At 43.8% G+C, this 133487-nt stretch overlaps 4 protein-coding genes across 10 annotated transcripts in view; 1 reads left to right on the forward strand and 3 right to left on the reverse strand.

Moving 5' to 3' along the window:
• PAK1 (p21 (RAC1) activated kinase 1) overlaps positions 1-19385 on the reverse strand; it is a 74108-nt gene extending 54723 nt beyond the window's left edge. The window contains exon 1 of one of the 2 annotated variants that reach the window (XM_039369683.1): positions 19230-19385. The gene's annotated coding sequence lies outside the window, so the exon portion shown is untranslated. Of the gene's footprint in view, positions 1-870; positions 1091-19229 lie in introns of those variants that run through there. The other variant, XM_039369684.1, reaches the window with a different exon arrangement.
• A 22338-nt stretch (positions 19386-41723) lies between these two features.
• On the forward strand, positions 41724-52056 carry AQP11 (aquaporin 11). Its single transcript, XM_039369679.1, has 4 exons — positions 41724-42146; positions 43140-43736; positions 47298-47414; positions 49091-52056. Exons 2-4 carry the CDS (start codon positions 43142-43144, stop codon positions 49150-49152), a joined length of 774 nt encoding a protein of 257 aa, XP_039225613.1. The 5' UTR covers positions 41724-42146; positions 43140-43141; the 3' UTR covers positions 49153-52056.
• On the reverse strand, positions 51349-65548 carry CLNS1A (chloride nucleotide-sensitive channel 1A). 3 transcript variants are annotated; one of them, XM_039369681.1, is made up of 7 exons: positions 65361-65548; positions 62813-62949; positions 61484-61588; positions 59428-59538; positions 57027-57200; positions 53681-53753; positions 51349-52055 (listed from the first exon to the last, which is right to left on the reverse strand). In XM_039369681.1, the coding sequence occupies exons 1-6, from the start codon at positions 65477-65479 to the stop codon at positions 53686-53688; spliced, it is 714 nt and encodes a 237-aa protein (XP_039225615.1). In that variant the 5' UTR covers positions 65480-65548; the 3' UTR covers positions 51349-52055; positions 53681-53685. The 3 variants fall into 3 exon arrangements, with proteins under 3 accessions (XP_039225615.1, XP_039225614.1, XP_039225616.1); XM_039369680.1 differs by having other exon boundaries at positions 61484-61591; positions 65361-65545; XM_039369682.1 differs by lacking the exon at positions 57027-57200.
• Positions 65549-80427: 14879 nt separating this feature from the next.
• Positions 80428-121507, reverse strand: RSF1 (remodeling and spacing factor 1). 4 transcript variants are annotated; one of them, XM_039369674.1, is made up of 15 exons: positions 121395-121507; positions 119256-119348; positions 117498-117703; positions 114143-114288; positions 111415-113096; positions 98716-98925; positions 96385-96489; positions 92730-92809; positions 92439-92493; positions 91339-91448; positions 90064-90131; positions 88978-89185; positions 88242-88465; positions 83454-83642; positions 80428-81971 (listed from the first exon to the last, which is right to left on the reverse strand). In XM_039369674.1, exons 1-15 carry the CDS (start codon positions 121449-121451, stop codon positions 81412-81414), a joined length of 3993 nt encoding a protein of 1330 aa, XP_039225608.1. In that variant the 5' UTR covers positions 121452-121507; the 3' UTR covers positions 80428-81411. The 4 variants fall into 4 exon arrangements, with proteins under 4 accessions (XP_039225608.1, XP_039225609.1, XP_039225610.1 ...); XM_039369675.1 differs by having other exon boundaries at positions 81853-81988; XM_039369676.1 differs by lacking the exons at positions 80428-81971; positions 83454-83642 and adding an exon at positions 86360-86794.
• Between the last annotated feature and the right edge of the window lie 11980 nt (positions 121508-133487).

Consider the following 133487-nt stretch of genomic DNA (forward strand, 5'->3'; position numbering starts at 1 on the left):
CTGTATGGCCATAAAACGAGGACCACCTGTTTGGCCAGCTCTCGAGAACATTTGGCAGCCCTGGAGAAAAGCCAAAAGCGACTTTGTGCAGCAACAGAAACTCTTGCGGCCAATTTTGGCTGTAAGCCGAGGACTAACCCATGCATGCTTTCTCCATCGGTTTTAAGCTGACTAGGCAGTTCCTAAAGTGCCAACACTGAGCCCCATGGATTTTTTTTATTATTATTTTGGCAATTAAGGGATGTTTCCAATAATACCTGGGCTATAAATCTTTGCTTCGGGATGACCATCAAAATAACTTTAGACTGACTTTCAATTCCAAGGAGGTCCCCGGGGAGAAATATTGACCCAACCTTCCAATTTAATGTCAGCAACTGACCTCAAAGAAATCTCCTGCAATAAATATTGCAGCAGCTTCTCCAAGCGATATTTTGGAGCAAAAAAAATATTATATTATATTATATTATATTATATTATATTATATTATATTATATTATATATTGTATTAATTATAGTATAGTATAGTATATTATTATATTATTATATTATATTATTTTGTAGTATATTGTATTATATTATATTATATTATATTATAATATTATTATATTATATTATATTATATTATATTATATTATATTATATTATATTATATTATATTATATATAGTCTCTAATTATGCTAAAAATACGAATCCTGGGTAAATCCATGCTATAAAATAATCCAAACACCAGGATAATACTAAAAACAAAACTTGTTTAATTAAATTAATTAAAGTCTTTCGTCGGTCAACACTACCGACATCATCAGAGCATGATGCAAGATTGCTGGGAGTCTATATATATATAGATCCCCTTTAAATCATCTACAGACCTTTTTATTGTTTGAGAACTTCCATTTCTTGCCCTTGAGTAGAAATCCCTGTCTGCGTGAATGGGAGGCTTGAAATCAGGAAATTGGCCGTCCCAATAAGACCACCGCATTTTATTCAGGGCTATTTTTAAGAGCTATCAAGTCACCGTATAAATAAATGTCCAATCCTCAGCCAAGCCTTCTAATATTACAACCGCACTGAAGGTTGAGTGAAACCCCAGGCCTGTTTAAAAATTAAATCTGTCCCGTATAAAAACTACATCAGAAAAATATCCTTAACATTTTAACTCACTTCAAAGTCTGTCCCTCGAGGTCCACAAAAGCAAGATTTTAATCAAGTCAAAAGGTCTTCAAATAAATGCGAAGAACGCCTTTAAAAAAAAAAAAAGCTTCTTTTTTTTCCCCCTCTTCCGCAAAGATATCACTTGAATTCCCTTTCTTTGTGAAACGGGAGCGTTTTGCTCCCACAATCAGCTTCAATGAATCTGTTAAGAATGAGGGATCGTGCTTGCGCAAGCTAAACCAAGTTTTAATAAACCTGGTTAGCACGACCCGGTTCTGGTGCTTTCGCCGGCGATGCAAACGTGTGCGGGTGGCCATAGAAATATTTTCAATCAATAAAGGTGGGGAATAAATAAACCTTTCTGTTTGGTTTAGGATTCCATACATGGTGTGAATGCAGAAATAGCTCCTTTCGATTAACTAGGTTAATCAGATTGTGTGAATGCAGCCAGGCTGTCCCTTGGGGAACGTTGGACCATTTCAGTCAGGACCGTTGCAGCATCCACACGATCACATGCTCAAAATTCAGACGCTTGGCAACTGGCAAGTGTTTATGACTGTTTCAGTCTCCTGGGGTCACGTGATCCCCTTTTGCAACTTCCTGACAAGCAAAGTCAATGGGGAGGAAACCAGATTCGCTTAACTTATCAACTGCAGTTAGTCACTTAACAACCGAGGCGAGAAAGAGGGGCAAAATTCACTTAACGACTATCTTGCTTAGCAGTGGAAATTTTGGACCCCAAACGGTGTTTCTCCTTTTGGGGAATAATTAAAATAACTTTTGCGTCCTCTCCTAAGCCAAGTATCCACAAGAACAAGACAGAAGGTGTTTCGAACCCGATGCGCTCAAACGTCAGCTATGAAAATCAATTCTGTAATCCTCAAAGACCCTTTTCACGCACAGACATCCGGTAGAAACCATGATGACACCACTCTACAAAACCTTAGGAATCCATTATCAATGCTCCTTGGTGGGACGTCACATGAGAACTTCCAATTTGACCATGGAAGGCATCCTGCGTGAAAAAATTGGCTCGAGGCAACACGGTGCATTTGTTGCACGGAATCACAACTGAGGTCGTAAAACCGCTTTTTATGTTGTTTTACGGCTTCTAAGGAGCCCCAAGGAAGAGTTTGTGCCAAAAACATGGTTGGATTAGCACAGTGGTTCTCAACCTGTGGTTGGGACCCCATTTGGGGTCGAACGACCATTTCACAGGGGTCGCCAAACAACGCAGTCCGCCATTTTTTTCCCCCTTTTCCTTAGCTGTGCTACTCCCTTTTATTCTATTGGCTTTTGAAAGCCAATAGGATAGACTCTCTTGAATAGAGTCTAATTCTACTGGCTTTCAAAAGCCAATAGGAATTGTCCAGGCTGTCTCTGCCCTGCTGAGCCCGCCAAAAGTCCCAGTCTGCAAACGGTGCTGCAAGTTGTCTTCAGCGAAGGTGAGCTGTCTGGAAGTTTCCACCCCTCCCTGCTGAGCAACTACTAAAAATGTAAGGAAAAGAGGGCCAGGGGTGGGAGGTGGGAGGCCGGCAGGCGCAGGGAGGGTTGCTGGCGCGCGTGGGGCCTGGCGGGTGCCTTACCTCCCTTGGGCTGGGCCAGCTGGTAGCCCAGCTGGTGGTCGGCCTGCGCCATTTCTGCCGCTTGCCAGTTACGCCTCGGCCGGCGCAGGGGACGGCACCACACATGCGCGGCGCTCCCAGGCATGGAAAGTCCTTGACTTACGATCGGTTGGATAGTCCTCGACTTATGATTGGTTGTTTAGTCCTCGACTTACGACCAGTTGGGGGTCGCGGCATTAAAAAGGTTGAGAACCGCTGGATTAGCAAGTAGAAAAGGCAGAAACACTCGACAATGCTAGGAAAGGTTGCCTGTATCTGATATAGGAAATCCTCCACTTATGACCATCGCTTAGCGACCGTTTGAAATTACGACAACCCTCCCTCAAAAGATACAGATTGTGGTCCACTTATGATCACAAATCAGCCCCAAATTTCTGTTGCTAAGGGAGATGTTTGCTAAGTGAATTTTGCCCCATTTTACGACCTTCCTTGACACAGTCATTAAACAAATCGTTGCAGTTGTTAAGTTAGTGACACGATTGTTAAGTGAAGCTGGCTTCCCTCATTGACTTTGCTTGTCAGAAGGTCGCAAAAGGGGATCATGTGACCCTAGGACACTGCAACCGTCATAAATGTGAGTCAGTTGCCAAGCGTCTCAATTTTGATCACGTGACCCTGGGGAGGCTGTAACGGTCGTTAAGTGTGAAAAATGGTCATAAGTCACTTTTTTCAGTGCCGTTGTAACTTTCAACAGTCACTAAATAAATGGTTATAAGTCAAGGACCGCATGTAGCCCTCAATCATGGTTCTGCATTCAGTATTTGCTACTGTGTTCTCCTATCTCAGCGGTTCTCAACCTTTGGGTCGCGACCCCATTTGGGGTCGAACGACCATTTTACGGGGGTCGCCAAACAATGCGACCCACCATTTTTTCCCTCAGGGGCGCTGCCGCGCATGCGCGCTGCGCATGGGGAGGCGCCGTGCATGCGCGCCGCGCTTGGGGGCGGCGCCACGCATGCACGGCGCGTCCTTATGACCGGGGTCGCCGTATAAAAAGGTTGAGAACCACTGTCCTATCTCGATAACATCCAGAAAAATAAAACAGAACAATGGCACAGATGCATTCCTGAATACCTAAGATAGGTGACAAGATAAACTAGAATTGGCGAAGATGATTCAGGTATTATAAATAAAAAGAAATCACAATTCAAGTCATCTCCAGATCGCATAGCCCTGAGTCAGAACTTTAAAAATAGCATCAGAGCTGAGGCTTTAGGACAAGCTTTAACAGCTCATTATGTTCGTTCAGATAGATGATGATGATGAAGATAGATAGATAGATAGATAGATAGATAGATAGATGATAGACAGATGACAGATAGATAGATGATTGATATGATAGATGATAGAGAGAGAGAGACAGAGACAGAGACAGATGATAGATAGATAGATAGATAGATGACAGATAGATAGATGATCGATAGGCAGACATGATAGATAGATAGATGATAGATAGATAGATAGATAGATAGATAGACAGAGAGACAGATGATAGATAGATAGAAAGATAGATAGATAAATAGAAAGATAGAAGGATGGATGGATGGATGGATGGATGGATGGATGGATGGATGATATGTATATGACAGATATATGATATGGATGGATGGATGGATGGATAGACAGACAGACAGACAGATAGATGGACACAGACAGATATAGATATATAGATATAGATATACTGTATATAGATATAGATATATAGATATAGATATAAGTATAGGTATAGATATAGATATAAATTTACAGCAACAAATCTACTAAGATGCAGCCTTTTCCGAAAACTTTCCCAGAATCAGATTTTTTTAAAAAATGACAGCAACTCAAGTTTAATGCCAAGAACCTCACCCTGACAAAATTTCTAACAACAAATACAGGGAATCCTTGACTTGCAACCATTTGTTTAACGACTGTTCAAAGAGGCACTGAAAAAAGCACCCCTGGTCCTCACATTTACGGCCGCTGCAGCATCCCCCATGGTCACATGATCAAAATTCGGATGCCTGGCAACTGACAAGTATTTAATGACGATTGCAGCGTCCTGGGGTCCAGTGATTGCCATTTAGGATTGTTCAAGCTGGCTTCTGGTAAGGAACATCAATGAGAACAGAAAGGTTCGCTTAATGACTGCAGTGATTCACTTAACAGCCATGGCACAAAAAAAAAGCTCATAAAACCAGGTGTAACTTACTTAAAATCCCCCTTGCTTGGCGAAAGAAATTCTGGTTCCAGTTTAGTCGTACATTGAGAACTATCTTTATTGGTAGAGGGAGTCTTCTATTTATGACCATAATTGGTGGTCCAAAATTTCTGTTGTTAAGTGAAGATAGTTGTTAAGGGAGCTTTGCCCCATTTTACAACCTTTATTGCCACAGTTGGCAAGTGAATCCCTGCAGTTGTTGAATTAGTAACACAGATGTGTAACACATCTGGTTTTCATGCCTGAAGGCAGGACTAGAACTCATCGTCTTCTGATGATTGGGCCAAAGTCACCCATCTGGCTTTCATGCTTAAGGCGGGACTAGAACTCACTATCTCCTGATGATTGGGCCAAAGTCACCCAGCTGGCTTTCATGCCTAAGGCGGGACTAGAACTTACTGTCCCCTGGTGATTGGCTCAAAGTCATCCATCTAGTTTTCATGCCTAAGGCGGGACTAGAACTCACCGTCTCCTGGTGATTGGACCAAAGTCTCCCAGCTGGCTTTCATATCGAAGGCGGGACTAGAACTCACCGTCTCCTGGTGATTGGACCAAACTCACCCAGCTGGCTTTCATATCTAAGGCAGCACTAGAACTCACAGTCATCTGCTTTTCTAATCAGTTGCCTAACCCTAGACCAGGGGTAGGTAACCTAGGCTCAGCATAGGAATTCCTGAGTCAGCATAGGAATTCATGGACTTCAACTCCCAGAATTCCTATGCTGACTCAGGAATTCTGGGAGTTGAAGTCCACGAGTCATAAAAGAGCCAAGGTTGCCTACCCCTGCCTTAGACCAAAGTGGTCCTTACTAACTTATTTTTCTAAATCTGACGAAGGGATCTTGAAATGCCAAAGCATTTCATACACACACACACACACACACACACACACACACACACACACAAAATCAGCTGGCGTAATAAAAGTATTGCCTCTCTAGGTTTTCACAAAATTCCCATAAAAATCATTTTCTCAGTGCCATAACAGAAGTGAGCAAAAATAAAACTACAGCTCCCCATCCGAGCCACCAGCCCAGGTCCAAAAACCTTTTCAAGACCTTTGCCGGCTGCTGGGATCCTTGCCAAAGAGTCGATCTTCGTAGCGTCAAGGTCCCTAGAGGCCATCCAGTCCACCCCCACCCCCTTCTCAATAGTACAGGGATGCAAATGAAAGCATCCCAGGCAGAAGATTTCTCTCCCTTCTTGCTTGAACCCCTCCAGTGCCAGCCACCTCAGGACCAAGTTGTCAGATTCAATTTAGTGTCGTGGCTGCCTTCTAAAATAGGGTAAGCAGAAAATTAATTAACTTGCAGGAGACAGGAGGAAACACAGCACAGCTTTCCATCAATGGTCTCCTTATCATCCAAACTGCTTGCTGCAGCAATTTGGATGCCATTATTTTAACTCCTCCTTAGTGCAAAAAAAGTAGGAGCACTGCCATAATTTCCTTCCTTCCTTTCCCTCCCTCCCTTCTTCTTTTTCTTTTTCTCTTTCTCCTTCCTTCTTTTCCTTCCTTCCTTCCTTCTTTCCTTCCTTCCTCATTCCTTGCTTGCCTCTTTCCTTCCTTTCCTTCCCTCCCTTCCTCCCTCCCTTCCCTTCTTTCCTGCCTGCCTTCCTTTCCCTCCCTCCCTCCCTTTTTCTTTTTCTCTTTTTCTTTCTCTTTCTCCTTCCTTCCTTTCCTTGGCTTTCCTTCCTTCCTTCCTTCCTCCCTTCTTTCCTTCCTTATTCCTTGCTTGCTTCTTTCCTTCCTTTCCTTCCCTCCCTTCCCTTCCTTTCCCTCCCTCCCTCCCTTTTTCTTTTTCTCTTTTTCTTTCTCTTTCTCTTTCCTTCCTTTCCTTGGCTTTCCTTCCTTCCTCCCTTCTTTTCCTCCTTCCTCATTCCTTGCTTGCTTGCTTCCTTCCTTCCTTTCCTTCCCTCTCTCCCTTCTTTCCTTCCTTCCTTCCTTCCTTCCTTCCTCCCTCCCTTCTTTCCTTCCTTCCTCCCTTCTTTCCTTCCTTCCTCCCTTCTTTCCTTCCTTCCTTCCTCCCTCCCTTCTTTCCTTGCTTTCCTGCCTGCCTCCTTTCCCTCCCTCCCTTCCTCCTTTCCTCCCTCCCTCCTTTTCTTTTTCTTTCTCCTTCCTTCCTTTCCTTGGCTTTCCTTCCTTCCTCCCTTCTTTCCTTCCTTCCTCATTCCTTGCTGCTTCGTTCCTTTCCTTCCCTCCCTTCTTTCCTCCATTTTTTTTCTTTTTCTCTCTTTCTCTTTCTCCCTTGGCTCTTTCCTTCCTTCTTCCCTTCTTTCCTCATTCCTTGTTTGCTTCCTTCCCTCCTTTCTTCCCTTCCTTCCTTCCTCCCTTCTTTCCTTCCTTTCTCATTCCTGCCTGCCTGCCTCCCTCCCTCCCTCCCTCCCTTCCTTCCTTTCTTCCTTCCTTCCGACTCCTAACTTGTCTTCACCCATGATGTTAAATTAGGAAATTAGAAAAATGAACTCAGCTCAGCAAGCTGTGGAGTTTGTAAGATCTGCCAAGCCAAACCCGCCTGGCGTCAGCGGTTCACTATGGGGGACACCACAAGTAACAGGAAATTCAAATAAGCACCAAGAGTAAAAAATGTGTCCTGGGTATTTCCACCCACAAAGGCAGCCTTGTTGTATTGTTTTCCAGTTCATGGTATATAAACTGTAGAAAGGGAAGGGAAGGGAAGGGAAGGGAAGGGAAGGGAGGAAAGAAGGAAGGAAGGAAGGAAGGAAGGAAGGAAGGAAGGAAGGAAGGAAGGAAGGAAGGAAGGAAGGAAGGAAGGAAGGAGGGAGGGAGGGAAGGAGGAAGGAAGGAAGGAAGGAAGGAAGGAGGAAGGAAGGAAGGAAGGAAGGGGGAAGGGAGGAGAGAAGGAAGGAAGGAAGGAAGGAAGGGGGAAGGGAAGGAAGGAAGGAAGGAAGGAAGGAAGGAAGGAAGGAAGGGGAAGGGAAGGGAGAAAAGGAAGGAAGGAAGGAAGGAAGGAAGGAAGGAAGGAAGGAAGGGGAAGGGAAGGGAAGAAGGAAGGAAGGGAGGAAGGAAGGAAGGAAGGAAGGGAAGGAAGGAACGGGAAGGAAGGAAGGAAGGAAAGGGAAGGGAAGAAAGGAAGGAAGGGGAAGGGAAAGGAAGGAAGGAAGGGGAAGGGAAGGGAAGAAAGGAAGGGAAAGGAAGGAAGGAAGGAAGAAAGGAAGGAAGGAAGGAAGGAAGGAAGGAAGGAAGGAAGGAAGGAAGGAAGGAAGGAAGGAAGGAAGGAAGGAAGGAAATCTCCCAATCAGAAGAGATGACCAGGATTGGTCTGCTAAAAAACAGAATATCACATGTGCCTCGTGATGAATCCACTTTAGTAAAGATTTTAAAACATTTATGATTCCTTTGAATAAAATTGCACCCACCCTCATTTCTCAACGCTCGTTCAGGGAGACATATTTTTACCAAGCTAAAACTAGAGTGCTGTTCTTATATTTATTTCTAGGATGAAAAGAAGAACTGGGCATTTCATTAGAAGTCTATAAATGCCCAAACTTGATTTATTGATTACATCGTCTTTTTTCCAAGGGCTCAAGCAGGTTCTCTTAATTTTATCCCCAACAATAACCCTGCGAGGGAGGCTGGGCTATTCATCCATTCATTTATTCAATTTATATATCTAAATGACTCTTGGCAGCTCACAACAGTTAAAAACAACAGCTTAAAAAAAACAGTATAGAAACATAGATAGATAGATAGATAGACAGATAGACAGACAGACAGACAGACAGATAGATGATAGACAGACAGACAGACAGAAATAGAGACAGAAGAGAGAGAAGAGAGAAGAAATGAATGATAGAACTATAGGAGGGATAAGAGAGAATGGAGAAATAGATAGATAGATAGATAGATAGATAGATAGATAGATAGATAGAGGTAGGTAGGTAGGTATAGATAGATGGAAGATAGATAGATAGATAGATAAATAGAGGTAGGTAGGTAGGTAGATAGATATAGATAGATAGATGGATGGATGGATGGATGGATGGATGGAGGGAGGGAGGGAGGGAGGGAGGGAGGGAGATATAGATCAGTGGTTCTCAATCTTTTTAATGCCACGACCCCCAACCGGTCGTAAGTCGAGGACTACTCAACCGGTCGTAAGTCGAGGACTACTCAACTGGTGCAGCACCGTTTGCAGAATGGGACTTTTGGCGGGCTCAGCAGGGCAGAGACAGCCTGGACAATTCCTATTGGCTTTTGAAAGCAATAGAATTAGACTCTATTCAAGAGAGTCTATTCTATTGGCTTTCAAAAGCCAATAGAATAAAAGGGAGTATCACAGCTAAGGAAAAGGGGGAAAAATGGCAGACTGTGTTGTTTGGCGACCCCCGTGAAATGGTCGTTCGACCCCAAATGGGGTCCCGACCCACAGGTTGAGAACCACTGATATAGATAGATGGAAGATAGATAGATAGATAGATAGATAGATAGATGGATGGATGGATGGATGGATGGATGGATGGATGGATGGATGGATGGATGGATCTGATCCAGTGTTTCTCAATCTTCACAGCTGGAAAATGTGTGGACTTCAACTCCCAGAATTCTCCAGCCAGCCTGCTTTAAGATGTCAGGATTTCTGGGAGATTCTGAGAGATTCTGGGAGTTGAAGTCCACCCAACATAAAAGTTGCCAATGTTAAGAAACTCTGCGCTAGAAAGATGTACAAGTTACAAACAGCAACAAAATGTGTGATGCGCTGAGCATGCCTCACAATCAGGACGCCTGCAGAAATTCGCGCAACTTGAGCAATTGTCTTTCACAACAGGATAAGCGCTCATTGTGGAGAGGAAGCTAATAAGAATATGGTCTCCCTTCGTTTGCCAGTTTCGTTTTGTTTTTTTCACACAACTAATTCCAGTTAGTTATGTGTGGGGGGGAAAAAAACCCCTAACTGGGACTCTGCTTCAGCTTTAAAGGCAGAGGGTTTGAAAGTATTTTGCAATTATTTTTATTACTTAGAGGGAAAAAAAATAAGACTGCATTACAGGTAGCCCTCAACGTACGACCACAACTCAGACCTTCTGTTGCTATGTGAGAAATTTGATAAGTGAGTTTTGCTAAGTAAGAAGGCTGTAAAGCACTATGAAGTGGTATATGTGTTATTACTCTTTTTTTTTCTCTCTCTCTCTTTCTTTGTCTCCTTCCGTCCTTCCCTCCTTCCGAGATTGGTAAAATGAGGACCCAAATATGCTGACTCTGTAAATCCGCCTAGAGAGGGCTGTAAAGCACTATGGAGTGGTATATAACTGTTATTGATCTTTCTTTCTTTCTTTCTTTCTTTCTTTGTCTCCTTCTTTCCTTCCCTCCTTCCGAGGTTGATAAAATGAGGACCCAGATTGGTGGGGGGCAAATATGCTGACTCTGTAAACCGCTTAGGGAGGGCTGTAAAAGCATTGTGAAGCAGTATATAAGTATTGCTCTTTCTTTCTTTCTTTCTTTTTTCTCTCTTTCCTTCCTTTCCTGTGGCACAGTAGTTAAAATGCAGTATTGCAGGCTAATTCTGCCCACTGCCAGCAGTTCGATCCTGACCAGCTCAAGATTGACTCAGCCTTCCTTCCTTCCAAGGTCGGTAAAACGAGGACCCAGATTGTTAGGGGCAAATATGTTGACTGTGTAAACCACACAGGGAGGGCTGTAAAGCACTGTGAAGCAGTATATAAGTCTAAATGTTGGAAGGAAGGAAGGAAGGAAGGAAGGAAGGAAGGAAGGAAGGAAGGAGGGAGGGAGGGAGGGAGGGAGGGAGGGAGGGGAGGGAAGGAAGGAAGGAAGGAAGGAAGGAAGGAAGGAAGGAAGGAAGGAAGGAAGGAAGGAAGGAAGCGGTATATAAGTCTAAATGTTGGAAGGAAGGAAGGAAGGAAGGAAGGAAGAAAGGAAGGAGGGAGGGAGGGAGGGAGGGAGGGAGAAAGGAAGGAAGGAAGGAAGGAAGGAAGGAAGGAAGGAAGGAAGGAAGGAAGGAAGGAAGGAAGGAAGGGGTGTGGTAGCACATTGCTTAGAATGCAGTACTGCAGGCTAACTCTGCCCACTGCCAGGAGTTCGATCCTGACTGGCTCAAGGTGGACTCAGCCTTCCATCCTTCGGAGATCAGTAAAATGAGGACCCAGATTGTTGGGGGCAAATAGGCTGACTCTGTAAACCGCTTAGAGAGAGGGCTGTAAAACACTGTGAAGCGGCCTATAAGTCTAAGTGCTATTGTTATTGCTATTACAATGGGCTGAGAGAGGTTTTATTAATAAAAAAAATCACACAACCGGTGAGTTGCTTCTTCACTCACGAGTACAAAACCCAACATTTTAGCATGCTGGCTCCTCCTTCAATGGAAAAACCAGTTTGTGGAAATGCAAGGGGAGGCCGGAAGCAGGAAGCGAGCAGGGAAAAAGAGGGGAAGAGAAATAAATGAGTGCAGCCTGCTTAATTGGGACAATCACATGTGGTTCACGTTAGGAGGCATGAATGAAAACCCAGCACATCAGGATTCCTCGATCCTAACCAGAGCCACCCGCCACCCACCAAGACTGAGGGACCTTCCAAACCGCAGGAACACCATCATTCATTCAGAAAATTGTTGCAACATTTCAAGCCAGGAAAACCTCCAGAAGAAATGTGAGATCTCAACAGCAGGAGGTGCATTGACAGCCACAAGGCTGGAAGACTTCAAAGAGGTAGACCAGGGGTAGACAACCCTGGCTCTTTTATGACTCGTGGACTTCAACTCCCAGAATTCCTGAACCACCCATGCTGAGGGGAAAGGGAGAGTTTCCAAGCTGAGCCATGCTGGCTCAGGAATTCTGGGAGTTGAAGTCCACGAGTCATGAAGGAGCCATAGATCCCCCATGCTGGCTCAGGAATTCTGGGAATTGAAGTCCGCAAGTCATGAAGGGGTCATAGTTCCCCCATGCTGGCTCAGGAATTCTGGGAGTTGAAGTCCACGAGTCATGAAGGGGCCATAGTTCCCCCATGCTGGCTCAGGAATTCTGGGAGTTGAAGTCCACGAGTCATGAAGGGGTCATAGTTCCCCCATGCTGGCTCAGGAATTCTAGGAGTTGAAGTCCGCAAGTCATGAAGGGGCCATAGTTCCCCCATCCTGGCTCAGGAATTCTGGGAGTTGAAGTCCACAAGTCATGAAGGGGCCACAGTTTCCCCATACTGGCTCAGGAATTCTGGGAGTTGAAGTCCGCAAGTCATGAAGGAGCCATAGTTCCCCCATGCTGGCTCAGGAATTCTGGGAGTTGAAGTCCACGAGTCATAAAAGAGCCAAGGTTGCCTACCCCTGAGGTAGATCCTGATCATGATGCTCGGAGCAAAACATCTCCAAGATATGAAAGCAAGAACTTCTCTGATAAGGTGGCCTAACTCAGCCAGCTGACCTCGGCTCGGATGGGTTATGTAGTTGGCAGTTTGGCAAGCAACGAGAAGCAAGCCCTCAACATGGTTGAGCATGTTGAGCATGGCAGAATATGCAACGATCTCTGGTCGACCCGGGTTTGTCGGGCTGTGTGAACCCGCCTCTGTATTTTCCAGGTCCATTTTCTGTAACTCCAAACCATCTTCCACACTGTTCAGGTATACAAAACTTTTACTAGTTAGAAGACTCAGAGCAGGGGTGTTCAACCTTGGCAACTTTAAGGCTTGTGGACTTACAACTCCCAGAATGGGGAAGGAAGGAAGGGAGGAAGGAAGGAAGGAGGGAAGGAAGGAAGGAAGGAAGGAAGGAAGGAAGGAAGGAAGGAAGGAAGGAAGGAGATATTGATAGAGGGAAAGGAAAGAAAGGAAAGGAAGGAAGGAAGGAAATGGATGGTAGAGGGAAATGAAAGAAAGAAAAGGAAGGAAGGAAGGAAGGAAGGAAGGAAGGAAGGAAGGAAGGAAGGAAGGAGGTGGATGGTAGAGGGAAATGAAAGAAAGAAAAGAAGGAAGGAAGGAAGGAAGGAAGGAAGGAAGGAAGGAAGGAAGGAAGGAGATGGTTGGGCAGCAGGAAAGGAAGGAAGAAAGGAAGGAGATAGATGGGTAGGAGAGGAAAGAAAGAAAATAGGAAGGAAAGAAAGGAAATACAAAGAGGAAGGAAGGAGATGGATGGATAGAAGGAAAGGAAAGAGAAAAGGGAGGAAGGAAGGAAGGAAGGAAGGAAGGAAGGAAGGAAGGAAGGAAGGAGATATTGATAGAGGGAAAGGAAAGAAAGGAAAGGAAGGAAGGAAGGAAATGGATGGTAGAGGGAAATGAAAGAAAGAAAAGGAAGGAAGGAAGGAAGGAAGGAAGGAAGGAAGGAAGGAAGGAAGGAAGGAAGGAAGGAGGTGGATGGTAGAGGGAAATGAAAGGAAGGAAGGGAGGGAGGAAGAAGATGGTTGGGCAAAAGGGAAGGAAGGAGGTGGATGGTAGAGGGAAATGAAAGAAAGAAAAGAAGAAGGAAGGAAGGAAGGAAGGAAGGAAGGAAGGAAGGAAGGAAGGAAGGAAGGAAGGAAGGAGATGGTTGGGCAGCAGGAAAGGAAGGAAGAAAGGAAGGAGATGGATGGGTAGGAGAGGAAAGAAAGAAAATAGGAAGGAAAGAAAGGAAATACAAAGAGGAAGGAAGGAGATGGATGGATAGAAGGAAAGGAAAGAGAAAAGGAAGGAAGGAAGGAAGGAAGGAAGGAAGGAAGGAAGGAAGGAAGGAAGGAAGGAAGGAAGGAGAAGTCCATTCCAGTCATAAAAGTCACCAAAGTTGGACCCCCTGTTTGCTTCACATCAATCTAACACATCATTGAATCCTAAAACATGTTTTAAACAAGGAAACTTCTCAGGGGGCAAAATTGGCCAGATTTTCCTTGGATTTGCAGAGAAATTTGAAGGAAGGGATGTTGACACTCCCCAGCTGAATTTCTCCAATCGGACGAAAGCCAAAGCCCGTCTTTGTTGGTATTTGAATAGGAAACTACCAAGAACCCAGACTGAAGGGAATAAAAAAACTAAAAATAGGCGGCAGCAAACCACACTTTTCAACAATTCACACAAGCCCCTTCCCACAGGAACAACAGTGAGGGATGCCAAGAATTCTGGGAGTTGAAGTCCACACATCTGGAAGAGGGTCGACTTTAGACTGTAAAGCCACCCAAGTTGTTTCTATGACTTAAACAGGGAGAAATATAAAGACTCCATGAAGCTTTCCTTCCACTAAGCATTTAAAAAAAACCTGAGTACTGCATATAAGACCCCTGTCCTGGATGGGAGGGAGGGAACTGTCAATGATCTGTTCTTACTGTCCTCACCACTCTCTGCACTGCCTTCCTGTCTGAAGCAGGGATGCTTCCAAACTGGACCGTAATGCCGTATGACAGGATGCTCTCGATCATCGCTCTGTGGAAAGTGGTGAGGACAAGGGAAGGAAGATGTGCTTTTCTTCACGTGGCGCAGAAAATGCAGGTGCTGCTGTGCCCGCTTCATTAGTGTCTCGCCGTTGAGCAACCAAGCTAGTTGATTACTAGTAGATGGAGATGGGGAGAAATATCAACAACCTAAGATATGCAGATGATACCACTCTAATGGCAGAAAGTGAAGAGGAACTAAAGAGCCTCTTGATGCGGGTGAAGAAGGAGAGTGCAAAAGTTGGCTTGAAACTCAACATTAAGAAAACCAAAATCATGGCATCCGGCCCTCTCAATTCCTGGCAAATAGATGGGGAAGAAATGGAGGTAGTGACAGATTTTATTTTCCTGGGCTCCAAGATCACCTCAGATGAGGACTGCAGCCAAGAAATTAAAAGACGCTTGCTCTTGGGGAGGAAAGCTATGGCAAATCTAGACAGCATACTAAAAAACAGAGACGTCACCCTGCCAACAAAAGTGCGTGTGGTCCAGACCATGGTTTTCCCAGTTGCAATGTATGGCTGTGAAAGTTGGACCATAAGAAAGGCTGAGCGCCAAAGAATGGAGGCCTTTGAACTATGGTGCTGGAGAAGACTCCTGTGAGTCCCTTGGACAGCAAGGCGTTCAAACTGGTCAGTCCTAGAGGAGATCAACCCCGACTGCTCTTTAAAAGGCCAGATCCTGAAGTTGAAACTCAAATACTTTGGCCACCTAATGAGAAGGAAGGACTCCCTGGAGAAGGGCCTAATGCTGGGAAAGATTGAGGGCAATAGAAGAAGGGGACGACAGAGAATGAGATGGCTGGATGGAGTCACTGAAGCAGTAGGTGTGAACTTAAATGGACTCCAGAAGATGATAGAGGACAGGAAGACCTGGAGGAACATTGTCCATGGGGTCGCGATGGGTCGGACAAGACTTCGCAATTAACAACAACAACAAGATGGAGATGTAAATGGAGATGGAGAATGAGATAACATGGTGCAGGTGGAGATGGTGGAGAGGAAGATAAGATGAAGGTGGAGATGGAAAAAGTAATGGAAAGAGAGATAGAAAAGGGAAAGGAGGGAGAGAGAAATTACCTGCCTCCCAGAAGGTAGCAAACAGGTCGGGAAGAGGATGTGTCGTGTCCCAGACAATCTTACGGACCCTGCTCAAGCATTGCTTACGTGCTACGTCCTGGATGGAAGGGGAGGGAATTGCCAAATGATCTTTTCTGCCGTCCTCACCACTCTCTGCACCACCTATGGCAGTGTTTCCCAAACTTGACAATTTTAAGGCATGAGGACTTCAACTCCCAGAATTCCACAGCCAGCAACGCTGGCTGTGGAATTCTGGGAGTTGAAGTCCACATGCCTTAAAATTGTCAAGTTTGGGAAACACTGACCTATGGTGCATCTCTATGGTCACATGATCAAAATTCAGATAGTTGGCAACTGACTCGTATTTATGATGATTGCAGTTTCCCGGGATCATGTGATCCCCTTTTGCAACTTTCTGAGAAGCAAAGCCAATGGGGAAGCCAGATTCACTTAACGTGTTACAGGCAGTCCTCAACTTACGACCACAACGGAGGCCAACATTTCCAACAGGCATGACTGAACAAGCATAATTCTGGACTCAATCATCGTCATAAATTGAGGCCTACTGGGAGAGGTAGTCCTCTACTTACGACCACAACGGAACCCAAAATTTATGTTGCTAAGCGAGACGGGGGTTAAGTGAGTTTTGCCCCCATTTTATGACCTGTCCTGGCCGCAGTTGTTAAGTTAGTAACATGGTTGTTAAATGAATCTGGCTCCCCCCGTTGGCTTTGTTTGTCAGAAGGCTGTAAATGTGTGATTGCTGACTCCCCAGGACACTGCAACCATCATAAATATGAGCCAGTTGCCAAGCCGTGCAAACTTTGATCACGTAACCCTGGGGATGCTGTGCATAAGTGTGAAAAACGGTCGTAAGTCACTTTTTTCAATGCTGAGGCAACTTCGAACCGTCACTAAGCAAATGGTTATAAGTCAAGGACTAACTGCATTGCAATGCTTTCCCTTGATGGGATCAGAATATTGAGGCAAGATGCTGTAAAAGTTCCAGTGTTTCTCAACCTTGACCATTTTAAGGCATGTGGACTTCAACTCCCAGAATTCCACAGCCAGCAATGCTGGCTGTGGAATTCTGGGAGTTGAAGTCCACATGCCTTAAAATGGTCAAGGTTGAGAAACACTGCGTAAACTTTGGCATAATTAGGCTTAGATGAAAAGTAAGATGAGTTTGCAACAACAACAACAAAAAAGAGGTTTAAAGTCCAAGTGGGATATAGCTTCTATTGACCTTTCACCTCTGCCACCCCCCCAACCTGATGAAGTAGACCAGTATTTCTCAACCTCAGCAAGTTTAAGACGTGTGGACTTCAACTCCCAGAATTCCTCAGGGAATTCGGAGAGCTGACGTCCACAGTCTCGGAAAAACTTGCTGAGGTTGAGAAACTTTGTAATTTCCATTGATCTCTGTCTTCTGAGGACGGGGGTCCAGGGGGATTCTTTACAGGAGATTTCTATTTCTTTCTTTCTTTCTTTCTTTCTTTCTTTCTTTCTTTCTTTCTTTCTCCCTATCTATCTCTTTCCTTCTCTTTCTTTTTCCTTCTTTCTTTCCCTTTCCTTTCCTTTTCTTTCTTTCTCTTTTCTTTCCCTTTCTATCTTTCTTTCCTTTCTTTTTCTTTCTCTTTCTTTCCCCTTCTATCTCTTTCTTTCCTTCCTTCCTTCTTTTTCTTTCTTTCCCTTTCTTTTTCTTTCTCTCTCTTTCTTTTTCTTTCTGTTTATATCTCTTTCTTTCTTTCCTTTCTCTTTCTTTCTTTCTTTCCTTTTTCTTTCTCTATATTTCTTTCCCCTTCTATCTCTTTCCTTCTCTTTCTTTCTCTTTTTCTTTTCTTTCCCCATCTTTCTTTCTTTCTTTCTCTTTTTCTTGCCTTTCTTTTTCTTTCTCTTTCTTTCCCCTATCTCTTTCTTTCCTTCTTTCTTTTTCTTTCTCTCTTTCTTTTTCTTTCTTTCTCTTTCTTTTTTCCCTTTCTTTCTTTTTTCCCTTTCTTTCTTTTTTCCCTTTCTTTCTTTCTCTTTCTTTTTCTTTCTATTTTCTATTTATTTATTTATTTATTGCATCTATCATTCCGCAAGCACTGGAACGGTTAAAGCAGTGGTTCTCAACCTGTGGGTCGGGACCCCATTTGGGGTCGAATGACCATTTCACGGGGGTCGCCAAACCACGCTGTCCGCCATTTTTCCCCCTTTTCCCTAGCTGTCCTACTCCCTCTTATTGATGGCCACACCCACTTGGGGGTCACCACAACATGGGGAACTGTATTATGGGGTCACGGTATTAGAAAGGTTGAGAACCACTGGGTTAAAGGGCTACTTCGCTATCATCAGCTGCAGCTACACTACAGGGTTCTATATTTGGAATTTAATTTAAATTTCCCAAACAAAACACAAAATGCTGGAACAAGCACCAAGTTGCATGTACGGAATGCAATTCTTCAGAATTTGGATTAGCTCGAGAAATACACACCTATTCTAGCCACCAGGCAAAAGTGTCAGACAGACTATTTGGGGGAGATGGAGGGGGAGGGCTACTATTAAATTCAGCACTATGGCTTGGAAATTGGAAATGAGTTTTATGGGGGACCATTTTGCACGTAGTTAACCCGAAATTATGGTTTATCAAACCAGATGAGTATGATGAATGATCCGGGCCATGCACATGTACAGGAAGCTTTAACCATCCAGCAACTTTGATCAAAGCTTTTTATTCAGCCTGATGACCAGATGTGCTAAAATACATAATACATAAACCTGAATACCTTTTTTTGTCTGATCCACGGTACAAGCTTAACCAAAGCCAAAGCTCACAGCGCTTCCATTTATTAATTTAACTTGACTGTTTCATTTAATTTAATCATTCAATTTAATTATTTTATTTAACCTCATTGTTTTTTATTTCACCCAATTATTTTATTTAATTTATACGCCGCCCCTCTCACTCCAAAGATTTTACTCTCCAAGGCAAGCAAGGATGGAAAAATTTAAGCTTGAAGGGCAGCGCTCTGGGGGGGGGGGGGATTACACAATCTTTTGCACCACCAAACTAACCAAACAGGCTGAGATGTGTGTGTGTGTGAAATCCCCCGGCCCAGCAAAAAAAAAAAAAACATGGTTAAAACTAACCTAGTTTTCTCCACGCAGCCCGCCCCCCCCCCCCGGCTTCTAATTCCTCTGATGAAATGGCTTAAAAGAGAAGTGTCTTCTGGACTGGGATTCCTGCACAATCCACCACACACACACCCCGACCCAGCAGAGAACTGCCTGGGGTCCTTTGGAGAGTTCCTCTCGGTCCGGCCTGCCTTGCAGGGTCGTTGTACGGGTGCAAGGCTCAAGGGGCGCCCTTGGGGCTGGACCTCAAGGGACCGCTTCCCAAGGGCAGGGCAGGGCAGGCGAGGCTGCGCGCTTCCCTCTCCAGCCGATCAGCCCCCGTCTCGCCTCGGGCTGGGCTGGGCAAGGCGGCGGCGGCGGCGGCGAGCCTTTGTTAGCGGAGCGCCGAATGAATGAACGAGCCCGGCCGCGCGGCTGGGAAGGGCAGGGACGCCCCAGCGCGATCGGGGAAGGGCCGGCCGGGCACTGTTCCCGGCGATGCTGGGCGAAAGGGGGACCGCCAGCCCGTCCACCTCCCCGGGATCGCCGCCGTTGGTGCTGCCCGGCCGGAGGCGCGCCCCACCGGGCTGGGCATCGCGATCCTCCTCCTCCTCCTCTCGGGGGACCGAAGAAGCCAGCCTGCCCTGCCCGATGCCCGCCGCCTGCCTCCCCGCCGGGAGAAACTTCGCTGCTGGCCGGCGGTTCCCAGCGCGCAAGACTCACCGGCTCCACCTCCGGGCTGCCAGCCTCCTCCGTGCCCGAACCGACCGGCCCACCTCTCCTCCTCCTCCTGCTTCTTCTTCTCGCCCCGGCCGGCCGGGCAGACGCGCCCCCTCCGCCGCTGCTCCGCTGGGCAGGTCCGTCCGGCCAGGCGGCGAAGCGGCGACTGGCGCGCCGGCTGCCTCTTACCTTTGCCCACCCGCGGACCGCGCCGGGGCCCGCCTCCTCGGCCGCTCAGCCCCGCCTCTCCCATTGGCTGCCGGGCATGTCCTGCACGGTTTCTCCCACTCCCCCTGCTTTCCATAAGCGTTTGGCAAAGGGAGGAGGGAGGGGGGGAGGAGAGGGGGAGCCCTCCCCGCCTTCGGGAGGGTGGGGCGGGAGGGGCGGGAGGAGAGGAAGGGGCGAGGCCAGCTCCCAAAGCAGCTCTGGTGGGGGGGGAGTTTAAGGCGTGATTGTGATTGGTTGCAGGGTGGGGTAGAATAGAATAGAATAGAATAGAATAGAATAGAATAGAATAGAATAGAATAGAATAGAATATATGAGGATGGTGATGGGAATAGAATAGAATAGAATAGAATAGAATAGAATAGAATAGAATAGAATAGAATAGAATAGAATAGATATATGAGGATGGTGATGGGAATAGAATAGAATAGAATAGAATAGAATAGAATAGAATAGAATAGAATAGAATAGAATAGAATATATGAGGATGGTGATGGGAATAGAATAGAATAGAATAGAATAGAATAGAATAGAATAGAATAGAATAGAATAGAATAGAATAGAATAGAATAGAATAGAATAGAATATGAGGATGGTGATGGGAATAGAATAGAATAGAATAGAATAGAATAGAATAGAATAGAATAGAATAGAATATATGAGGATGGTGATGGGAATAGAATAGAATAGAATAGAATAGAATAGAATAGAATAGAATAGAATATATGAGGATGGTGATGGGAATAGAATAGAATAGAATAGAATAGAATAGAATAGAATAGAATAGAATAGAATAGAATAGAATAGAATAGAATATGAATAGAATAGAATAGAATAGAATAGAATAGAATAGAATAGAATAGAATAGAATAGAATAGAATAGAATAGAATAGAATAGAATAGAATAGAATAGAATAGAATAGAATAGAATAGAATAGAATAGAGGATGGTGATGGGAATAGAATAGAATAGAATAGAATAGAATAGAATAGAATAGAATAGATATATGAGGATGGTGATGGGAATAGAATAGAATAGAATAGAATAGAATAGAATAGAATAGAATAGAATAGAATAGAATAGAGAATAGAGGAATGGGAATAGAATAGAATAGAATAGAATAGAATAGAATAGAATAGAATAGAATAGAATAGAATAGAATAGATATATGAGGATGGTGATGGGAATAGAATAGAATAGAATAGAATAGAATAGAATAGAATAGAATAGAATAGAATAGAATAGAATAGAATAGAATATATGAGGATGGTGATGGGAATAGAATAGAATAGAATAGAATAGAATAGAATGGAATAGAATAGAATAGAATAGAATAGAATAGAATAACAGGAAAGAAGAGAAGAGAAGAGAAGTCCTTGACTTATAACAGTTCTTTTAGTGACCATTCAAAGTTACAACAGCCCTGAAAAAAAGTGATTTAGGACTGTTTTTCAAAGCTATGGCCTTTGCAGCATCCCTGTGATCATGTGATCCAAATTTGGATGCTTGGGAACTGGTTCATATTTATGACCGTTGCTGTGTTCTTGTGACAAGCAAATTCAATGACGGAAGCCAGATTCATTTAACAACCATGTTGCTAACTTAACAACTGCAGTGATTCACTTAACAACTGTGGCAAGAAAGGTCATAAAATGGAGCAAAACTCACTTATCAAATGTCTCGCTTAGCGACAGAAATTTTGGGCTCAGTTGTGGTCAACCCATGTAGAGATATACAGCTGATTTGACATGACCCAGTAATACATTTTTAACTGTTTGAAATTCTTTCTTTTTCCCGTAATTCCATAGCTATGGCAGCACTACCGTATCACAACACCACAATATTTAGAATTATATATTATCAGCCGCACAAAATCAAGAGAAGCAATTTGCAAATCTGCTGTCTGGAGATGTTCAGTGAACGAACATTCAGTTACAAGGTTGGAATTCAGAGCTATCAATTAACTAATTAAATGGAGTACGAGAAGTTAATGGTAATTAATAGGCTCAGATTTTTTTTAAAAGTGGGTAATTCTAATGCATAAACAGAATTCTCCAATAAGAAAGTGGGTTTTCCACCAGAAAATTGAGAGCAGCAAAATTCAGACAAGCATGGTTAGGATTAAGTGAATTTTTCTTCCCACGGTTGTTAAGTGAATTTGTCTTCCACAGTTGTTAAGTGAATTTTTCTTCCCATAGTTAAGTGAATTTTTCTTCCACAGTTGTTAAGAGAATTTTTCTTCCCATGGTTAAGTGAATATTAATTCCCACGGTTGTTAAGTGAATTTTTCTTCCCATGGTTGTTAAGTAAATTTTTCTTCCCACGGTTGTTAAGTGAATTTTTCTTCCCACGGTTGTTAAGTGAATTTTTCTTCCCACGGTTGTTAAGTGAATTTTTCTTCCCATGGTTGTTAAGTGAATTTTTCTTCCCATGGTTGTTAAGTAAACTTTTCTTCCCACGGTTGTTAAGTGAATTTTTCTTTCCACAGTTGTTAAGTGAATTTTTCTTCCACAGTTGTTAAGAGAACTTTTCTTCCCATGGTTAAGTGAATATTAATTCCCACGATTGTTAAGTGAATTTTTCTTCCCACGATTGTTAAGTGAATTTTCTTCCCACGGTTGTTAAGTGAATTTTTCTTCCCACAGTTGTTAAGTGAATTTGTCTTCCACAGTTGTTAAGTGAATTTTTCTTCCCATTGTTAAGTGAATTTTTCTTCCACAATTGTTAAGTGAATTTTTCTTCCCACAGTTGTTAAATGAATTTTTCTTCCCACGGTTATTAAGTGAATTTTCTTCCCACGGTTGTTAAGTGAATTTTTCTTCCATAGTTGTTAAATGAATTTTTCTTCCCACGGTTGTTAAATGAATTTTTCTTCCCACAGTTGTTAAGTAAATTTTTCTTTCCACGGTTGTTAAGTGAATTTTTCTTCCCATAGTTAAGTGAATTTTTCTTCCCAGTTTTAAGTGAATTTGTCTTCCACAGTTGTTAAGTGAATTTTTCTTCCCATTGTTAAGTGAATTTTTCTTCCACAGTTGTTGAGTGAATTTTTCTTCTATAGTTGTTAAATGAATTTTTCTTCCCACGGTTGTTAAATGAATTTTTCTTCCCACAGTTGTTAAGTGAATTTTTCTTCCCATAGTTGTTAAGTGAATTTTTCTTCCACAGTTGTTAAGTGAATTTTTCTTCCCACGGTTGTTAAGTGAATTTTTCTTTCCACAGTTGTTAAGTGAATTTTTCTTCCCACAGTTGTTAAGTGAATTTTTCTTTCCACGGTTGTTAAGTGAATTGCTTTCTTGCCAGTCCTCTCCTTTACAACTGTTCAAGCAGCATCCCCACGGACACATGATCAAAATCAGAATAGAATAACAGAGGTGGAAGGGACCTTGGAGGTCTTCTAGTCCAACCCCCTGCTCAGGCAGGAAACCCTACACCATTTCAGGCAAACCCTGGGGTCATGGGATCCCCATGTGTGACCCTCCCAGCCGGTTTCTGACAAGTATATTCAACGAGAGAAGCTAATTTCTTTAGTGACCATATGATTCACTTAATAAATGCAGTGATTCGCTTTACAACAACCTTGCTTAGCAACAGAAAATCTGGTCCCCCTTGTGTACATTAGTCGAGGACTACCTGTATTAATAAGCAGAAGTGAAATTTGGATGATGACCTGGAGTGTATATTACGCATTAAATCTGTGACTTTTAGTTATGGACAATTGAAAGGAGAGGCAAAATGGTAGGTAAAGGTATATATATTCTCATGTCAGTCATTCAGTCCTAGAAGGGAATCACAGCAAGATAATGAGGCTAATGAGCACAGTGACCCTTTTGCTAGAAAAATCCAAATTAAACAGGTCTCCAGCAGACAAGATTAATGCCTAGTTGGGCTTCAGCGTCTCCAATAAAGAGGATCCCACCGGTTCTCAGGATAATTGGTTGTGTTGCAATATCACCCTTATTGCTGGGAAATGTTTCCTAAATCATCATTAGGCGTTTGTGTTCCTGTAAATTCCTTCCTTCCTTCCTTCCTTCCTTTCTTCCCTCCCTCCCACTCATTCCTTACCTCCTTCCTTTCTTCCCTCTCTCCCTCCCACTCATTCCTTACCTCCTTCCTTTCTTCCTTCCTTTTTTGTTCCTTTCCTTTTGCCTAACTTCCTTCCTTCTTTCCATCCTTCTTTCCTTTCTTCCCTCCCTCCCTCCCACTCATTCCTTCCCTTTCCTTCCTTCCTTCTTCCTTCCTTCTCCCTCCCTCTTTCATTCCTCTCTTCTGCCCATCTTCCTTCCTTCCTTCTTTCCTTCCTTCTTTCCTCCCTTCCTTTTCTCCCTCCCTTCCCTTCCCTCCCTCCCTCTCTCTATCCTTCCTTTCTTTTCTCCTTCTCCCTCCCTCCTTCCCTCCCTTCTTTCCCTCCTTCTCCCTCCCTCCCTCCCTCCCTCCACCTCTTCCTTCCTTCCTTCCTTCCTTCCTTCCTTCCTTCCTTCCTTCCGCACAGTGGTCAGAATGCGGTATTGCAGGCTAGCTCGCTGCCCTCTGCCAGAAGTTCGATTCTCACTGTCTCAAGGTTGACTCAGCCTTCCGAGGTCTTCTAGTGACCCTCCAAACTTACAAGGGCACTGAGAAAAGTGACTTACGGCTGCTTTTCACACTTACAACCGCTGCAGCATCCCCATGGTCACATGATTAAAATTCGGACGCTTGGCAACTGGTTCATATCTATGACGGTCGCCGTGTCCCAGCGTCCCGCCTTCTGACAAAGTCAACACGGGAAGCCAGATTCCTTCCCAACCGTGTTACTGACTTAACACTTGCAAGGAGTCACTTAACAACTGCGGCAAGAAAGCTCGTAAAATGGGGCAAAACTCCCTTAGCAACTGTCTCGCTTAGCAACAGAAATGTTGAGCTCGATGGGGGTCATAAGTTGAGGATCCCCTGCCGATGCGTCCTAACCATGGTTGCCTGAACTTCGGTGCTTGCAATTTTCTGCTGCAAAACCATCTTTCTTATCGGAGAATTCTGTTTATGCTTTAGCATTATCCACTTTAAGGGGGAAAAAATCAGAACCTGCTAATTACCATTAGCTTCTCGTAGTCCATTTAATTAGTTAATTGATGGGTCTGAGATCCAACCTTCTAACTGACTATTCACTCACTGAACATTTCCAGACAGAGATTTGCAAATTGCCTCTTGATTCTAGGCGACTGATCATTTTTCTTCTCTTCCTCTCTCTTTCTTCCCTTCCTCCTCCTTCTTGTCCTCCCTTTTTTTCTTCTCCTCTCCTCCCTTTTTCCCTCTTCCTCTCTCCTTCTTCCCTTCCTCCTCCTCTTCTCCTTCCCTTCTTCCCTTTTTCCTTCTTTTATCTTCTCTTCTCCTGGTCCCTCTTTTCTTCTCTTCCTCTCTCCTTCTTCCCTTCCTCCTCCTCTTCTCCTTCCCTTCTCCCCTTTTTCCTTCTTTTATCTTCTCCTCTCCTGCTCCCTCTTTTCTTCTCTTCCTCACCTTCTTCCCTTCTTCCTCCTCCTTCCTTTCTTGTCCTTCCTTTTTCCTTCTTTTCTCCTTCTCCTCCTCTCTTCTTTCTTCTCTTTCTGCCTCCTTCTTCTCTTCCTCCTCCTCTTCTCCTCCTCCATTTTGTCCTCCCTTTTTTCTTTTCCTCCTCCTCCTCCTCCTTCTCCTCCTCTTCTCCACAAACAACACTCCCTTCTAGCACTGATGATGTTACCTAGTTAGGTTATGAAACATCTGCAAGAAAACAACCCAGCTCAGAAAGAACTAAGAAGCCCACAGTTCAACCTTGAGCTATAAATACTCTCTTGTGTTGGAGAAAAATAATATTTATTGGTAAATGCAATTTTATTTATGCACATTGAGCTATCATTGTTTTAATTGAAAGCCAAGTGCCCTGGCGCCTTAATAATAATAATAATAATAATAATAAAGTTGGAAGGGGCCTTGGAGGTGATCTAGTCCAGACATGTCAAACACAAGCCCGGGGGCTGGATGCAGCCCACAAAGTGGTTTCATGTGGCTCCTGAAGCCATACTGGAAACAGTGAGGGAACGGCCCCTGCTGCCTTGACTCTGGCTCAGGCCGGCCAGGAGCCAATGTACAATTTTGTGGTGGCCATCTTGGCACTTGCCCCGGTGGACCATGCCTTGGCACTTGCTCCGGTCCCACCCCCTTCTGCCAGAGACCCTCAGATCTGTCCCACTCCTGCCCAGGACCCTACAAGCACCCTTGACGCCAGCGATGCAGAGCTGGCCATGCCCACCCAATAGGCCACACCCACTCCATCCATGCCCATCCAGTAGGCCGCACCCACCCTGGCCACACACACCACCATGCGATGCGGCCCTCAATGAAATTGAGTTTGACACCCCTGATCTAGTCCAACCCCCTGCTCAGGCGGGAAACCCATTTCGGACAAATGGCTGTCCGGTCTCTTCTTAAAGACTTCCAGTGTTGGAGCATTCACCGCTTCTGGACGCAGGTTGTTCCACTGGTTAATTGTTCTAACTGTCAGGAAATTTCTCCTTAGTTCCAGGTTGCTTCTCTCCTTGATGAGTTTCCACCCGTTGCTTCTTGTTCTGCCTTCAGGCGCTCTGGAGAATAGCTTGACTCCCTCTTCTTTGGGGCAGCCCCTGAGATACTGAAACGCTGCTATCATGTCCCCCCCGCCCCCCTTAAGGACTGAGTAAGGGTATTATAGCATCAGCTCTGATCGTCTTCAGCCCACTTCAGCCCATGCGTGGATGGGAAGATCTTGGTCGGCTTTCTTGGGAAGAAAATCAAAAGAAGACTTAGGAGCATCCTGGAGGGTCAGTTGGCGGACGCCTTCTTTCTGGAACCTTCCAGTTCCCTTCCTCCCAGTTTGTGAACTAACCTCTTCTGACAACCTGGAAAATCAGGGCCCCCCAGGCCAGGGGGGGACGGGGCAGGCCACCGTCCCCACCCCACCCCGCTGAGAATGTTGATTAATCAGCCCTGCCAGCAATTCATGGCTTCTGACAGTTTTCCTTGCTAATTTGCCTTCCGGGGATGGGGGGGGAGGGTCCTTGCTTTGTTTAGCTCCTCTTCACCCGCCTGGGGGGGATGCGAAAGAACCGGGAATGGGGGCTTTGGAATTTCAGGAGCAGGTTTTTGCTGAAGGGGAAATGGGGATTTGAGTTGGTTATCTGGCCCTGTTAATTCTCTGTTCGTTCAGAGATAGTCGGTCTGTTGAAAATATGCCTTTTTTAAAATAAAATAGAAGGATCATAATGCACTTTAAAAACATTTGATAAAACAAGCACAGGCCTCTTACAAAAGGAAAATGAATATCTACAGTATCTATCTATCTATCTATCTATCTATCTATCTATCTATCTATCTATCTATCTATCATCTATTTATCTATCATCTATTTATCTATCCATCTATTATCTATCTATCTATCTATCTATCCATCTATTATCTATCTATCTATCATCTATCTATCTATCATCTATTTATCTATTTATATATCCATCTATTATCTATCTATCATCTATTTATCTATCCATCTATTATCTATCTATCTATCTATCTATCTATCATCTATCATCTATTTATCTATCCATCTATTATCTATCATCTATTTATCTATCACCTATTTATCTATTATTTATCTATCTATATCTCTATCTATCTATCTATCTATCTATCTATCTATCTATCTATCTATCTATCATCACATCTATTTTCGACTGACAACCATAATTGGGACTGGAAATTCCATTGTTAAGCATGGGGGTTGTTAAGTGAGTCATGCCTTATTTTATGATCTTTTTGGTGCGGTTATTAAGCAAATCACATGGGTGTTAGACGAATCTGGCTTCCCCCATCGATTTTGCTTGTCAGAAGCTGGTTAGGCAAGTCCCAAATGGTGATCACGTGACCCCAGGACACCTGCCAATTGCCAAGTGCCCAAACCTTGAGCATGGTGACAGCTCATATGGTCATAAATGTGAGAACCAATTTTAAGTCACTTTTATTAGAGCTGTTGTAACTTCAGAGGGTCTCTAAACAAATAGTTGGAAGTCAAGGACTATCTGTAGCATATACAGTATAATAATAATAGTAATAGTAGTAATAATAATAATAACAACAACTTTGGAGGTCATCTAGTCCAACCCCTTGATATAAGGGGCATATCTCAATCTCTCAAGGCCTTGGGTTGACCTTAGTAATAAACAAAATACAGGATTAAAAGAAATCTTAATTTGATCTTGCAAGCCTGGCTTTGACTTGCATCTGCTTCCAGACCAAGACATCTGCAGGTCATCAGTGAGAAACACCAAGGGGCTAAGTTTATGATGGTTTTCTTCCTGGTCCTCCCTTATGCACTGATTACTCACCCGAAGTGATTCAATGGATGGGCATTTACAGCTCAAGAACAGACCAGATTTATCTTCCAAGACGCCTGAAGGCAGGACAAGAAGCAATGGATGGAAAATAATCAAGGAGAGAAGCAACCTAGAACTAAGGAGAAACTTCCTGACAGTTAAAACAATTAACCAGTGGAACCGCCTGCCTCCAGAAGCGGTGAATGCTCCAACACTGGAAGTTTTTAAGAAGAGACTGGACAGCCATTTGTCCAAAATGGTGTAGGGTTTCCTGCCTGAGCAGGGGGTTGACCTCCAGAGTCCCTTCCAACTTTACTATTATTATTATTATTAATAATAATAATAATAATAATAATAATAATAATAATAATAATGGGCTGTGTGTCACCTCAAGGAAGCTGGGGAAATTAAAACCATCCACTCTCTATCCATTGGTGCAAAGTGGGGCCCTCTATCACAGGGGTGTCAAACTGCGAAAAATGCGGAAAAAGTCACGATACCTCGCGACACGTCATGTGACACGGCAAGTTTGACACCCGTGCTCTACAGCACCACCGTTGTTCATGCTCTGGGCCTCAAATGCTAGAAGTGCACTGATGAGGTTACCCAGCTGGGTCATGAAACGTCTGCAAGAAAACCACAAAGCTCAGAGAGCACCAAGGACCCCACAGTCGTCGTCCTCCTCCTCCCCCTGCTCCTCCTCCTCTTCCTCCATCCTCTACCTTAGAGATCCCCAACCTTTGGGGCACCAGGGAACGGTTCCGTGGAGAAAAGTTTTTCCATGGACCAGGGTGTGTGTGGTTTTGTGTGCTGCCTGCATCCCATGGATGGGGCTTTGCTTATATGTGGACTGGTTGCTGGCATGCAGTGGAACGGTACCGGTCCAGGGCTTGGGGGTTGGGGATCCTTGCTCTACACCATAAACCCCCTCCCCCTTGTAGCATTGATGATATTACCTAGTTTGGTCATGAAACGTGTGCAAGAAAACCATAAAGCTCAGAGAGCACCAGGGATGACATAGGCCCTGCATTCCTCCTCCTCCCACACCGCAAACCCCATTTCCTTCTAGCACTGATGATATTAGCTAGTTTGGTCATGAGTGAGTTGAGTTTGAGTTGTTCGTCCATCGATTTCGATGAAGACCTTGACATCTTGTGGGTTATAGAGCCGAGGTGGTGCAGCAGTTAGAGTGCAGTACTGCAGGCCACTTTAGCTGACTGTGTTCAGCAGGTCAGCGGTTCAAATCTCACCGGCTCAAGGTTGACTCAGCCTTCCATCCTTCCGGGGTAGGTAAAATGAGGACCCAGATTGTTGGGGGCAATGTAAATATACATATACATTGCTTACTGGTGTACACTGCTTAGAGAGTGCTTGCACTTAAAGCGGTATATAAGTCTCATAAATAAATAAATAAATAAATAAATATGGGCCATCAACGATGTGTCCGTAGGTGGCTAATAAGACCCATGTTGGCACGGAATGTTCTGCCACGTACTGAACAAAGAAATGTAGACACTGTTACTTCAGCATTTGCAGCTCTGGCTTTGCGGAGTGCTCGCTTCTCTTGTGCCAAGATTGTCCTCCTGTGTTCATATGTCTGGCAACCCTGGTACACCAAGGTGCGCCATGTCGGTCGATCATGCGCCAGAAGTTCCCAAGAGATGGTGTTAATATCCAGGGACTTAAGAGAGGCTTTCAACATGTCTTTGTATTGCTTCTTTTGTCCCCCGTGCGATCGCTTTCCTTGAGACAGCTCACCGTAGAAGAGCTGTTTAGGGATGCGATGATCTGGCATCCTTACAACATGGCCTGCCCAGCGCATCTGGGCTTTCATCAACAGAGTGTAAACTGATGATAGGCCTGCTCTGGAGAGGACATGAAACGTCTACAAGAAAACCACAAAGTTCAAAGAGCACTAAGGAACCCATAGTTCTTTTTCTCTTCCTCCTCCTCCTCCTTCTCCTCCGCCTCCTCCTCCTCCTCCTCCATCCTCAATACCGCAAACCCCACTCCCTTCTAGCACCGATGATGTTACCTAGTTTGGTAATGAAGCATCTGTAAATCAGACAGATGTTGCAGCAGAAAAACAGGCATCCTGAAGAAGCAGACTCAATTCCTGAGCCAGCATGGGAGCTGAAGTCCACAAGTCATAGAAGGGCCACAGTTTCCCACCCCCTGCCCTAGTGGAACTCAATTCTGGCCCAGAAGCCAAGTAAAATCAATTCTACAGTAGTTACAGATAATCCTCAAGATACAGCCATAATAGAGCCTGTCGTATCTCGAGGACCCCCTGTAGTTGTGAGAGGGACCTCGGAGTCCTAGTAGACAATCACCTAAATATGAGCCAGCAGTGTGCTGCAGCTGCCAAAAAGGCCAACACAGTGCTAGGCTGCATTAACAGAGGGATAGAATCAAGATCGCATGAAGGGTTAATACCACTTTATAATGCCTTGGTAAGGCCACACTTGGAATACTGCATCCAGTTTTGGTCACCATGATGTAAAAAAGATGTTGATACTCTAGAAAGAGTACAGAGAAGAGCAACAAAGATGATTAGGGGACTGGAGGCTAAAACATATAAGGAACGGTTGCTATAATTGGGTATGTCTAGTTTAACGAAGAGAAGGACAAGGGGGGACATGATAGCAGTATTCCAATATCTCAGGGGCTGCCCTAAAGAAGAGGGAATTAAGCTATTTTCGAAAGCACCTGAAGGGAGGACAAGAAGCAACGGGTGGAAACTAATCAAGGAGAGAAGCAACCTAGAACTAAGGAGAAACCTCCTGACAGTGAGAACAATTAATCAGTGGAACAACCTGCCTCCAGAAGCAGTAAATGCTCCAACACTGGAAGTTTTTAAGAAGAGACTGGACAGCCATTTGTCCGAAATGGTATAGGGTTTCCTGCCTGAGCAGGGGGTTGGACTAGAGGACCTCCAAGGTCCCTTCCAACTTTACTACTACTACTACTACTACTACTACTACTATTATTATTATTATTATTATTATTATTATTATTATTATTATTATTATTATTACCAATGCTTGTTTGGGAGAAGGGCCTGAGCGGTAGGCCAAATTGGGACCCACAAAAGAGTTGCGAAAAAACATCGGCAAATCTCTTCTTTGTGGCTGCCAAAAAAAAAAAAAACCTGCACGGATGAGTCCACACAGTCATGAATAATCAAAACAATGAGATCATGTTTTTCCGGTTACTTGGTGAGAGGGACAGAAGTGGGGGGGGGATTCACACCTATAAGGCTTGTTCAAAAGCCTGCAAATGCAAGTAGATTAATATCTGTGGAGATTCTCCGTCATTCAGGTCAGGGATTGTCCCAAAGGTGCTCTATTTATATTTTTTTTCCAAGAGGCAACGAGACTTTTTTGTTTTTTCTTTGAAGACGTTTCGCTTCTCATCTGAGAAGCTTCTTCAGCTCTGACTGGATGGTGGGGAAAGTCCTCACAACCACAATTTCTGTTGCTGAGCGAGACAGTCATTAAGCGAGTCTTGCCCCATTTTACATCCTTTCTTGCCGCGGTTGTTAAGTGAATCACCTCGGTTGTTAAGTCAAGTCACAGGGTTGACATAAGAGCTTTGTTCTTAAGGGTCACGTGATCAAGATTCAGATGCTTGGCAACTGACTCATATTTATAAACTCCGTGGATCTCATGACATCACTTCTTCTTTGCTGATTCTCCTCAGCAGTTGAAAGAAAAATTCACTGAGGTGTTGTTTTTTTTAAAATGTTCTTCAAGGATCCTCAACTTAACAACCAACCATTTAGTGTCCCAAAGCTGCTTTTTTTCAGGAGGCAACTGGACCTCCGTGTTTTTCTTCTGAAGACGTTTCGCTCCTCATCCAAGAAGCTTCTTCAGCTCTGACTGGATGGTGGGGGATGGAAGGATTTATATTTATGACCTGGATGATGGAGAATCTCCATAGGCATTCGTTTAGTGACCATTCAAAGTGACAACGGCGCTGAAAAAAGTGACTTAGGACTGTCACACTCGTGACCGTTGCAGCATCCCCACGGTCATGTGATCAAAATTCAGACGCTTGGCAACTGACTCATATTTACGACGGTCGCAGCGTCCCCACGGTCACGTGATCAAAATTCAGACGCTTGGCAACTGACTCATATTTACGACGGTCGCAGTGTCCCGGAGTCACCGTGATCCCCTTTGGCGACCACCTGAGAAGCAAAGTCAGTGGGGGAACCAGATTTATTTAACGACCGTGTTACGAACTTAACAGTGCAGTGATTGCCTTAAAGCAATGGTTCTCAACCTTTTTAATGCTGCGACCCCCCAACCGGTCATAAGTCGAGGACTACTCTCAACCAGTCGTAAGTCGAGGACTACTCAGCTGGTGCAGCACCGTTTGCAGAATGGGACTTTTAGCGGGCTCAGAAGGGCAGAGACAGCCTGGACAATTCCTGTTGGCTTTTGAAAGCCAATAGAATTAGACTCTATTCAAGAGAGTCTATTCTATTGGCTTTCAAAAGCCAATAGAATAAAAGGGAGTAGCACAGCTAAGGAAAAGGGGGAAAAAATGGCGGGCTGCGTTGTTTGACGACCCCCATGAAATGGTCATTCGACCTCAAATGGGGTCCCGACCCACAGGTTGAGAACCACTGCCTTAAAGACTGGGGTAAGACTGGTTGTAAAATGGAGCAAAGCTCACTCAGCAAATGACTCAATTCGCAACAGACACTTTGGGCTCAATTGTGGTCGTAAGTCAATTCTCAAAGACTCGTGGAGAGAGCGACGGAACAAAGAATACGCTCGGCTGGACATCTGCTCCTCATGAGTGACCCACGTCCAGCACAGACTGGGATCAACTGGATTCCATCAGATGGTCAGAGAAAAAGAGGAAAGCCAAAGAAAATCTGGAAGATCTCAATCTTAAAAGGAAGACTCCAGCTGCCAATTGTGAACTGTGAAGTATGTTTATATAGGCAGTCCTCGACTTACGACAATTAATCTCAAACTGCCTGCATAAACATACCTCACCGGTCTCGAACACAGGTCCAGCAAAGCGTATTCTTCGTTCTGTCACTATCTCAAAAAGTTTTTGAGAATTACAAGCAAATGCTTGACTCACAGCCACAACGGAGCCCAAAATGTGTGTTATTAAATGAGACATTTGTTAAGTGAGTTTTGCCTCATTTTACGACTTTTCTCGCCACGGTCATTAAGCGAATCACTGCAGTTGTTAAGTTAGCACAGTTGTTAAGTGAATCTGGTTCCGCCATTGACTTTGCTTGTCAGAAGGTCGCAAAAGGGGATCACACGACCCCGGGACACTGCGACTGTCATAAATACGAGTCAGTTGCTGAGCACCTGAATTTTGATCATGTGACCGTGGGGACGCTGCGACAGTCGTAAATGTGAAAAACGGTCATAACTCACTTTTCTCAGTGCTGTTGTAACTTCAAACAGTCACTAAATGAACTGTTGTAAATGAAGGACAACCTGTAGTCCACTGTGCTTAGGACAGGATCAGATGATAATAATGTATATGCTATATATTAACATTTTATAATATATTAAAATTATGTGATCTGTGTTATTCTGCCTCCATCGCACAAAGAAAATGCTTTCCCGGTTTTTCTTACCTGTGCTCCTTGCCTCTCCTGGTGGTCTCCCATCCAAGCGTTGACAGCTCCTGTCAACTTCGTGGCTGGTCCTCTGGGCCAGCCCAGCCCAGACAGACAATGGAGATTCTACAATTATTGGTTGCTTCTTTTTTTTCCTTTTGCTCAATGCTCCTCATAGCCAAGAAAGCTCTCCGTGCCGTTTGACTCAACCATGAGTCACTTCAAGTGTGATTTAACACCACAGTTGTGAACAGACAATTTGTTTGCTAGGAGTGCTATATTTATAAGACGGGGAGGCACTTCTCCTGACCTTCCCCCCCCCTTCAAAATTGTCAGGTTTTCCAAGTGGGCCTTACATAACAAAGCTGTTCTTTCAAGTGCTGCTTGAAGTACACAACACCCTGCAAGTGGTTGCAAAGTGATTTCAGCTTATGAGGAGGAAGAATCATGGTTAGTCTCTTGATTGACAGTTCAATAGACTAACAGCTTGGAATGCTGTGTCCAGTTTTGTATTGTGTCACCACAATACAAAAAAAGATGTTGAGGCTCTGGAAAGAATGCAGAGAAGAACAGAAAAGAGCAACAAAGGTGATTAGGGCAGTTTAGGCTAAAACATTAGAACAGTTACAGGAATTGGGCATGGCTAGTCTAGTGAAAAGAAGGACTAGGGCAGGGGTAGGCAACCTTGGCTCTTTTATGATTCGTGGACTTCAACTCCCAGAATTCCTGAGCCAGCATGGGGGAACTATGGCCCCTTCATGACTTGTGGACTTCAACTCCCAGAATTCCTGAGCCAGCATGGGGGAACTACGACCCCTTCATGACTTGTGGACTTCAACTCCCAGAATTCCTCAGCCAGCATGTGGGAACTATGGTCCCTTCATGACTCGTGGACTTCAACTCCCAGAATTCCTGAGCCAGCATCGGGGAACAATGACCCCTTCATGACTTGTGGACTTCAACTCCCAGAATTCCTGAGCCAACATGGCTCAGCATAGAAACCTCTCCCTTACCCCTCAGCATGGCTGGCTCAGGAATTTTGGGAGTTGAAGTCCATGAGTCATAAAAGAGCCAAGCTTGCCTACCCCTGGATAGTCCAGGGGTAGGCAACCTTGGCCCCTTCATGACTTGTGGACTTCAACTCCCAGAATTCCTCAACCAGCATGGGGGAACTATGGCCCTTTCATGACTTGCGGAGTTCAACTCCCAGAATTCCTGACCAAGCATGGCTGGCTCAGGAATTCTGGGAGTTGAAGTCCATGAGTCATAAAGGAGCCAAGGTTGCCTACCCATGGACTAGGGGTTACCTAGTAGAAAATTAGGGCCCAAATTCCTTGGTCCTTTTCCCATCACTAAAATCATAAACCCTGTCACAGTGGAATTGGAACTTCCACGATTGTTGGGGAAAGTTCACCCTGTGTTTCATTTTATAGGGGTGACATGATAGAAGTCTTCCAACTTTTGATGGGCTGTCACAGAGAAGAGGGGGGTCATGCTATTCTCCAAAGCAACTGAAGGCAGAATAAGAACAGATGGAAACCTATGAAGGAAAGACACAACCTAGAAGTAAGGAGAAATTTCTCGACAGTGAGAACAATTAATCAATGGAACGGAAGTTGCCTTCAGAAGCTGGGGATGCTCCAATACTGGAAGTTTTTAAGAAGAGATTGGATATCCATTTGTCTGGAATACTATACTATAAGGTCTCCTGCTTGAGCACGGGGATGGACTAGAAGACCTCTAAGGTCTCTTCTGGCCCCCTGTAACTCTGAGAATTCCCCAGCCACCAAACACTTGCGCCTAAATTTACATGTCCTTTGAGGAATTTTCAAGCCTCGGAGTTCTGCTTTATTCGTCTCTGTCTATCGGAACCATGACATTAAACCAAGCCTGGATACACACATAACAATTCCCCAATACAAAGTTAAAAATCCCATTCATAAAACTATGTAAGCAACTATGTTCCCTAATGCAATCATACAATAGTAATAATAATAATAATAATAATAATAATAATAATAATAACAACAACAACAACAACAACAACTTGAATACCATTGGCATTGACAAATTCACTATTAGTCAATTGCAAAAGGCGGACTTACTAGGAACTGCTTCCATCCTGCGACGATATCTGTAATACCAACAAACATCTACATCTGCCTATCCCAGGTCCTGGGTAAGGACTCGATAGGTAGACAAAATGCCAAATCCAGTCTGAACATCTGGCTGACTGTGTGATGATCCATAATAATAATAATAATAATAATAAAGAGAAGGAGAAGGAGAAGAAGGAGAAGAAGGAGAAGAAGAAGAAGAAGAAGAAGAAGAAGAAGAAGAAGAAGAAGAAGAAGAAGAAGAAGAAGAAGAAGAAGAAGAAGAAGAAGAAGAAGAAGAAGAAGTTGGAAGGACTTTGGAGGTCATCTAGTCCAACCCCCTGCTCAGGCAGGAAACCCTATAGCATTTCAGACAAATGGCCATCCAGTCTCTTCTTAAAAACTTCCAGTGTTGGACCATTCACCGCTTCTGGAAGCAGGCTGTTCCACTGGTTAATTGTTCTCACTGTCAGGAAGTTTCTCCTTAGTTCCAGGTTGCTTCTCCCCTTGATTAGTTTCCATTTGTTGCTTCTTGTCCTGCCTTCAGGTGCTTTGGAGAATAGCTTGACTCCCTCTTCTTTGTGGTGAGCTTCTTTCACACCGCTCAGGCTGCAGGCTCGGGAGCAACCGATGACCTTGGTTCCCACGGGACAAAAGATTATTATGACTAGCGAAGCACCTGGGCAGCCCCCCTCCGCCCTCCGTTCTATGGGGCAACCCAGAATGAGCAGGAAAATGGCTGTAGCCATGCTGAGTCACAGCGTTGACATGCAGGAGAAGAAAAAAATATTGTCCACAGCTAAATGTTAAACCTCAAAAACTCAAAGGAAGGAAAGGAAAGGAAAGGAAAGGAAGAATGACTGAAAGAAGGGAGAGAAAGAAAGGAAAGGAAAGGAAAGGAAAGGAAGAATGACTGAAAGAAGGGAGAGAAGGAAAGGAAAGAGAAGGAAGGGAAGGAAAGGAAAGGAAAGGAAGAATGACTGAAAGAAGGGAGAGAAGGAAAGGAAAGGAAAGGAAAGGAAAGGAAAGGAAGAATGACTGAAAGAAGGGAGAGAAGGAAAGGAAACTTTTTTGAAATTCCTAACAAAATTTGGCACCATAAAAGGGTGTCCCAATGGTTGAAATAAATGTGTCCATCTATCCTGATGCTGGTCCGCGTCTTCATCTCTTTCCTTCCCTTTTCCCAGCAATATGCAGTTCTCCAGGGAGCTGGGTTTTTGCATTGATTCCATGCCATCCACCTGATGTCATCTCTTAGCAACCACACAGATAGATGTCCTCCAGGGTGATCTGTTCCCAATTTGGTCCTTCGAGACCAGCTACGGCGCTGTGACTCCATCTATCTTGGTGGTCTTCTTCTTCTCTTTCCTCACATTTGGGCCAGCATCGGAGCCTTCTCCAGAGTGCTGGGTCTTCACATCACGTAGGCCGAGTAGGATAATTCAGAGACAGTTTGGGGTAGTGGTGAAGGTACTGGCCTAGAAACCAGGAGATGGTGAGTTCTAGTCCTGCCTTAGGTATGAAAACCAACTGGGTGACTTTGGGCCAATCACCAGAAGATTGAGAAACCCAGTCCCGCCTTAGGCATGAAAGTTGGCTAGGTGACTTTGAGCCAATCACTAGGAGATGGTGAGTTCTAGTCCCTCCTTAGCCATGAAAGCCAGCTGGGTGAGTTTGGGCCAATCACCAGGAGACGGTGAGTTCTAGTCCCGCCTTAGCCATGAAAGCCAGCTGGGTGACTTTTGGCCAATCACCAGGAGACGGTGAGTTCTAGTCCCGCCTTAGCCATGAAAGCCAGCTGGGTGAGTTTGGGCCAATCACCAGGAGACCGTGCGTTCTAGTCCCGCCTTAGCCATGAAAGCCAGCTGGGTGAGTTTGGGCCAGTCCCTCTCAGCCCAACCCACCTTACAGGGTTGTTGTTGTTGTAGGGAAAAGAGAAGGCGGAAAGAGTATTACATTATATATGTTTGTTAGCTTAAGTTATTTTAAAGGTAATAAAGGTATGTGGTGGTGGGGGAAATCAATAAAAAATTAAGAACCATTTGAACCTGGACATTACACGAATCGACGTTTCTCCTGGTCTAACATCCCTTGTGAGATTAAGAATCCTGAGTCCCGAATGGTAATTTTGGAATGTGGCCCACGGAGGACATTTTCTGAGGGAAAAATAAAACCCGCAACAAAACACTCCTGCAATCCTGCCAGGAAAACATAATTGCGTGAATCGAGCAAGTCACAGGGAAGCCGGGCTTTACGTGATTTTATCCAGCGGCTTTGACAAGATTCGCACAAGAGGCAGGGGGCTGGACTAGATGACCTCCAAGGTCCCTTCCAACTGCCTCTAATCAACATTAACATGTCCAGGAAGAGAGAAACATCTGCCAGGACCAAATATGAGTGAGGAGAGGTTTTAAGGCAGCCTTTCCCAACCTCAGCAGCTTTAAAGTGTGTGGACTACAACTCCCAGAATTCCCTAGCCAGCATGCTCCCAGGGAATTCTGGGAATTGAAGTCCACGCATCTTAAAAGTTGTGGAGGTTGAGAAACGGCTTTAAGGAGATGGATGATCAAAAAATTACAAAAAAACTCTATTGCCCTCTTGTGGAAAAATGGGGTATTATATTAAATCGGAAACAGCCGGAAGGGAACCCTGAGGTCTTCTAGTCCAGCCCCCTGGACTAGCAGGAGACCCTGTACCATTTCAGACAAGTGGCAATAAATTAAATAAAAAAATGTTTTACACACACAGGTAATGAATCCCACAAAAGGATTGCATTATTCAAACCTGGTCTTATTTCTAGGAAAAAAATAGGTTGATTCATTCCCACTCAGTGAAATAGGCAATTAAAAACATTAAACATAGAATTTTATATCTATATTAATGAAATATTACAGTAAAGAATGAATAAAATATACTTGCCATTGAAACATACGGTTCACAAAGTCACAGCAAAATAATAATAATAAAAAAACCTTTCTAAATATCCTTCCTGAAGGTAAATTTATTGCACTTAACAAAGATGAACAGCATGCAAAACCCCACTGCAGTTGCATACATGCTAGCCACACACACACTGAATTTTGGGCTGTGTTAAACATCACCTGAAGCCAATTTACAATTTGCACTAATTGGAATATTGGATTATTCCAGCAAGCACTCATCACAAATGTACCTGTATCACAATGTACCTGTAATTGGAGCATAATTTTTGCTTTTGGACCCCAACACCAGTAAGTATGTACCCTGGTGTTTTCAAACTTGGCAACTTTAAGAGGTGTGGACTTCAATTCCCAGAATTCCCTAGCCATTCAAGAGGGGTTTGATTCTTGTAGATTTCCGGTCTCTGTTCCTCCTTGGCTGTGTTGAATTTTTGATTTTTGCTCTGTAATTTTTTTCCCAGCTGCTATTTGATGGGTTTTTTTAAATACACTTTTAAAATCATTTGAAATATTGTTAAGCATCCAGAGCCATGTTTTTAAGATAAGCAGCCATATTATTCAAATAAATAACTATTGCAAACTACAGTGGATTTTTTTAAAAAATAAATAAATAAATAAACATTTAATATTACCAAGAAAAATGCAGTCTAGGCAATCACGAGAAAGCCGTTGCAAAATGTTTGAATTATTTTGTGAGAAAGGTTTTGAACTCTCAATAATGATGATGATGATGTTGTTGTTAGAAAGGATCTTGGAGTCATCTAGTCCAACCCCCTGTTCAGGCAGGAAACCCTATACCAGTGATGGCGAACCTTTTAGAGACCGAGTGCCCAAAAGTGTAACCCAAAATCCACTTATCGATCGTCAGGTGCCGGGTGGGCATGGCCCATTGGGTGGGCGTGGCTGTGGTGGTAATAGCAGACTGGGTGGGACTAAACAGTTCAATCAATCAATTCCAACTTGGCGAGATTTTTTTCCTGCGAGAAGTTGAAATTGATTGATTGATTGAAACTTTTTTTTTTTTTCCACATGGTGGTGGAGGCCTAAAGCGAAAAGGTTTTACAAAACCCAGCTGAAGGGCTAGGACTGGGGCAATGGTGCACATGCGCACAGAGAGGGCTCTGAGTGCCGCCTCTGGCACCCGTGCCATAGGTTCGCCACCATGGCCCTATACCATTTCAGACAAATGGCTGTCCAGTGTCTTCTTAAAAACTTCCAGTGTTGGAGCATTCACCGCTTCTGGAGGCAGGTGGTTCCACTGGTTAATTGTTCTGTCAGGAAGTTTCTCCTCAGTTCTAGGTTGCTTCTCTCCTTGATGAGTTTCCATCCATTGCTTCTTGTCCTGCCTTCAGGAGCTTTGGAGAACAGCTTGACTCCCTCTTCTTTGGGGCAGCCCCTGAGATATTGGGATATTAAATACTAAGCTCTCTTCTGTATTGTTATTTTAAAACGTTAAAAGAGAGAAAAGGGGGGGGGAGGAAAAAATGTTATTTGGAAAACATTAGTAAATATTTAATTTCTAAACTCCACCTTTTTTATACTGAGTTACAGCTTTTAAAAACATTTAGATCCTTGTTTAGACATTTAGACTGTCGAAGAAGGCAGAACATGCAATAGTCTGACGTTCATGTCACTTCAGGACAAAAAAAAAAACCTTCATTAAGGATGAATCCAAGCTCATTAAAAACTGGAAAGCAGACCGTGTGGAAAATCTGGCTGTTATCATTTTAAAAACTAGGAATAAAAGAGCAACAATGGAACAGAACACAGGACCAAAGGGGAAAGGTATAATTTCTTTGAGGGACTGAGATTACCCTTAAAAACCGCCCATTTCTCAAGTAAGCAAAATCGTGCCTAGATACGTTAAATATATTAAACTAGCCTAAAGTGGCCTTATCCATTGGTCTGGCTTATATATATTGTAGTGCTAATACTAACAGAGTAACAGAGTAAAGGACTTTGGAGATTTTCTAGAATCTAGTCCAGGGATAGGCAACCTTGGCTCTTTTATGACTCGTGGACTCCCAGAATTCCTGAGCCAGCCATGCTGAGGGGAAAGGGAGAGTTTCCAAGCTGAGCCATGTTGGCTCAGGAATTCTGGGAGTTGAAGTCCACAAGTCATGAAGGGGCCATAGTTCCCCCATGCTGGCTCAGGAATTCTGGGAGTTGAAGTCCATGAGTCATAAAAGAGCCAAGGTTGCCTACCCCTGATCTAGTCCAACCCCCTGCAGTGATTTACTTAACAACTGCAGCAAGAAAAGTTGTAAAATGGGGCAAAATTCGCTTAACAAATGTGTTGCTTAGCAAGAAAAATTTCCGGTTCAGTTGTGGTCATAGGTTTAGAATAGAATAGAATAGAATAGAATAGAATAGAATAGAATAGAATAGAATAGAATAGAATAGAATAGAATAGAATAGAATAGAATAACAGGAAAGAATAGAGTAGAGTAGAGTAGAGTAGAGTAGAGTAGAGTAGAGTAGAGTAGAATAGAGTAGAATAGAATAGAATAGAATAGAATAGAATAGAATAGAATAGAATAGAATAGAATAGAATAGGTATAGGAATAAGAATAGAACAGGAATAAATAATAGAATAGAATAAAATAGCAGAACAACAGAATAGAATAGAATAGAAACAGGAAAGAATAGAATAGAATAGAATAGAATAGAATAGAATAGAATAGAATAGAATAGAATAGAATAGGTATAGGAATATGAATAGAACAGGAATAAATAATAGAATAGAATAAAATAGCAGAAAAACAGAATAGAATAGAATAGAATAGAATAGAATAGAATAGAATAGAATAGAATAGAATAGAATAAATTTATTGTCACTTTGAACGTACACTTATCGGCATACATTAAAATGAAATTTCGTTGCATTCAGCTCTCAAAGGGTCACCACCTCCAATAAAACACTACATCAATATGACCAAAATAAATAAATACATACAGAATTACGCCTATACCCACATATATTATCTGACACAGAGGAACAACACAGTCTACTTCGGGTTATGTACAGATGTGGAAAAAAAGACTTTTTGCAAAACTCGCGCTTCGGGAGAGGGATGTGCGGGGTGGGGGGGGCGGAGTGGGGTTCAAGGTCCAGCCGCGCGTCCCGGACCGGCATCGCTTGCAATTACGCCCCCCCCCCGCCTCCTTGCAGGCGATCGGACCGAGATTGGCAGCTGCAGCCGCCGGAGGGAGGCTTCTTGGCACGGTCTCCAGGTCTGGATCCACCAGCTGGGAAAGATCCGGAGCCGAGCCGAGCCAAGCCGGCTTGCAAAAACTGCAACCGGCCCGGGAGCTTTTGCAAGAGCGAGGCTGGAAACGGCGACGTGGCCGGCCCGGGAGCGCCCTCGCCGGCCGCGGCTGAGCGTTCCTCGTAGCCCCGAACGCCGACCCGTCCGCGGGGCGAGCGGCGGCCGTTAGTGTCGCCCGAACGAAGCGCGCAACGGCCGCGGCAGAGGCTCCCATCCGGCCGGCCGCAGCTGGAGAGGGAAGGCGGCGGCTTTTCGCGCCCTTCCCCCCCAGCCGGAGCTTTTTTGTTGAGCGCTTCGAAGTGGTCTCCTTTCCTCGAGCAGCGCAGGATTTGAACTCAGTGCCGGGCTCCGGAGCGAGCTGGGCCTGCGCGGAGCGGCTTGCGATGAGAGCCCGAAGCGGAGAGGATTGAGTCTCAACACGCTTCTGTTTCGAGACGAAAGGTAGTCCTTGGACCCCCAACTGAGCCCCAATTTTTTTGTCGCTAAGTGAGACAATTGTTGAAAGTGAAATTTTGCCCCGTTTTGCGACCTTTCTGGCCATGGTTGTTAAGGGAATCGCTGCAGTTGTTGAGTCAGTAACACGGTGCTTAAGGAAATCAGGCGAGGGGCGCCCATACAGGCAGTTCTTGACGTAGGACCGCAATTGAGCAAATAATTTTGGTGCTAAGTGAGATAGTTCAGTGAGGTTTTGCCCCGTTTTATGACTTTCCTTGCCACAGTTGTTAAGTGAATCGCTGCAGTTGTTGAGTCAGTAACACGGTGGTTAAGTGAATCAGGGGAGGGGCGCCCATACAGGTAAGTCCTTGACTTATGAACCCAATGGAACCCCCCTAATTTTTGCCGCTATGCAAGACGGTTAAGTTTTACCTCCCCCCATTTTACGACCTTTCTACCCACGGTTGTTAAGTGAATCACTGCACCTGTTGAGTCAGGAAGACGGTTGTTAAGCGAACTCGGCTCTCCCCCATTGACTTTGCTTGTCAGAAGGTCGCAAAAGGGGATCACGTGACAAACACACACACACACACACACACACACGGGGACACCGCAACCGTCATAGTCGGTTGCCATTTTCTTCCCCTCATATCAAATTGTATTAATTTTATCAACATATAGAAGGCACAAAGGAGAGAGAAAAAAGTAATGGAAAACTAGGAAAAAAGAGAAAATGTGGGGTGGAAAGAGGAAAAAAGAAAAAAAAAAGGCATTGACTTCCAACTCTTTTTTGGCCCAGTAAAAAATAATAACATTACGTCCATTTTTTTTTTACTCAATCTGCTCGGTTGAATTTTGGTCACGTGACCACGAGGAGGCTCCCAACGGTCGTAAGTTTGAAAAAAAAACTTGTGTTGACACTGCAAACGGTTATAAGACGAGGACTCTCTGTGCCAGCCCTCCTGTTCTTGTTTTCTCTCTTTTTTTGGTTTTTTGCAGCCATGAATTCCGACGAAGCCTTGATCTCCTTGCTGGTGATGGCGAGCATCATCCTGCTGATAGGCGGCTGCAGACAGCTATCCCACCGGGCGCTACGCCGGACTCCCAACTGGTTCACTTTCGCCCAGGAACTGACCGCCACTTTCCAGATCTGCGCGTGCACCCACGAACTCTGCCTGCTGGGCGGCTTGCTGCCCCGTCCGCAGATCGCCCTGTGGCTGACCTACGTGTTCACCGTCCTGCACGGCTGGACTTTAACGGGCAGCGTGGGCAACCCGGCCAGCGGCCTCCAACAGCTTTACAAAGGGCAGTTGCGGGTCCAGAGTTGGTGCCTGCAAACGTCGGCTCAGTTTGCGGCGGCCGTCTTGGCTCACCTGTGCATGAAGTTAATCTGGATGTTGGGGTTCACCTCCGGCCATTTGAGAGCCCTGCCCGACATTTGCAGCAACCCCATTCAAACCACGATCACCAACGCTTTCGGCCTCGAGTTACTCTTCTCCTTCCTGTTGCACCTGACTCTGCTCCAGTTTGAGGGCATGAACCCCACCATGAAGGTCCATCTGATTGCTCTGCTGATCACCTCTTTTGTCTACACAGGTGGGTCGCGTGGGTTCCTCTGACTTTAAACTCGGACCAGGGTCCTTCTTTGGAATGCAGGTAGTCCCAACGACTTGCCGCCACATTTGAGACTGTTTCCGTTGCTAAATAAGGCAGTTGTTAAGTGAAGGTTGCTCCAGGAAACCTGGCGTGGCAGTGGTTAGAATGCGGGACTGCAGGTGGACTCTGCTCACTGCCAGGAGTTCGATCCTGACCGGCTCAAGGTTGACTCAGCCTTCCGTCCTTCCGATGGAAGGTAAAATGAGGACCCAGATTGTTGGGGGCAAATAGGCTGACTGTGTAAACTGCTCAGAGAGGGCTGTAAGGTCCTTGGCCCAAAGTCACCCAGTTAGTTTTCATGCCTAAGGTGGGACTAGAACTCACGGTCTCCCAGTGACTGGACCAAAATCATCCAGCCAGCTTTCATGCCTAAGACGGGACTAGAACTCACAACCTCCTGGTGATTGGCCCAAAGTCACCCAGTTAGTTTTCATGCCTAAGATAGGACTATAACTCACAATCTCCTGGTGATTGGCCCAAAGTCACCCAGCTGGCTTTCATACCTAAGGTGGGACTAGAACTCACGGTCTCCTGGTGATTGGCCCAAAATCACCCAGCTGGCTTTCATCTCTAAGATAGGACTAGAACTCACCATCTCCTGGTGATTGGCCCAAAGTCACCCAGCTGGCTTTCATGCCTAAGGTGGGACTAGAACTCACGGTCTCCTGGTGATTGGCCCAAAGTCACCCAGCTGGCTTTCATCTCTAAGATAGGACTAGAACTCACCATCTCCTGGTGATTGGCCCAAAGTCACCCAGCCAGCTTTCATGTCTAAGGTGAGACTAGAACTCACCATCTCCTGGTGATTGGCCCAAAGTCACCCAGCTGGCTTTCATCTCTAAGGTAGGACTAGAACTCACCATCTCCTATTGATTGGTCCAAATCATCCAGCTGGCTTTCATGCCTAAAGCGAGACTAAAAGTCACCTTCTCCTGGTTCCTAGGCTAGCACCTTAACCATAACCCCAAACTGGCTCTTGTTATGCCAACAAAAATCCCTAGATGAGCGCAATATCCATAAGAATAGATCCAATAGCGTGCTAGGAATAGATTCAGTTTGGAGGAGCTGGAGAGCTGATGGAGGCCTTATGAAAGATCTAAGACCCAAATATCTCTGTATAAATGCACCCTCCATTAAGAGCGTCTCGTAAGCCGAGGGCATTGTATTTTTCAAACTCTGCCTTTGCCAAGCGCATCGTCTCTTCCGCGAGGTGGAAAGAGTTTCTTTGCCAGCCACTTCTGCTGAATCACACTTGGGAGTTCAGCTGCTTGTGTATTTGTGTATTAAATACTTACTGCTCAATTGTAGCATAACCATACACATCTGGGCTGACTCAGAAGCCTTTGGAATACAGGTAATCCTCCAGTTATGATCGCAAGCGAGCCCCAAATTTATTTTTCTAAGTGAAACATTTGTTCTGTGAGTTTTGCCCCCGTTTTAGGACCTTTGTTGCCACCGTTGTTAAGTGAATCACCGCAGCTGTTCAGTGAGTGACAGGGTTGTTAAGTGAATCTGGCTTCCCCACTGGCTTTGCTTGTCTTAAGAGCCGCAAAAGGGGACACAGCGACCGTCATAAATATGAATCAGTTGCCCATCGTCTGAATGTGGATCACGTGACCTGTGGGCATGACTTTGCTTGATCTTTGAACTTGTTTCTTGACTCTCCTTTGCTGGATCACCAAGCATTCATTTAGTCCAAAGTTGTTCAAAGGTACGACGGCGCTGAAAAAAACTGACTTAATGACTGTTGTCGCATCCCCCGGGTCACAGGATCAAAATCCGGACTCTGGCATGTACTTATGACGGTTGCACTATCCTGGAGTCTTGTGATTCCCTTTTGTAATCACCTGATCAGCAAAGCCAAGGGGGGAAGCGAGGTTCATTTAATGACCGAATGAGCCCGTTAGCTCCAGTGGATTCTCGTCACTACTGTGACAAAAAAAGGTCGTAAAATGGGGCAAAGCTCACTGAACAGCCGTCTTGCTTAGAAACAAAAGTTTTGGGTTCAACTGTGATCATAAGTCAAGGACCACCTGTAATTTTTAGAGCAGAATAGAATAACAGGGTTGGAAGGGACCTTGGAGGTCATCTAGTCCAACCCCCTGCTCAGGCAGGAGACCCTGTACCATTTCAGACAAATGGCTGTCCAGTCTCTTCTTAAAAATTTCCAGTGTTGGAGCATTCACAACTTCTGGAGGCAGGTTGTTCCACTGATTAATTGTTCTCACTGTCAGGAAGTTTCTCCTTAGTTCCAGGTTGCTTCTCTCCTTGGTTAGTTTCCATCCGTTGCTTCTTGTCCTGCCCTCAGGGGCTTTGGAGAATAGCTTGACTCCCTCTTCTTTGGGGCAGCCCCTGAGATACTGGAACACTGCTATCATGTCCCCCCTCGTCCTTCTCTTCGTTAAACTAGACATGCCCAATTCCAGCAATCGATCCTTATATGTTTTAGGCTCCAGTCCCCTGATCATCTTTTTTGCTCTTCTCTGTACTCTTTCTAGAGCAGCGGTTCTCAACCTGTGGGTCGCGACCCCATTTGGGGTCGAACGACCATTTCACGGGGGTCGCCAAACAACGCGATCCGCCATTTTTTTTTCAGCCGGCGCAGGGGGCGGCGCCGTGCAGGGGGACGGCACAGGGGGCGGCGCTGCACATGCGCGCCACGCAGGGGGCAGCACTGCGCATGCGCGCCACGCAGGGGGTGGCACCGCGCATGCGCGTCGCGCAGGGGGCGCCGCCGTGCACGCGTGCCACGCAGGGGGCAGCACCGCGCATGCGTGCTGCGCAGGGGGCGCCGCCACGTGCGCCGCCTGCTCATGACCGGGGTCGCCGGTCTAAAAAGATTGAGAACCACTATTCTAGAGTCTCAACATCTTTTGTACATCGTGGTGACCAAAACTGGGTGCCGTATTCCAAGTGTGGCCTTACCAAGGCCTTATAAAGTGTTCTTAACACTTCACATGATCTTGATTCTATCCCCCTGTTTAGACAATCAAGGAATGTCTTAGCTTTTTTGGCAGCTGCTGCACACGGCTGGCTCCTGTTGAAGTGATTGTCCACCAGGACTCTGAGATCCCTCTCACAGTTGCTACTACTGAGCCATACTGGGTGGTATGCATTATGCACCTATACTGGATTTAACACCATTAATCAACAACATCTGCCTATCCCAGGTCCTTGGGAACGATAGGGAGATAAAAACCCCAAATCTGGTCTAATTTACATAGGGAGGGGGGCTGTAACAATGCACCCTTGTTTGTTTTGGCGGGAAAAAAAGCCCCTTCCCTCAGCAGACTATCCTAAGGATGGCTGAAAAGATCTGAAGAACATACAGTGTCCACCACCTGGCCTTCATTGATCATTAACCTCCCTCTGAAGAGTTTGGCAACTCCCAAAAGGCAAACATCCTGGCTTGTAAGAGGTGATCTCAATCCACCCCTGAACTTTGGAATCTGTTTGATTTGAGATTTATTTATTTTGGGATCTTCTTCTTGTCTTTGATAGGAGGAAACCTCACTGGGGCAATATTTAACCCGGCTCTGGCTTTTTCTTTGCACGGAAGCTGCTTCATAGACCAGTTTTGGAATTACCTGGTGGTGTATTGCATCGCACCGTGCATAGGTGAGCGGTTTTATATTGTTCATTTCTTTTGGACAAAGGCACCAGGAGCCCTAAATTGCAGGAAGCAAGGGGTGTAAAACAAGAGAGGAGTTGCTTTAAGAAGGGAATCTTAGAATAAGCATTTTCTGTCTGATACTGGATAAAATAGGAGCCCCCCCCCATTTCTGCATCAGAATAGAATAGAGCTGGAAGGGACCTTGGAGGTCTTCTAGTCCAGCCCCCCACTTAAGCAGGAGAGCATACCATTTCAGACAAGTGACTGTCTAGTCCAGGGGTAGGCAACTTTGGCTCTTTTATGACTCGTGGACTTCAACTCCCAGAATTCCTGAGCCAGCCATACTGAGGGGAAAGGGAGGGGTTTCCATGCTGAGCCATGCTGCCTGAAGAATTCTGGGAGTTGAAGTCCCCAAGTCATGAAGGGGCCATAGTTCCCCCATGCTGACTCAGGAATTCTAGGAGTTGAAGTCCGCAAGTCATGAAGGGGCCATAGTTCCCCCATGATGGTTCAGGAATTCTGGGAGTTGAAGTCTACAAATCATGAAAGGGCCCTAGTTCCCCCATACTGGCTCAGGATTTCTGGGAATTGAAGTCCACAAGTCATGAAAGGCCATCATTTCCCCATGCTGGCTCAGGAATTCTGAGAGTTGAAGTCCCCGAGTCATAAAAGAGCCAAGGTTGCCTACCCCTGGTCTAATCTCTTCTTAAAAACCTCCATGATGAAACACCCACGAATTCTGGAGGCAAGCTGTTCCACTGGTTAATTGTCCTGTCAGGAAGTTTCTCCTTAATTCTAGGTTGCTTAGGTAAATCTATCATTGGGCTATTAAAGGGTTCCAAATTACAGATAGTCCTTGACGTAGGCCACAATGGAGCCCAGAATTTCTGTTGCTAAGCGAGAGAGTTGCTAAGTGAGTTTGGCCCCATTTTACCACCTTTCTGGACACAGTTAAGCGAATTTAATAAGTTAATAACACGGTTGCTAAGTGAGTCTGCCTTGCCCCCTATCGACTTTGCTTGTCAGAAGGTCGCAAAAGGGGATCACGCGACCCTGGGGACCCTGCGACCGTCATAAATAGGAGTCAGTTGTCAAGCGTCTGAATTTTGATCACGTGACCGCGGGGATGCTGCAACGGTCGGTCGTAAGCGTGAAAAAGGGTCCTAGGTGACTTTTTCCAGTGCCGCTGAGATTTCAAATGGTCACTAAACGAATGGAGGGCTGCCCATATGGTACCAACCAAAAATAGTTCACTTTTTGGAAATTGTTCAACCCAGGAGCGTCCACTCCTTTTTAATAATAATAATAATAATAATACAGTTGGAAGGGACCCTGGAGGTCATCTAGTCCAACCCCCTGCTCAGGCAGGAAACCCTATACCCTTTCAGACAAATGGCTGTCCAGTCTCTTCTTAAAAACCTCCAGTGTTGGAGCATTCACAGCTCCTGGTGGCAGGTTGTTCCACTGGTTAATTGTTCTGTCAGGAAATTTCTCCTCAGTTCTTGGTTGCTTCTCTCTTTGGCTAGTTTCCATCTGTTGCTTCTTGTCCGGCCTTCAGGCGCTTTGGAGAATAGCTTGACTCCCTCTTCTTTGGGGCAGCCCCTGAGATATTTTAATCTGCTTTTTTCTTCCCTTTTTCAAATACCTCAAAAATCTTTTATTTATTTTTTCTCTCTTTCAGGATCTTTGCTCGTATCTGTTATATGGGATGAAGTTCTCCCTGGGCTGTACAGAGATATTTAAATCTGAGAAGACAGAAGTTTAAGCATCTCATTTACCAAAACAAATGATGCAGTTTTTCTCTCCTTTTCCTGGAGACTGATGTTGGAAGTCTTCTAACATCTTTTAGAGGTTGATTTTGAGCATGGGGTTTTAAGGTCTGGTAGGTTCCCATGCTTTAAAACGTTTAAGATACCAGGATCTGTTTTCAAAAATTGGAACCCTGAATGCCCACGCCTGTTAAAGGGAAGTTATCTTGGTTTTTATGCACAATCCATCTTTTTCAGGAGATAACGAGTCGATCTTTTAAGAGAAAACAATCCATTAAAAAAATGTACAAAAACCGAGTGTCATAGAAAAAAATATATTTTTTCATTAGTAACAGTTTACCTTGGGAATAAGATAGAAGCTAAAACATTGAGCAAATGGTCATAATTAAAGACAATGAAGTACATTTTGCTTGATGTTTAGAACACTGTTTTTCAACCTCCACCAGTTTGGATATATGGACTTCAAACTCCCAGAATTCCCCAGCCATCCCTGGCTGGGGAATTCTGGAAGTTTGCAGTCCACATATCCTAAAGTTGCTAGGTTTGAGACACACCGGCCTTGAAAATGATTTACTAAGCTACATCCTAAATAAGTCTTAAATCTGCAATTCTGGGATTCTTTTGTGGGTTATCCAAAATTATTTAAATTTCTTCTTCCTAAAGCAGTTAACAGAATATTGTTTCTACTAGCTCACATAAGAAACATTTCTCCAAGTATTTGATACTATTTTTTTTTTTTAAAAAGTGTGAACCACCTTTGTATAAATGATAGTTTTTAAAGCACAGTTTTATGCATGCATCTTACGCATATAAAAAAACACAAAACCCAGCAGCTATATCATCAACTCAGGGCTGAACAATTACTTTTTTTTTGAGGATCTCTTTATTGTTAAAAGTTGCAAACGATATGAAAATGAGAATCATATCCAGATGCGACAATCAGATTGGCTTCCCAAATGCTTCAAGATTTTGTGTATCAGTCAAATAATTTCAGGAGCATTCGCGCAGTGTGGAAACTCAGCAGCTTACAAAGCAAAACACAAGACTGTGCCATAATTGTGTTAGCATCTCATCTGGAGCTCATGTATTCCTTCCAGAATTTCTGCTTTGTTTATATGAAAGTTTCTGTTTTGTTCTGTTAGTTAATTCTGTTAGATTTCGCCCCCCCCCTCCTCCCCAATCTAACAACGGTGCTAACATTTAGAAAGAATCAAAGGGTTAGTTTCAGGAAAACAATGAAATTTCTAACCCAGTTAAAGTGGAAGAATTGTAAAGATGTTTTTGTCTTTTGGACTTTAAAAATGCCCTCATGTGAATTATAGTTGACAGGCTGTTGCCTGGAACTACCCAGTATTTTATTTTTTCTTAAAGTGTCTTAAAATTTTTGGTGGATGGAAATTTTGGTGAGGGTTTTGTTGTTCTTTTTTTTTTTGGCATGGTTTATATTCAAAGAATATTGAAAGGAGGACAAAGTGCCATCAGCTGTCCTTGAATCCCAACTGAAGGATTTCTGTTAATATAATGGTCGTCTCTTTCAAAATAAGGGCTAAATTCCTGCTGTAAGAGTTCGTATGGTATACATTTGACTTGTTATAATTGCTTGATAACTGCAGTACTATTACAGAAGCGAGGCTTCAAAATATTCCTTCAGTAAAGCAGGCAGAGAAGGGGGGGCTGGGGTACTGAGTTCTAATCTTTGCACTAACTGGATTAGAAACATCATCTTTAATTTCCCTTATCCTCTGGAAACTTGAACATGGCATGTCCCTGCCTTAAAAATGAGCTGAACCTGAACAAAATATCCACAACGTACGTAGGTGGTTAATATTGACTTAAAGAGTAAAAAAAATGGATATTGTCTTAATAAACAACAGTTTACTTTTACTCCTCTCAAATGTTTTTTTGCCTCCCCCCCCCAGACTTTTAAACCCCCAAACATTCACTCATATCCATAATTTCATAATGATATCAGGGAGACTTGCTGCATTTCACATAATCAGATGGCAGTAAAGATAATCCTTGAGTTACAAATGCTCATTTAGTATCTTTACCATAGTTACTACAGGAATTGACAAAGGTTCCCCTATTCACACATCAGCATGAACACCAGTAGGTTTTAGACAGAACAGTCACCTGAAAAATAAGTTCCCAGCAATAAGCAGCTCAGCTATTAAAGGTACAAAAATTATCTTTATTGAACCACTTCATTTGTATTAATAACAGAAATAACAAGATTTATCTGTGGCGCAGAACCATCTGCTCGGGGCCAAAAGAGGCCCTCAGAAACGTAATAAAAGATCCTCAGAGAGACCGAATCAATTCTTCGTAGGGTTTCCACAATTTCCTTGACTTTGCACCTCTGTCGTTGCACTGGCTAACCCCTCTACATACTACTAGCATAACAATTCTTGTTGTGTGAACCTGGCTGTAGTCAAACAAGCATGAAACATGGGAACGATTCAGGAAGAATCTAGAATTTTGTTCTAAGTGACAGTTTTATTCCTCTAGTGTCGGGCTATCCAACCTTGGCAACTTTAAGATTTGTGGACTTCCAGCTCCCAGAATTCCCCAGCCAGCATGGCTGGCTAGGGAATTCTGGGAGTTGAAGTCCACAAGTCTTAAAAGTTGACGAAGTTGGACATCCCTACTTTAGTATATCATGTAAAGGCCCTCGGCCTGTAAGCCATAATTAATCTCCAATCAGAGCCAAGATATAATTGCCCCTGTGTGTGTGTTGCATGTATGTGTATGAAAAAAAGTCAAATCATGTTTATAAGCACAGCTACAAAACCATTTACAGTCTTCACGTTTAGGTCTTATAGGGGAACCGTGGTCATTCTTGTAAGCTTGTCGGTCTTGGAAGACGCCCAGGAGAATCTGAAAGACACAAGAAGCTGCATTTCAGAGAAAAACAAAACAAAACAGAAAACAGATTAAAAAGAACATAGCCTGATAACATGATGCGCCAATCCAGCACCAGGGATCTCCTGACACTTTTTCACATTGGTTTTCAAGTACGTCAGGGAAAAACTCGTTAAAGGCAAAGAAAAAGCACACCACAAAAACTCTCCTTTTAGGATCCAGAGGTTTATTGAATTTTAGAACACAAAACAAGTAACATACATCAGAGGGATAGAATCAGGATCAGGTGAAGTGTTAACATCACTTTACAAGGCCTTGGTAAGGCCACACTTGGAATGCTGGATCCAGTTTTGGTCACCACGATGTAAAAAAGATGCTGAGACTCTAGAAAGAGTGCAGAGAAGAGCAACAAGGATGATCAGGGGACTGGAGGCTAAAACATACGAGGAACGGTTGCTGGAATTGGGTATGTCTAGTTTAATGAAGAGAAGGACAAGGGGAGACATGATAGCATCCCAATATCTCAGGGGCTGCCCCCCCAAAAAAGGGGGGGGGAATGTCAAGCTATTCTCCAAAGCGCCTGAAGGCAGGACAAGAAGCAACGGATGGAAACTAATCAAAGAGAGAAGCAACCTAGAACTAAGGAAAAACTTCCTGACAGAACAATTAACCAGTAGAACAATCTGCCTCCAGAAGCTGTGAATGCTCCAACACTGGAAGTTTTTAAGAGACTGGAGAACCAGGGTTTCCTGCCTGAGCAGGGGGTTGGACTAGATGACCTCTAAGGTCCCTTCCAACTTATTTTATTCATTAGATATGAACCTCAGTCAACTGAACATTCAAACTGGCTGGCGCTGATGGCTGACACGGGTTGCTACCAGCATCCTAGGTGTCAACCAGGTACCTCCTTAAAATGTAAGATGTTCCGAGTAGCGCAGTTTTTTTTGTACATTGCTGGAGTTATTGCAGGAAGCTGCAGTTTCTTGATGTGTTTCCACTCCATATTTTCTATTCTATTCCATTCCACTCCACATTTTTCATTCCACTCCATATTTTCCATTATATTCCATTCCATATTTTCTATTCTATTCCATTCCATATTTTCTATTCCATTCCATTCCATATTTTCTATTCCATTCCATATATTTCATTCCATTCCATATTTTCTATTCCATTCCATATTTTCTATTCCATTCCATTCCATATTTTCTATTCCACTCCATTCCATATTTTCTATTCCATTCCATATATTTCATTCCATTCCATATTTTCTATTCCTTTTCATTCCCTATTTTCCATTCCATCCATATGTTCTATTCTATTCCATTGCATTCCATATTTTCCATTCCATTCAATCCCATTCCATATTTTCTATTCCATTCCATATTTTCCATTCAATTCCATTCCATATTTTCCATTCCATTTTTTTATTCCATTCCATTCCATATTTTCTATTCCATTCCATTCCATATTTTCCATTCCATTCCATATTTTCCATTCCATTCCATATTTTCCATTCCATATTTTCCATTCCATATTTTCTATTCCATTCCATTCCATTCCATCAGCGGAGGCTCCAAGGGATGTAATCAAATGGAGAAAGACTTAACGAGGAGTGTCAACCTGGCCATTGGTCCTACCTTTCTTAATGATCAACGTCGGCATCCTCAAACTGTCCCGTCACTACTGGGCCCGCATCGACTTCCATTCCATCTGAAAGCAAAAACATCAACAGACTGGAGATGCTGCTCGACTTATGACCGTCTGCTTAACAACCATTTGAAGATACAATGGCACTGAAAAAAGGACAGTTTTTTCACACCTACGACCGTTTACAATATCCCCACGGTCTATGCCAGGGGTAGGGAACCTTGGCTCTTTTATGACTGGTGGACTTCAACTCCCAGAATTCCTGAGTCAGCATGGGGGAAGCTATGGCCCCTTCATGACTTGCGGACTTCAACTCCCAGAATTCCTCAGCCAGCATGTGGGAACTATGGCTCCCTCATGACTTGTGGACTTCAACTCCCAGAATTCCTGGGTCAGCATGGCTGGCTCAGGAATTCTGGGAGTTGAAGTCCACAAGACATAAAAAGGGCCAAGTTTGAAGACCCCTGCTTGTGGACTTCAAGTCCCAGAATTCCTCAGCCAGGCACGTTGGCTGAGGAATTCTGGGACTTCAAGTCCACAAGTCATAAAAGAACCAAGGTTGCCTACCCCTGGTCTATGCGATCAAAATGTGGACGCTTGGCAACTGACTCATATTTATGACGGTTGCAGTGTCCCGGGGGTCATGTGACCCTCAGGCCAGGAAAGTCAATAGGGCAAGCCGGATCCACTTAACAACCATAATAACTGCAAGGAGTCACTTAACAACTGCAGCAAGAAAGGTCGTAAAATGGGGGCAAAAGTCATTTGACGACTGTCTCGCTTAGCAATGGAAATGCTGGGCTCCATTGTGGTCGTAAGCCGAGGATTACCTATACTGGTAGTCCTCGTTTTAACAACTGGCTACTTAGTGAAGGTTCAAAGTTACTATGGACCCAAAAGGTACTTATGACCTGGGCGCAGAATTCCAGCCGCCCCCCCCCCCGCTATCACACGACATTTCAGTCATTCGGCAACCAGCTCCCTTTTACCGTCGCTTGGCGTGTGCTACAGTCAGGGGACCGTGATTGGCCATATTTTTTTTGCCAGTTTCCAGTCTTTTCCCAGCCAAAGGAATGAATGGGCTCACTTGACCACCACAAAAAATGTGCTTTAAAAGACCACCACAAAAAATGCTCATCAAATTGGTCTGTGGAGGTTCTCCGTCCTGGTTGCCCCAAAGATGCTTTTTCAGGAGGCAATTGGACTTTGTTTTTTCTTTGAAGATGTTATAGTAGTAGTAGTAGTAGTAATAGTAGTAGTAGTAGTAGTAGTAATAATAATAATACAAAATTGGAATAATAATAATAATAATAATAATAATAATAATAATAATAATAATAATAAATAATTGGAAGGGACCTTGGAGGTCATCTAATCCAACCCCCTGCTCAAGCAGGAAACCCTATACCAGTGATGGCGAACCTTTTAGAGACCGAGTGCCCAAACTGCAACCCAAAATCCATGCATAGTTGGGTGCCGGGAGGGTGTGGCCCGTTGGCTGGGTGTGGCCCGTTGGCTGGGTGTGGCCCATTGGGTGGGCGTGGCTAAACTAAAAAGTTCAACCAATCAATTCCAACTTTGCAAGATCTTTTTTTCCCCATGAGAAGTTGAAATTGACTGATTGATTGAACCTTTTTTTTTTTTTTTTTGCACACGGCAGTGGAGGCCTAAAGCGAAAAGGTTTTATAAAATCCAGCGGAAGGCCTAGGACTGGGGCGACGGCACGCGTGCCCACAGAGAGGGCTCTGAGTGCCGCCTCTGGCACCCGTGCCATAGGTTCACCACCACTGCCCTATACCTTTTCAGACAAATGACTGTCCAGTCTCTTCTTAAAAGCTTCCAGTGTTGGAGCATTCACTGCTTCTGGAGGTAGGTTGTTCCACTGGTTAATTGTTCTCACTGTCAGGAAGTTTCTCCTTAGTTTTAGGTTGCTTCTCACCCTGATGAGTTTCCATCTGTTGCTTCTTGTCCTGCCTTCAGGCACTTTGGAGAATAGCTTGACTCCCTCTTCTTTGGGGCAACCCCTGAGATACTGGAACACAGCTATCCTGACCCCCTCGTCCTTCTCTTCGTTAAACTAGACATACCCAATTCCAGCAAGCGTTCCTTATATGTTTCAGCCTCCAGTCCCCTAATCATCTTTGTTGCTCTTCTCTGCACTCTTTCTAGAGTCTCAACATTTTTTTTTACATCGTGGTGACCAAAACTGGGTGCAGTATTCCAAGTGTGGCCTTACCAAGGCCTTGTAAAGTGGTATTAACACTTCACCTGATCCTATCCCTCTATTAACGCAGCCTAGCACTGTGTTGGCTTTTTTGGCAGCTGCAACAACTCTCTAAAAAGAATGCAAATGACCAGCTATCTGGAAAGAGTATAAATCCTTCCATTCCCCACCATCCAGTCAGAGCTGGAGAAGCTTCTTGGAGGACAAGCGAAACATCTTCAAAGAAAACCAAGGAAGTCCATTTAACCTCGTGAAAAAAAAGCACCTCTGGGTCATAAAATTGGATTGATCACATGGATGCCTCGACTTACATTCCTGCTCTACAAGGGGGAATTTAGGCTCCATATAAATCAAGCACATAACAATGCAGTGGGTAACTGACAGATGGCTTATAAATTAAAAAGCACATAAGAAAAAAAGCAACGGATGGAAACTGACCGAAGAGAGAAGCAACCTAGAACTAAGGAGAGATTTCCTGACAGTGAGAACAATTAATCAGTGGAACAATCTGCCTCCAGAAGCGGTGAATGCTCCAAGACTGGACGCTTTTAAGAAGAGACTGGACAGCCATTTGTCTGAAATGGTATAGGGCTTCCTGCCTGAGCAGGGGGTTGGACTAGATGACCTCCAATGGTCCCTTCCAACTTTATTATTATTATTATTATTATTAAACTTAGGAAGCCTTGCCTCAGTGGGAAGTGTCAAGCTTGCAACTAGATGACCTCCAATGGTCCCTTCCAACTTTATTATTTTTTTAAAAAAAAAAGGTGTGCAGCCCAATTGGAGAATGGGACACCAACGATAGATAGTCCTGTCTTCTCAAAGCAGGTCTCCAAACTTAGAAACTTGGAAGACTTGTGGACTTCAACTCCCAGAAATCCTCAGCCCAGCCATTTTGGCTGGGGGAACCCTGGGGGTTGAAATCCACCAGTCTTTTTAAGTTGCCAAAGCTGAGAAACCCAACCCAAAATAGCAAGGAAGGGGACGGCAGAGTTAGGAGCAGGGTCAAGTCACGGGGGGTCTCCAGAGACCCCCGCCTCAAAGCCTGACTGGAGACTGCCCTCAAGATAACTCCAACCTGGGTCCAGAAAAACTGCAAGGTGAATTCCTACCTTCAAATTCCCCGAGAGTATCTTCCATTCTCACCCCAGCCATGTGGTACTGGGTGCTAATGGACTGGGCCAGCATGCCCTCCAGCCTCTCCAACGTAGCTTGGCCCTCGGCCGTTAAGTGGGACAAGCCTTCTTCGTACGTGTAGAAGGAGGGGATATCGCCTTGACCAATTTCTGTGCCAAGAACAGAAAATGCAAAAATGCACGTTAGCCTTAGAGCAGCGGTTCTCAACCTGGGGGTCGGGACCCCATTTGGGGGTCGAACGGCCGTTTCACGGGGGTCGCCAAACTACGCAGTCCGCCATTTTTTTCCCCCCTTTTCCTTAGCTGTGCTACTCCCTTTTATTCTATTGGCTTTTGAAAGCCAATAGAATAGACTCTCTTGAATAGAGTCTAATTCTATTGGCTTTCAAAAGCCAATAGGAATTGTCCAGGCTGTCTCTGCCCTGCTGAGCCCGCCAAAAGTCCCATTCTGCAAACGGTGCTGCACCAGTTGAGTAGTCCTCGACTTACGACCGGTTGGGGGTCACGGCATTAAAAAGGTTGAGACCCACTGCCTTAGAGAGAACACAAGGGGGGTCTGGTCACGTGATCCAAATTCAGACGCTTGGCAGCCGACTCATGTTTAGGGGGGGTCGTGGCATCCCCGGGGTCAAATGATCCCCTTTTGCGACCTTCTGACGAGCGAAGTCAATGGGGGAAGCCGGATTCACTCAACAATCGTGTTACTAACAACTGCACTGATCCACTTAACCACTGTGGTAAGGAAGATTGTAAATTAGTGCAGAACAGGAGTGTAGTAAAATGGGGCAAAAGCCACTTAACAAACGTCCCGCTTAACAACAGAAATTTTGGGGCTCAATGGTGGTCGTAAATCCAGGATTTCCTGTACTACTCCTGTAGTAACTGTGAGAGGGACCTCGGAGTCCTACTGGACAATCACTTAAATAGGAGCCAGCCGTGTGCAGCAGCTGCCAAAAAAGCCAACACAGTGCTAGGCTGCATTAACAGAGGGACAGAATCAAGGTTACATGAAGTGTTAATACCACTTTACAAGGCCTTGGTGAGGCCACACTTGGAGTACAGCATCCAGTTTTGGTCACCACAATGTAAAAAAGATGTTGAGACTCTGGAAAGAGTGCAGAGAAGAACAACAAAGATGATCAGGGGACTGGAGGCTAAAACATACAAGGGACGATTGCTGGAATTGGGTATGCCTGGTTTAATGAAGGACAAGGGGGGACATGGTGGCAGTATCTCAGGGGCTGCCCCAAAGAAGAGGGAGTCAAGCTATTCTCCAAAACGCCTGAAGGCAGGAAGAGAAGCAACAGATGGAAACTCATCAAGGAGAGAAGCAACCTAGAACTAAGGAGAAACTTCCTGACAGTGAGAACAATTAACCAGTGGAACTGCTTGTGAATGCTCCAACACTGGAAGTTTTTAAGAAGAGATTGGACAACTATTTTTCTGAAAGGGATAGGGTTTCCTGCCCGAGCAGGAGGTTGGACTAGATGACCTCCAAGGTCCCTTCCAACTTGATTATGATTTTTTCACGGAATTACTTCAATAAGTCACCCAAGCTGCAGTCCTTAAGCAAAAACAACAGTCATTAAGTGAACACTGCAGTCCTTTAGAAAGTCTGTTTTTTTTCCCAATGGATGTTGTTTGCCAGAAACTGGAACTAAACACCAGAAATTAATAAAACAAAACAAAACAAAAAGACCCCCAAACACAAAGTCACATGACCCTAGGGCATGGCAAATGGCCATAAATGCACCCACAACACAATCACATGACCCCAGGAACAAGGCTGTGTTCAAAGCTACAAGGTACTTTCAAACAGAGAAGAGAGAAGCAACCTGGAACTAAGGAGAAACTTCCTGACAGTGAGAACAATTAACCAGTGGAACCACCTGCCTCCAGAAGCGGTGAGTGCTCCAACACTGGGAGTTTTTAAGAAGAGACTGGACAACCATTTGTCTGAAATAGTATAGGGTTTCCTGCCTGAGTAGGGGGTTGAGCTAGATGACCTCCAAGGTCCCTTCCAACTTTATCATCATCATCATCATCATCACTGGAGGCTTTTAAAAAGAAACTGGACAGCCATTTGTCTGAAATGGTATAGGGTCTCCTGCCTGAGTAGGGGGTTGGACTAGATGACCTCCAAGGTCCCTTCCAACTTTATTATTATTATTAAGGTCATAAGTAGCTCTGGGAAGGTCCGTAACTTCAAAGTCAGTAAGTGAGCAGTCATTAAATGAGGACTACCTGTTAGACTAAAATGATTATTAACCAATTAATCTTTTTTGGGGGGGGAGGGTCTCTTAATACAGATACAAAACTGCCAGTTAATGTGGCCTAACCTGGATCTACACATCATGCACCTGCAAGCCCCGCTTACCGTGAGCCTCGAGCTCATATTCATCACCGTCGTAATTGCCATCCGAGTCTTCGTCTTCCGGGTCGGGATGCAGGGCTTGGCATTCACACATGGCAGTGAACATGGCCTCCACTAGGTGAAAAACACAACGGCAAAATCGACTCACTCGGGGGCTGCTCCATGAAGGTATTTTAACAGGTTGTTAAAGCGCCTAGCCCTTTAACCGTGGCAACTTTAAGACGTGTTACAAATAAAGGAGAATATTTGTAGCTCGGGGGTTGACGTGTGGGGTCCTTGGTGCTCTCTGAGCTTGGTGGTTTCCTTGCAGACGTTTCATGACCCAAACTAGGTAACATCACCAGTGCTAGAAAACAGGAGGAGGAGGAGGAGGAGGAGGAGGAGGAGGAGGAGGAGGAGGAGGAGGAGGAGGAGGAGGAGGAGGAGGAGGAGGACGACTGTGAACTCCATGCTCTCTGCTTTGGCTGATTTCTTGCAAACCTTTCATTACCTAACTAGGTAACATCATCAGTGCTAGAAAACAAGAGGAGGAGGAGGAGGAGGAGGAGGAGGAGGAGGAGGAGGAGGAGGAGGAGGAGGAGGAGGAGTCAGGTGAAAGGTGGGATACAAATAATTTTGTTGGAAACTCAATTTAGCTATCTATCTAGAAAGAAGACTCTTGCTGTTCTTAAGGATAACACGTGATAAATTTTGCAGTATGTGTATGGGGGAGAGTTGTGAAAAAATAAAAAAGTTTAAATAAATAAAAAAAAGGCTGTCTAATTTAAATCTAATCCCTGTCTAATTTGCTTTCCCAAAAAAGTAGGGGTTCTGTAAATGTCCATGTCCATCATGTCAGTCATTACAGACATGGAGGAGGAGGAGGAGGAGGAGGAGGAGGAGAAGAAGAAGAAGAAAAGAAGAAGAAGAAGAAGAAGAAGAAGAAGAAGAAGAAGAAAAAGAAGAAGAAGAAGAAGAAGAAAAGAAGAAGAAGAAGAAGAAGAAGAAGAAGAAGAAGAAGAAGAAGAAGAAGAAGAAGAAGAAGAAGAAGAAGAAGAAGAAGAAGAAGAAGAAGAAGAAGAAGAAGACGAAGAAGAAGAAGAAGAAGAAGAAGAAGAAGAAGAAGAAGAAGAAGAAGAAGAAGAAGAAGATGATCATCTGTGGGGTCTTTGGTGCTCTCTGAGTTTGGTTGTTTTCCTGCAGATATTTCATGACCCAACTAGGAAACATCATCAGTGTTAGAAGGGAGTGTGGAAAGAGAGGAGGAGGAGGAGGAGGAGGAGGAGGAGGAGAAGATGAAGAAGAAGAAGAAGAAGAAGAAGAAGAAGAAGAAGAAGAAGAAGAAGAAGAAGAAGAAGAAGAAGAAGAAGAAGAAGAGGAGGAGGAGGAGGAGGAGGAGGAGGAGGAGGAGGAGGACAACTGTGGAGTTCTTCGTGCTCTCTGACTTTGGCTGTATTCTTGCAAGCCTTTCATTACCTAACTAGGTAACATCATCAGTGCTAGAAGAGAGTGGGGGTTTGCGAGGAGGAAAAGGAGGAGGAGGATATATCAGAATTATAGTGTTTCCTTGCCAGTTAGATGTGTGCCAGCATTATTCTGAAAAAAAAAACCACCAAGCTGTTTGGTTTACTCGGTAAGGCAAACAGGCTGGAAACCAAGAGAAGGTAAGTTCTAGTTCTATCTTAGGCACGAAAGCCAGCTGGGCAGCTTTGGGCCAATCGCTAGGAGATGGTGAGTTCTAATCCCGCCTTAGCCATGAAAGTCAACTACTCATCGGTGACTTTGGGCCAGACTCTCTTTCAGCCCATCTCACCTCACAGGGTTGTTGTTGTGGGGAAAAGAGGAGGAGAAAGATATATAGGGATATGTTTGCCACCTTGAGTTATTTGTGAAAATAATAAAGGTGGGAAATGAATGGAATGAATGAATGAATTGAACTGAATGAATGAATGAATTGAACTGAACGAATGAACGAATGAATACATCCATGGGCTTGACTCCCTCCCTCAGCACACTCAGGATATATTCTCCGTGCCCAAACTAGCGTGTTCCAAGTTTCTCATCTGTTTTTCCAACTTACATGCTGATTTGTCGCTGGGTACAAATCGGAATTCTGAGATGGGTTCAAGCTCGTCGTCACTCTCCTCCTCTTCCTCCTCCGGTACGGGACTGTCTTTGGATTCTTCTGCTGAGGAATCAAAAATGAAGATGCGCGTTAAGCAACCTGGCATTTCTGCCTCACTTCTCCAAAGAATTAGGACCACCTGGGAGCTCCTGCTGTCGTGTCCAGCTAACATAGCCAGAGATAATAACTAAAGTCCAATAACTAGGTGTCGCCTACACAATTTTGATTTCTAATGTAAGGAATGAAAGAAAAAAGGGAGGAAGGGAGGGCAAGAGAAAGAAAGAGAGAAAGAGAGAGAGGGAAAAAAATGAAAAAAGGAAGAGAAAATGAAAGGGAGAGGAAGAAAGAGAAAAGAGAGGGAGAGAGAGGGAGGGAGACATTCAAGAGAATAAAGAACTAGAAAAAATGGGTTTCCACAAGTCACTGCTTTATCGCTGGAAGCTCAGCAGCTTATGAGAATCTTATCAACACCCAACCTCTGAAGAAGTTTTCAACAACAAGCTGTTCCCCCAGTCCAAAATGCCATTTGTATCACTAGCCCAGGAAGCTTTTGATCATGACATTAAGACATAGTCCGACATTCTTTAGATAGCAACTTTATTTTCTTCTATAGCCTTTTATTCAATGGGTATACAGATATATTGCAGTCAAGGTGGACTCAGCCTTCCCTCCTTTTGAGGTTAGCAAAATGAGGACCCAGATTGTTGAGGGCAAATATGCTGACTCCATAAACCGCTTAGAGAGGGGCTGTAAAGCACTATGAAGCGGTATATAAGTCTAAGTGCTATTGCTATTGTTAACTCTGCCCACAGCTAGGAGTTCAGTCCTGACCGGCTCAAAGTTTACTCAGCTTCTGAGGTCAGTAAAAGGAAGATCCAGATTGTTGGGGGCAATCTGTAAACCACTTAGAGGGGGCTGTAAAGCACTGTGAAACGGTATATAACTCTAAGAGCTATTGGGAAGGAAGGAAGGAAGGAAGGAAGGAAGGAAGGAAGGAAGGAAGGAAGGAAGGAAGGAAGGAAGGAAGGAAGGAAGGAAGGAAGGGAGGAAGGGAGGGAGCCATGGTGGTGCAGTGGTTAGAATGCAGCATTGCAGGCTTATTCTGCACACAGCCGGGAGTTCGATACTCACCAGCTCAAGGTTAACTCAGCCTTCCATCCTTCCCAGGTCAGAAAAATGAGGATTGTTGGGGGCAAATATGCTGACTATAAACCACTTAGAAAGGGCCGTAAAAGCATTGTGAAGTGATAAATCTAAGGGCTATTGCTAACTAGACCTCCTTACCTTCAAACTTGGCATTCACCATGACATACAAGTGTTCCCACGGGTAAGCATTCAAGTCCCTGGAGATGGCATGTAAACTTATGATGGGATAGTCCAATGAGAATCCAAGGCCCGAATCTGTTATCCATGACAGACGACTAAAAGTGCAAAGCAAACAGAAAAATAAGTGGTAACTGAATTGACGAGAACAGAATTTTACACCAAACTACTTTGAAATCACAGTTCACATCTATCTGAGCCATGACAATCACATATTTGATTTTTTTTTTAAAAAAAAAAAGCTGCTATGGAATAAAACCTGGATCCAAGACACAAATGCTAATGAGCACAGGAAGAAGGAGTATTAGTCAGGATTATTCAGAAGAGTGATTCAGTGCTGTGCCGGTCACCCTCTCAGGTCAACCCACCTCACAAGGTTATTGTCATGGAGAAGATAGGACAGTGATGGCGAACCTTTTAGAGACCGAGTGCCCAAACTGCAACCCAAAACCCACTTATGCATCGTCGGGTACTGGGTGGGCGTGGCCCATTGGATGGGCGTGGCTGCAGTGGTAATGGCAGACTGGGTGGGACTAAAAAGTTCAATTAATCAATTCCAACTTTGCAAGATCTTTTTTTTCCCCGTGAGAAGTTGAAATGGTTGAGCGAAAAGGTTTTATAAAACCCAGCTGAAGGCCTAGGACTGGGGCGACGGCGCGCGTGCCCACAGAGAAGGCTCTAAGTGCCACCTCTAGCACCCGTGCCATAGGTTCGCCACCACTGAGATAGGAGGAAGAAATTATGTTGTATATGTTCGCCATTTTGAGTTATTTATAAAAATAATGAGGGCTGGATACAAAGAAATAAACATTTTAAACGGTTTATTCACCACTTTGGGTTCAGAAACATACAAACCAATATAAAATGAAGTTATCCACCAGAAACTATCTCAAACCACAGACTGCAACCATATGAAACTGAATGAGCGCTAATCTGAATGAGCTGAGGTGGCGCAGCAGTTAGGGTGCAGTACTGCAGGCCACTTTAGCTGACTGTGTTCAGCAGGTCAGCAGTTCAAATCTCACCAGCTCAAGGTTGACTCAGCCTTCCATCCTTCCGGGGTAGGTAAAATGAGGACCCAGATTGTTGGGGGCAATGTAAATATACATATATACATTGCTTACTGGTGTACACCGCTTAGAGAGTGCTTGCACTTAAAGCGGTATATAAGTCTCATAAATAAATAAAATAAATAATCATGATGGGCTTGGCAATTTTTGCTATTGTTGTGGCCCAACAGCTAGAATCTCACACACAGCTCTTTAAGGGTTTACACATTTCCCCACAGATATCCTGAGATCAGTTTTTGCCATCATATCTGCTGTAGCTTGAAGGCAGAAGCAACCTGTCTTTCAATGACATTTACAGGTGGACCCATTAAGAGGGCCGGCCTTCCAAGTCCTGAGCCAGTACAGGGGATTCTGGGAACTGAAGTGTCATACTGTTGCCATGTTTGAACAATACTGGCTTAAACTGTAAGAATGCCACATGCTTGGCTATTATAAGGTTCAAATATCTATCTGTCTGTCTGTCTAGCCATCTATCTATCATCTATCAATCTACATATCTATAATTATCAATCATTTATGCATCTATCAATCATCTATCTTTCTACATATTTATCTTCTATCTATGTATCCTATCTATTATGTATGTATCCTATCTATCTACATATCAATATCTACATATTTATTAATCATCTATCTACATATCTATCTACATATCTATCAATCATCTATCACTCTACATCTATCAATCACCTATCAATCTACATATATCAATCATCTATCTACATATCTGTATCATTTATTTACATATCATCTATCTACACATCTATCAATCTCTCAATGTACATATCTATCAATCATTTACATATCTATATCATTTATTTACATATCATCTATCTACACATCTATCAATCATCTATCTACATATATATCATTTATCTACATATCTATCAATCTACCTACCTGTCATGTCTCTCATCTTTTGTCCTTTTTATTTATACAAATTAACTCAAAGCAGTTAATTTGTCTGTCTCTCATCTTTTGTCCTTTTTATTTCTACAAATTAACTCAAAGCAGGCAGAGAGGATACCCAACGTACTTTCTTCCTCCTATTTTCCCCCAACAACCCTGTGAGGTGGGCTGGGCTGAGAGAGAAACTGGCCCAAAGTCACCCAATTATTGCAATTATGATTTGATGAATGCAATTAGCGATCCCATAGTAGTCGGAGACTCCTCATGTCCATTATTACTCATGGAAACTGCAGTTATATTGTGGCAGGCGGGGAAGTCCCGCCTCCCCTCGACCTCCCCCCCCTCCAAGGATGGGAGATGCTGAGCTGCAGATGCCACATCTGGAGGGCGCCAGGTTGGAGAAACCTGACCACAGATTAAACGCACGTCCGGCCTCCCGTCCCTCCGAAAAGGCCGATTTAGGAGTATCCCTCCGCCCTTCCAGTGGCAGGGAGTTCCGCAGGCCTCTTTGGCTACCCACACGCCCTCACCTCTCCGCGATGTACAGGCTGCCCGTGCCCAGACCGCGTCCGCCGAGCACGGCCTCCGTATCGGGTTTCCGCAGCCGGATCCCCTCGCTCGGTTCCGGGATGCGCTTCAAGAAGCTCATAGCGAGCGCAAGGCCTACTGCAGCCGGGAGCCGCCGAGACCGGAAGTACAACCCGCCAGGCTGACCCGAGACGCTTCGCCGTTTCCTTTCGCCGTCACCATAGAGAGGGGGGAGAGCGCCAGGCCAGGCGCGCTGAGGCCTGCTGTCACCATAGAGATGGAGAGGGCGACGCTCCCCGGCGGCGATTGTGGCGGGGTCACGTGACCTTGTGCCCGCCTGCCGGGCAGGCGCCACGCTTTAATCCCCAAGTTTGCAAATTGCTTTTTTTATTATTTTTTTGCAAAACACGGACCGCTTTTACACTAGTGTTTTCAAAGGAGGGGATAAGAACTCGTGGGGATGCTTGCAACGAGGCTTAATTGGGGCTTCCCCATGTCTAGATCGGCTTTAAACTTTGGGGCGGGGGGGGGCAACCCCTGCAAATAGGGGACAATTCGCTTGCCTTGATTTTTTTTTTTTAAGACGTCCAACAGATGTAGGTTTAGGGGCAAGTAAAGGGGTTAATACAGGTGGTTCTCGATTTACGACCACAATTGTGTCCCAAATTTATCTTGCTAAGTGAGACACTTGCTAAGTGAGCACTGCCCTGATTTATGACCGTTTTTGCCACAATCGCTAAGTGAATTGCTGCAAGTTGTTAAGTGAGTAGCATGGTGGTTAAGTGAATCTGGTTCCCCCCATTGACTTTGCTGGTCAGAAGGTCACAAAAGGGGATTGCAATGGTCATAAATGTGAGTCAGTTGCCAAGCATCCAAATTCTAACCAAATGGGGATGCTGCAAGTCGTTAAGTGTTAAAAAAAATGGTCATAAATCACTTTTTTCAATGGCCATTCTAACTTCAAATGGTCACCAGATGTGCTATTGTAAATCATGTGATATCGGGACGGTGCAAAGGTCATGAATATGACTTAGTTGCTGTTTTGAGCATGTGACCTTGGGGATGTTGCAGTGGTCGTAAATCTGAAAAATGTGTGTTGAAGGAAAAGTTTTCATCATGGTTCAGTCCAAGCTGGGAATAAACAACATGGTGACTGTTTTAGAAAGAAGGTTGCAGTTTATTGAAGAGGAGAGCCAGACAGAAAGATGGCTCTGGAAAAAAAAGGGAAAAAGCACATGTCGGGAGTGGGTTTTTATACTCTCTGGGGCTCTTGATATTGTTTACTGTTCCTGTTTGAGGCTTTGTATTTCCTGTAATCATGTACTTTGACCTGAGTGAGTGTGCCCCTTTGGCATCTGTGGGTTAATCCTATTATGTCCTGTCTTAGAGTTTGCGTGGGGTATGTAGATCAATATCTAATGACTGGTTTGGACAAAACTCAGCAGCACTTTTTCGTGTGGCTGCTGATAAAAACAGGATCGCCAACATGATCACCAACATCCGATAACGGACATGGCACAAGAAGAAGATGATGTAGATTTTAGGTGTCTTTGTCTTCCTAAGCTTCTAGCTGGAGGGCTCCAACCTTCCTGAATGGATTATTACATCTGCATTTCTACAGAGCTGGTTCCTGTTTGGGGGAGGGAGATTTGGAACTATTAAGAAAAACTGGGCATGTTTTTCTGCCTCTTTAATATCTTTCGAGGAAATATATTATTCTGCCCTTTTAATATTTCCTTCTCTGGGGGCTGACTTCCCACATGTGATAATAAGTCCTTTTTTTTCATTGCGGTTGTAACTTCGAATGGACACTGAACGAACCGTTGTAAGTGAGAAGGTCGCAAAAAGGGATCACGTGACCACAAAAAACTGCAACGGTCATAAATATGAGCCAGCTGTCAAGCATCTGAATTTTGATCACATGATCATGGGGATGTTGCAAAGGTCATAACTGAAAAACGGTCATAAGTCAAGATTTTTCAGTGCCGTTGTGACTTTGAACGGTCACTAAATGAACTGTTGTAAGTTGAAGACTACCTGTAAAATAAGGCAAGCAGCCCGAACGGATACATTATCACCATCATCATCAGAGTTGGAACTTGGAGGTCCTCTAGTCCAACCCCCTGCTCAGGCAGGAAAGCCTATACCATCTCTGACAAATGGCTATCCAGTCTCTTCTTAAAAACCTCCAGTGATGGAGCACCCACAACTTCTGGAGGCAAGCAGTTCCACTGGTTAATTGTTCTCTTTGTCGGGAAATATGAGAAAAATTAAAATGTCATCCCATCTATATGATATTTTAGTCCATCATAAATTAACTCCTTAGCAAAGGAAGGAAAAAACATCCTTTGAAACTTGGGTGGTCATGCCATGGAATGGATCATGGGCCATTGCACTGTCAACTTGCAGTGACCACATTTGTGCTACCCCAGCGTGATCTGCTCCACAACCTGGCCCTTGTAGACCCCCTCAACGGGACATTCAATGTTGCTGGGATTGGGTCCATCTCTCTTCCTGTTGGTTGTCCTCTTTCACACATGCATAAACATGAAATCAAGTAGCACATGCTTAATAAGATAATACTGCTGCGAGGCGTCCCGTTTCTTGGCACTAAGTGAATTGCCAAGACTTGTTTGCTATGAGTACCGGCCTATGAATTCTCAGATAGTCGTGTCCATCCTCCTCAGAATAACAGAGTTAATAATAATAACAAACTTGGGAAGGGTCATCTAGTCTAACCCCCTGCTCAGGCCGGAAACTCTATACATTCCAGACAAATGGCTATCCAGTCTTTTCTTAAAAATTTCCAGTGTTGGAGCATCCACAACTTCTGGAGGCAGATTGTTCCACTGATTAATTGTTCTAACTGTCAGGAAATTTCTTCTTAGTTCTAGGTTGCTTCTCTCCTTGGTTAGTTTCCATCCGTTGCTTCTTGTCCTGCCTTCAGGTGCTTTGGAGAACAGGTTGACCCCCAATTCTTTGTGGCAGCCCCTCAAATATTGGAAGACTGCTATCATGTCACTCCTAGCTTTTCACTATACTAGACATACCCAATTCCTGCAACTGTTCTTCATATGTTTTAGCCTCCAGGCCCCTGATCTATCTTCCTTATCTATCTATCTGTCTATCTATCTATCTATCTATCTGCCTGTCTATCTATAAAATTCCCTTTTTATGACCTTGTAATCCCTTTATTCCAGCGCCAAAGAAATGAGGCCTTTGAACTACGGTGCTGGAGAAGACTCCTGCGAGTCCCTTGGACTGCAAGGCGTTCAAACCGGTAAGTCTTAGAAGAGATCAACCCCAACTGCTCTTTAGAAGGCCAGATCCTGAAATTGAAACTCAAGTATTTTGGTCACCTAATGAGAAGGAAGGACTCACTGGAGAAGGGCCTAAGGCTGGGAAAGATGGAGGGCAAGAGAAGAAGGGGACGACAGAGAATGAGGTGGCTGGATGAAGTCACTGAAGTAGTAGGCGTGAGCTTAAATGGACTCCAGAAGATTGTAGAGGACAGGAAGACCTGGAGGAACGTTGTCCATGGGGTCACGATGGGTCGGACACGATTTCGTAACTAACAACAACAACAATCCCTTAATTCAGGGTAGAGTTGAGGCAACTGGATTGAAGCTGTGCATTTACTGGCCTCAGTGCCCCTCTTGACGTCTATGTGAAGTTTGCGGTGCATCTTATAATTCTATTCCTTCCCTTTCTGCTAATTTTAAATCTGTATTAACTTCAGGAGTGCAAGTTTTAAGCTATTTGCAAATCTGATGAAGCTGCAATCTTTTATGATAAGATGTCAACTTAGTTAAAACGATGCCCTTATGTCTTTTTCTGATAGGTACTTGGTGCATCGGCTTATTTAAATTTTTCTTTTTATTATGACAATGTACATGTCATATTCATATGAAAGGACAGTAGATATTATAAACAAAAACATTATGAAGGGAAAAAAACTTACACAATCAGGCCTCCGAGCTTATTTAAAAAAAAAAAAATGCCGCAGGCCCAGCTTATTATATACACTAAATGTTCTGACTAGACCATAGTGAAACAACACTGAACATTTTGTTAACAAAAATATTGGCACCCGCCATAACATTTGTTTTTTTAAACTTCAATTTACAAGGAATACAGTATTTAAACAGTCAAAGCTAAAAACACCAGGTGTTAGTTCACTGCAGTTAACCAGTTTTAAATGCCGAGAGAATTAGAATGGTCCAAGGTTAAATGGGAAAAAAGGTCCATGCAAGTGAATTGACTGGTATGAGGAGGGGAAAAAACAAAATATGGTAACAAAACAAGCTGAAAATTATGTACAAATATGAAGAGGCCTCTAGTTCTCTCCCCAGAATTATCTATTTCTCTCTCCAAACCTCTACTTTGAATACATTAAAAAAAAAAACAGAAAAACTCAAAGCAATATGAAACATAAAAGAATACAAATGACCGGCTCTCTGTAAGGAGTATAAATCTTTCCATTTCCCCACCATTCAATCACAGCTGAAGAAGCTTCTTGGATGAGAAGCGAAACGTCTTCCAAGAAAAAACAAGAAAATCCAGTTGCCTCCTGAAAAAGCATTTTTTGGGACAACCCTGACCTGGATGATGTAAAATCTCCACAGACAACATGAAACATCCCTATGAGAGCAGTACAGGAAAATTCTGCTCTAGCTTTTTTGACGGGTGCGGCAGGACATAAAACACACACCTGTAGATGGAAAACTGCACGTCCGTTTCCTAATTGGTCTCAACTAACTTTAGAACAAGACATCCAATCCTGGCAGGAGTTATGTATTTACAGTTTCTTGTCCGACATGAAAAAGTTAAGTGTACGCCCCAGGGATAAAATCCAGAGTTTGTTACCTATTCATATTTTTATTGAAAGAAAAGCAGATCACAAGTGGTAAGCCGGGCATAACAAATATTCTTAAGAGAAGCTTTTGGAGAGCAGAGTGACTCAACTGAGCATAAGGAAGTTCAAAAATGTTAGTTACGCGCCATTATTATTTTTTCCCTTCTGAGCCGAGGTGGCGCAGCAGTTAGAGTGCAGTACTGCAGGCCACTTTAGCTGTGTTCAGCAGGTCAGCGGTTCAAATCTCACCGGCTCAAGGTTGACTCAGCCTTCCATCCTTCCGGGGTAGGTAAAATGAGGACCCAGATTGTTGGGGGCAATGTAAATATATATATATACATTGCTTACTGGTGTACACCGCTTAGAGAGTGCTTGCACTTAAAGCGGTATATAAGTCTCATAAAATAAAATAAATAAAATTATTCAGGCTCAGGGATGCTACTCAGATGTTTTCCTTGCCTCCCTCCTGCCTCTGTTTAGTAATGGCTGTTTAGGTAGTCCTCGACTTAACGACCACAACTGAGCCCAAAATTTCTGTCGCTAAGTGAGGCATTTGTTAAGTGAGTTTGGCCCACCTTTAATGACCACAAGTGAGCCCAAAATTTCTGTCGCTAAGTGAGGCATGTGTTAAGCGAGTTTGGCCCACCTTTAACGACCACAACTGAGCCCAAAATTTCTGGCGCTAAGTGAGGCATTTGTTAAGCGAATTTGGCCCACCTTCCTTGCTATAAGTTGTGAAGTAAATCGCTGCAGTTGTTAAGGTAGTAACGTAACTATTAAAACCGGATCGGGCTTCCCTATTGACTTTGCTTATCAGAAGGTCGCAAAAGGGGATCGTGTGACTCCAGGACAATAGAACTGTCATAAATATGAATCAGTTTCCAAGCACCTGGATTTTGATCACGTGACCACGGGGAATACTGCAACGGTTGTAAGTGTGAAAAACGGCCGTAAGTTACGCTTTTCAGTGCTGTTGTAACTTCGGTCACTAAACAAACACTGTTGTAAGTTGAGGATTCTCTGTACTGATAAATCCCGCAAACCTGAATGCCACGTTCAACTGGGGTAACATTTATTTTTCTTTGAAGATGTTTCGCTTCTCCTCCAAGAAGCTTCTTCAGATCTGACTGGATGGTGGGGAATGGAAGGATTTATACTCCTTGCAGACAGCTGGTCATTTGCCTTCTTTTAGAGCAGTGGTTCTCAACCTGTGGGTCAGGACACTATTTGGGGTCGAACGACCATTTCACGGGGGTCGCCAAACAACGCAGTCTGCCATTTTTTTCCCCTTTTCCTTAGTTGTGCTACTCCCTTTTATTCTATTGGCTTTTGAAAGCCAATAGAATAGATTCTCTTGAATAGAGTCTAATTCTATTGGCTTTCAAAAGCCAATAGGAATTGTCCACGCTGTCTCTGCCCTGCTGAACCCACCAAAAGTCCCATTCTGCAAACGGTGCTGCACCAGTTGAGTAATCCTCGACTTACGACCGGTTGAGTAGTCCTCGACTTACGACAGGTTGGGGGTTGCGGCATTAAAAAGGTTGAGAACCACTGTTTTAGAGAGTCATTGAGGCCACCTGGAGGATTATCTGTGTCCTCAGGGTCACCTGAGCGGTGCAAATGAGTGTGGAGCCTCTTTGGAACTGCTGAAAGGACTGTGTTGTGGAGTTGTGCTTTCTGCAGGATGTTTCAGCCGCTCCAAGAAGGCTCCACACCCATTTGCATCCCTCAGGTGACCCTGAGGACAAAGACAAGCTTCCAAGTGGCCTCAACGACTCTCTAAAAAATGCAAATGGCCAGCTGCCTGCAAGGAATATAAATCTTTCCATTCCTCAGAGCTTGAAGAAGCTTCTTGGAGAAGAAGTGAAATGTCTTCAGAAAAAAACAAGGAAGTTCAGTTGCCTCCTGAAAAAACACCTTTGGGATACATATTAAAATTTGCATCACCTCACCGGAAGAGAGGCTAATATTTTCTCTTTGCAGGTGGCCCATTAAATCCCAATACTTTAACAGGACCCCGATAAATTAGTGAGCAGAAAATGAGATGTTATCCCAGTTGAACGTGGCCTTCAAGTCATCTACTTCCCATCCTATGGATCCCGGACTATTCTGCCCCATTGATTCCTTTCTTTAACACTGCAAAAAATTTTTAAAAAATGGCACTTCAGCCTTGCTACTCCCAAGGCACTTCACTATTTACAGACAGCAGAATAACAGAATACAGGTAGTCCTCAACGACCACAATGGAGCCCAACATTCCTGTTGCTAAGGGAGATAGTTGTTAAGTTTGCCTCATCTTGCTTGCGTTCGTTGGCTGGGGAATTCTGGGAGTCGAAGTCCACACATTTTGTCGATGGGATTTTCCCATGTATTTCACTGTATTTCAGAGTCAGAACGGAAAGCTGTCACCTTCCGTTTCCTTTGAGAACTTCCTAGAATCTAACCGTAACACCATTTTTCAGCCCCCACTCCAAGGAGACCTAACCCTAGTTTCATTTTCATTGTCAATGGGATTATCCCAGTTATTTCACTGCGGCGCACAAGAGTCCGGAATAGAATAGAATAGAATCTGGAAGGGACCTTGGAGGTCTTCTAGTCCAGCCCCGTTCAAGCAGGAGAACCTATACCAGGGGTAGGCAACCTTGGCTCTTTTATGACTTGTGGACTTCAACTCCCAGAATTCCTGAGCCAGTCATGCTGAGGGGAAATGGAGAGATTTCCATGCTTAGCCATGCTGGCTCAGGAATTCTGGGAGTTGAAGTCCACGAGTCATAAAAGAGCCAAGGTTGTGTACCCCTGAACTATACCATCTCAGACAGGTGATTATCTCTTCTTAAAAATTTCCAGTGATGGAGCGCCCACGATTTCTGGTGGCAAGCTGTTCCACTGATTAATTGTCCTCACTGTCAGGAAGCTATCACCTTCTCTTTCCTTTGAGAACCTTCTAGAATCTAACCCTAACTTCATTTTTCAGGCCAGACTCTAAAATGCCTTAACCCTAATCCTAACCCTTACCCTAAACCTCATTTAATTTTCATTGTCGGTGGGATTTCCCTGTGTATTTCACTGCGATCCACAAAAGGGTCTGAATGAAAAGCTGTCAGTTTCTCTTTCCTTTGAGAACCCGCAAGAATCGGACCATAACACTATTTTTCAGCCCCAACTCCGAGGATACCAAACCCTAATTTCATTTTCATTGTCAACGGGATTTTCCCAGTTATTTCGTGGCGGACTCACAAAAGAGTCCGAATGAAAAGCTGTCACCTTCTCTCTCCTTTGAGAACTTCCTAGAACAGGGGTAGGCAACCTTGGCTCTTTTATGACTCGTGGACTTCAACTCCCAGAATTCCTGAGCTAGCCATGCTGAGGGGAAAGGGAGGGGTTTCCAAGCTGAGCCATGCTGGCTCAGGAATTCTGGGAGTTTAAGTCCACAAATCATGAAGGGGCCAAAGTTTCCCCCATGCTGGCTCTGAAATTCTGGGGTTGAAGTCCACAAGTCATGAAGGGGCCATAGTTCCCCCATGCTGATTCAGGAATTCTGGGAGTTGAAGTCCACAAGTCATGAAGGGGCCAAAGTTCCCCCATGCTGGCTCAGGAATTCTGGGAGTTGAAGTCCACCAGTCATGAAGGGGGCATAGTTCCCCCATGCTGACTCAGGAATTCTGGGAGTTGAAGTCCACAAGTCATGAAGGGGCCAAAGTTCCCCCATGCTGGCTCAGGAATTCTGGGAGTTGAAGTCCACCAGTCATGAAGGGGCCAAAGTTCCCCCATGCTGGCTCAGGAATTCTGGGAGTTGAAGTCCACCAGTCATGAAGGGGGCATAGTTCCCCCATGCTGACTCAGGAATTCTGGGAGTTGAAGTCCACAAGTCATGAAGGGGCCAAAGTTCCCCCATGCTGGCTCAGGAATTCTGGGAGTTGAAGTCCACCAGTCATGAAGGGGGCATAGTTCCCCCATGCTGACTCAGGAATTCTGGGAGTTGAAGTCTACCAGTCATGAAGGGGCCATAGTTCCCCCATGCTGGCTCAGGAATTCTGGGAGTTGAAGTCCACCAGTCATGAAGGGGCCATAGTTCCCCCATGCTGGCTGAGGAATTCTGGGTGTTGAAGTCCACAAGTCCTAAAAGGGCCAAGGTTGCCTACCCCATCCTAGAATCTAACACTAACACCATCTTCAACCTATTGAGGTTGAGAAACACTCATCTGACGGACTGAAAGTCCGAGACACACAAATGTGTTGCTTTTCTTATAATACAGGCAAGTCCTCGACTTACGACAATCGAGCCCAGAATTTAAGTGAAACATTCATTAAGTGAGTTTTGCCCCATTTTACTACCTTTCCTGCCACAACTGCAGTTGAGAAGTTAGTAACACGGTTTGTGAAGTGAACCTGGCTGCACCATTGACTTGGTTTGTCCTAAGGTCTCAAAGGGGGATTGTCATAAATAGGAGCCTGTTGCCAAACATCGGAATTTTGAGCACGTGACCGCGGGGATGCTGCGACGGTCGTAAATGTGAAAATCAGTCATGTCATTTTTCTCATTGATGTCATAACTTCGGTCACTAGACTACTAACTGTTGTAAGTTGAGGATGACCTGTACTCAAATGCTAATAATTCACTTTGCTTGGGAGCCTAAGGAGAACTGAAAGCAACAAGTGAAAATCAAAATCATCCAGGGTTGTGCGATAATAATCTTCCCTTTAGTAGAAATGCCCAAGGCCATCAGACAAGATTGTTGAATAAGAGAAACACCAATTAAAGTACTGTATTCCTCTAAATTGTGACCAATTGAGAGGTTGTTCTTTCTCATAACGATCTTATTATAGGAAGGAGAAGAAAGGAAGAATTCAAATTTGCAGAATGAAGTTAAGAGCAATGTTCTTCAAGCACAGCAACATTAAGGTTTGGACTTCAATTCCCAGAATTCCCAGCTTTGAAGCTTAAATTGGTTTTTTATTTGGGGGGTGGTGGACTGTTTTGACGCAGGGATTTCAGATTTACTGTGCATTTCACGCTGTGGAGATTTCCGAAAACAGAAAAATCAACAAAAAACAAGGTATGAGAGGTCATTTTCAAGGAGTCTCCCCCAAATCCTTCTGCTAAAGAATCAGTGGTGCTTTGACAGTTAAAACCACATACACACAAACACGCACGCATAAAATCATTGATTCATTCATCAATTCATTTATTCCAGGCAGGCTACGAATTCAGGAAGTAGAAAGGACCAAGACAGATAAACGAATCAGGGATGAAATATCTCAAAGAGTTGATTTTTCAGACAAAATCTGAACTCCGATTTCTACCGTGGTTTTAAGCCGAGGCTTTTTAATTAGCTTAATTAAAACATTTTAGCAATGGGACAGCTGCAAATGCTCAACTAACGGGTAGTCCTCAACTTACGTCCATAACATAGTGAGACATTTGTTAAGTGAGTTTTGCCTCATCTTACGACCATTTTGGTCACAATTGTGAAGGGAATCACTGCAATTTAGTTAATACCACGGTTTTTAAGTGAATCTGGCTTCCCCCCGATTGACTTTGCTTGTCAGGTGGTCGTAAAAAGAGATCACGTGACCCCGGGGATGTGGCGACTGTCACGAATCAGCCGCCAAGCATCTGAATTTCGATCATGCGACCACGGGGATGCTGGCAGCGTCATTAAGTGTGAAAAACGGTCACACGTCACTTTGTTCAGTGCTGTTGTAATTTTGAACCGTCGCTAAACGAACTGTCGTAAATCGAGGACTGCCTCCAATACTGACTGCTGCTTCTGTTTAGACAACTTTTAAATGGATCTATTGCTAATTAGCCAAGCGAAAATGCTGGAGATACGGTCAGACGACTTGTGAACGCAACCTGGATCAGAGGGAGAAAAAGAAAAACTCAAGGGAAGATCCTCACACAAAGATCTTTTTGTGGAACGAAAAAAGGGCGGACGACGATCCAGCCCCGACGCAATCCGTTTTTGTATGGATTAATTAACATTGAGTAATCTATCTTGCTGTACGGTAGTAAATTCAAATCTGCAGGAAAGTTCTGGATAAAAAAAGAGCTCTCCTGCAAATGGAAGAAAGCAAGTTAAGGAGAAATCTGTGCTCCATCCAGATGAGCGAGTCCAGGGTCGTCCCATATTCCCCAGATATTTTGGACAATTCCCACACTCCCTTGCAGCTGACTGTTCTGGCTGGGGCCGATGGAAGGTGTACAGGTAGTCCTTGACTTACGACCAAAATTTCTGTTGCTACGCGAGACATTTGTTAAGTGAGTCACTGCAGTTGCTAAATCAGCCACCCAGTTGTTATGTGAATCTGGCTTCCCCATTGACTTTGCTGGTCAAAGGTTTGCAAAAGGGGATCGTGTGGCGCCAGGGAACACGGCGACCGTCGTAAATACGAGCCAGTTGTCAAGTTCGATCGCATGACCATGGGGAATGAAAAAGGATCGTACGTCACCTTTTTCAGTGCCATTGTAAATTTGAATGGTCACTAAATGAACTGTTGTAAGTTGAGGACTATTTGTAATCCAAAATACAAGAAGAAACATGAACATAAGAGGGATAGGATCAGGATCAGGTGAAGTGTTAATACCACTTTACAATGCCTTGGTGAGGCCACACTTGGAATACTGCACCCAGTTTTGGTCACCACGATGTAAAAAAGATGTTTAGAAAGAGTGCAGAGAAGAGCAACAAGGATGATTAGGGGACTGGAGGCTAAAACATATAAGGAACGGTTGCTGGAATTGAGTACGTCTAGTTTAACGAAGAGAAGGACAAGGGGGGACAGGATAGCAGTATTCCAATATCTCAGGGGCTGCCCTAAAGAAGAGGGAGTCAAGCTATTCTCCAAAACGCCTGAAGGCAGGACAAGAAGCAACGGATGGAAACTAATCAAGGAGAGAAGCAACCTGGAACTAAGGAGAAACTTCCTGACAGTTAGAATAATTAACCAGAGGAACAACCTGCCTCCAGAAGCAGTGAATGCTCCAACACTGGAAGTTTTTAAGAAGAGACTGGACAGCCATTTGTCTGAAATGGTATAGGGTTTCCTGCCTGAGCAGGGGGTTGGACTAGATGACCTCCAAGATCCCTTCCAACTTTATCATTATTATTAAAGTTAGGAAGCCTTGCCTCAGTGGGAAGTATCAAGCTTGCAACGTATTTGTCAATGAAGAGGAATTAACTAGGCATATACACTTTACTTCCTCAGGAAGTAAATGTAATTTCTTTGTTTTCTTCTCAGGAATAAATTTCCTTGTTGGTGGTGGTTTGTTCTCTGAGCTTGTCATTTAGTCTCCGAACATTTTGTCACCAGCTATGTAACATCATCGTAAGTTCGGTTGAAGCTTCTTATTTCAGTTCTCTTCTGCTTTTAAATGTCTATGCATATTCTCCGTCCTCCAGGTCATGGTTGTCCGAAAGGTGCTTTTTCAGTAGGCAACTGGACTTTCCTGTTTTTACATTGAAGACTTTTCACTTCTCATCCAAGAAGCTTCTTGAGCTCTGACTGGATGGTGGGCAATGGAAAGATTTATACTACTTGCAGACAGCTGGTCATTTGCCTTCTTTCTAGAGTCATTGAGACCACCTGGAGGTTTATCTGTGTTGTCAGGGCCACCTGAGTAGGTGTGCAAATGGATGTGGAGCCTTCTTGGAACTGCTGAAAGGACTGTCTTGTAGACAGGAGATAGATAAATCACCCATTTGCACCACTCAGATGACCCTGAAGACACAGATAAACCTCCAGGTGGCCTCAGCAACTCTCTAAAAGAATGCAAATGACCAGCTGTCTGCAAGGAGTATAAATCCTTCCCTTCTTCAGCATCCAGTCACAGAAGCTTCCCGGATGAGAAGCGAAACATCTTCAAAGAAAAACAAGATAGTCCAGTTGCCTCTGGACATTCTACTTTTATAGATCTTATGTGTTGAGTTGGCCACGTGACCGACTGGCTATGTCACGGGAGAGTAATCAACTGACCACATACAATCTTATAAAAGCATAAGAGAACTGAAGGAAGATGTTTCGACCGAAGTTTCGCTGATGCCACTACCTAATTTGGTGACAAAAGTTTCGGAATCTAAACAAGAAACTCAGAGAACAAACCGCCACCCCCAAACCATCCGAGCTACAAATATTTCCCACCATTTGTAATTCTGCTTGCGTATATTGTCCTCTAAAAATATAAAAACACAGCTCTGGCGGTGGTGAAGTTAAAACACCGTCTCGCTTTCATGCAAAGTGAAAGCGAGATTAAAAAAAACAACAACCCTGCGTTTCAGCATCACCCACATGAAAGAAAAAATGAACATTGAAAAAAACCCAAAAATGAGTTACTCATTTCTGTAGATGCCGTCAAAATAGACCCGAATTACCTCTTGCGGCCCAAGTCATTTGCTTCTGTTGACTAAGGAAATGGCTGTTCAGAAAAGCCTTTTGTTTTTGTTTTTAAAGGAGAACGTTAGGATTTTAAAAGAGGAAGGTAGAAAGCTGGAATGTTTGCTGGAATATTACGTATGAAGTTCGAAGAGGAGAAAGGAAGGAGAGTCAAGACTTCAAGAAGAGGAATATGAAGGGACCTGCGTATTTTTGATGAGGTATTTCCTGAGATCAAGTGCCGGGTGTTTCAAAGCAATAAAAAGCAATTAGCAGCAAGCCAACATCTCCAAAATGCAACCTGGTGTTATTACAACAGAGCAGGCGAGGGAAGGAGAATTCCCACTTCCATCTCAATGCGAAATAATGAAACTAGCATCCACATAAGATTCTTAAGTTAGCATGGAGAAAGGGAGATGACGACTTGAATGTCCACATTTCATTGTTTTTTTTTTTCCCAGCAGCCCACACACTGCACACAAAACAAGTAAGGAAATACAACAGCTCCTCTAAGTGGGAGACAAGATTGCAACTGTTTGAGTGTCTACTGATTGACAGGCAAATTCTTCTAGTCAACTTATTTTCCAAAGCATCGGAAGGCCAGACGAGAAGCAATGGATGGAAAATAATCAAGGAGAGAAGCAACTAGAACTAAGGAAAAATTTCCTGACAGGGAGAACAATTAACCAGGGGAAAAGCTTGCCTCCAGAAGCTGTCAATGCTCCAACACTGGAGGTTTTTAAGAAGAGACTGGACAGCCATTTGTCTGAAATGGTATAGGGTTTCCTTCCTGATCATGGGGTTGGACTAGAAGACCTCCAAGGTCCCTTCCAGCTCTATTCTGATTGATCTCCATACTTACAACTGTGTGTTAGCCATCGTATCCCAATGCAGGGATACCTGAAAACGTAACACTACTTCCCAGAAAAGTCTGATTTTTTTTAAAAAAGTCAGTAAGCGATAGCTATGAAATGCATATTAAAAAAATTCCCAAGACGCCAGCTGTGGTTAAATTCTGCTAGAGCAGGGGTAGGCAACCTTGGCTCTTTTATGACTCGTGGACTTCAACTCCCAGAATTCCTGAGCCAGCCATGCTGAGGAGAAATGGAGAGGTTTCCATGCTGAGCCACGCTGGCTGAGGAATTCTGGGAGTTGAAGTCCACAAGTCATGAAGGGGCCATAGTTCCCCCATGCTGACTCAGGAATTCTGGGAGTTGAAGTCCCCAAGTCATGAAGGGGCCATAGTTCCCCCATGCTGGCTCAGGAATTCTGGGAGTTGAAGTTCATGAGTCATGAAGGGGCCAAAGTTTTCCCCATGCTGGCTAAAGAATTCTGGGAGTTGAAGTCCATGAGTCATGAAGGGGCCATAGTTTCCCCATGCTGGCTCAGGAATTCTGGGAGTTGAATTCCACAAGTCGTGAAGGGGCCATAGTTCCCCCATGCTGGCTCAGGAATTCTGGGAGTTGAAGTCCACGAGTCATAAAAGAGCCAAGGTTGCCTACCCCATGCTAGATCATTCAGAGAAGTAAAACTACGACACGCACACAGGCACACAAATACACACTTTCTAAACGGGGGGCGGGAGGGGGGGAATCTCCCAGGAAAAACAAAAAAACCCAAAGAGTTATATCCTGCTCTATTTCCGTACTTCAATTTGAAGTAGATATCGAGATGGCCGTGAGAGTTTTAAAAGCCGCTGCATCTTTCTTTTGCCACGGCTGAAAATGGTCGCCAAGTCTGGGCTATGAATTTCTCCCAGCCGAGCAGAAAATTCACAAAAAGCAGCCTTGCACCATCCCCATCCCTGCGGTTTCAAACTCCAGAAAGTTCATGAGAGTTTACACTGTTTACTGTATGAAACACTTTTTAAAATATGTTTATTGGGGGGAAGAAAAGGGGAGACCATGAATTAAAAGACGATGCCAAGAAAAATGTCTTGTTTTCGTTTTGTTTTGGTTTTTTTTTCCGTGAAATTTTTCTCCAAATCTGTCCACTGTGCTAATAATATTTCAGGATCTTGTCAACAGTTGCTTTTTTCTTTTTTTTTAATCCAGGAAGGCAATTTACTAAAATCAACTAAGGTTAAGTTAGCCTACAAGTTCACAAAAATGCAACAGTTAAAAGATCATTCGGTTTTTTTTCATCCCCTTAAAATTGCATGTTAAATGGTCGTCTAAGTTGTGAACATTGAAATAGAATATATATCTCCTATGGAAAAAAGTTGCAGCGCGAGTGCATCTGTCCCAGCGCCCCGCTTTTTTTCTCCCTCCTGGCCCCCCACCCCCAAACTCCAAAAGTTTTTAAGATTTTGGGCCCCAGCCAAATTGGAATGCTTTTGTTAACATACAACCATCCCATTTCCCTTAACAACTTTGTGCGCCCCTCAGGAAATATAGAGTCAAAAATATACAATTCTCTCCTTTTTTTTTTTTAACTACAAGCTCTGCATCTGGACGATTGTTTTTGTTTTTTTTTTTTGTTGGCCAGGATTATGAAACTGGAGGAGGAGGAGGAGGAGGTGGTGGTGGTTGTGGTGAGGAAAGCAAAGGGTCAATCTCTTCCAAAGAAAAACAGTTGTAGAAAAACAAAAACAAAAAGGGAGGAAAACTGGTCGCTGGGGTTAGGGAGGAGAGGAGGCAAGGAAAGGATTTAAAAAATAAGGGGGAAAAAAAGAGGTACCCCCAAAACTTGCAGGGCTGGTGAAATTTTTGACTGCTAAAAAGTGATACTGTAGTGGAGTTTCCTAGGAAAAATAAAACACCTTTTAATAACTGGCCCGCTGGTATGAGCTACCATGGAATAAATTAGCACAAAAAACGGGAGTTTTATAACTGTTCACTGTTACAGACGTAATCCACAAGGTCAGTCACTCGCAAGAGTTCGTCTTCGTCCTCCTCGGGTCCGCCGGCCTCCAGGCCGCCCCCCGTCCCATTGGGTGCCAAGCTGGCATTGGCTGTGCTGTCCTTGGTCAAGGGGGCCTTTTCGGTGGGCTTACCCATCAAGTTCTCGATAGCTTTGCCCGGGCTCTGTCCGTTGGTGGAGGGCAAATCCACCAGGCTGTAGTCCAACGGGCTTTCCACCTTCCCCACATTGTCAAAGTCATCCTCCTCTTCGCTTTCTATCCGGTAGCAGGGTTTCTTGGCGGTGTCTGGCTGCGCGGGAGAGGCGGAGGGCTTCTCGGGCAGTGCCGGCTTGCTGGCGTCGGGGCCGTTGTCCTCCTCGTCCGTTTCGATGCGGTTCACCCGCTTGCGAACGGGCCGGCCTTCGTCCTCGGGGTCGTCCTCGCCTTCCGAGTACTCGTCGGTGACGTGGCTCCGCTTCCGGACCGACCTTCGGGACAACCTGGCGGGCTGGTCGTCCTCAGAATGCTTAGCCAGGTAGCTCTCTGCAAGAAGGATCAGACTTAAGAGGGTTTAGCGAGATCTGACGGGTTTCCAGGGCAACTACAAGGAGTCCTCGACTTACGACCACTTTCTGTCACTAAGCAAGACTGTCATGAAGAGAGTTTGTCCCATTTTACGGGCGTCCTTGCCACAGCGGTTAAGTGGGCCACGGCCGTTGTTTAGTATCACGGTTGTTAAGTGAATATGGCTTTCTCCATCGATTTTGCTCGGCAGATGGTCGCAAAAGGGGATCATGTGACCCCCGGGGACACTGCGACCGTCGTACATACGAGCCAGATGCCAAGCGGACGAATTTTGATCATGTGACCCTGTTGCCACAATCGTTAAGTTTGACAGCCAGTCACAAGTCACTTTTTTCGTGGTGCTGTATGGTCGAACGGTCACTAAACAAATGGTTGTAAGTCGAGAACCGCCTGTATGGTTATGAAACTAACCGAGTGACCTTGGGCTGGTCTCTATTTCTCAATCTATGCGACTCTGCAGGGTTCTTATGATGATAAAACAAGAAAAGGGACGAACACTTTGGGCTCCTGAAGAAAATGTCTATATAATTTCCTTCAATGTCATCAATCAGTACGAATTTCACACGAGAAAAATGGGTCAATTATCTTAGCAATTAGCTTGGCAAGGCAGGTTTCCTGCCTGAGCAGGGGGTTGGACTAGATGACCTCCAAGGTCCCTTCCAACTTTACTACTATTATTATTATTAAGGCTAAGGCTGGGTGGTGCTCATCCCTGCCAACCTGTATTCCGTTGTGTGAAGAAAGTCTTTTGTGACTGTAGTGAGATTTAAATTCTGAACTGGCAATAGGGAACAAATAAAGGACAGACTGGACAGCCATTTGTCCGAAATGGTATAGGGCAGTGGTGGTGAACCTATGGCACGCGTGCCAGAGGCGGCACTCAGAGCCCTCTCTGTGGGCACACGCGCCGTTGCCCCAGCAGAGTTCACCAGAGTAGCGAGCACGTGGCGTTTGGAAGCGACAGGGCAGGAAGTGAGTGAGGAAGCGGCATTGGCCTCCCTGGGGATGCCCCAGAGATGGCGAGGGACTGGCCCCGGCCACGCTCACCCAGTCTGCCGTGACCACTGCAGCCACGCCCACCCAGTGGGCCATGCCCCCCTGCCCCCCCCCCCGAGGGCACCACAATGCTGATGCAGCCCTGGCACTTTGTGATAAATAAGTGGGTTTTGGATTGCAGTTTGGGCACTCGGTCTCTAAAAGGTTCGCCATCACTGGTATAGGGTTTCCTGCCTGAGCAGGGGGTTGGGCTGGATGACCGCCAAGGTCCCTTCCAACTTTGTTATTATGATGATGATGGATCATCGCACAGCCAGCCAGATGTTCAGACTGGATTTGGCATTTTGACTATCTATCAAGTCCTTACCCAGGACCTAGGATAGGCAGATGTGGATGTTTGATGGTATTATTATTATTATTATTATTATTAAAGGCACGCCATACCTTCGCTGTCTGAACTGGAAAGCCTGCGCTTATGTATTCTTCTCATTTCTTTCCCGTATCGGAAGCTTTTCTGAGACCCTTCACTTTCTGAATCTTCCTTGTAGTTGACTTGCCTCTTCTGATTCCGCCGAGACCTCCGTCTTGTTTCCAAATAATCATCGTCACTGTATTCAGAAGAAGCGTCTGTTTCTGCGTGAGGCAGCGAGCCAGGAGATAAGAAAGAAACTGCCTTATATATATATATATATATATATAATGTACCTATAGTATACATGTTACTATATTTATAGGATTGTGACTTTTTGGCGATAAGAATTACACAACACAAATAAGGAAGTATGAATTATTAACGTTACTCTTCCAGTTGTTATTTCAATTATTAAACTACACCATTAAATGATAACAAGGTCATCCATCTTGGGGGGAACTGGGTGCTGCGGGATACTGAGCAGAAGAGACCAGAAATCTTTACGGTAAGTGTTCAAAAATACAGATAATGACGGTAATTGGGATCGGAATTCCCCTTGGTAAGCGATCAGTCATAAAGTGAGGACCTCATAGAATTGTGGCCTCCGACTTCCTGCTGGCTTCACCACTGAATTTGTTTGTGTAAATCAGGATTCTTCAAACTTGGCCCTTGTATGACTTGTGGACTTCAACTCCCAGAATTCCTCAGCCAGAGCGCCTGGCTGAGGAATTCTGGTAGTTGAAGTCTCACAAGTCATAAAAGGGCCAAGTTTGAAGACCCCTGACATGATGTGAGGGGGAAATAACGTTAACTCAGAAAGAACTAAACTGGTGCTTCTCAACCTCGGCCATTTTAAAAGGTGTGGACTTCAACTCCCAGAATTCCTCAGCCAGCTTGCCTGGCTGAGGAATTCTGGGAGTTGAAGTCCACAAGTCATAAAAGGGCCAAGTTTGAAGACCCCCCCCCCGGTTTAAAGCTACCAGGGAACACCAGAAATTGCAACTGATTGGGGGGGCACTATGCCAGCAAGAACTACAAGGACCATTCATTCAATACATTATTCAATACTGTTGCAACTTTGGAACAGTTGCTAAAGGAGTGGTCCTTAAACAAGGACCACCTGAACAGATTTATATATTAGGGCTGGCAAAGAATTTTCTCACCGGGAGTCCTGGTGGCACAGAGGTTAGAAGGCACTATTGCAGGCTAACTCGCTGCCCCCAGTCAGGAGTTCGATCCTAACTGGCTTCCATCCTTCCAAGGTCAGTAAAATGAGGACCCAGATTGTTGGGAACAATATGCAAACAATGCTTCTACATTGTAAACAGCCCAGTGTGTGCTGTAAACTCTCTTTGGGGCAGTACAGAGGTCTAAATGCTATCGCCATATCAGGATTGCCTATTTTCATTGCACCTGAATGGAGCTAATAAAACTATTACCCATTTATTTTGATTTGAACACCCAGATTCAGCCAGAGTTTCATTCCATACAGCATTAATCTTGTGAACTCTCAAGCTTCCTCCTTCCGTTATATTTTCAAGATGGACAGTGTTTAATATTTATTTGTTATGTACATGAAGGGGTGGGGGGGGTCTATACATATGTTGTTTATAGTATGTTTAGGTGTGTGTCATGTATGTGTTTCACTTTGAGAGCAGGCAACTAACTTTCATTTTTGTTTTTTGTTTCCCCCAAGGTTTTTTTATTAATTTTCCAATATTACATTTACATATTTGAAAAGTAGCGTGGTGGCTGGGCACAGTAATTCCATTACATTTGAATATCATCAGTACAAATCTCAAAGTATTACAACAACTAATTCCTTCTCTTTCCCCCATAATATCTATTGTCTCATATTCGGACCAACACAGTTCTTATTCTATCAATCAAACAAAAAATACCTTTCTAGTATTCATCAATATCTTCAGTCTATACATATCTTAACTGATTTGACATTCCACCTTTTAAACAATCCATAACCTAGTAAGTTTTTCTTAACTTTAATCTCCCATTAATATTTAAATTTAATGTTTAATCTTTATCATTTCCAAATTTTAAATGACCCCAATTTCTAAGTCTCTTATCTCCTATTTGGGGCTAATAATTTTTTTTCCCTATTTCCTTCCTTCCTTCCTTTCCAAAAAAAGAAAAAAAAAACCATCAGCATTTGTACTACAAACCAATATACAAAGTTAATTATTAGTGTTTATGCTTCTAAGTTTTACTTAACCTTTGTCTCAACTCATAACAATATCTTAAATTCAAATCTTAGTTATTTTTAAACATTCATACTTTTTTTAGCCAATCAGTGACCTGATAATTTTCTCTTAATATTTTAATTTAATGTTTAATATTTTTTTCCTAATTTTTAATTAAGCACAATTCCTTTATCACAATTCCTCATACAATCTAATATTTAAAACGCACATCTTATATATAAATTCTACCATCTATCTTAGCAAACTAATAAAACAATATAATAGTCTTATTTCAATATTTATACTTGTAGATTTTATATAACCAAAATTTTCTATCTCAAATCTACAATATCTTATGTTCAGAATACATATTCTATCCATTTGGATATATTCTATTTTACATCTCATGTGTAAATCAAAACCCCAATCCTTTTCAGTCTTATTCTAGCTTTTTTTCTTTGCCAAGTCCTCTTTCGTATCTTTGCATTTAAATCATCAAAAAGATCTCCTCGTGTTGTTGTGGCTATTGTTTGATGTTGATAAGAGCATCCAGTTGATGTTTTCTTAAGGAGACTAGCTGATTTAGCAAGTTGTCTCTTTGTTTTTCCAGCTCCATGCAGTTGTCCCGAAGTATTTATCTTCTCTTTCATCTGTTTTTCTTTTTGATCTTCAAATTCCTTCTGATTTATAAGAAAAGTCCTTTCCTTCTTCTGTATTATCAGTTTCTTTTTTGTGTTTTCCATTACCTGTATTTGTTGAGTATCTAAGTCTTCTGTCATAGCATTTGGTTGTTTCACTTTCTCTGTAGAATTCTGTATAGATGATTCTTTGGTTGAAGTCATAATTTGAGTTTGCATATCCAGGCTTATATGGAGAGTTTGGATAATCGCTTTTAACATACAAAGAGTTTGTTCCTGTTCTTCCTCTGTAGGAGAAATCCATTCCTGTTCTTCTTCCATTGTAGTATATTAAACTAAAAAAAATTTACAGTCAGAAAGTCCACCAAGTAGGAGCTGAGCTGAGTTCCTTGCAGCTGGTGCTTCAAGGTTGCTTATATCTTATTTATTTTCAAAGCTGTCAACAAGTCTCTCTTAAAGTATAGCAGGTTACAGTCTCAAATTTAGGCACCAGATGTCATCCCAGAGTTAGTTGGATCTTTTCAGTTTTTTTTCCCTCTATTTTAAGGGGGAAAAAACCCAAATCTTCAATAATAATTAGTGTAAAAATCAGAGAAAAAAAATAAAGAGTAGAAAGTTACAAATCTTATAATCCACCAATTTTAGGAAATAGAGTTCCAATTAGGATCCCAGTATTTTTCCAACGTTTTAAACTCCCCTGGGTGGTTGATCGCCACTGTTTCTGGAGGGAGGGCTAAAATCCCCCTTCCCTCACCACAGGGGGGGAAAGTATTTTAGCAGCTTATGCAGGTAAGTAAGTAATTAGGATGTAAGAGAGATAGATCTCACCCAGTCTCTTCCACGCTGCTTTAGAGTTGCTAAATAGTAAATGCGACTTCGGCTGTTAGCAGCCTAGGGACGAGCCATATTTCTATGGCCGGTCCTTTCGTCCGCCGGTTTGGAGGGAGTCTCCGGCTCAAACGAGAGAGTTGCCGCTCTCCCGCAATCCAGCGAGTGCTCCTCCGTGCTGGTCACCTCTACGGGGCAACTTTCAACCCTTTTCAGGGTCCCCTAGCGATGCAAAATTGGATGGGGAAGGCGAGAATTGTCTTCCGCACGTCCATAGTGGCCGCACAGCAAACCGGAAGTCCTAAATTTCATTTTTTATGTGTGCCGTTGTGCCCACAGTAAAAAAAAATTGACAATAAAGGTTATCTTATCTTATTTATTGAGGAATGTTTCTGTATGGCTCAGCGTTCAAAACTCCAGGGGGGTTATATGCAGCATCAGGAACAAAAGATAATTTAAAAATGGCCATCCAAACTAAATCATACATGGTATCAATCATGAGCTGCAGAGATCAGCTGAAATGGAACCTATCTGATAGATCTAAGCTGGGTGTCCAACCTTGGCAATTTTAAGGTGTGTGGACTTCAATTCCCAGAATTCCCCAGCCAGCCATGGCTGGCTAGGGAATTCTGGGAGTTGAAGTCCACAGGTCTTAAAGTTGCCAAGGTTGGAAACCCATGCGCTAGAGAAAACCAAAATAATCCTATCTTTCTCCTCAAGTGTAAGAAGATGGTTGATCCTCTGGGACAGTGGTTCTCAACCTGTGGGTCGGGACCCCATTTGGGGTCGAAAGACCATTTCACGGGGGTCGCCAAACAACGCAGTCCGCCATTTCCCCCCCCCCTTTTCCTTAGCTATGCTACTCCCTTTTATTCTATTGGCTTTTGAAAGCCAATAGAATAGACTCTCTTGAATAGAGTCTAATTCTATTGGCTTTCAAAAGCCAATAGGAATGGTCCAGGCTGTCTCTGCCCTGCTGAGCCCGCCAAAAGTCCCGTTCTGCAAACAGTGCTGCACCAGTGGAGTAGTCCTCGATTTACGACCGGTTGGGGGGGGGGTCGCGGCATTAAAAAGGTTGAGAACCACTGCTCTGGGAAAACAGATATTGATCAGAACCACTCAATATTTGGACAGCTGTCAAGTTACCAAGACTTACCAGAGTTGCCACTTAAGTTATCCTCGGAGTCTTCCTCTTCATCATCTTCCGAGTACCGCTTCTTGATTGTTTTTCTCTGTAGACGCCGGCTTTGCCTCATGGGCCTAGGGTGGTACCGCCTCGGCCGACGCTTGGAGAACTCCACGTCACTGTCGTCATTTGACGGCTGATCCTCTTCACTTTCGTCCGGGTTGTCGTCCGATACCACAAACTCATCCTGAGATCTGTAGGGACAGAGATCAATGGGGAGGGTATTTAAAAGGAAGGAATTTGGACTGAAAATATATTTAGCTGGTTAAGGATATGATAAGATAAAACCTTTATTGTTATAAGGAAGGAAAGGAAGGAAGGAAGGAAAGAAGGGAGGGAAGAAAGAAGGCAGAAGGAAGGAGAGGAAAGGAAGGAAGACATGGATGGAAGGAAAGAAGGAAGGAAGGAAAGAGAAGGAAGGAAGGAAGGAAGGAAGGAAAGAAGGAAAGGAAGGAAGGAAGAAAGGAAAGGAAGGAAGGAACGAAGGAAGGAGGAAGAAGGAAGGAGAGGGAAGGAAGGAAGAGATAAGGATGAATGGAAGGAAAGAAGGAGAAGGCTGGAAGGAAAGGAGGGAAGGGAGAGATAAAGATGGATGGATGGAAGAAGAAAGGAAGGAAGGAGACATGGTGTTGCAGAGGTTAGAATGCAGTACTGCAGGCTAATTCTGCCGACTGACAGCAGTTCGAGAGATTATAAAATGCCGCACCCTTCACTGATTCTGAATTCATCCTCACTCTCTTCTTCATCCAGGTTGCTGTCACTGTCCAGGTCGTTCAGTCGCCGCCGTTTCTTGCGTCGGAGGGCAGCAGCTCTGGGGGGCCGTTTGCTCTCCTTCCTTTCTTCCTCCAGGATGGTGGAGATATCCTTGCCTCGATGCCCCGTGATGTTAGACATGTCCTTCCCTCTTCCGACACCTATTTTTTTTGGGGGGGGGGGGGTTTCCCAAGAGGATCGAATAGAATAGAATAATAGAGTTGGAAGGGACCTTGAAGGTCTTCTAGTCCAACCCCCTGCTCAAGCCAGAGACCCTATACCAGGGGTAGGCAACCTTGGCTCTTTTGTGACTCGTGGACTTCGACTCCCAGAATTCCTGAGCCAGCATGGCTTAGCTTGGAAACCTCTCCCTTTCCCCTCAGCATGGCTGGCTCAGGAATTCTGGGAGTTGAAGTCCACGAGTCATAAAAGAGCCAAGGTTGCCTACCCCTGCCCCATACCATTTCAAATGGCTGTCCAGTCTTTTCTTAAAAACTTCCAGTGTTGGAACATTCACAACTTCTGGAGGCAGGTTGTTCCGCTGATTAATTGTTCCCACTATCAGGAAATTCCTCCTTAGTTCTAGGTTGCTTCTCTCCTAGCTTAGTTCCTATCCGCTGCTTGTGGCAACAATGAACTGCTGTAGGCCTTCTTATATAGCCTATGCCAGGGATAGGCAACCTTGGCTCTTTTATGACTCGTGGACTTCAACTCCCAGAATTACTGAGCCAGCATGGCTCAGCTTGGAAACCTCTCCATTTCCCCTGGCTGGCTCAGGAATTCTGGGAGTTGAAGTCCACAAGTCATAAAAGAGCCGAGGTTGTCTACCCCTGGTTTAGTAGGAAGAGGGCAAAAGCCAAATTCTATTACTATTGCATTTAGCAAATACACAATTCTCCTGCCCTGGAAGTGTAACAGCATCTAAAACCCTCAAGCTAAATTCGGTCACCTGCCGTGCCAAAATTCGGAATAACCATCCGCTGCTCAAGTCATCCACAACTTTCTCTATCCAAATCCCCTCCCCTCAAAAAAAGCTCACCTCCTCCATCAGCCTCCTTGATGTCGTCTTCTATGGCTTCGTCGATGGCCTCGTCAAATTCATCAAACCTGCAGAAATAGGAAAATTCAGGAGGAAGTTGACAAGTGTGGGTCTCAGCCCTGTTAGCAATTTGGTTTAGTGGCCCCACAGGATCTTCTCCACGAAAACAGGATATAACTCATATTTACTTGTTTGATTTCTATCCCATCTGTATTTTGTGCAACCCAAGATGATGTGAAAAACACACCTGCCCTGTTTTCCCCCTCAACAACTCTGTGAGGTGGGTTGGAGAGAGAGAGACAGACAGACAGGCAGACAGAGAGAGAGAGAGAGAGAGAGAGAGAGAGACAAACAGAGACAGAAAGAGAAAGAGAGAAAAACAAAAAGAGAGGAAGACAGAAAGACACACAGAGACAGAGAAAGAGAGAGAAAAAGAAGAATCAGAGAAAGACACACACACAGAAAGACAGTCAAAGAGTCAGAGAAAGAGTAAGAGTCAGAGACAGAGAAAAAAACAGAAAGAGACAAAGACAGAGAGAGAGAGACAGAAAGACAGAAAAACAAAAAGAGTCAGAGAAAGACAGAAAGTCACAGAAAGAGAGAAAGACAGAGACAGAAAGAAGAAGAGTCAGAGAAACACACACACACACACACAGAAAGACAGTCAAAGAGTCAGAGAAAGAGAGTAAGAATCAGAGACAGAAAAAAAACAGAAAGAGACAAAGAGAAAGACAGAGACAGAAAGACAGAGAAGAGAAAAAGACAGTCAGAGAGAGAGAGAGAGAGAGAGAAAAACAAAAAGAGTCAGAGAAAGACAAAAAGTCAGAGAAAGACAGACACACAGAGAAAGACAGAGAAAAAGAAGAGTCAGAGAAAGACACACATAGAGAAAGACAGTCAAAGAGTCAGAGAAAGAGAGCAAGAGTCACATACACACACAGAGAAAGACAATCAAAGAGTCAGAGAAAGAGTAAGAGTCACACACACACAGAAAGACAAAGAGTCAGAGAAAGAGAGTAAGAGTCACACACACACACAGAGAAAGACAGTCAAAGAGTCAGAGAAAGAGAGTCAGAGTCAGAGAAAAAAAAACAGAAAGAGACAAAGAGAAAGACAGTTCTCCTCCCTCCTGCAAACCCCACTCCCTTCTAGCACTGATGATGTTTCCTAGTTGGGTCATGAAAGGTCTGCAAGAAAACCACCCAGCTCAGAGAGCACCAAGGACCCTACAGGTCAACCCTGAGCTTCAAATGGGCTCCTGTATTCGTAATTTACCTGTAACTGATACACTTCCGCTGCCTGGTTGACCTCCTTTCAAGCAGCTTTGCCTTTGATTTTTTGGCGTCTTTCTTCTTTTCATGTACCGGCTCTGGAATTTCAGGCTCCTGTTGAAAAGACGAAGGCCTTTCAAATACACCATCAGTTGCGGCCAACGCCCAACAACTTTCTTCTACTCGTCAACCCTTTATGCTCAGCCTCGATCCTGCTTGTGTTAATGGAAAGAAACATACCAGGTGGTCCTCGACTTATGACCGCAACGGAGCCTAAAATGTCCACTGCCTAAGCCAGCCGGTTGTGGTGCCCCATTTTACGATCTCCCTTGCCACAGTGGTTAAGGGATTCGCTGCAGTTGTGAAGTCAGTCACACGGTTGTTAAGTGAATCTGGCTTCCCCATTGACTTTCCTAATCAGTAGGTTGCCAAAGGGGATCACGTCACACACACACACACACACACACACACACACACACACACACACACACGTGTGACTCTGCAACCATCACAAATCGGAGTCAGTTGCCAAGCATGTCAAGGTAATAGTTTAACAGCCAACCAGCTTATGTAATGTAAGAGATAATGATGGGAATGACTCAGCAGGGTCTGTGTCTCTTTGAGAGCCTTTGTATAAAGGGAAAGCTCTGCTGATGTGTTCCCTCTCTTCCGTTTCCTGCTGTAATTGTGGTTTGTTGGATCCTGCTGTATTAGCACATGTATGTACGTTGTTCCTCGTGTATGATATTGAATGGTGCCAATTCTGCTAGAAATTTTTATGCTTTTATTTTATTTATTTTATTTTATTTATGAGACTTATATACCGCTTTAACTGCAAGCACTCTCTAAGCGTTGTTCACCAGTAAGCAATGTATATATATATATTTACATTGCCCCCAACAATCTGGGTCCTCATTTTACCTACCCCGGAAGGATGGAAGGCTGAGTCAACCTTGAGCCGGTGAGATTTGAACCGCTGACCTGCTGAACACCGTCAACTAAAGTGGCCTGCAGTACTGCACTCTAACTGCTGCGCCACCTCGGCTCTTATTTTCAGCAATAGGTCGTTAACTCAAAAGAAATCAAGAGATACGTTTCACTTACCCGCGGAGGAATGATATTCTCGATGCTAATGCCCACGTAGACAAGGCGTTCCTTCCTTGGAAAGGAAAAACAATACAAACAGGAAGAGATTTAGCATGATCCGATGGAAAAGCAATGTTCTGGAGTCCTTTGAAGCAAGAACAGAATTCTAGAGTTTCTCCAGGCTGTCCGGGGTTTGAACCCACAAAATTTCACACCTCTCTAGTACACACATGCCTTTTTTTTTTTTTTAAGTATAATCAAGCTATTTATACCGATTTGACTAGGATTATACGATGAATATTGTGATACCTTCGTTCTGCACGTTCTTTCTTTTTCAAGACCACATCCAGGTCCTGTAGTTGTTCTTCCAACTTCTCGCAGAGCAATTTCTGTGGGGTTAAAACAAAATAACGCTATTACATTAGCAATAATTCAAAAATCTCTTTGCGTAGTCAAAGTTTCTTAGCAGGCTGGTTCCCAAACACTGTTCGATGTTAACAGCTACTAACAGCAATACAGGTAGTCCTCATTTAGTTCCCGTTCATTTAGTGACCGTTTGAAGTTACACTGGCATTGGAAAAAGGGACTTTGGACTGTTTTTCACAGCTACAACTGTTGCAGCATCCCCACGGTCACGTGAATAAAATTCAGAGGCTTGGCCACTGACATGTACTTAGGACGGTTGCAGTGTCCCCCGGGGTCATGTGATCCCCTTTTGCGACTTTCTGACAAGCAAATTCAATAGGGGAAGCCAGATTCACTTAACAACTGTGTTTCTAATTTAGCAACTGCAGTGACTCGCTTAACAACGGTGGCAAGAAACATCGCAAAATGGGGCAAAAACTCAGTAACTATCTCGCCTAGCCACAGAAATTCTGCACTCCATTGTGGTCAAAAATCGAGGACTACCTGTATTAAGAGGAAAGGATTGCTTTGAATGCCAAACTAAAGATAGGGAAATTTTGGAAAAGTCTAAATAAAATATCTACATTTTGAAATGCCTCCCATGCGTGCAGCAATTTTCAATTTATTTTTAGACCGAGTTTTGCAACCTGGAAAGCACTATCTCTTCCAGAGAAACAGATGATTAGGCAAGCAATAATAATAATAAAAATAACTTATCATATGTATAATGTTTAAGTCTCTTTAAGAAGAGACTAAACATTCACCTGCCCGAGATGGCATAGGTTCTCCTGCTTGAGAACGGGGCTGGACTAGAAGACCTCCAAGGTCCCCTCCAGCTCTATTCTATTCTTGAAATAATGTTTTAAGATATAAAGGAAAGCTCAGAAGGCGCCAAGAACTTTCATCAAAGGAGACCTAATTGTGGCTGGTAAGGAATCCAAGATTAATCATGATTAATATAGAGGCAATTTGCCCCCAGGACATGAGAAAAACGTTCTTATTTGAATCAGTAGCTGCTTCCAATTTACCTGAATATATTAAGGACAAATAAATTTAGAAATATTACTGACTTGTTACTAACTTCACAACTGCAGTGATTCACTTAGGAGCTGTGTCAAAAAAAAAAGGTCGTAAAATGGGGCAAAACTCACTTGAATGTCTCGCTTAACAATGTAAATTTGGGGCTCAATTGTGGCCGTAAGTCAAGGACTACCTATATTTAAACCGTTTGCTTAGTGACAACCTGAAATTGTAAGTACCTGTGAAAGGTACTTATGATCCAGTTCCGAAATTCCGACTGCGTCCTCCATGGTCACATGACTGCGTTTTGAAAACTTGGCTGCCGGCCCACATTTATGGCTGTTTGCAGCATCCCTGCAGTTATGGAATTGCTATTTACAAAATTTGGATGAAAAAAAAAAAACCCACGCTGTTTTCCCTACAGTTTTCGGCAAAACTGTCCCATAACGAACAGAATGATCGCAGATTCATTTAACAACCAGGGTGATTTGCTTAATGACTTAATGCAAATAAATGAATAAATAAATAAATGGCTGCAAAATCAAAATGGTGTCACGATGCTTTGCAATCGTCGTAACCCAATGGACAGGCTTCGTGTCGGTCGTTAAGTCAAGGACTTGACTGTGTACTTAGATATCAAAGGTGTTATGCTGGAAAAGCCCAGCCTATGCTGCCTGGAAGATGCAGGTCTATTAAAAAAGAACGGGGACTTTTGCATCGGAAAGTTCTAAAAGGCAGCATATGAAGCAAAAATCAAGAACAAGGGAGGGCTAACCTCAAAACTGACAGGAAGGAAATTTGAAAGTCACGGGAGTAAGGGATGACTTCACAGAAAGAGTTGTGGAAGCTTGAAACCAACTTCCAGCAGAGGTAGTGGGGTCAATCACCAGAAAATGAGTTTAAAAAAGCTTCGGATAGATAACATGTCCATCATCTGACAGAAATTATAGAATAAAAATTAAAATTATCCAGGGCCTTGGGTAAGACTCAATAGGCGGACCAAAATGCCAAATCCAGTCTAAAGTATTTCTAGCAGAATTGCATGATTATGTAATAGTTTTGTTTCCTATGCCAGGGGTCCCCAACCTATGGGCCGCGGCCCACCTACTGGCCATCAGGCTACGGGACAAGCTGGCCACCCCCACTCACACTAGCGCCCGCAGACCCTTTTGCGCCTGCGTGCGAGGCCAGCAGTGGCGGCTAGCACCTGCGTGCCTGCACAAACAGGGTGGCTAGTGTACACGCAGGTTACACGGCTCCTTTGCGCATTCACGCAAGGGCTAGCAGCGGCAGCTAGCCCCTGCACGCCTTCGCGAACAGGGCTGCTAGCCCTGTGTTAAGTGCGCACGGCCCCGTTTCCGCACGCATATGCTTGGATGCAAATTTCCCAGCTGCTCCCTTTTTCTCTGGGCTACCAGCATGAAAAGGTTGGTGATCTCTGCCCTATGCCGTCTGTCTGGTAAACGCATAAGATTCGTTTTCTCTCCATGCACATGTATACATAATCCGAATTAGATTGTGTTGTCTTCTGTCATATATGTGGGTATATGCATAATTATGTATTTATTTATGTCATATTTATGTACTGTATATTGGAGGTGGTGACCCTTTGAGAGCTGTATGCAACAAAATTTCATTTTAACGTATGCCGATTAGTGTACATTCAAAGTGATAAAGTTATTATTCTATTCTATTCTATTCTATTCTATTCTATTCTAGTCTAGTCTATTATTCTATTCTATTCTATTCTATTCTATTCTATTCTATTTCTACTCTATCCTATCCCTTCCTGTTATTCTGTTGTTCTGTTGCGTTCCGTTTCGTTCTGTTCCATTCCATTCTACTCTACTGTACTCCTATCCTATTCCTTCCTGTTGTTCTGTTCTGTTCTATTCTATTCTACTCTATTCCTAACCTATCCTATTTCTTCCAGTTCTGTTCTCTTCTATTATAATTCTATTCTACTCTACTCTATTTCTAGTCTACTCTACCCTATCCCTTCCTATTATTCTGTTCCGTTCCATTCCATTCTACTCTACTCCTATCCTATTCCTTCTCGTTATTCTGTTCTGTTCTGTTCTATTCTATTCTACTCTATTCCTGTTCTATCCTATTCCTTCCTGTTCTATTCTATTGTTCTGCTCTGTTCTATTCTATTCTAAACATCTGGCTGACAGTGCAATGAACAATAAATAAATATGTTAAAATGAAAACAAAAAACTCAAAAGGGCAGACATGATGGACCCACTAAGTCATTTTCTGCCGTCATTTGTCCCGGTTTGTTTGGCAGTCAACACAGAAGCTAGAACCTGTCGTTGTCGGCTGCCTTGTGACTCACTACATTATTCTTTAGGGGAAAAATTTATCTGGTACTCATCGCACTTCCCGGAACGAATTAACGATGAGTACCGCTGGTACCACTGTCCAAGTTTATTAACATTCCCAAATGGAATTCAGCAGAGTCTTTTTTCATCAAAATGATGCTAAAGAGAAAGGAGTGGGGAAAAAGGAAAAATTCAAATCCAAAGAAAAAACCCACGTGCTGACAAGGTGGGCAGAACCATTCGCCATCTGGAATGATCATCAGCGGAGGCCGGAGACACGCCGTGTGATAGCCGCTGTCACAGGAATCGCATAAAAGAATCTGCGGAACAAATCAAACCGTCAGCCTGATATGGATTATTTTTTTTTAATTTAATCCAAGATGCCTCTTGCTTCCATATGTTTCAAAAAGCAAGATACTGTAAAGAACCCAACTGTTACTCTGGCTCACAAAAGGGGAGAGGGACAATAGAAATAACAGACAAAATTCAGCTCTTTTAACCACCGCCTAAGCTTGATCAAAGGCAGCTGAAGGCCTGAATAATTCATTGGCTGAATGGCTGTGGAATCTGAAAAAAAAAAATTGCTGAATCAAGCCAGGTGTGTTTACAACTCTCAGTTAATTCCCTGTGGCCTACAGAAGATCTAACAATGGGCAATATATGATCTTCTACAGGTAGTCCTCAGACTTACAACAATTGATTTAGTGTCTGTTCAAAGCTGCAACGGCACTGAAAAAAGTGACTTATGACTGCTTTTCAAACTTAACAGAGGGATAGAATCAAGAACAACATGAAGTGTTAATACCACTTTACAAGGCCTTGGTGAGGCCACACTTGGAATACTGCATCCAGTTTTGGGCAGCACGATGTAAAAAAGATGTTGAGACTCTAGAAAGAGTACAGAGAAGAGCAACAAAGATGATCAGGGGACAGGAGGCTAAAACATATAAGGAATGGTTGCTGGAATTGGGTATGTCTGGTTCACAGGTCGGCAACCTGCGGCTCCGGAGCCGCATGCGGCTCTTTGAGCCTTCCCCTGTGGCTCCCAGCCTCCTCTGCCATTTGCAGAGAAAGACAGAGACAGAGAATGCACTTGCGTTTCCCTTCTCTCTCTCTTTCTGTGTAAAAGAGAGTAGCCTCACCCCATTCGATCAGCTGACAAGCTTACTGGGCGGGGCTCCTGCCTTGGCTGCATCTCAAGCAGGAAGCAGGAAGGGCAGAAGAGCGCTAGCTAGCCCAGCTATGCTGACTCAGGAATTCTGGGAGTTGAAGTCTATGAGTCATAAAAGAGCCAAGGTTGCCTACCCCTGAGCTTGTTGGAGAACAGCTTGAAGCCAGTTTGCCAGGTGAGCAGAAGATCGGAGAGAGGGGGGGGGGGAGAAAGAGAGAGGGAGAGAGGGAGAGAGAGAGAAAGTAAGTAAGTGGGGGAAGAGGACTGGCAGACTAAAGGCAGAAAAAGAGAGGGAGAGACAGAGAGAGAGACCTTTTGACATCTAAAATGAAGATAACACTGCATATATCCTTTTTTACCTTTATGATACACACACACATACACACACATATAATATGGTAAAAAAAGGATATATGCAGTGTTATCTTCATTTTAGATATCAAAAGGGTTTTGCGGCTCCCAGTGTTCTGTTTTCGGTGGGAAACGGGTCCAAGTGGCTCTTTGAGTGGTTTGGGTTGCCTACCCCTGACCTATACAAAATGTTCTATAGATGGCACTTGCCACCAACAAGATTAGCAAAAATGTTTAAAAATGTGTCAGAGAAATGTTGGAAATGTAAACACAAATCAGGTACTTATTATTCGTATGTAGTGGACATGTGTTAAAGCAAGGAGATATTGGGCAAAAATCCACACTTGGTTAGAAAAAATGTTAGAGATAGACTACAAACCTGATTTTTTTTTTAACTAGGTATAATGCCAGAAAAACTTGATAAGCAAAGTACATAGCCGATTTTACATGTGGCAAGAATTATATTTGCACAATATTGGAAGAACGAAGAACTACCACCAGAAGAAGAAATAATTTAAAAAAATATTAAGACTGTGGGGAAATGGACAGACTTACTTTAAGGTGGAAAGAAAAAAGAAGAAACGGAACTATTTTCAAACTTGGGACCTATTTTATCAACGGTTAGAGAAAAGATTTAGGGGTTAGGAATTTAATTTGTATTAGTGAATAAGATACTCGGATGACACGTTTTGGTTGGTTACTAATGAATTCTGTTAAAAAAATAATCAATAAAACTTTATAAAAAAGAAAGAAAGAAAGAAAGAAAGAAAGAAAGAAGGAAGGAAGGAAGGAAGGAAGGAAGGAAGGAAGGAAGGAAGGAAGGAAGGAAGGAAAGAAGGAAGGAAAGAAAGAAGGAAGGAAGGAAGGAAGGAAGGAAGGAAGGAAGGAAGGAAGGAAGGAAGGAAGGAAGGAAAAGCATGGGTGACCAAAAATAATACAGCAATATTTCTCTGGTGCCGTTCTGCAAATCTGTTTTTTATTCCCCCCCCCCCTTATTTGATCCTTTTCAAAGAGAACAACCTACTAGCTCTGGGTGATTAGGAAGGCCACACTTCTTGCACGGTTCGTCATCCTCCGCGGGCGCAGGCTCTTCCTCCTCCTCTTCCTCCTCCTCCTCTTCTTCTTCCTCAGAGTCTTCTTCATTCCCGGAACCTTCGCTGTCGTCGTAGCACGAGTACCGCCATCTGCCACGAGTTCGGGTGCCAGCCCATCGAACTTTACTTCGCCAGGAAGCCTGGGGGATTCAGCAATAAGAAGAAAACTCTCAGCTCCTGGACATTCTCCCCCCCCCCCAGAAATGACAGCCCCAGCAACGGCTCCAGATGTTTTCCGGATCATGGAGCACGTAGCTCTCATTTGCAGCTGTCTGAATAGGTCAGGGATCATAAGCACGTTCTAAACATCTCGGAGGAAAAACGTAAAACCCAGCGTGCACCATAAATCATGGTGTAAAAAAAACAACAATACACTGATGGTTCCACAGCTTGTGCTACCACAGATGAGAAAAGGAGCGTTGTCTTACCTGAACGCCTTTTCTCAGCACGGAGATGGAGCAAGGGAGAATCCAACAAAGTAAGCTCAATATTGCCTGCCTGCTGGCAGCCAAGATTGCCACGTCTGTTTGAGCTGAAGACCAAGTCAAGACTGGGTGTGTCCTAGCCCAGGACGGGCGTGGCAAGTTTGGCTGACTTGGTCTAATGAGCAGGAAGACAGAGCTAACCCATTGGTGGATTCTCCATCTCCTGTGCTGGAGAACTGCTCTGTCTCATAGTGCTATGTGAAGCTACTTTATTGATTGTTGGGCGTGTTATTTATTTTATATCCCTCCCTTTATTTTTTTATAAATAACGCAAGGTGGTGACCATACCTTCCTCCTCCTAGTTTCCTGACAATGACAAACCTGTGAGGAAAATTGGACTAAGAGGGAATAACTGGCCCAAGGTCACACAGTTGGCTTTCATGCCTAAGGCGGGACTAGAACTCACCGTCTCCTGGTGATTGGCCCAAAGACATCTGGCTGGCTTTCCTGCCTAAGGCGGGACTAGAACTCACCATCTCCTGGTGGTTGGCCCAAAGTCATCTAGCTGGCTTTCATGCCTAAGGCAGAACTAGAACTCATTATCACCTAGTGATTGGCCCGAAGTCCCCCATAGCCAACTTTCATGTCTAAGGCGGGACTAGAACTCGTCATCACCTGGTGGTTTGCTCCCCAGCTGGCTTTAGTGGCTCCGGCCAAACTGGAACTCAACGTCTCCCAGTTTCTAGCCTGATGCCTTAACCGCTAGGCCAAACTGGTTCTTGTTAACTTAAATCATTCAGCAGTGTTTTGCCTTTTTTGTTACCAAATGGCAGTTCTACACATTCTCGCAGGAAAACAGCAAACGGGCCAGGGAAAGCTTCTGCTTCCATTGTAAATTACCCACTTACTCAGCTCCAAAAACCAAGGCAGATACAGTTACTTCTAAGCGGTTCCGTTTATTGCCCCTCACCTACAGACAGACTCTTGCCAAACTAAAGCGGAATGCTTGCAACGTGAACTCTTTAAACTCTGCTATCTCTTGATCCTCCGGAATGTAGCCCCCCTCCCTCCTGGGAATCCAGACTACACTCCACCCTACCCACAGAGCATTGTCTGGTACAAGTCATAAATGGTAGCTACGTTGAGCTTTGGTGAAACAGGGTAGATTCGGAACATGCGGTTCTAGGGAACCGAGCAGTTACGCCAAACAGTCCTTCAGATCAGGCGTATTTTGTCTAGGGGTTTGACTGTGGCTACCCTCAAGTGGAAATTACAGCTTCCAAAACTTTCTGACTGCAATAAAAGAGGACAAGGGGCTGACGTTCACATATAAGGGAAGAAGGCTTGTTGCAATTTGTTGGCATGACGATAAACCATGAGCGATGCTCGCTTGTAAGCCACACAGTTACCTTGTAAGGGAGATGGGTGTAATAAATAAATATAAATAAATAAAATGTTAAGGCAAGGGTCCTCAAACCTGGCCCTTTTGTGACTTGTGGACTTCAACTCCCAGAATTCCTCAGGCGGCGTGCCTGGCAGAGGAATTCTGGGAGTTGACGTCCACAAGTCATAAAAGGGCCAAGTTTGAGGACCCCTGCCTTTGAGCCAGTCCAGAAGGATACCATACTTGGTAGTGTTGAAAGTTACCAAGAGATCAAGGACAAAATCCAGATGGAGAAAATCGCCCCAGGTCATCACCACAGGTCATCATCAAGAGTGACCATTCTCGGCTGGCTTCCGGTACGAGGCGACGGCGATGGCGGCTACTTTGTAGCCGTCCAGCTGGGAAGGTGTCAGAACCGCGGAGCGCAGCGTGTATCAGCTGGCCCGCGGCTCGGAATTCCCTTCCCGGGCAAAGGGAAGGGACAGAGAATGCAGGAGTAGAGGTAGAACCCCTGAACTCCCTCTGGATTTTTTCCTAGAGGGGGTGAATGGAGTGTTCCCTCGGAGCTCCTGCTGATCTCCGCCTCCCAGCTGTTTTTGCTTCCTAGGAAGCAAAAGAAACCGCCGCTTCTATCTCCGTGCTTATAGCGTATTGGTGAGTAGTTTTTATAACGGACAGAGTGGTTTAAAGGATTTTTTTATATAATTTAGGCTTTTATTTTTTTCTTATTTAGTTTTGATTATTTCTCCTTTGTTCTTTTTATTAGTATGGAGAAAGGAATTAAGATGGCGCTTTGAAAGTGTCGGAGTTTTTTTTCCTTGTCTTTTGTTTTACTTTCTTTCTTTAAGGATTGGATTTTGTTTTTGCTTTTGGTATTGAATTTCTTCTCTTGATTTTTTTTGGTTTTTTTTCTCTCTGGATTTTTAAGGACTATAGTGCTTTTGCTGTCTCTTTTAAAAAAACTTTTTTTCTCTCTCCCCCTCCTTTTTTTCTTGGGGGAAAGGGAAGTGAGAACTGGGTTATTTAAAATGGCTTCAAAGAGACAGCCGCCTTCTACAACATCCAAGGTGGTTTCTTCTCCTATAACCTCTACTGCACAACCACAACAACAATCTAAACATGCACCACCGGCTCAGCCACCACCCTCTCCTCCTTTGCCAGGATTTTCAGCACAAGAGGTTAGAGGCATAATGGGAGATGCTGTAGCTCAAATGAGAGAGGAAATGAAGCAATTTGCTATACAGATTAAATCAGACATTAAATCTGACTTTAAAGAAGAGATAAGTGGGATAAAGGGTCAATTGGAAGATAATAACAATATTTTGCGACAAGATATACTTGCAGCAGTCTCAGGCCTGGCTACGGTGGTGGTGAAGCTGGATGCAAGACTGGAGGAAGTCGAAGATAAAGTTGATTCTTTTGATGATAAAATTCAAGATGTGGAAAGGAAGGTGGAGACTTCACAAGAAGATATTCTGATGTTTCAGTACAGACAGATGGAGTACGCTTTGAGGATCAGAGGCCTCAAGGAAGATATGAATCAAGATTTGATGGAGGTGGTCCTTACTGATTTAGCTGTGGTTTTGAATATGGATAAAGGAGAATTACGCAGAGAAGTGGAAAAAATTTATAGACTTAACTTTTGGATTGCTAAGCAGAAGAATTTGCCTAGAGATGTGGTGATTTATTTTACAAAGAAGTCTCTGCGTAATGAGATTATACAAGCTTTTTATAATAAAAGATTCCAGATTGCTGCCCAAGATGTCATCATCTTAAAGGAAATCCCATCAAAAATTCTAAGAAGCAGGAAAGATTTGCTTTCCTAGCTAATGAGCTTAAAGCTAGATTGATGCCATTTAGATGGGAAATCCCGATGGGTATTGTCTTGAGCCATGCGGGGACACGTTACAGATTGAATACGGTTGATAAAGCTAGAGAGTTTTATAATACGGTCCTGGGTGCAGGCTCAATTTTACCTGTTCAGAAATCCTCGAGTGGTAAAGAGGCGGAGCAGCAATCTGAGGCATTAGGTTTGGTTTCTGCTGGGATGATGCAAGCTGAATGGCAACACCAAACGGAGGTTAAAGAGCAGAGAATGACTCGTGCAGCTTATAGACGTAAAGAGAAGGAGCAACGTAAGAAAGAAGCTAAAGAAACTTCTTCTGAAAGTGCATCATCGCCGGTGGGAGGAGCAAGACCCAAGAGTTATGCAACACATGCAGCAATGGCAGATCTTGAAGGTGTCTTCTCCAGGCTGCGGGCCAAGGGTGATGGCAAAGTTTCTGACCTGGAATGTTAATGGATTGAATTCTCCTCAGAAAAGGAAAAAAATCTTTTACTATTTGAAGCAACACAACAATGATGTTATTTGCTTACAGGAAACTCATATTTTACTTAAGGATCAGAAATATTTAGTTAATGCTCGTTTGGGATCTCACTTTGTATCTTCTGCTCCTGGGAAAAAGGGGGGAGTTGTTATTTATGTTAAGCAAAATCTACCAGCTTGTCTGGTGGAATCAGATCCCCAGGGAAGATATGTGATGATTGAACTTGGTTTATATGGCAAGAAAGTACTCATAGTGGGACTCTATGCACCAAATCAGCAACAGGAACAATTTTATAAGTTGTTACATCAAAAAATAACATTGCTGGACTATAGATCCGTGATATTAATGGGTGATTGGAATGGTGTCTTAGATACACAAAGGGATAAGAAAGGTTCTTCTCCCTTTTTTAAACAAGCAAAATTACCTAAAGCCTTTTTTGATATGAAGGAGGACTGGGAATTAAGGGACTATTGGCGGGAATGTAACCAAGAGGAGAGAGATTTCACTTTTTTTTCTGATAGACACCAATCCTTTTCAAGAATTGATTTTTTTTTTATTACAACGGACTTGTACAATAGAGTAAAGAATGTAAAGATTTTTCCTAGATCGTTGACGGATCATAGTCCAGTTTGGCTGGAGTTGACTCAAGAAAAAGAGGAGAGAAGATCCTGGAGAGTGAATGAAAATTTGTTTAGACAAGAGAAGAATGTTCAAAAGTTAAAGGAGTGTTTAAAGGATTATTTTGTTTTGAATATGTATAAGGGGACTTCAATGTCAATGGTATGGGATGCAGGTAAAGCATTTATGCGTGGTGTTTTGATAAAAATGAATAACTGTTATAAGCGAAAGCAGATTCAGAAACATAAAGAATTGGAAGATGAAATTAAATTAAAAGAAAAGTCCTTGATTTTAAATCCTTCTGATGAAAGTATCAAAGAATCTCTAAAGTTACTAAGGTCACAATTTAATATGTTGTTAGCAGATCAAGCTGCAACTAACTTGTTGTTTATGAAACAAAATACATTTTGTAATGCCAATAAGCCAGGGAGATGGTTGGCTTATCAATTAAGAAAGAAACAGAGACAGAGAATAATAGAGAAAATAAACTATAAGGGTAAATTAGTTTCTCAGAAGGAATGGATCAAGAAATCCTTTTTGGACTATTATCAAAAGTTATATAAATCTACTAATGTGCAAATTCTAGATATAAATAAATATCTAAGTGAGGTTAATTTCCCTAGATTGACAGAGGATCAGAAACATGAAATTAATGGGATAATTACTAAGGAGGAAATTGTGTCAGCAATTCAACAATTGAAATCAGGGAAAGCACCGGGTACGGATGGGTTAACAGCTGTTTATTATAAAGCTTTAATGGAGATGATCCAACCATTAGGTGATCTTTTTAATGGTATTTTACAGGGTTCAGAGATCCCTCCTTCATGGCGTAGTGCCTTTATATCACTGATTCCAAAGGAGGATCAAGATCTTACTTTACCAAAGAATTACAGACCCATATCTCTTTTAAATGTGGATTATAAGATATTTGTTAAAATTTTGGTAAACAGGTTTATGAGGGTTGTGCCTTACCTTGTGCATAAAGATCAATCTGGGTTTATAACTGGAAGGTACATGAAAAATAATGTTAGACAAATCATTAATGTATTAGAATATTTAGATAAGAACAACCAAGTCTCTGCAGGGCTGATATTTTTAGATGCCGAAAAAACATTTGATCAATTGAATTGGCATTTCATGTTAAGAGTAATGGAAGAGATGAATTTTGGTGAAAAGATATTACAAGCCCTTACGGTAATATATCAAAAACAAACGGCGCAACTTATTGTTAATGGAGGTTTGTCAGAGGTTTTTATAATAGAGAAAGGTACTAGGCAGGGGTGTCCATTATCACCACTGTTGTTTGTTTTAACATTGGAAATATTGTTGATTAAAATTCGAGAGTCGCAGGAAATTAAAGGAATAGAAGTTAACAAAAAAGAATATAAGTTAAGAGCCTTCGCGGACGACTTGGTTGTTACTTTGTCGCAACCTGTTCATTCTGCAGTAAAGCTATTACAGTTGATTCATTATTATGGTTTGGTCTCGGGTTTCAAGATTAATGTTAATAAGACTAAAATTCTACCTAAAAATATGACTAGTCAGGAGAAGCAGACTTTGGCTAACTCGACGGGTTTTGAAATTGTTAATAAGGTAAAATATTTGGGGGTGATGTTATCTATTTCTAATGCAAAACTATTTAAAAATAATTATGAAAGGTTGTGGGTTAGGGTACAGAATGATTTGAAGAATTGGGAGAAGTTGCAATTATCCCTCATGGGAAGAATTGCAGTGATAAAAATGAATATTCTACCCAAGTTTCTTTTTTTGTTTCAAATGTTACCGATTTTGAAGAATGAGATTAATCTAAGTGAATGGCAGAAAGGTCTTAATAAATTTATTTGGGCAGGGAAAAAGCCAAGGGTCAAGTTTAAAATTATGCAAGACTTCCGTGAGAGGGGTGGACTCAAGGTACCGAATTTGAAATTATATTATGATGCGGTGGTTTTAACACTAATTAGTGACTGGGTAAATTTGACAAATCCTGAGATACTTTATCTTGAGGGATGGGACTTACTTTTTGGGTGGCATGCCTATTTAATATTTAACAAAAAGATGGATTGGGTTTTTAAATCTCATATTTTAAGAATTTCTTTACTTAGGACTTGGAGAAAATATTATAAAAGTGATTTCAAAGTACCATTATGGGCTATACCTTGGCATGCGATAGAAGGAATAAAAAGAGGTGCTAAAATGGATATGGTGTCTTATAGACAGTTACTTAGGTGGGATGGACAAAACTGGCAGTTAAAATCACGGGAAGAGTTAGCACAAGAAAATATTATTTATTCTTGGTTCCAATACAGGCAACTAGCAGATAGATGGAAGGTGGATTGTAAGGTGGGTTTTCTTAGAGAAGATGAAAATCTTATTAAGCAAGTGAAAGATCAAAGACAAACCCACATTAAGAGAATTTATGGGGTTTTAGTTGAATTGGACTCAGAAACGGAACTAATTAAAGATTGTATGATCAGATGGGCGCAGAATTTTGGTGAGCCAGTTCCATTGGACACCTGGGAAACTATCTGGGTGAGAAATGTCAAATTTACACAAGCACAGAATCTAAGGGAGAATTTTTATAAAATGTTTTATAGATGGCACCTTGATCCACAAAAAATGTCTCTTATGTACCCTGACCTACAACCTAAATGTTGGAGATGTGGATGTATGGATGCTACTTATTATCATATTTGGTGGTCGTGTAGAGAGATAAAAGCATTTTGGATTAAGATATGGTGGAATATCCAGAGAATTTTTAAAAGGAGGGTAAAATTTACTCCGCAATTATTTTTGTTGGGTATAGTTATTGATTGTGATACAAAGGAGGTTATATTGATGCTAAATTTGATTACAGCCGCGAGGCTGCTAGTTGGACAATATTGGAAGAAGGAATCTTTGCCTACACTGCAGGAATGGTTTCTTAAAGTGTCCTATTTGGCGGAAATGGCAAAGATTTCGGCTTTTTTAAAGCAACAAACGCAAGAGAAATTTCTTGCTGTTTGGGATAAATGGATAAAATTTATACAGTTTAAAATGGATATTAAAAAATATTATATAGCTTTTTCTTAATTTTTATTTTTATATATATATACATATATATTTCAAAATATAATTTTTCTAATTGTTTTTTAATTAAGCCTATATTCTGCTCTGGGAAGCTCGGGGGGGGGAAGGGGGGGTGTTTGGGGGAGGTTGGGGAAGGGAGGGTTTGTTGTGTAATGTTAGTTTTCTCTTTGTATATGTTTTTTTGTCTTTGTATTGTTTTGTTTTTTTTTGTAAAACTTATAAAACTTTTAATAAAAAAAAAAAAGAGTGACTATTCTCAGGACAGCTAGTCCTTGACTTACAACCATCCGTTTAGTGACTGTTCAAAGTTACAACGGCACTGGAAAAAAGGGACTTACGACCGGTTTTCAGACTTACGGCCATTGCAGTATCCCCAGGATCACGTGATCAAAATTCAGATGCCGGGAAACTGACTCATATTTATGACGGTTGCAGAATCCCGTGGGTATATGTTTGTGTGTGTGTGTGATGTGATCGTTTGTGACTTTCTAATAAGCAAAGTCAACGAGAAAGTCGGATTCACTTTCACAACTGTGTGTGTGAGAATCACTTTATGAAGCGTGGCGATTCCCTTAACAAGTCTGGCGAGTAAAGGTGGTAAAAATAGGGTGACATTCACATAACCAATGTCTCGCTTAGCGACAGAAATGCTGGGCTCAATTGTGGCCACAGGTTGAGGACTGCCTGTTGTTGTCAACGTGGCTAACATCGGATGTTTTGGCGTTGACACCAGATGGAAATGTAGCCATTTTTCCCCTTTTGTTTTTAGAGTTAGATGATGCTGGGAGGTGGGATGTGAATGAGAATCTAGCTCAGCGGTTCTCAACCTGTGGGTCGGGACCCCATTTGCGGTCAAAAGACCATTTCATGGGGGTCACCAAACAATGCAGTTCACCATTTTTTTCCCCCTTTTCCTTAGCTATGCTACTCCCTTTTATTCTATTGGCTTTTGAAAGCCAATAGAACAGAGTCTCTTGAATAGAGTCTAATTCTATTGGCTTTCAAAAGCCAATAGGAATTGTCCAGGCTGTCTCTGCCCTGCTGAGCCTGCCAAAAGTCCCAGTCTGCAAACGGTGCTGCACATTGTCTGCAGCGAAGGCGAGCTGTCTGGAAGCTTCCACTCCTCCCTGCTGAGCAACTACTAAAAATGTAAATAAAAGAGGGCCAGGGATGGGAGGTGGGAGGCCAGCAGGCGCAGGGAGGGTTGCTGGCGCGCGTGGGGCCCGGCGGGTGCGTTACTTCCCTTGGGCTGGGCCAGCTGGTGGCCCAGCTGGTGGTCGGCCTGCGTCGTCTCTGCCGCTTGCCTGCTATTCCTCGGCCGGCGCAAGGGGTGGCACCACGCATGTGCAGCGCTCCCAGGAAGGGAAAGTCCTTGACTTACAACAGGTTGGGTAGTCCTCGATTTATGACCGGTTGGGTAGTCCTCGACTTACGACCGATTGGGAGTCGCGGCATTAAAAAGGTTGAGAACCACTGATCTAGCTAGACATAACAACACTAAACGTAGCGTGAGAACCAAGGTTATTGAGCCCAGAACTGATAAAGAATTGGCTGGCTGGAGAGGAAGCTCCTACTTCAGGCTAATTGGGGAATGTGATTTATGACTGTTAATTAGAGGAGGGAATTGTGCTTTGATACTATGTGCCCAGGGGAGGGGAATCCAGTTTTTGGCTTCAATTATGCAGTGCCGATATTATGCTACTCGAATAAAAGATCCCTTAAGGCAGTGGTGGCGAACCTATGGCACGGGTGCCAGAGGCAGCACTCAGAGCCCTCTCTGTTCCCCCAGTCCTAGGCCTTCAGCTGGGTTTTATAAAACCTTTTCGCTTTAGGCCTCCGCCGCTGTGTGCAAAAAAAAAGTTCAATCAATCAATTTCAATTTCTCGCGGGGAAAAAAAAAAGATCTTGCAAAATTGGAATTGATTGATTGAACTTTTTAGTCCCACCCAGTCTGCCATTACCACTGTGGCCAGCCAATGGGCCACACCCACCCGGCACTGTAACGATTCATAAGTGGGTTTTGGGTTGCAGTTTGGGCACTCGGTCTCTAAAAGGTTCGCCATCGCTGCCTTAAGGTAAACAATGCCTCGAAGTTCTTTTGAAGAGTTTCATCTATCGGAACCAGGACAGTAGTGTTCCCAAGTCTAAGTCTCAATTGGAAATGGTCCAGATAATCTCCTTCTTGCAAGGCCCTCTAAATCTGGAAGCCCAACACCTTCTCAACAACTTTCCCAAGAAAAGGTGGGTTGTAGACTGCATGAAAACTGTCCAGTTTGGGCCGGCTCCAGGGATAACCTCTTGAGAAGAAGGTGCACAGTCTCTTTCAGAACTGCTAGACCTCCCCTCTCAAAGATGCATTTTGTACCACATTCTCCCTCCTTGCAGGGGCATGAATCGAAAACACAGATACCCATGTTTACCCGGGTCTTATATTAATTTTTGCTCCAAAAAGACACATTAGGGCTTATTTTCCAGTTAGGTCTTATTTTCGGGAAAATACGGTACTAAATGCATTCGTCTGGCTGACGATCTTAACTGGGGATTATTTTTTGGGGTGGGGCTTATATTACGAGCGTCCTGAAAAAAAATCACACAGAGATTATTTTCCAGTTGGGTCTTATATTTGGGGAAGTTTCGGTCACCACAATGTAAAAAAGATGTTGAGACTCTAGAAAGAGCACAGAGAAGAGTGACAAAGAGGCTTAGGGGACTGTAGGCTAAAACATAGAAGGAACAGTTGCTGGAATTGGGTATGTCTAGTTTAACGAAGAGAAGGACAAGGGGGGATATGATAGCAGTATTCCAATATCTCAGGGGCTGCCATAAAGAAGAGGGAAGTAAGCTATTTTCCAAAGCACCTGAAGGCAGGACAAGAAGCAACGGATGGAAACTAATCAAGGAGAGAAGCAAACTAGAACTAAGGAGAAATTTCCTGACAGTGAGAACAATTAACCAGTGGAACAACCTGCCTCCAGAAGCGGTGAATGCTCCAACACTGGAGGTTTTTAAGAAGAGATTGGACAGCCCTTTGTCTGAAATGGTATAGGGTTTCCTCCCTGAGCAGGGGGTTGGACTAGATGACCTCCAAGGTCCCTTCCAACTTTATGATTATTATTATTATTATGGATCATCGCACAGTCAGCCAGATGTTCAGACTGGATTTGGCATTTTGTCTACCTATCGAGTCCTTACCCAGGACCTGGGATAGGCAGATGTGGATGTTTGATGGTATTACAGGTATTGTTGCAGTATTATTATTATTATGGTACTAAATGCGTCCGTCTGGGGCTTATTTTTGGGGTGGGGTTTCTATTGTGAGCATCCTGAGAAAATTCACTCTAGAGCTTATTTTCCGGTTGGGTCTTATTTTGGGAAAAATACGGTACTAAATGCGTCCGTCTGGCTGATAATCTGGGGCTTATTTTTGGGGTGGGGCTTATATTACGAGCGTCTTGAAAAAAATCACTCTAGGGCTTATTTTCCAGTTGGGTCTTATATTCGGGGAAATACAGTAGTTGCAATTACACCTTGGAGAACCCCATCCGCTCCCTCGTAACTAACTGACTCAAACTCCAAACTGTAGCGCTAAGTACAGGTCGTCCTCCACTTACGACCACAGTTGAACCCAACATTTCCGTAGTTGAGCGAAACATTTGTTGTGAGTTGTGCCCCATTTTATGACCTTCCTTGCCTCCATTGTTAAGTGAATCACCTGGTTGTTAAGTGAACCTGACTTGGCTGGTCAGAAGGCCGCAAAAGGGGATCACGTGACACCCCCCCCCCAGGACACTACAACCATCATAAATACGAACCCGTTGCCAAGCCTCTGAATTTTGATCACGTGATCGTGGGGATGCTGCGACGGTCGTAACTGTGAAAAAACGGTCATCAGTGACTTTTTTCAGTGCCGTTGTTAACTTTGAACGGTCACTAAACAGGCTATTGCTAACAGAGAAAACCTGGTTAAAAAAACATGCCCTAACGTGAGTAGCTTGGAATATCTCAGGGGCTGCCCCAAAGAAGAGGGAGTCAAGCTATTCTCCAAAGCGCCTGAAGGCAGGACAAAAAGCAACGGATGGAAACTAACCAAGGAGAGAAGCAACCTGGAACTAAGGAGGAATTTCCTGACAGTGAGGACAATTAACCAGTGGAACCACCTGCCTCCAGAAGCGGTGAATGCTCCAACACTGGAGGTTTTTAAGAAGAGACTGGACAGCCATGTGTCTGAAATAGTATAGGATCTCCTGCCTGAGCAGGGGGTCGGACTAGATGACCTCCAAGGTTCCTTCCAACTTTTATTATTATTATCGATCATCGCACAGTCAGCCAGATGTTCAGACTGGATTTGGCATTTTGTCTACCTATCGAGTCCTTACCCAGGACCTGGGATAGGCAGATGTGGATGTTTGATGGTATTACAGATATCGTCGCAGGATGGAAGCAGTTCCTAATCAGGCTGCCTTTTGCAATTGACTAATAGCGAATTTGTCAATGCCAATGGTGTTCAAGTGGCGCTCCAGTTGTTTTGGGATTGCACCCAAGGAGCCTATGACTATTGGTACTACCCTTGCTTGCTTTTGCCACAGTCTTTCTATTTCTATTTGTAGGTCTTTGTATTTTGTTATCATCATCATCATCATCATCATCATCATTATTATTATTATTATTATTATTATTATTATTATTATTATTATTATTATTATTATTATTATTATTATAGGGGGCTAGAGGGAGGTGATGAAAACATTTGCCTCCATCTCTAAATTTTTAAACAATAAAAGACCCTGGCAATCCCTTCTGAAATTTCACCTTGTGGCTTTTAGAGTTCGTCTCCTTCTCTGTTTTTTTGGAGTCGTCTTTCTTCTCCTGTTTTTGCAACGAAGCCGCTTTCTCTTCCTCTTCCTCGCTTCGTTTCTTCTCGGATTTCTGATCGCGGGTCTCGACTACCTTGGGGGTCGGTTTAGATATCCGGGGGGACCGTCTTAAAATGCGACCGACGCTGACTACCTCCTCCTCCTCCTCCGGCTGCTTTCCAGCGGCGGCGTTCGGAGCTTTTGCCGGGAGCGGGTCGGTTTTTTTCCTACTAGAGATCCGGATCGTTAGCTTGATCCCGTCTTTCTGCCTCTCAGAGGTTATTTCCCTGTTCTCGGTCAGAGAACTGTCTTCTTCCGAAATCAGCTTGTATTTACACTTGCTTTTTACAGCTTCTTTCTTCGTCTCCGCAGGAGATTCCTTGACGGAGCTCGGGAGGCTGTCTGGGGCTAGCAGCTCTTCCGTTGGAGGATCAGAGTCCTTGGGAGTTTTCGCCTCCTGCTCCTCGCACGCTTTCCTTTGATCGGGGAAAGCGACTTGGGAATCGGAGCCTTCTTTTCCCACCGTGGATTTCTTAAACGAGAGGACCGAAACGGGAGATGGCGTGGCATCCCGCCCCGCCGAGTCTGTTTTCTCGCCCGTAGGACCTGTTTTTTGCAAATCGTCGGCCTCCGAAGCCAGAGCCGGCTCTTTAGGGGAGGGTAGCTTGGCGGGTTTTCCTAAGCTGTCTTTGGAAAGTATCACGCTGTCGTTTGCTCTAAGAGAGTTCTCAAACTTCTTCGGAGGGTCGCTGTCCTTGGAAAGAGTCTCGTCCGGCTTTTTCCCTTCCGGCTGGCTTTCGCTTCCTTTGGGGCTGGTCTCCTCCCTTAAAGGCACAATCACCCCCACGGTCTCCTTCGCGGGATGCAAAAAGCACCTCTCGGCATCGCTGGTTCTCACGATGGCGCTGATGCCCTCTTGTACTCGTTCCTCCCCGAGCCCGTTTTTCTCCTTTGGCAGGCCGGCAGTCTCTTCCTTCGGACAAGAACGGTCCAATTTGTTATTCAACGGGACTTTCTCGCCGCCCATTTCCCCGTTGACCAGGAACTTCCCGTCGGTGATGGTGGGAACCCTCTTAAAGGTCTCCTCCTCCGGTTTTCCCGCTTCCTCTTTGGACACCTCTTTGGTTGGGGTGATGCATTTCCGCAAGGGCGCTTTCAGCAGGCTGTCGAAATCGTCGGTCAGCTTGATCTCCCGTTTTTTGAGGGGGATCTTGGCCTGCTGGTCGTTTTTCAGCTTCTCGTTCTCTTCCGCCGTTCTCTCCGCAACGTCTTGGGGAGTTTTGACGCTGACGCAGAACTCGATCCTCTCCGGCTCAAGGGCCAGCCGCTCGGCGTGACTGTTGGCCTCTCTGGAGTCTTTGGGCTCCGGCTTGTTCTCCTTCGCTTCTGCTTTCTCGGGCTTCACGTTTTCTTTGAAGGAGTCGTTCTCCTCTTTGGCGCTCGGCACTTCCCCGTTGTTCTCCGGAGGCTTTTCGAGTTTGACGATAACGGGCAGCTTTATGATGTCTCTCTCTTCCACTTTCTCTACTTTGATCTTCTTTTCCTCTGCTGGAACCGCGGGAGGTGGAGTTTTTTCGCTGGGCTGGGGCAATCCCTCTGCCGGCTCCTCTTTTTCTTCCTTCACTTTCAACTCGCCTTCTGCTTACCATTAAAAACAAGAGAAAACAAAATACATTTAGAACAACGATAAGCGTTAATTAGATCCAGCTCGGATCAGCGACGTGCACGCAGCCGGGATTGTACAGTGATTTGGAAAATATTCAGAAACAACACGTAGAATGTACAGCAGTGCAGCCACAGCCTCCATCGGTGTCTCATTAAAGCTGCTACTTTTCCCAGGAAGGTGAGGCTGCCCTTTGCAGCTGTCATACGATTTGGGAAAGAGACGCAGCTGCTTTAAGATGTAGCAAATAGATGCTACATTTGTGCCCCCATATATTATAGAATCCAGGGGAAAGATGTAGTTGCTTTAAAGAGCGGCATATAGGTGCTACATCTATGTCTCCGCATGGTATAATCAAGGGGAAAGAGGCATCTGCTTTAAAGAGTTGCAGATAGGTGCTACATCTATGCCCCCATATATCATTTAATCCAGGGAAAAGATGCAGGTATTTTAAAGAGTGGTAGATAGGGTGTACATCCATGTCCCCATATGCTGTCATATAATCCAGGGAAAAGACGCAGCTGCTTTAAAGAGTCACAGAGAGGTGCTACATCTATGCCTCCGTATATCATATAATCCAGGGGAAAATGCAGCTGTTTTAAAGAGTTGCACATGGGTGGTACTTCTGTGCCCCCATATAACATAATCTAAGAAAAAGACACAGCTGCTTTAAAGAGTTGCAGATAGATTCTATTCTATTCTATTCTATTCTATTCTATTCTATTCTATTCTATTCTATTCTATTCTATTCTATTATTCTATTCTAATTATTACTCCTCTTGGGAGAAGTTTGTCCATTTCAGAAGAAAAGGCACAATTATGTTTTTGTGAACCGAATTCAACTTCCAAATACTTTGGTACTGCAAAAATTAATAGTCAAATTAGCCAAGTTTTTGAAACTTAGAGGCTAAGGAGAATCAACAATAGGCCTTTGAAGGAAGTTTATTATGGAGTGCCAATTCTCCGAGGAGTAAATGATAACACGAGACTGCCCACCGCAAGATAAGAACAATACTCAAACCTTGCATTGCCGTGTCTTCCCTCTTTTTGGCCTCCTCATCTTCAGTGCTAGGACTCTCTTGCGAGGAGTTTTCCTGGTTTTTCAACAGCGCAGGATCAATTTGTGCTTTCAGGAGCTCAAGAGTTTCAGCCAGCTCATTTCGGCTTCTGGATGAAAAATAAGACGTGCACCAAACCTCAGAAAAATTAGAAACGTAATGTGTCACTCACTCCTGCCCAAATCTGTCTGCCGGCCGTTCCGTGCCAGCATTTGCAAGCAAGGAAAGAGAAAATATCTGGCCTGGGAAACACAACTGACTAACTCTTGTTTTAAAATCCTAGATCCATATTTCCCAAATGGAACAACTTCTCCCTCTCAGCTGGCTGGAGAATTCTGGGATCTAAAGACAACACATCTTAAAGCTGCTGAGGTTGAAAGAAAACAAACTGAAATTCAACACAGAGAAAAGTAAAGTCTTACACTTAGGCAAGAAAAAAAAACAATAGTACACATACAGATTGGGTGAAATCAGGCTTAATAGCAGCAACTGTGAGAGGGATCTTGGAGTCTTAGTGGACAATCAATTAAATAGGAGCCAGCCATGTGCTGCAGCAGCCAAAAAAGCCAACGCAATTCTAAGTTGCATTAACGGAGGTATTCAGTCAAGATCACGTGAGGTACTAATACCACTCTACAATGCCTTGGTAAGGCTACACTTCGAATACTGCATCCAGTTTTGGTCACCACGATGTAAAAAATATGTTGAGACTCTAGAAAGAGTACAGAGAAGAGCAACAAAGGTGATTAGGGGACTGGAAGCTTAAACCATATAAGGAAAGGCTGCTGGAATTGGGTATGTCTAGTCTAATGAAGAGAAGAATGAGGGGGGACATGATAGCAGCCTTCCAATATCTCAGGGGCTGCACAAAAGAAGAGGGAGTCAAGCTATTCTCCAAGGCGCCTGAAGGCAGGACAAGAAGCAACGGATGGAAACTAAACAAGGAGAGAAGCAACCTGGAACTAAGGAGAAACTTCCTGACACTTAGAACAATTAACCAGTGGAACAACCTGCCTCCAGAAGCGGTGAATGCTCCAACACTGGAGGTTTTTAAGAAGAAACTGGACAGCCATTTGTCCGAAATGGTATAGTGTTTCGTGCCTGAGCAGGGGGTTGAACTTGATGACCTCCAAGGTCCCTTCCAACTTTATTATTATTATTATTATTATTATTATTATGTCTTAGTAAGACCACAGCTAGAATACTGCAACCAATTTTGGTCTCCACACTACAAAAAAGATGTTGAGACTCTAAAAAAAAAAAGTGCAGAGAAGAGCAACAAAGATGATTAGGGGACTGGAGGCTAAAACATACAAAGTGTGGTAACAGGAACTGGGCACGGCTAGTCTAGGGAACAGAAGGACCAGGGGAGTCATGATAGCCGTGTTCCAATATCTGAGGGGCTGTCACAGAGAGGAGCGGATCCACCTATTTTCCAAAGCACCTGAAGGCCAGACAAGGAACAATGGATGGAAACTGATCAAGGAGAGATTCAACGTGAAATAAGCAGGAATTCTCTGACAGTGAGAACAGTCAATCAGTTTGGCTCCAGATGTTGTGGGAGCTTCGTCACTGGAAACTTTTAAGAAGAGACTGATCTGCCATCTGTCAGAAATGGTGTAGGGCAGTGATGGCGAACCTTTTAGAGACCGAGTGCCCAAACTGCAACCCAAAACCCACTTATGCATTGTCGGGTGGGTGTGGCCCATTGGCTGGGCGTGGCTGCGATGGTAATGGCAGACTGGGTGGGACTAAAAAGTTCAATCAATCAATTCCAACTTTGCAAGATCTTTTTTTCCCCCGCGAGAAGTTGAAATTGACTGATTGATTGAACCTTTTTTTTTTTTGTACACAGCAGCGGAGGCCTAAAGTGAAAAGGTTTAATAAAACCCAGCTGAAGGCCTAGGACTGGGGCGACGGCGCATGTGCCCACAGAGAGGGTTCTGAGTGCCGCCTCTGGCACCCGTGCCATAGGTTCACCACCACTGGCGTAGGGTCTCCTGTTTGGACTAGATGACCCACAAGGACCCTTCCAACTCTGTTATTCTGTTCTATTCCTTATTAAGAGCTGCATCAATCCCAACCTTTTTCCTCAGCTATATTTGCGTGTTTAGCAGGATCCAATATTTTGAACTCCAAACATTTAATTGGAGTAAGAATCAGAATTCACTCCTCCAGCTGATGGGAAAAGCCTACATCCCTGGTTGTATTTTTAACCCTTGGTAAGGGTTAAATTCTTTATTTTTTTTTCCACATAAAGGACCCTATCGTGTTGCAGAACTAAACAGGACCCTAGAGGCAGTTGTCAAGACAGGCAGTTTGGAAAATCACAGCGATTCTCTTTGGAAAAATTACCTGAGCCTGCTGATAGATTTTGTTTTTTTTTAAAACAACAACAACAACAGTCCATCATTCCTCAAGCTGATGCCCTCCATATACACTGGGCTTAACTCCCAGTCTTCCACAGCCAACAAGCTTGAGAGATGTCTACGGAGATTCTCAAGACATCCATGTCATGGTTATCCCAAAGATGCTTTTTTGAAAAGGCAAGTGGACGTGTGTTTTTTCCCTTGGAAAAAAAAAAAGATCAATTTTCCTTGCTAACCCTCAGATGATGGCGAGGAATATAAATCCTTCCATCCTCCACCATTCATCCAGAACTGAAGAAGCTTCTTGGATGAGAAGCGAAACGCCTTCAAGGAAAAAAGGAGAAACTTCCTGACAGTGAGAACAATTAACCAGCGGAACAACCTGCCTCCAGAAGCGGTGAATGCGCCAACGCTGGAAGTTTTTAAGAAGAGACTGGACAGCCATTTGTCTGAAATGGTGTAGGGCAGTGATGGTGAATCTTTCAGGCAGCCCAGCAGCATCATGGTGGCCACACCTTCTGCCCGCGCCCTGCAGCATCAACTGTGCATGATGGGGCATAAGGGCAGAGTCTTGCCTACGCTGCCGGGCTGCCATGTCCTTGACTGCGCTACTCCGTGTGGGCCACGCTCGGGGGCGACTCTACTTCAGGGGGGCTGCTGGAGAGGAGAGGGTCGTGGGGGGAGGCAAGGCTGGGGCAACGGCACATGTGCCCACAGAGAGGGCTCCGAGTGCCGCCTCTGGCACCCGTGCCATAGGTTCGCCACCACTGGTGTAGGGTTTCCTGCCTGAGCAAGGGGTTGGACTAGATGACCTCCAAGGTCCCTTCCAACGTTATTATTATTATTAAAAAAATGAAGTCCAGTTGCCTTTTGAAAAAGCATCTTTGGGGGAACAAGCTTGAGGGCGCCAGGTTGAGCAAACAGCCAGAAATTAACCACGGGAGGGTACCTGACGATGCACTTCCACGAAGATCCATCTTGATCGTCCTGCTCTTCCACGTACATCCGGACGTTATGCTCTTGGTCCAGCTGGTACCAGTAGGTCAAGCCATCTTTGTCTCGGCCGAGAGGCTGAAGGCGCATGGCGTCAGCGTCTTCCTCGTTGATGATATTCTTAAACTTTAGATTGTCGTCAAACTGGCATTCACAAAGGTACTTGAAAAGAGACGGGGAAAGGAAAGGAGAAGCAACACTTTAAAATAGTCTCGGGAACGTCCGAAGCGCATCCTTCGACACACCTCGAGATAGTCCTCCACTTACGAACGGGGGCTTAGCAACCATCCAAAGTCCTCACGGAGTCCCCAAAAACTAATTTATGACCCGGGTCCCGATCATAATCGTGGTCACACAACTGCTTTTTCGGTGTTTAGCAACCGGCTCGCCTTTATGGCTGGTTGTAGTGTTCTGCAGTGACATGACCACAATTTTTGACAGATTTTTTTTTTTTTTTTTTTTTTTTTTTTTTTGCAGGTTTCTGGTCTTTTGGGAGAATTTCCTCTGGTCAACGTGATCCAAATTTGGATCCTTGCAACTGATTCGTATCAATGATGGCTGCAGTGTCCCGTGGTCATGTGATCGGCTTCTGACCAGCAAAGTCAGTGGGGGAAGACAGCTTCGCTTAACAACTGCCTTACTAACAACTGGCAGAGAATCACTTAATAACAGTGGCAAGAGAGGTCGTGAAATGGGGCAAAACTTGCTTAACAACTGTCTCGCTTAGCAACAGAAATCTAGGGGTCAATTGTGGTCATAGGTTGAGGACTACCTGTGTACTTTTAGCTGCATCCTTTAATGGGTAGAAGCTCAGGGCCTCTTTAAAGTAGCTGCATCCTTTAATGGGTAGAAGCGCAGGGCCCCTTTAAAGTAGCTGCATCCTTTAATGGGTAGAAGCGCAGGGCCCCTTTAAAGTAGCTGCATCCTTTAATGGGTAGAAGCTCAGGGCCTCTTTAAAGTAGTTGCATCCTTTAATGGGTAGAAGCACAGGGCCCCTTTAAAGTAGCTGCATCCTTTAATGGGTAGAAGTGCAGGGCCCCTTTAAAGTAGCTGCATCCTTTAATGGGTAGAAGCACAGGGCCCTTTTAAAGTAGCTGCATCCTTTAATGGGTAGAAGTGCAGGGCCCCTTTAAAGTAGCTGCATCCTTTAATGGGTAGAAGCTCAGGGCCCCTTTAAAGTAGCTGCATCCTTTAATGGGTAGAAGTGCAGGGCCCCTTTAAAGTAGCTGCATCCTTTAATGGGTAGAAGCACAGGGCCCCTTTAAAGTAGCTGCATCCTTTAATGGGTAGAAGTGCAGGGCCCCTTTAAAGTAGCTGCATCCTTTAATGGGTAGAAGCACAGGGCCCCTTTAAAGTAGCTGCATCCTTTAATGGGTAGAAGTGCAGGGCCCCTTTAAAGTAGCTGCATCCTTTAATGGGTAGAAGCGCAGGGCCCCTTTAAAGTAGCTGCATTTTTTTTGAGGAGTTCTGCTTCTATGTTTGCTGTAGCTTGCAAATGGACTAGGACAGGGGTCCCCAACCCCCGGGCCGTGGACCAGTACCGGGTCGTAGCATGCCAGCAACCAGCCCGCACAAACAAGCAAAGCCTCATCCGCGAGATGCAGGCAACACACAAACCCACGCCCCCTCTAGTCTGCGGAAAAACCTCTCTCTACAGAACCGGTCCTTGGTCCCCAACTAGGAAACAGACCCGCGCTGCAGAGAAGAGCAATACCTTCAAAATTCCCAATTTGCATTCGGTGCTCATGTCAAGGTATCCTTTTTTTTCCATCTCCCAAGCCCAGGTGCTGTTGAAGTCTTGACACATCTACAAGGCAAACTTTTAAATTAAATACTGAGGGATCCTCCCAACCACTGCAAGCACACACGATACATTTCTGTCGGATCCAGTTATATTCTGGCCGTCTCTAGAAAGAAAAGGAGGAATCAAGGCCGGAGGTGAGGGAGAGTTGAACTGCTGGCATACTCCTGGTTTATTTATTGATCAAACTTGTCTGTGGAGATTCTCAAGTCATCCAGGTCAGGGATGTCCCAAAGGTGCTTTTTTCAAGAGGCGACGGGACTTTCTTGTTTTTCTCTGAAGACGTTTCGCTTCTCATCTGAGAAGCTTCTTCAGGTTCTGACTGGATGGTGGGGAATGGAGGGATTTATACTCTTTATAGACAGCTGGTCGTTTGCCTTCTTTTAGAGAGTCATTGAGACCACCTGGAGGTTTATCTGTGTCCTCTGGGTCACCTGGGTGGTGCAAATGGGTGATCTCTCTGTCTCCAGTCTACAACACAGTCCTTTCAGCAGTTCCAAGAAGGCTCCACACCCATTTGTACTATTCAGGTGACCCTGAAGACACAGATTAACCTCCAAATGGCCTCAATGGCCCTCTAAAAATGCAAACGACCAGCTGTCTGCAAGGAGTATAAATCCTTCCATTTCCTCACCTTCCAGTCAGAGCTGAAGAAGCTTCTTGGGATGAGAAGCAAAACGTCTTCAAAGAAAAACAAAAATGTCCAGTTGCCTCCTGAAAAAGCACCTTTGGGACACCCATCAAACTTCAGTGCTGCTATAGTCTCCAAGGGTTCCCAGTGACTCACCACAACTTACAGCAGTCTATGTTTTACTAAAGCTCTCACTGACGTGACCTTGAATTGGGGAAGATGGTTCATGCTTCAACTCTTGTTATCTCAGAAACATGGGGGACCCCGTCTAGTTTTTCCGGAGGGGAACATACTAGACAGAATCAAAATCTCTACTGAACTGAGCTCAACTCCTCAACTTCATTAATAGGGACCATTAGGAAATACCAAGGCTGTAGGCTGGGAAATGGCCCCAGAAATAGGAAGTGGGAAACTGTTTCCCTGTTTCTGCCAAGAAAAATATATGGACATACTATACGTAGTATGTTTCCCTGTTTCTGTCAAGAAAAATAAATGGATATACTATTATGACATATAGTATGTCCATATATTTTTCTTGGCAGAAACAGGAAACAGTTCGCCACTTTTGTTTTTCTGGGGCCACTTCCCAGCCTACAGTCTTGGTATTTCCTAATGGTTCCTATCCAATAACTAAGCCAGTCCAATTGTGTTTTATCAGATAATACATGCTAGGTGCTCCAACAATATCTGGCCAAAGCACCTATATTTAAGGATGGATACATACGTTGTATGTAGTATGTTTTAAATGTGTGTTATGTATGTGTACACTTGGAGAGGAAGCAACTAAATTTCATTTTTAATGTGTGCCATGGTGCCCCCAGGAAAAATGACAATAAAGGTTATCTCATCTCATCTTAGTAGTCCTCCATTTAGCCACACTTTGTTCAGTGACCATCTGACTTTACAGTGGCACTGAAAAAAGTGACTTATGATCATTTTTCCACACTTACGACCGTTGCAGCATCCCTTTGGATCAAAATTTGGATGCTTGGCAAACACAACGGTCGTATTGTCCCGAGGATCATGGGATCACCTTCTGAGATCTTCTGACAAGCAAAGTCAAATGGGGAAGCCAGATTCACTTAACAACCGTGTTACTAACTGAGCAAGTGCAGCGATTCACTTAACAACCATGGCAAGAAAGGTCGTAAAATGAGGCAAAAATTCGCTGAACAAATGTCTCGCTTGGCAATGGAAATTCTGTGCTCGGCTGTGGTCGTAAGTCGAGGTCTACCTGTGTCTTAAATCAAAAGGGACAAAAGCAGCCCCTTCAGAGACATATTTATAGATGTTTGCTTCAGATCACAAATCACCTTTAAAAACCTGCACAGAGGTTTCTGATTTTAGGTGGGCTATTATTAAACCTCAAGAAGCCCTCACCGTCCGGTATTATATTTTCAAGGGATATAAAATCGATATACCTTGATCAGGTATTTTTCCCACCGGTCTGCTGTGACAGATTTCCCAACCTTCCTCATCAGTTTCAGATGAAGTTCAACCAATTCTCTTGGAACTAGAAAGAAAAAGAAGGAAAAGTTTGTTTGTTTGCTTGTTTCTTTAAAGAAATGAAACAAAGAAGGTCCAAGAAGTAAACAGAAGCATACATTAAATGCAAGGTAGTTTTCTGTGTTTTGCCCTTGAACATACATTTTATTTCTATCATATTTTTCTACTTTTAAAATTCCGTAAGGCAAGCATATAATATCAAGAATAATATCACTATGTTCAACCAATTTCATAAAGAACCAGATTTATTAAGAGCTGTTAATATTAATAGCGCACCTTATATAATCTTTCCAGATAATTAAAATGAGACTCATCCTTCTATGAAGCTAATATTCTAATTTTATTAGTAACTTTTCTATGAACAGTAACTATCCATACGTAATCACACCAATCGCTCAATAATAGATTATATAAGAATTTCCACTTTTGAGCAATTATTGATTTAGCAGCCAGGAGTATAAATTCAGTACAGCAAGGTATTTTTTGTTTACCGACAGTTCTCAACTTAATATCTGTCGCCTAACAGCCGTTCAAAATTGCAAAAGACTCAAAAAGAATATTACTTATGACTTGTCCTTGAAGTTATGACTACTTCACCACCTCCATGGTCATATGTGGACGCATTTTGAGCAATTGGCATCCTGCTTTTATTTACAATTGATTGCAGTGCCTTGTGGTCACATTTTGTGATTTTTTTATTACTATTTTCCAGCAAAAAAAAGCACCCATTGGATAAGCTGGATTTGGACTCAACTGATTTGCTTAACGATCATGAGGTCCACTTAACAACTGCAGTAACTCACTTAACGACCATCACAAAATCAAATCTGGTCACCTGCATAGGTACAGTATAGATCAGGGGTAGGCAACCTTGGCTCTTTTATGACTTGTGGACTTCAACACCCAGAATTCCTCAACCAGCCATGCTGAGGGGAAAGGGAGAGGTTTCCACGAGTCATAAAAGAGCCAAGGTTGCCTACCCCTGGTATAGATGGTACCTTACTCAGTAGCAGTAACTGCGAGGGGGATCTTGGAGTCCTAGTGGACAATCACTTAAATATGAGCCAGCCGTATGCTGCAGCTGCCACAAAAGGCAATACAGTGCTAGGCTGCATTAACATAGAAGGATAGAATCAATATCATATAAAGTGTTAATACCACTTTACAAGGCCTTGGGAAGGCCACACTTAGTATACTGAATCCACTTTTGGTCACCGCGATGTAAAAAAGATGTTGAGACTCTAGAACAGTGGTTCTCAACCTGTGGGTCGGGACCCCATTTGGGGTCGAACAACCATTTCAAGGGGGTCGCCAAACAAGGCTGTCCGCCATTTTTTCCCCCTTTTCTTTGGCCACGCCCCTGGGACCCAGTGATGTATAAGTGGTTGGGGGTCACCACAACATGGGGAACTGTATTATGGGGTCGCGGCATTAGAAAGGTTGAGAACCACTGCTCTAGAAAGAGTGCAGAGAAGAGCAACAGAGATGATTAGGGGACATTGGAGGCTAAAACATATAAGGAACGATTGCTGGAATTGGGTATGTCCAGTTTAATGAAGAGAAGGACGAGGGGTGACATGATAGCAGTCTTCCAGTATCTCAGGGGTTGCCCCAAAGAAGAGGGAGTCAAGCTATTCTCCAAAGCACCTGAAGGCAGGACAAGAAGCAATGGATGGAAACTAATCAAGGAGAGAAGCAACCTGGAACTAAGGAGGAATTTCCTGACAGAACAATTAATCACCTGCCTCCAGAAGCAGTGAATGCTCCAACACTGGAAGTTTTAAAGAAGAGATTGGACAAGCATTTGTCTGAAATGGTAATCTATGTAATACTCTCCAATTCGCTGTATTTTGTCTGTTTCCCAACTAATATAAATGCACATTAAATATTTATAACAAGCAACCTTTTTATAAAGTTTGCAATAGTGGCGACTATCTGTAGCTTGGGTGTAAGATGAGAGTGAAGGTATGTTTTCTTTTTATAAGTCTTAAAAGCCAACAAGCATTCATCCCATCTTCTTCTCATAAAGGGATATCAGTGTTTTTTTTTTTAAACATCCAAGGCTGTTCTCTTCATTAAAAAAGTTCTATAGGTTTGTTAAGACTTTATTCATCTCTTGAAACCCTGAAATAATCTACCTTCTTTGTGGTTGAAACAGAATTCAATTAAAAAGGGAAGGCGCCATTCACAACACATTCTTCTTTTTAACAATGCCTCTGACAGAGGTTGGAAGGCTTTTTTCTTCTTTGTAACGTGACAGGATAATAACTTGGAAAAAAATATATTAAAACTTGAACTCCATCTCAATTTCTCTCTTTTAGTTCTCAAGCTACCTGCAGAATTCTTTCACCTGAGCCTTTTTGCAAATTACATCAATCAAGGAGAGAAGCAACCTGGAATTAAGGAGAAAGTTCCTAACAGTGAGAACAAAACCAGGGGAACTACTTGCCTCCAGAAGTTGTGGGTGCTTCATCACTGGAGATTTTAAGAAGAGACTGTCTAAAATGGTATAGGGCAGGGGTAGGCAACCTTGGCTCTTTTATGACTTGTGGACTTCAACTCCCAGAAAATAAATAAATAAATAAATAAATAAATATGTGTTTGTGTGTGTGTGTGTGTTTTCTGAGGTTTTCACGGGTGTTTGTATGTAGGTCTTTGGTTGTTCGGGTTTTCTCCCGCGTAAAATTGGAAGTGTCTTGGCGACGTTTCGACAAAGTCCCATTCGTCATCTTCAGGCTGGTGTTTTCAGCTTCGTGCTTCGAGGAGCAATGTGTGGTCTTAGCTGTTTCTTCCTTTTAACTGCCAGTGGGGGTATTTTTTGGCGAAGTCAAAAAATAGCAAGGCAGCCCACCATCTTAAACCCCCGTGCAACTCAGACTAACCTGAGCACAACAAAGCCCCCATCCAAACAGAACACTCCCCCAGCCAATCAGAGCACAGCCAAGCCCCTAACCAATCAGAACACACCTCCACCCAATCAGAACACAGCCAAGCTTCCACCCAATCAGTTCATACCCCCACTGGCAGTTAAAAGAAAGAAACAGCTAAGACCACACATTGCTCCTTGAAGCACGAAGCTGAAAACACCAGCCTGAAGATGACGAATGGGACTTTGTCGAAACGTCGCCAAGACACTTCCAATTTTACGCGGGAGAAAACCCAAACAACCAAAGACCTATATATGTATGTATGTATGTATGTATGTATACACATACATACACACACACACACACACACACACACACATATACAATTTCGGAGTTCACTCAAGTAAATATTACTCACAGCATACAGTAATATATCACCAGGGGAGGCACAGTATTAAATTATGGGCCAAGTTCTTTGCATGAAAAAAAGCCACAAGCAGCTCCCATGAAAATATCTTTGCCAGCAAGAAGTTTCCCTCTCAAGAGAAATCATGCTCAGTATCTCTTCCCATTTATTCAACTGGACCCACATCACCAACCAAGAGGAAACGTACATTCCGAGATCAGACTGGATGCTGGAGCAGCTTCTCTGTTTCTCAGCCTGGCAACTTTGGTGATAAGGACTAGCTGTATTCTCAAAATAATGCTGAGAAATCTCATAAAGCACATCTTTCCTTCCTTCCTTCCTTCCTTCCTTCCTTCCTTCCTTCCTTCCTTCCTTCCTTCTTTCCCTTCCTTCCTTCTTCCCTCCCATCTTCCTTCTTCCCTTCCTCCCTCCCTCCCATCTTCCTCCCTCCTTCCTATCTTCCTTCCTCCCTTGCATCTTCCTTCCTTCTTCCCTCCCATTTTCCTTCTTTCCTCCCTCCTTTCTTCCTCTCTTCCTCCCTCCCATCTTCCTCCCTTCTTCCCTCCCATTTTCCTTCCTCCCTCCCTCCTTCCTTCCTCTCTCCCTCTCTCCCTCCCATCTTCCTTCCTCCTTCCCTCCCTCCCTCCTTTCTTCCTCCCTCCCATCTTCCTTCCTCCCTCCCTCCCATCTTCCTTTCTTCCTTCTTCCCTCCCTCCCTCCCATCCTTCCTCCCTCTCTCCCTCCCTCCCATCTTCCTTCCTTCCTTCTCTCTCCCTCCCTCCCATCTTCCTTCCTTCCTTCTCTCTCCCTCCCTCCCATCTTCCTTCCTTCCTTCTCTCTCCCTCCCTCCCATCTTCCTTCCTTCCTCCTTCCCTCCCTCCCTTTCTTCCTCCCTCCCTCCCTCCCATCTTCCTTTCTTCCTTCTTCCTTCCTTCCTTCCTCCCTCCCTCCCATCTTCCTTCCTCCTTCCCATCTTCCTTCCTCCCTTGCATCTTCCTTTCTTCCTTTCTCCCTCCCCTCTTCGCACTCTCTCTCTCACACCCACACACATAATTTGTTAGTGTTGGGGATATGGATCATCATGGAGAAAATCTAGTCAATTGGAGTAAAAAAAAAAACCACAGCCTCTAAATCAGTCAGTCAATCAATCAATCCATTCTGTATGTGGTATGGTCAATTTTGCAAATGGCTTTTTTTCCAAACACCCGTGGCAAATGCCCCAGTGTGGAATAGACCTGGAAAAAAAAACAAGAAATCGAATAAAAATGTCCAACTGATACGAACAGAGAAATGCATCTCAACCACCCACGGCTCAGCGTCTAAACGTTTCCTTCCCACAGGGACACAACCCTTTGTAAAATGTCTGACGTCTCCACAATCCCCTTGGCGGGGAAGCTAGGCTGAAAAGTCAATCCAGCTAATGACATGGAGAACCCCTCGTCTGGTATTTAAACTTACTGCAAGCAACCTCTTCCCGAATGGCCAGCTACAAACAGCTATTCTTTTTTTTTTCCCCTGCATCTCCTATTTCATGGAGCTTGATCAAAGACCAGTGGGAACGAGATACTGGCACAGTAGCTGCCTCCTGCAAATTGTGAAAAATGGAGAACAGCCCGGAGGCTTCTGAAAGCTGAAGACACAACAATAACACTGGGTGAGTGGGCAGAGAGATTTCAGCCATGTTTTTTTTTTCAGTAGCTCAGGCTGAACAGAGGAAAATAAATTCTGAACGGATCCAGAAACGCTTTGCCCTCCCATTGTTATTGTTGCTTTGAAAATTAGGGCCACTGATAATCAGCCAAGATCTGGGGTGCTCCTGGACCATACTTTGGGGGCGCTAGATAGAAAGGTAACCATTTAGAACCACTGCTAGTTCTCTGGGACAAGTGTGTAATTGTGACTTGGGAAATTTTATAAGGGACACTACTTTATAAGGGATACAAAATGTAAGGAATGGTTGCTGGAATTGGGTATGTCTAGTCCGGGGTAGGCAATCTTGGCTCTTTTATGCCTCGTGGACTTCAACTCCCAGAATTCCTGAGCCAGCCATGCTGAGGGGAAAGGAAGAATTTCCAAGCTGAGCCACGCTGGCTCAGGAATTCTGGGAGTTGAAGTCCACGAGTCATGAAGAGGCCATAGTTCCCCCATGCTGGCTCAGGAATTCTGGGAGTTGAAATCCACAAGTCATAAAGGGGCTACAGTTCCCCCATGCTGGCTCAGGAATTCTGGGAGTTGAAGTCCGCAAGTCATGAAGAGGCCATAGTTCCCCCATGCTGGCTCAGGAATTCTGGGAGTTGAAGTCCGCAAGTCATGAAGGGGCCATAGTTCCCCCATGTTGGCTCAGGAATTCTGGGAGTTGAAGTCCACGAGTCATGAAGGGGCCAAGGTTGCCTACCCTTGGTCTAGTTTAATGAAGAGACAGATGAGGGGGTGATATGATAGCAGTCCTCCAATATTTGGGGGGCTGCTAAAAAGAAGAGGGGGTCAACTTATTTTCCTAAGCACCCGAAGGCAGAACAAGAAGCAATGGATGGAAACTAATCAAAGAGAGAAGCAACCTGGAACTAAGGAGAAATTTCCTGACAGTGAGAACAATTAACCAGTGGAACAACCTGCCTCCAGAAGCTGTGGATGCTCCAACACTTTGAAGAAGAGATTGGACAGCCATTTGTATGAAATGGTACAGGGTTTCCTGCCTGAGCAAGGGTTGGACTAGATGACCTCCAAGGTCCTCCTCCTCCTCCTCCTTCTTACTACTACTACTACCACCACCACCACCCAGAATTTCCACTCAAAGCTGTCAAAGAAATACAGAGCATTAAAATAGCTGATACATGGGTCCTTGTGTTAAAAAGTGTCTGTGAACACAGGGATTCAATTTCTCATCATTTGTGCAACTCGTTATAAAGTCTCTGGGACTTCTAATAATCTCTGGTTGGTCGCTACTGTTGCACAAACACTAATCTATTCTGTGTTTTGTTTCCAAATCTAAGAAGGCATTGTGTTAGTTCTAACATGGGTTATATATCTACACATCGCTGATGCCATGCTTCCTTTGCCGAAAATAATAATCTTGTTTCATACAAGGGAGGAGGAGGAGGAGGAGGAGGAGGAGGAGACAGGGAAGGAGAAGAGAAGGGAGAATGGGGGGGAGAAGAAGAGGAAGAAGAGAAGGAGGAAGAGAAGAAGAAGGAGGAGGAGGAGGAGGGGGAGGGGGAGGAGGGGGAGAAGGAGTGTGGGGTTCTTGGTGCTCTCTGAGCTTGGTTGTTTTTTTGCAGATGTTTTATAACCCAACTAGGAAACCATCAGTAAGGAAAGTAATAAGAGTGAAAGAAGAAGAAGAAGAAGAAGAAGAAGAAGAAGAAGAAGAAGAAGAAGAAGAAGAAGAAGAAGAAGAAGAAGAAGAAGAAGAAGAAGAAGAAGAAGAAGAAGAAGAAGAAGAAGAAGAAGAAGAAGAAGAATAATAAGAAGAAGAAGAAGAAGAAGAAGAAGAAGAAGAAGAAGAAGAAGAAGAAGAAGAAGAAGAAGAAGAAGAAGAAGAAGCCCATCGCACGTTTTCCTTGGCCTATTTGGAGAGGCCAGGGGCTGAGGCCGAGGCTGTCCCGGGCCCCGCAATCATTGCGGGAGGTGGTTGACCAGACGGAGAACTGCCTGCCTGTCTGCATAGCCACAAGGGAGAATCGGCTGCTGACAGGCAGTGGGGCTGATAGGCAGCCAATCTCCTCTGATGAGGAACAGCTGCCTCCTCCACTGATCCAAGGGCATGGAGAGCTGGAGCAGAGGCAAGCTCAGAGCTAAGGAGAAACTTCCTGACAGTTAGAACAATTAATCAGTGGAACAGCTTGCCTCCAGAAGCAGTAAATGCTCCAACACTGGAAGTTTTTAAGAAGAGACTGGACAGCCATTTGTCCAAAATGGTGTAGGGTTTCCTGCCCGAGCAGGGGTTGGGACTAGATGACTCCAAGCATCCCTCCAACTTATTATTATTATTATTATTATTATTGATCATCGCACAGTCAGCAGATGTTCAGACTGGATTTGGCATTTTGTCTACCTATCGAGTCCTTACCCAGGACCTGGGATAGGCAGATGTGGATGTTTGATGGTATACAGATATCGTCGCAGGATGGAAGCAGTTCCTAGTAAGGCCGCCTTTTGCAATTGACTAATAGCGAATTTGTCAATGCCAATAGTGTTCAAGTGGTGCTCCAGTTGTTTTGGGATTGCACCCAAGGAGCCTATTACTATTGGTACTACCCTTGCTTGCTTTTTCCACAGTCTTTCTATTTCTATTTGTAGGTCTTTGTATTTTGTTATCTTCTCCAGTTCTTTCTCTTCTATTCTGCTATTTCCAGGCACTGCCACATCCACTATCCAGACTTTTTTGTCTTTCTTATCGACCATTGTTAAGTCTGGGGTGTTATGTTGCAGGTGCTTGTCTGTTTGAATTCTGAAGTCCCAGAGCAGTTTAATTTTATCATTTTCTATGACTTTCTCTATTTTATGATCCCCCCAGTTTTTGCTTACAGGCAAATGATATTTTTTGCAGATCTTCCAATGCACCATTGTTGCTACTTTGTCATGCCGCTGCTTGTAATCAGTCTGTGCAATCTTCTTGCAACAGCTTACCAAGTGGTCCACTGTTTCTTCAGCTTCTTTGCATAGGCGGCACTTACTGTCTGTTGCTGTCCTCTCAATTTTGACTTTGTATGCATTTGTCCTTAAGGCTTGGTCTTGTGCAGCCAGAATTAGTCCCTCGGTCTCTTTCTTCAATTTTCCTGCTCTTAGCCATGGCCAGGTTTTATTGTTATCTGCTTTCCCAGCTATTTTTTTCATGTATCGGCCATGTAGTGCTTTGTCTTCCCATGCCTCTATTCTGTTCTTCATTTGGTCTTTCTTGAAGGCCAGTTTTTTTTTTTTGTAGGTTTCCCCACCTCTCCAGTAGTTAGTAGCTTCCTGATATACTAATTTCAGTGCATCTTCTCATTGTTCTTCCGAATATTCTTCAAAGCCATTTTTTCTTCTTCACCATCTGATTTACTTTGTAGGCATTTCCACGCCCCCCTATTTGCCTTGGTAGGATAAAGTCTTCAAATGTCACTAGCGTGGATGAAGGGCATGATTCATTGTCATTATTTTTCTGGTCTGCCTATCCATTGCTTTTCAAATTCGCTTGAGTCCATCCACTATTCCGCTGTGTACCTAATGACTGGGTTGCCCAGGTGTTTGATTTCCTTTATGGTATTTCCTCCATTGGTTTTGGATTTTAAGATCTTCTTCACTCTGCTGAGTGTATGCACCTCTAATCTTTTTCTTGACTTCAGTGTGCTTGATGTTGTCAGCTGAAGGATACCCAAGTATTTGTAGTACTCTTCCTCATCCAGACTCTTAATGTTATTTTCGTGGGGCATCTTGATTCCTTCAGTTTTCATTATTTTTCCTTGTTTGATAGTAAGTGTGGCACATTTGTCCAAGCCAAACTCCATTACAATATCTTGGCTATATATACGGACAGTGTTGAGCAGCGATTCTATGTCAGATGATGTTTTTCCATACAGCTTCAGATCATCCATATAAAGGAGGTGGGATAGTCTGGCAGATGTTTTTGATGTTTGATAGCCATGTCTTGAGTTATTCAGTATTGTTGACAGAGGAACAGTGCATAACAATAGTAATGGTGATAATGAATCTCCTTGAAATATTCCTCTCTTGATATTACCCTCTCCCAGCCTCTCACCATTGATCTGCAACTGTGTCTTCCATTGTGCCATCGATCTTTGCACAAATTTTCTGATGTTTCTACTGACTTCTGTTATTTCTAGGCACTTTATTATCCAATCATGTGGCAGAGAGTCAAATGCCTTTTTGTAGTCAATCCATGCCACATTCAGGTTGGTCTTCCTTCTCTTGCAGTTTTCCAAGATCATTTTGTCTATTAGAGTTGATCTTTTGTTCCTCTGCTGTTGGGGCGTTTCCTTTATGCTCAGGTGGAAAGAGATTGTTTTCACTAGATGCTGTTGCACTGCATCAGCTACTACACCAGTTTATTAATTTGAACGTTGTTGGTACGCGAGGTAAAATTGGCCTTTAGTTACCTGTTGTTGCCCTTTTGCTGTATTTTTCATTATTAGGTAGGTTTTCCCAGTTTTGTTACCACTTTTCAATGTTCTTCCATCCTTGTATGTATATTGTTGAACTGTTTGGCAATGAGTGGGTGTATCCCAGTTAGATGTTTCAACCAAAACCCATGCAGTTCATCTTCACCTGGTGCTGACCAATTTTTGATTTTCCTTGCTCTTTTTTCTACCATTTTTGTTGTTATTACTAGTTCTTTCTTTTCAACTTCTGTTTTATTTGCATCCACCTCTTTTAACCAAGCCGCATCCTTGTTGTATTTCTTTGGGTTATCCCATATCTGCTTCCAGAACTGCACTGTTTCGTCCTTGTCAGGTACTGACTGATTCCTTGCAGTTTCTCCATTGATGGATTGGTAGAAACGTTTCTGATTGGATTGGAATTGGAGGTTCTGCCTATAGTTTGCAATTCGAGCTTCATATCTACTGATTTTCCTGGCTATAGCTGTTATTTGTTGCTTTATTATTTCCAGTGCTTCCTTGATCTTCCTTGTTTCTAAGTGGTATTTCTTGATTAGGTATTCTTTGGTCGTCTTGTTCTTCAGCTTCTTTTCTTTCATCTGTTCTAGCTTGCTTGCATGTGATCTTAACTTGCTGATCTTATTTTCTAGTCTAACCTTCCATTTTTGTGGTGCACTGTTTGTTTGTTTTTCTTTTTTGTTGTATTTTGCATCCCAGTCTTCTGTATAACTGGCAGCTGTGGCTGTACATAGTTGGTTTGTTTCTTGCAATAATTGGTGCTTATACTTGATATGCATATTTGCCTCTTTTAATGCTTGTGCTACTAGCTGTTTCTTGGGAACAAGCTTCAATGCAGGTAGCCTTATTCTGTTGTTTTTTTGTGCTGTTCTATATGCTCAGTTATTCTTTGTTTTAATTCTTTTATTTCTTTAGTTAGAGGGTTTTGTTCTTCCTGAGGAAGAGGTGCCTGGTTTCCAAATGAGAACAGTTGTATATCTCTGCTGGATTCCTTCACTGCCAACTCCCCCTGGTTTGCCTCTACATTCTGAATTAATTCTGGTAAGGCTTTGATTTCTTTGCCCTGGGTAAACCTTTGCAGTTCGTACAATTCTGTTTCTGTGAATATTTTATTTCGTGTTATAAATCGGCGTTGATCTGCTAGTCTCTGTTCTGTTTTTTCTGATTCTGGATGTTGTTCTTTCCAGAACTGGTGCATTCGTTTTAGATATCCTCTTCTTGTTGGACTTGATCTGTAGTAACAGATCATTATTTCTTTGTTTTCCATCACTGTGTAACTGCGACGGGTAAACACCTTTTCTTCCAGTAGTTCTGCAGCTGCTGGCCCTGGTTGCTCAGCCAACAGTCCTGAGTCCTGTACCCCATTTTTCACCAGATATCCAGGAACTCCAATATCTAGCGCGGACCTTGTTAACCCGGGCGACATCCGAGCCGGTATGGCATTCTGAAATTTACGTCTCACCATATTTTGTATGGGAGAGACCCTCTTTGTCTGACTCCTCTGATGAGACCTGTCCAGTATGGTTGAACCTCTGGCATAGCTCTCATCTTCCTCAGAGTACACAAGCCCCACAACCACGTCAAGGTAGTGCCTCACTGGGGGATTTATTATTATTATTATTATTATTATTATTATTATTATTATTATTATTATTATTATTATTAGGGGCTGCAAGGCTACTCGGAAGGAGGCCGCAACACCCCTCCTCACAAGGAACACCTGGAGGGGAGTAACTTAAGGAGAAGCCGTGATCCAGGATTGCCCTTGGTCTTACCCCTAATAACCTTGTGAACTGCTTTTGTCCTTTGTTTGGCTTTACCTTCCAGAATGGCCTTTGGCCTTGTACCTTGTGCGTTGCCCTGAGGACGGCCATTTCTCTCCTACCTGGACTTTGCCTTCTCGACTTCCCTGGTAACATGAGGTCTGTTGTTTGGGGAACTGGGGGTGGCTGCCTTCAGGGTAGTGTGGGGTGGAGCCTACTGGTCATTCAAGGGCCGCTGGTTGAACACTTCTTGAGGACAATAAAGGACTCTCTAAAAGTCTGCCTTGCCTTGACCACCTGGGCCATCACAAAGAACTTCTAAATGCTAGAATAGGATAGGGATAGGATAGGATAGAATCTGGAAGGGATCTTGGACGCCTTCTAGATCAGTGGTTCTCAACCTTTCTAATGCCGCGACCCCATAATACAGTTCCCCATGTTGTGGTGACCCCCAACCACTTATATATCACCGGGTGTCAGGGGCGTGGCCAAAGAAAAGGGGGAAAAAATGGCGGACAGCCTTGTTTGGCGACCCCTGTGAAATGGTCGTTCGACCCCAAATGGGGTCCTGACCCACAGGTTGAGAACCACTGTTCTAGTTCAACCCCCTGCTCAGGCAGGAAACCCTACACCAGTGGTGGCGAACCTATGGCACGGGTGCCAGAGGCGGCACTCAGAGCCCTCTCTGTGGGCACATGCGCTGTCGCCCCTGTCCTAGGCCTTCAGCTGGGTTTTATAAAACCTTTTCGCTTTAGGCCTCCTCCGTGTACAAAAAAAAAAAAGGTTCAATCAATCAGCCAATTTCAACTTCTCACAGGAAAAAAAAAAGATCTTGCAAAGTTGGAATTGATTGATTGAA

This window comes from Crotalus tigris, unplaced genomic scaffold, assembly GCF_016545835.1.
Source record: "Crotalus tigris isolate CLP2741 ecotype Arizona unplaced genomic scaffold, ASM1654583v1 scf7180000021196.354758, whole genome shotgun sequence".
In the NCBI taxonomy this organism is placed as follows: domain Eukaryota; kingdom Metazoa; phylum Chordata; class Lepidosauria; order Squamata; family Viperidae; genus Crotalus; species Crotalus tigris.

What these genes read in the sequence shown, in the direction of transcription:
- AQP11 (XM_039369679.1), top strand. Translation starts at nt 43,142, where the DNA reads ATGAATTCCGACGAAGCCTTGATCTCCTTGCTGGTGATGGCGAGCATC. An exon ending in CACCTCTTTTGTCTACACAG is followed by an intron (nt 43,737 to 47,297) that starts GTGGGTCGCGTG and finishes TGTCTTTGATAG; the next exon opens with GAGGAAACCTCACTGGGGCA. An exon ending in TTGCATCGCACCGTGCATAG is followed by an intron (nt 47,415 to 49,090) that starts GTGAGCGGTTTT and finishes TCTCTCTTTCAG; the next exon opens with GATCTTTGCTCGTATCTGTT.
- CLNS1A (XM_039369680.1), bottom strand. Translation starts at nt 65,479, where the DNA reads ATGAGCTTCTTGAAGCGCATCCCGGAACCGAGCGAGGGGATCCGGCTG. An exon ending in AGCCTGTACATCGCGGAGAG is followed by an intron (nt 62,950 to 65,360) that starts GTGAGGGCGTGT and finishes TTGCACTTTTAG; the next exon opens with TCGTCTGTCATGGATAACAG. An exon ending in ACCCAGCGACAAATCAGCAT is followed by an intron (nt 59,539 to 61,483) that starts GTAAGTTGGAAA and finishes TTTTTCACCTAG; the next exon opens with TGGAGGCCATGTTCACTGCC.
- RSF1 (XM_039369674.1), bottom strand. Translation starts at nt 121,451, where the DNA reads ATGAGGAAGGTTGGGAAATCTGTCACAGCAGACCGGTGGGAAAAATAC. An exon ending in TCGTGGAAGTGCATCGTCAG is followed by an intron (nt 114,289 to 117,497) that starts GTACCCTCCCGT and finishes TTTTTCATCCAG; the next exon opens with AAGCCGAAATGAGCTGGCTG. An exon ending in TCTGCCCACCTTGTCAGCAC is followed by an intron (nt 92,810 to 96,384) that starts GTGGGTTTTTTC and finishes TTAACCCCACAG; the next exon opens with AAATTGCTCTGCGAGAAGTT.